Source organism: Vanessa atalanta, chromosome 4 (assembly GCF_905147765.1).
Source record: "Vanessa atalanta chromosome 4, ilVanAtal1.2, whole genome shotgun sequence".
NCBI lineage: Eukaryota > Metazoa > Arthropoda > Insecta > Lepidoptera > Nymphalidae > Vanessa > Vanessa atalanta.
The window spans coordinates 8,591,097-8,700,259 of record NC_061874.1 but is presented as its reverse complement, the minus strand read 5'-3'; the positions used below and the strand labels follow the sequence as shown (position 1 = coordinate 8,700,259).

Here is a 109,163-nt window from a genome sequence, read left to right as displayed (position 1 = left end):
GGATTTCATACTTCCTAGTCGACATCCAAAATTAGGCGACATGCAATAAAGATAAAGATAGACTAGGCAATGAAACATGTCTACTTAACGAGACCCATGTGAGGCTCTGAGCTTTCGTAATATGTACGCATATTTGGAATTTTTTAGAGTTATTGAATTGCATATATGTACTTATATTATTTATATTTTGCCTATTTAAACATATTAGTTCGCAATGGTTTGTTTATTTCAAAGCTTGCAAGTTTGTTGCTAATTAGTTTTTTGTCTACACTTATCTTGTTCCCGATCTATTTAAACGGCAAAGCGCTCGTATCCTTTCACCTAAATGGTAGTTCACAAACGTTTTTTAATATAACTAATATACTACAATTATTGTAATTACATATTTACATATGAATAAAAATATTATTGAATATTACCATGTCTTAATAATTTCGTAAAACTTTGTCGCGTAATTAAAAGATTAGTCATGTTTTTGTTACTACCTATATCCTATAAATATTTTAACGAGCCTATTAAAACGTTCAGATTTGTTTAGCTGTGCGATCTTTATTTACAAAAACATTTTATTTAGTATTCATTTAAAACAGACATTTGAAGGCAATCAATTCATTAATTTCAATTTTGATTGATATACCGAAAATGTATACGGATAGTGCTGTAAATGTTGGTCAGATAAACGGCTCGGTCAATGCGAAGTTTAAAATATACTTATTGATGAAAAGGGCGACGCTGAAAAACATGACGCTTTAAACAAACAGTGAATGATTTTATTAAATTTAATACATATTTTACGAGCTTTTGTGCCTATAGGAAATATTAGTATAAACAAATGTTGTACAGTACACTCTAAGCAATGAGACTAAGTAACTTGGTTACTAAAAATCGCTTTAGACACACGATTTTCAATTTTATTTTATCGTTTAGTATTTTTATTATAAAGATTTGAAGGTAAGACAAAGCTTGATCAGTAGCTGCCAATTTATCACTACTGAACTTTGACACCGTAACCGTATTTTAAGATGAACCCTTATCAAGACGAAAGCGTTCATTCACATATATAGATGACGCACTCTACAAGATTGTAAAGAACGGACATTCATAGTGTAAGAACATTCATACTCACGTGTACAATAAACTCATTAATCGTCTTGTATAAAAAAAATCGTATCCCTGACAAAGTCTTAGTATAATTTAATACAGGCGTTGTATACAAAATTCTTAGAAATTATTCTTTGAAATCATTTGGATTCTTTATATATCGATAATATAATGTATTATAGACTAATTGACTCTGTGTTTGCGTATTCATTGTAATAATAGTTATAATTTGTTGTATAATTTATGTATCGGTCTCCGCCTTTTTTAATAAATATATATAAAGAATTATAACAATTTTCGTTGTTCATGTATATAAACTATAATATACATATAAAATGCATGCAATGGAAACTTATGTTTGTTACACATATACATTGGAATTAAACAATGTAATAAGCTAAATACCTGTTTGTTTAAAAGAACCGACACTAACAAAATTATATAAAATATTCGGTAGATATACCCAGTAGATATACCCAAAATAATAATAAATCCATTTTACATATTTTGTGGCCTCACTTCATTTTTGTTCTATTCAGCTTGACATTGATAAAGGGTTATCAGTTACACTGTCGAAATTGTAACAAGTTATCTAAATAGTTAAGAGACTAAAAAATAATTTGCCTCATAAAGTTTGGATTTTAAAGATTTTTGTTATGTAGTTTTCAGTATAATTCATAACAAAAACTATATTCCTTGTGGCTCATTTAAATAGACTCAATTTATTTTTATTCTTTTTATACCTAACTCATATACAAATGAATAATTAAATTAACTGATCAAAGTGTTAAGTTACCTTATGTCATAAGAAATTCGACACCGTAATGTGGACACAACAATTTCACATTTGCAAATTATGTGTGTGCCTTAGTGACCCAGTTTATTTTGATCTATAATACTTTTCGAATGCAGTCAGAATATACCTATTGTCTCCCTCGTTACTTAAAGCGTAAACTGTGAACGTATGTTCAGTAAAGTGTTACTAACTTCTAAGGTTCACTTCATTAGACATTTTGTGTGGTTAAGTTCATACTAAATAATGTACTGGAAATTGCAAAGGTATTGCTTAGCAAAGAGGCAAAGTAATCGCAATACCTGAATTTGTTTAGTTCGCTGGATAGGACATGTTATCGCATAAAAACATTTCCATTTTATAATGTCTTTATGCGCATTTCAATTCAAATAATTACAGGCCAACTAGATTTATTCCTTTGTGGTTTTAAAATTCAATGAATAAATGTTCGGCCTCAAAGAAGAAAATATGTTATCTCAAATTTGCCATTAATTTGTAGGTATAAGAGTTATGTAGAATGAATCGCAAATGTTTTATCTGTGTCGGATGCGGTGAACGGAAGGCCGACGGCTGTCGATTCGTATATCACTACCAGCTACTAAGTCCGAAGTTACAACCCTTTGAACGCGTAATGTGACGCGACCATACAGATAAATATTTATCAATATATATACTAAAGTAATGCTTCCACTACAATTATACATGAGAATATTAACATTTATTATTTTAACGTTTGAATATAAATACGGCCTTTTAATGACTATACCATAATTGTGATTAAAACAAGGGTACATCCCAAAAAGCGGCTTTATTTTTGTTGCTTAGTGCCCATTTCGGAGAACGGCACGGGCGGGCGCGCGGGCGGGAGCGGTCGTCGCCTCACACAGGGCCGCATTCTACTACCTGCCATATTTATCACATTACTCGTTTTCATAAAGCGTGACTCATTCCTTTTAAATAAATATTTACTCAAAGAACACACACTCAAGATTAGATGCATATATAAATAGAAAATTAAGACATGCCTTAAATTAGATTCAGCACATTAAAACCATTACTCAATAATTTCCTTATCCTTGTCCTTCCTACACTCCATAGTACTTTGCCATTCCTAAAATTAATCTTTGAAAAACAACTAAATTTTATTGATTAGGTTATAATTTACAGAATAATATTGTTTGCTCAATTTTTTTTAAATAAAATTATTTTGACATTCGTTTTAATAAGACTTCATTGATTGAGTCTGACCCTGTGAAATAGTAGAGCCGACGGGTGAAGTACGCGAGGCGGGGGAAGGGAACTGCGCGAGAGTGGCGCGGGTGGCAGCTCGGCAGTGCAATAAGCGACGCGCGGAGAGCTTGGACCGCGCTATGGCTCTGCGCGCCGCATTGTTTATTCTCCCCGTGCTTATAGCCGGTGGAGACGCTGTATATAATAGAGACCGCGATCGACAACGTGCGGATCCGAGACTTTTAGACCGGGCTTGCGAACTTAGCTCGTGTTATCCTGCTACTGGTAATCTACTTATCGGGCGAGAGGCTCGCCTCTTTGCCTCTTCCACATGCGGTAGTCACGAACGCCAACGTTATTGCATTGTGTCCCATCTTGAAGATCGAAAGAAATGTTTTTGGTGTGATTCGACGAATAATACAATTAATAGTCCGTTTTTAAATCATCGGATTCAAAATATAATTTATAAATATACCCCTGGAACATTGAGAAAATCTTGGTGGCAGTCAGAAAACGGAAAAGAGAATGTAACTATTCAACTTGATATGGAGGCTGAATTTCATCTTACACATTTGATCATTCAATTTAAGACTTTTCGTCCGAAGGCTATGTTAGTGGAACGATCATTCGATTTTGGCAAGACTTGGCGGGTTTATCAATATTTCGCACACAATTGCGATGAAGCTTTTCCATTTGTGCCGAAGCACACCCAGCGTACCTTGACAGAAGTTGTTTGTGAATCTCGTTATTCAGGTGTCGCGCCCTCAAGTGAAGGTGAAGTGATATTTAGAGTATTACCTCCGAATATTAACGTAACCAATCCGTATTCAGAAGAAGTACAAAACTTACTACGCATGACTAATTTAAGAATTAACTTTACGAAGCTTCACACGCTTGGTGATGATTTACTTGACAATAGAGCTGAAATTCAGGAGAAATATTATTACGCTATATATGAGATGACGGTGCGTGGCTCTTGTTCCTGTTACGGACATGCATCAAGATGTTTACCAATGCCCGGTGTTGATTCCAAAAACAATATGGTGCACGGACGCTGTGAATGTACCCATAATACACGGGGCCTGAATTGTGAGTATTGTGAAGATTTCTATAACGACCTGCCATGGCAACCTGCGGTTGGTAAAACTTCTAACGCATGTAAAAGGTGTACATGTAACAATCATGCCACAGTGTGCCACTTCGATGCAGCTGTATACAATAAAACAGGGAAAATTAGTGGCGGAGTTTGTGATAATTGTCAACACAACACAATGGGAGTGAATTGTGAACGTTGTAAGCCTACATTTTTCAGAGACCCAAGCTTGGATATACAAAGCCCTGACATTTGCAAACCCTGTGATTGCGACCCAGATGGAACGACAGATAAAGAAGTTTTATGTGAAGATGAAACTGATTTAGCTAATAATAAAACCGCTGGACGTTGTTTGTGCAAATCTAATGTCGATGGAGCTAGGTGTGACAGATGTAAAGATGGATATTGGAAGTTTGATACCCAAAACCCTGAAGGATGTGAGTCATGTACTTGTGATAGGCTAGGAACTGTTAACGAAAGGGGATGCGATCCGATAAGTGGAAATTGCTTCTGTAAACGGCACGTAACGGGAAGAAATTGTGATCAGTGTCTTCCAGAATTTTATGGTTTATCTGAGAGTGATGACGGTTGTTTATCATGCGATTGTGATCTCGGCGGTTCTCTCGATAGAGATTGTGATGTTATAACGGGGCAATGTAAATGTCGTCCTAATGTAACAGGACGTCGGTGCGATCAACCAATACAAAACTTTTTTGTTGGGGCTCTTGATTCTATTATATACGAGGCTGAATCAAGTCAATGTGACTCTCAAATAGATGATAACGCTATACAAAGTCAGCTTTGTCACGTTGTTATTCGAGAGAATTATCCAGATGGAAGAAAAGAAACTTGGTCAGGGCCTGGTTTTATGAAAATACCAGAAAGCAGTACCTTAGTATTTGTAATTAATAATTTAAAGACAAGTATGAACTACAACGTTTTAATAAGATATGAACCTCAGTCACAGTTAAATTGGGAAGAAGCTACAATTTTAGTAAAACGACTTTTACCTATTGATACAGAATCGCCCTGTGCTAATGTACGACCGGAAGATGATACCATATTTACAAATCTGCCAGCAAACCGACGCAGTGTTTTAGTTCGACCTTCTGTTTGTCTTGAAAAAAATAAGGAAACTGAAATTCGTATATACTTAGGTCGACAAGATGGTCATAGTACAAATGGCAGAGCATCTGTTCTGATTGATTCCATAGTATTAATACCTTCAGTGGATGATTTACCATTTTTGGGTAATGGAAGCTTAATGCGAGATGAATTTGACCGCTACAACTGTGGTGACTCATATTATTACGATCTTAATAGAGATAACATACCTGAAGTCTGTAAAAAATATCATGCAAGTATTGGATTTTATATAAGAAATGGGTCAGAATCTTGTCAATGTGACCCATCCGGATCAAAAAGTCACCAATGTGATCCCTATACTGGTCATTGTCAATGCGTAGAAAATATTGTTGGGGCAAGATGCGATCGTTGTGCTCCTGGAACATACGGATTTAGTAAATTCGGTTGCAAACGTTGCGACTGTAACAGTATAGGCTCACTGGATAATTTTTGCGATGCAACCAGTGGCCAATGTAAATGTAGAGCTAATACTTATGGCAGAGCTTGTGATTTGTGTCAACCGGGCTATTTCAATTTTCCAAACTGTCAACAATGTGATTGTAATGGTCACGCTATTGAGTGTGATGACAAGACAGGAGCTTGTAAAGAATGTAGAGATTCTACTGAAGGGCATCGATGTGAAAGATGTGTTGAAGGTTATTATGGTGACCCACGACTTGGTGTAGATATACCATGCAGGCTTTGTCCTTGTCCAGGTGTGAAAGGAGACCCAAATAAAAGTAGCCACGCAGACCGCTGCGAATTAGATCCTGAAACAAAAGACGTAGTGTGTGATTGTAACGAAGGTTATGCTGGTCTACTTTGTGACGTTTGCGCTGACAATTATTACGGAGATCCTATTAAGAACACTTGTGAAAAATGCGATTGTAATGACAACATAGATATTACAAAACCAGGCAATTGTGACCCATACACAGGCAAATGTTTACAATGTTTACACAATACAGATGGCGACCATTGCGAGGTATGTGAGGAAGGTTTTTATGGAAATGCTTTAGAAAAGGCTTGTTATAAATGCAATTGTTCTGTATTAGGCACAAACTTCACTATGGGTAATTGCGATGGTATATCAGGACAATGTCCATGTTTCAATAATGTTATAGGTATAAATTGTGATCAATGTACAGAAAATCACTGGCGTATAGCCTTAGGTTCAGGTTGTGATCCATGTGAGTGTGATCCAATTGGTTCTCTTTCACCTCAGTGTAATCCTTACATTGGTAAATGTGATTGTAAACCTGGACATGGAGGTAGACAATGTGATCAATGTCAAGAAAATCATTGGGGTGACCCTAATGTTGAATGTTATGAATGCGATTGTGATTTATATGGATCTGTATCACAACAGTGTATGCAAGATAATGGATCATGTATTTGTAAACCAGGTATAGGTGGATATAAGTGTGACATGTGTGCCAGAGGTTATCTTGGTGAAGCTCCAGATTGTTACGCTTGTGGAGAATGTTTCGATAGTTGGGATCGCCTAATAGGAGAAATGCGTCTACAGACTGAATACGCTATTGGAAATGCAAGTAAAATAAAAGTTGTTGGTTCTACCGGAGCGTATACAAGAGATTTCGAAGAAATGACTAAAAAATTATCTGATGTAGAAAACTCACTGCAGAGTGCTAAATTGGGCCAAAGCACAGTTAAAGAATTAGTATCAAATATATCCCGACTACAAGACCAGTTAAGTGAAGCAGAGAAAAAAGTAAAAGAAAGCAATGACAACCTTAATGCTATAACTTCAGACATTAATCTAGGCAACGTCACTTTAGACGGTTTAAGATCTAGTATTGATAGTTTGAAAACAAAAACTTTTGAGTTAGGTAATAATGCAACAAAACTACAAGAAGCTAATTTAGAGGGTGCCCTTAACTTAACACGCGAGGCAAAAGACAGAGCCGTTAAGGCAGCAGACGAAGCTGAAAGTGTTCAAACAATTATAGCTAATACGGATAGGCAAATTAAAAATACTGACAGACTTATAGAAATGCAGTATGCCAATTTCAATAATACACAAAATGAAAATGATAAAAAATTGGACGAGTTACATCAACAACTATTAGATTTAGAATCACAAATGCCAAAAATAAATGAAAAAATGTGTGGTCAAGATAGTGATACTTGCGATATTTGTGGAGGAGCCGGATGTGGAAAATGTGGTGGAATTTCTTGTGATCAAGGAGCTATAACAAAAGCAGAACAAGCATTAGATTTCGCAAATAAAACAGAACATAGAATTAAAGATCATGAACTAACTGCTGAAGATTTATTCAGGTCTGTATCTCAAATTAAACAAGACACTGTTGCTGTAAGGTCCAGAGCAAAAGATTTATTTAACAAAGCAAGTGAATTTAAATCATCAGCAGAAAGAGCGACTAATGAAAGCCAAGAACTTACTTCAGAGTTAAAAGAATTTTTATCTAAAACAAATAATACACCTGAAGATGTAAGGCAACTTGCTACCGAAATATTAAATTTATCAATTAGCATTGAACCAAAAGAGATCACAGAACTATCACAGCGTATAAATTCAACTGTGTCTCAATTAACTAATATTGAAAATATAATCGCTGAAACGAAACCTGATCTCGACAGAGCCAAAGCACTAAAGCAAAATGCAACTACAGTCAACAAAGCAGCTAATCTGACCCTAGAGATGGCAAATAAAGTGTTAAACGCCTTGGATGAAGCACAAGCTGCTCAAGACACAGCTGAAAATGCAATAGATAAAGCAAATAGCGATATCGAAGCTGCAAAAAGTGATTTAATACCTATAGCATTGGAAACAGAACAAGCTCAAAAGAAAGCCAATGAAACTATGGACGAAGTTGATGGCCTCCGTTCTCGGCTATCTGATCTACAGAAGAATATACTCAAAATTGAAAGTGATGCAGATCAAGTCAAACAAGAAGCTAATGATGTCGTTAACAGAGCTGAAGGAGCTGAGCAAAAGGCCAGACAATTAAGACAAGACTTTAAGCAAACCAATATATCTCTTGCTGAAAGAGCTAGTCAAACTTCAAATTCAAGAGAACGTGCTCAACTTTTACTTAACAGAGCTACTAAATTGGCAAGTGACACCCAAATGCAACTTAAACTTTTAGCAAATATGGAAGAATTATATAACGATCACAATGAGCAATTAAATGATTTAGAAAAAGAAATAAGCGAACTAAATACCCAAATGAATTACTATGTATCAGAGATTACTAAACGATCTGACAAATACAGGTCTTGTACAACGTAATAGATTACTACTTAGATGCACCATGTGCATATAATTTAATGTTACAGTAATGGAAAAATCGGTATAATATCAACATCTGCATTTATTAGTTAATTTGTTTATGTAACATAAATTTGCTATACTACTTGAGTTATCATTATAAATATAAATTTTTATTTAACTGTTTATTTTTAAATGAATTTGTAATGATCAAAATAGAACAAATATACTCTATTATAATAAAACATCACATTTGATTGATGCACTATTAATGACATAATAGTTCATTTTATAATATTTGTTGTACAATAAATTACAAAATTCAATAATTGTGGAATGTTTAAGTTCATAAAAAAATATTTTATTGTAACGAGTTCGTTTTGTGTTTAGCTTTATAAATGTTTGTGATCTATAAACAATCGATATATAAATGTTTGCTACATTTGTTTCGTCACTAGTATACTGTAGTAAGACAGTAATGCCAGTTGATATAATATTCTTATAATATATAAACGTTCAGTAAACGTATTCCAAAGAAATATGTGTAGTTGTCGTAGACTCGTGTTAATATGTATAAAAGTAGATTAATACATGTTTTAGGATACAATATTAAGTTTAGTCATGAAAGGGTTTGATATAGTTGGTAAAACTTTAATTCACACTAAAATTCTACTATGTCTATAATATTATACTAACTGTTTCGTTGCTTTAAATAAATATACCTTAAAATATATTTTTTTTATATTCTGTTTCGAAATGATAACCATTATATACAAAATAGTACGAGGCGCATTTACTTAATTATAGACTTTCGTGTAATAGTAGTTCTGTAGGGTGAAAAGTTTGCCTATGTTAAGGACATTTATTTTATTGTACTATTTTATGTGAGAATAATTTTGAAGAGGCTTTTTAATTATAAATAACATTTTCTGTAACATGACAAATCATGGACATAATCGACACCGTCACAAATTGTTAGTTTGTAAATAAATAATATCATTGTATCTATTACGAGTGTTTTTATTTTCATTTACTTACTCTTTTATTTTATACATATTGATCGATACTATATTTATAGTTCGAGTTTTTCTTTAAAGAAATAACTGAAGTTCATATTCATTACAATTTAATTAAATTAAAGTTATTAGCAATATCTTATGAATGTAAAATAGTATTAAAAAGAAACTATATCATTATTTTTTTTAATTATCAGTAACAAAATCGAATCAATAAATACAATAATTATTTCTCGGTTTTTTAATGTCAGTTAATAAATTATATTTAAATCCCGTTAAAAAATAACGCTAGGACTGGTATTATAGGTAAAATAAGGATTTTATTAAGTAATGAGCTGTAAACATTCATTAACCGATTTAGCCTAACCAATATATCTAAAGTATAAATAGAAATGAAACTTGCAAATCAATAGAATTTGTCATTTTTGCATATAACCGAAATACACAAACCAAACTTATTACATAAGTAATACGTTAACTAAAAAAATACATTTTGAGCGATTTTCAAATACAGTCTTACAATTTATGTGTATATAGACCTAATCTAATCATTATATACAACAACAAAATATTGATCGAATTGGAGTGTCATTCTAATGTAGTTTTAACAATCTATTTTTATAAAGTCAGCCCAAAGAAAGAGAGTGAGCACCTAAGTCATTATTTACATATGTACCTATGTTCAACAACAATAATATTACATTCACATAACTCACGCTGATCGCCACAATTATTACTTGTAGTGCGAGTTTTACGATAACTCCTTAAATATTGATTCAAATTCTATTAGTGAAAATGACAAATATGTTCTAAAATAAATATTTAAGAAATAAACATATTAATAAAATTCTTAACATCATATTTATTAAAAGGGCTACGCAAAAATATATATTTTTATTTTTTTTAAATATCTAGTGTAGTTCCGAAGTTTACTTTTCGGAAATCCACAAATTTACAAAATTCACGCTCTCTATAATATTAGTGTAACCAAATATAAATAAGAAAAATAAATTATAATGGATAGTGCTCGGTGTAAGCAAATATATATTAATACAAGTTAAGTTAAAAATGCTTTGTAAAGGTGTGTTGCTCGCTTTTGAGAAATATGTACGCTCTTTTCTTGAAGGGTCTCAAGTAGTATCAGTTCGGTTAAAACCGACGGCGAAAGCTGATTGCACAAAATGGTCCTGCGAGGACCTGCCTGTCTTATAAATCGAACTATTGTAGATTTTCGGATCTAGATGGTAAAGATGAAATTTGGATTTCTGATGCGCTGGCGCGATGGTCGAATGTGAAATTCAGCGGTTAAGATTAAAAGAACTTTTAATGAGTATAGTGAAGAGTTGTTGTTCCCCATAAAAAATGCAGCAGACGATGCAGTGTGATCCAACATCTCTACGCAAAGCCAAAAGATCAAGAAGGTCGGAATAAGCATGACCGACGATATAATATTCGAGGCGCTCTGTGTTGAATTGAGAGCTCCTGGTACTCGGGAGATTCCACCCAGAGGTGAGAGCAGTACTCTATGTGAGGTCGAATTTGCGCTTTGTATAGTTTTAGACGATGGACCCACATGAGTACCGTCTTGCTTTGATGAGCACACCTAAGCTTTTTAGTTGCAAATTTCGCTTTACCGCGATTTATAATTGACCGCGAAACTAAACGTGGCTCGAAACATCAACGCCAAGTATTCCGATACTAGCTTTGGTATAATAAAATACATCAAACGCTTTCACATTTTTTAATTGATACCTACACGTAAACTTTACAAGAAAAATATCATTATTTCCAATATGTATTCGATTTTTATGTTGGATATATATATTTATATATACATGTATTATATCCTACGTATATAATATTATATAAACATACCTAAATGTTAATTAATATTACACGATATTATTGATGAACAAGAGCACTAACTATTAGGTTTCAGATTCCAGTTTGTATCTCTGATTGTCTCTGTATAATTGGATACAGAAAAAACAAAATAAATAATTTTGCAAAAATTAAAACAAAAGATTTCCGTAAGCACACTACTGGTTTGGAATAAAATTGTGTAAAAAAACTTTAAAAAAATCGTCCATAACTTCTACCAATATTTGATTCCGTATAATCTCAGTGATACAGCGTTATAAAATAAGTGGGCTGTACTTGCAGCCGTGCTCAGAAGAACCTATATCTAAAATGGGTGTTCGCTCAATATTTTATTTAATTTGCAAAGTAACTATTAAAAATAGCTGTCTAAAATTTTGTTTATCTCTTATAATAATACACGCTTACAAGAAAATAACTCATAGGTTTTACTTAGGTAGACAGGTATTGTTTAAACCGGTTAAATCATGTGGATATTTATTTCTGGAATTTGATACATATCTCTAAATATATTGTAGTAAGTTACGCATATACATAAGTATATATATATGCGTTGGTGGATTTCCCAATAGGCCAAGTAAGCTCAAGCCTAGGGTGGTAAACATTGCGGGCAGAAAAATTTTGTTGGTCAGGTATTTTTGGTAGTAGTGCCCTCTGTCCATAAACACGTCAACGTCAATAACTCAAAAATTATTTTTCCTCAACGCCTCGCAAAAAATTGCAGAGATAGATAGCGGAACCTCTTTCTATCTTAGGAGAGCAAAGGTATCAAATTCGTCTCTGGTTATATCGAGTGCTTGTAAAAGCCTACTTGAATAAAGTATATTTTGATTTGATTTGATTATATTTTGTAAAAATATGCTTTTATTTATTGTTTATTAGGAGTAACAATTGTTTTTTTTTTACTGTAAACGAGAAGACGAGTAGCAGCTACTAACACAAGCTCTCACTGTTTTACAGTTAGAATAACAACTGGCTGGCCGAAATTTTAAATAAACTTGACATTAAGTACTTAATATTAAGTTATATATAACGTAGGCACTAAGAGTTCGTTACATCATTATAGGGTAAGTGGTCGATAGGAGTCGATACTTTACGGCATCAACGATTATAGTATTTACAAAAATCCCATATTTTGTCAATATATAGGTACGTTAATTGTTTGTTACGCCACATTCAGCGTTTGATAAAACAGGCAGAGGTTATGACAAATTTTAAATTCTGTCCACCTTTTCATTTGGAATACATTTATGGTTACTAAGGTACTAGTTGTCGCTGACGGGATTGGTCAGGACGAAGGACAGAGTCCTTGGAGATCAAACTTCCTTCGCACGAAATTTCATAAAATTTTGTCGTGGTTTGGCCGTGAAAGAATGACAGATAGAGACAGACAGAATAAGTTTCTCGTTTATATATGTGTATTAAGCTTTTTTATAAACAACATCATCAATCATTCAAACGTCATAAATTTATATATGTAATATTAATATTTTTCACTTGTTTGTAATCAAGTCAATAGACCGAAACGTATGACTACAGTTTCACACTCTCAAACGAGATATAATTGACTCAATACCAACTAAAATACTAGCCGTGTGCCGACTGATAAAATTCTCCCTTAGGACCATGTTTTCTCAAATATTTTTTGTAACCTGCTAAGCTCATTCTTATTCCTACTGTTAATAAACCCGTTGGTTTTAGTCGGCGAGTTGAGTCTTTTTATTACACATGTACGTATTGTAGCTACTTGATAAAATCTGTTATATGCGTAATTTTTAAATATATAATTCAGTTTATCAGTTTTATGAATCATTATTAATCTTTTAATATTAAGATATGAAATAATAAAATATTTAAAATGAACTGTCAATATTATATATATGTAGGAAAATAATAAAATAAAATCCTCGTTAATTTCAGATGGTTATATTTAGAACCTATACTAAGTAATGCTGACGGGGACCTGGGTGTAAAGTTTCGAAAAGTGGACCAAGGTTTTAGGCAAGTGGCGCGGATTATCGAATCAGATCCTCGCCTTTCATCACTATTACAGTCTACAAGACTTCAAGCGATGCTTGATACTATATCCGAGCAATTAAACTCCTGTCAGTCAGCATTAAATGATTACATTGATGTAAGTGTCAAATAACTGTTATGAATTTCCGCTTAAACACTTACGCATTCGGCTTCATTTGAAAACATAACTGATTTTGATTTGTTGCAATGTACCTAATTAAGTCTTCATTCATTATGCAGGATAAACGTTCAACTTTTCCAAGATTGTATTTTTTGAGTGACGATGATCTGCTGGAGCTACTGGGTCAAGCACGAGCGGGAGCTGAGGGTAGCGAAACAGTAATGCAGTCTCATTTGAAAAAGTTGTTTCCTGGCATCACTGGCGTGCATCTCGGCCCAGGAGGCCTGTCGGTCACGTCTCTCTGTAGCCATTTTGGAGAAACGTTTCAATTAGACCATCCCGTTGATATCGACTGCTCTGTTGAGGTATATAATAATAAATTCGTAATATTATTTACTTCAATGTGTATTTCTCATTTATGTTAATTAAGTTAACAAAACACTATTAAAAAAATGCAGGTTTGGCTGAAAAATTTAGAACAAGAAGTACGTTCATCGCTGAAGAACATGGCATTAAAATGCTTGGTGGCAAATTCTTTGCAAGATCAAGATCCATTTTCGCTTCCGACGCAAATATTATGCTTAGCGCAAAATATTAGATTCTCTGAACAAGCAGAGAGGGCTATTACGTCCAAAGAACTTCACAAGTTAAAAGATATTATTGAAAAAGAAAACTTGTATTACGCAGCAGCCGAAACCGAAGATGAGTGTGAGAAATATAAAAAACAAGCTTTAATATTGCAGTGTGCATATTATGTGTCGATTGTGCAAAGTTTAATTAAAAATAATGTTGTGACAACTAGTGATTGGATTTGGCAGAAACAACTCAGGTGATGCGGTCTTTAAACTATATATAACGCATGTATATAGCGTTGGCTGCTACATCTCTAGCGTAGATTTTAGTTTTGCACAATCATCATTTCGTAGCCATCGTAATAACTTTTCATAAAAGATTAAATCAATTTTTATACCTTTTACTATATTTTTACTTTTTTAAGTTATTTCATATTAAGTACATTAAAACAATTCTATTGTTTTATGTCTCTAAGATATGTCCATCATTAATTTATACTTAATACGATTTAATCATATGGATGTTTTGAATAATGTTTATTAATTATGTTTATTTACTATTCTTATTTTATAATAATAATAATTTATTGCCATAAACAGAAAATGCAACAAAAATAAGCTTATATATATGAGGTCACAAAATAAGTATGACTATAATTAAATATCATTATTTGTTAAGTACTCCATTTACACGTGGCTTGGTACATTAATTTACTTACTAAGATTACAAATGCCTCAATTCAACATCTTAAATCATGAAAGGTGATAACAGCCTAACTTACAAACATAGTTTTTCGGTCAAATATTTGCAGAAATAATAATTTTAAAAACTTTGTCTATGTCAGTTGCTCCCCCCTCCCATTCTCGTAAACTAACTTCTATATATATCATATTACTTCATTATGTGTATATTATTCGTTTCTAATAAAAATATATAATTTAAACAAATAATCATTATTGTATAATGAATTAAGTAGATATAAATATACTGATATATAGTGCTTTCAGATTCTACCTACAAAACAATACAGAAGTCGTAGCTAAAATGGGCTTAGCTCAGATTTCATACTCTTATGAGTATCTCGGCGTAAATACTGGACAATTCGTGAGAACGGAAACGACGGATGAAAGCTTTCTTATTTTGACTCAGGTGAGTGTTATCAGTTGGAATGAAAAAAATCCAGTTAATCTCCCCTGTTATACGTTTAGTTTTTCGTTATTATCTATGATTAAGTATATCGTTAGCTATGAGTATTAACGGTGAAATGTTAAGAGAGCCGAGATGGCCGAGGGGCTAGAATCTTTACCTGTAATAGGTGTGCGGGTTCAAACCAATGAATTTCCATCTGCTTATTTTGTGTTTATAAGTCATCTCTTGCTGGGCGGTGAAAGAAAACATCGTGACATAAACTGCATGTCTCTGTGGGCCTTTAATAGGCTGTTAATTTAGCTTACTTTTTCTATTATGAAATATACACATATAATTGCTAAGTACTAGCATATAGCAATATAGTATGTAAGGTCAAATCAGCAATACATCTATTTATTTTTAAAGGTAAATGTTCATGTCTAAATATAAATGTAGAATAATTAATATTTGTATTTTATAAGTTTTAATGAATAAATATGTCAATTTGTTTAATAATTTGCGATTTTTAATAAAATTAATACGCAATTCGATATTTATGGCCGAATACAAGTTGATCTAATCAAATATTTTTATTTCTGTACCGAGTAATTCTTCAATCAAAATGTGACTGCATCTATCATCAACGATTACGCATATTACGTCTTTATATACCTATATATATTGTCAAGTGCTGCGTTGCCGCATTTACTTGTCCAATATAGTGGATGTACCTACTGAGTTGAACAGCGATTCACAGAACGATATTGAAACGTAAAAAAATAACTACTAATATCTCCACAACAACATCGAGAACAGCGGTCTTTTTTTTTCGTGATAAAAAATTAAATGTATGTATGTATGTAAAAAATGTATGAAATTTCTAAAAAAACTTTGTTGGCCGAGCATTGACTACGACACGTATACGTCTTTATGATTTTAGTTCGATTTCGTACTTTCGAACTTCCGATACAAATAACACGGAGTTAAATGAGATTTTTACTCTCAAATATTTCTTTCAAATCATCGGCTAAGTGCCTTTTTCTTTTTTTCAATCGATGCATCTTAATCAAGTCTATAATATATTCCAAATTTATGGTAGTTACACAGATAGATATTTACATACATCCATAAATATTTTTTGCCAAATAAATGTTGTATCTGTTTCTTTACAGTCCTTACACCTGGGGTTAGTGGGAAATCCTATCGGGCCCGCTGGAACAGGCAAAACGGAATCGGTTAAAGCATTAGGATGTTTATTTGGCCGACTGGTTTTAGTCTTTAACTGTGATGAAGTAAGTTTATACCAAATTAAGTTGTATAAGTATAAGAGTAAACTAATATATTTAGTGGATATAAAATCATCTCATCTCTATTGTTTAGTGACGCATTGACCATGAAGAATGCTTAATATTATACAGTGTCATGCCAATGGGTAGTGATAGCCCCTTCAACAGATTGTCCATCTAACGTTTACTATTGAATTGATTAGAACCAGGCCTTATTATTACGGTTATTAATGTGTTAAAAGTGTCTAAACTAACAACTGGGTAGAATTTGAACCTGTGATTGGAGGTTCATATTCAAGCAAGTATCACTGCATTTTTCATTTTAATTTGTTTTTATATTTAATTTCGTGATCAGCGCTAAAGAAAGTGATCGCGAACGAAATTTACGTGTCTGATCTAAATCTGTCACATTTGTACCGCGTTGGAGAGGCATGGGAAAAGGAGGATCACAAGTCTTGAGTATTAACATACTATAATATACCTCTTTCTATATCTGTTTCTTTCCTCTACCTTAAGGTTGCCTGGAAGAGATCGCTGTTTTAGCGATAAGGTGCATCTTTCTTAAACATGACTAAATGATGTGTTTATTGGTAAACAGTATTTTGACTTTATATAATATGTGCCTTTTTCTGTTAAAGGCAATGGATGCCGAATGCATGGGCCGGCTGCTGACCGGGGTCGCGCTGTGCGGTGCGTGGGGGTGCTTCGATGAGTTCAACCGTCTGTCGGCCGCCACACTCGCCGCCGTGTCGCACCAGTTTGCCTCGCTGCTGGCCGCCACGCGCCGCGTCGACCCGAACGGCGCCGGCGACCGCACGGCGCTTCTCAATGGCAAACAGGTACCTACCTGCAGAAAACAGGCGAAAATTATATATTAAACAATATATCTACATTATAACATTAAAGAGGTCAAATTTGTTAATGACAATGTAGAGGGTAATCTTCGGAATCAGTAATACAATTATAAAGCTATTTTTACTGTTTTCTAGCAGTATTATTATGAGTGATGAAGGGTATAAATTTAATTTATATTAAAAATTTTTCTTCATTAATAAATTTCACCCATGCGAATAATAACCCGAAATCATATACCCGAATCATATACAGGATATGTTAATATAAATGAAAACCATGACATCCCTCAGGTGATCGTGTCGGAATGGTGTGGCGTGGCGGCGACTATGAACCCGGTGACCCGTGGCTATGGCGGGCGACGCTCGCTGCCCCCTGCGCTGCAACACGCGCTGCGCCCGCTCGCCCTGCGGCCGCCGCCGCGCGCCGAGCTGGCGGCGCGCTTGCTGGCCGCGTATGCCGCGCAGCCGCACCTGCAGCCGGAGCGCCTCGCCGACGACTTAGACGCAGTCTTCACGCTAGCTAGGTGAGAGCCCAAATTCTTCAGGTGCCTTTAAATTGATATGAGGGAACCTATAGTTTTATGTAAATCAATCCAGGCCTACCGTTTACTAACCAAAATTAAATGGAACCTGCAATATGTTTCATAAGCCACGAAATATTATCCTAAAGTCCGTGAACGTGTTATGTTATACATAAAGCAGTACGTTGCTAAAATATAATAATAAGGAACAAAATTTAATATTTCATTGTACCTATTTCTTATTTTCTATTTTCCTTTCTTCTTTGTTCAATTTAGAAGGATCACTAGTTTGGTGGTTTTCAATAACCTACCACTGGCTTCAGATCTGATGAGTTTATAGGTTTCACAAAAATACCTAATTATACATACCTGTGACATAAGATCGAATACGCTTTTTAAATGAATAATCATTTAAAAGAAGGTATTTTAACCCTTACACTTTATATTCGAAAATTACATACTTTAACATTATTTTCACTAACTAGTGGAAGTAAACATCAGATAGCGCTTATAGCGCTTATAGCTTATATATGCTAATGCTAATATTTTTCCGACATAAGTATGTCCATCAGTGAGTCTAATATCCCAAAATAATCGATATCACTGGTCGTAATTCAAGTTAGGTATTTTAATAAAGTGAAGCAATATTTTCTGACGAATATTCTTTTAACTTGAATCCCCAGCACGCTGCTGAGCGCGCAGCGGCACTACGACTGGGGCCTGCGCGCGCTGAAGGCGGCGGTGGGCAGCTGCGGCGCGGGGCTGCGCGGCGCCGGCGGGGCGGGCGGCGCGCGCGCGGCGCTGCGCGACGTGCTGCGCCTCAACAACCTGTCCAAACTCACGCGCCACGACGCGGACTGGTCAGCGCTCTCTCGGCCTCGTTTGGTGAATAATCCAATTTGAGTAATTGTGTTATTGTTTCTAATTCATATAATGATTGACTTTTCAGTTTTGAAAATATTTTGGCCATGGTTTTCGCTGAAGTACCGGAAAAGGAATCGGCTACAGATCCTCTCTATATAGCGCTCGAGGATACGGTCGGTCGGCTCGGTCTGGTGAATAACGAGTTTCAGGTGCGAGTCAATATTAAATAGTCACTTATGATCATTTAGATTCGTTAGTACACTAACTGATGACTACATATATCAATGTAATATGATCATTTTAAATATTTGTAGATTCGAAAATGCATGGAGCTCTATGAACAGTTACAACAACGAATGGGTGTAGCGATTGTGGGTCCTCCAGGATCCGGTAAAAGCACTATTCGGCAAATATTAAAAAGTGTAAGTGTTTAAGTTTGTCTTTAAGACTTTAATTTTTAATAACCATGTCTTAGTATGTTTCTGTTACTTAAAACTATTACATTTTTGCAACTACTTCTTCATTATATAATTTTTATTCAATTATATAACTTCTTATAGAAGGGTAAACCGCTTCGTTACGTAACGCGATTCGCCGCCAGTCTGTCTGGCTTCCCTTTCTCTTACGCATACGACAGCGGTAGGCAGACTCCTCACTTCTGTCGGGCGTTCCGAGATGCTATCTTATTTTTTTTTAATTTTCTTTTTATCAATGTTTCAGGCGCTGACGCAGCAAGGTAAAAACATAGTGGAATACGTAATATGCCCAAAAGCGATGTCCCGCAGCTGGCTGCTCGGACACATCGAGCTCGACACGCGCCAGTGGACCGACGGCGTCATTTCAACCGTCGCGCTCGAAGTGGCCAACCAACCGGAAGGTACCCGAGATATCGACTTGCTGTGATACTGACATTGCTTTGAATTTGTAAACTTAAAAGTGATTGCCAAAACTGATTACATTAACCTATAAAAGTACTTATTAACAAAGACAGTAATTTACTATTTTATATACTTAGGACCTTAATAAGTCCCCATAAGTATAAAATTACATAGATAACCACATTGAACAAAGATTAAATACAATGTTTGTATTCTAAAATAATTGCGTACAGTAAGACTTATGGAGGTTGCAAAGAATCTGCTTATCGTTTGAATTCGGTTAATGTTCATTCAGACGTATGGTCGTGGGTCGTGTGTGACGGCGACATAGATCCGGAATGGATTGAAGCTCTCAACTCCGTACTCGACGACAACCGCCTCCTAACACTGCCGTCGGGCTGGCGAGTTCAGTTTGGACAAAACGTTAACTTCATCTTCGAGACGCACAGCTTGGAATACGCTTCGCCTGCGACAATTTCGAGAATGGGAATAATATTGTTTAGGTATAATATTTATTATGTTATTACGTGAGTCGTATTATAATGTGAATACAGCACCTTCTTTTGAATTATTGCCCTTAGTCGTAGTGATTCAAAATATGCTATTAAACAGTAGCGCTTGCAGAAATGTCGTTTGAGACCGGCTTAACCATTTTGAGTATTCATAGATTCTAGCAGAAGCAACAAAAAAAACTCACCAATGCTCACGCTCGCACGCACGCTCAAAATACTATTAATTTTCATTTATTATTTAAAAGGTGTCCTAATAAGGACTGTCAATACTTATTAATATTTTATTTTATTATTATTGTTATTTTTATTGTTTTACAGTAACGAAAACCATTGCTCGCAAGAAATTTTAGATAGATGGGTACAAAGCAAGGAATTTGATAATGATACTGCAAAATCAGCTATTCCATTTTTGAATCTAACCTTAAACAAGTGTCTAAAGTGGCTGACTGTACATCAAGCTGACGTCACAACGAAAGATTGTCACATGTCTTTGGTAAATTAATTAGATTAATTTGTTCTTCTTATGATGACAACATATTTTAATGACATTATTATTCAAATTTAATTAAATGGATAACTAAAATTCAAGACATTGTTTTAGGTGAGACAAATATTATCGAACTTCGAATATATAGCACAAGAAATTACGTTCAAAAATAATCCGCAAAGTGCAGAGGATATGGTTTGGTCAGCAGTACAACTCAGTACTATGGGAATCATAAAACAAAGCGCAATCGACAGTTTCTATGAGGAGGTATGTTTAAATGCTAAAAAATCCTTGAAATATTCACATGATAACAAAAGCAAAATTAAATATTAGTCACTTCTGATACTACTAATGTTTTAATATTTTTTATTTGCTTATATAATATAATAATTCTTATTTTAAATTATATTCGTGTAGCTGGAGATGCCGCTCGCGGCAGGCGGCGCGGCGGGTGGCGTGGCAGGCGGCGCGGGGGTAGGCGCGGAGTGGGCGGAGGGCGTGCTGCGCAGCGCGCGCGTGCGGGCGTGCGAGCCCGCCCTGCGCGCCGCCGCGCACGCCGCTGCGCACGTCGTCATCATCGGACCGGAGGCGAGCGCCAAGACGTGAGAACATCTATAGAGACTAGCTGAAGATGTAGTACAATGGATTTTATTTTATATTTGTAGGCCCCGCTTCAAAATTAATAGTAAAAGAAAAATAATCAATAATATTTTCAAAGACAAGTAATACAAACAGATTTTACGCTTTATTTGTAAGTTATTATTGACGTTTATTGTTTATTATATTTTTAACTTAAAAAAAAAGCTATCTTAGTAAAATTAAAAAAAGTTTTTAACGTCCATTTGTAAAATCATAGTAAAGGTGTTAAGTCGATGAAAACAAATCATAGTAAAATGAAAAAAAATTTTTTTTTTTCAGTCTTTTAGCCGAATATGTTTTAAGGGAATCCAACTCTACTATAATAACAATCAACTGCACTCCAAACCTAGAACCGACGGACATCATTGCAGAGCTAAAGCGGGTAAAATGATTATATGCATTTTAGTTTGCGAAGTTGAGGATTAAATACAATAAATGAAGTGTACATTAAAATATGAATGAAATAAAATATTTGTTTAAAATTATTATTCTAATAACTATCTCCGTCTTATGAAACTGCGAGATCGATATATCTGTACTACTACTAGTAGGGAAAAAGAAGTACGCATCAGCTTATGTACAAGGCACGTTACCTTATAATTAGGTGATTTTAACATAAATATTATGTGTGTAACAGAAGAATGCCGTTGGCGGCGCGGGGCGGGGGGCGGGGCGGGGCGCGGGGCCCGTGCTGCTGGTGCGGGCGCTGCACCGCGCGCGCTGCGACGCCTGGGGTTCCTCGCCGGTGCACTCCTTCCTGCTGCAGGTACGCCACTGTCATATGTTAAAAACCTTAGTCACGATCAAATCAACAAACAAACAAAACTTACCAACGAATCGTGTCAATGTTGTTATTATTTTAAGGCCTAGGTTATAACAGTTATTTTGTCTATGTGGGATTGAAACGGGTGGCTAGTAAGTCAAATTTTAGATTAAGCGTGTCAGTGGTAGCATTCTTTTTAATATTTCATTATGTATTGAGGAGCGATGATGATGTTAAAGAGGTTATCTGAGGGATATATTTTCATAAATTTATTGTTCCGCCGCACCGCAAAGACAAGCTATATCTGAAAAATATGTATCGCCCCTCTATAATTCTGTCGCGGGGTTCGCTCGGTGTCAGGTGATACAGCAGCACGGGTTCTGGTGGCGCGAGGAGGGCGCGCCGCAGTGGCAGCCGACGGGGCGCGTGCGCGTGCTGTGCACGGCCGAGCAGCCGCCGCGCGCGCGTCTCGCCGCCGCGCTCGCGCACGTGCACCTGCCGTGAGACGCTGTCTTGGATTGTTTATTAATACAACACGACGACTATTATTAGCCTGATCATGATTCAAAAGAACTGAACAACCAAATTTTTCGTCTAAAATCATTTTCGCAATACAATTGACCCTCGATAACCTTTCTCAGTCTAGTCGAAAGTAACACTATCTGCTATCTCTTTACGATTAATCCGCTGAACCGATTAAGATGAAGTTTGGTTTGGAAACAGTTTTAGTCCCGGGAAAGGACACAGGCTACTTTTTTTAATTCACCCCTTGAGGGAGTAAAATTAGGAGTGGCAATGCACAAACATAATGAAACGTAGCCATAGCTGACCTTAACTTCGATTCGCGGTTCATATTAGTAATCTTGTTCATCTCAATACTTAAATTTATATTTGAATTCTTTAACATTTGTAAGTTTATTTTATTAAACCTTTTTTAAACTATTTTTAAATTATTTTGGTAAAAAAATACAATAATTATAATAGTGTTTTTGTGATAATAAGTAGGCAAGTATGTCGCTTTCTAATAAAAATGTTTCCGTTTATTTTTAGTGAGGCTGACGATGATGAGTTACTCGAACTATCGAGAAGCTATTTGTCAGAGAGTGTCCCCAAAAACATAACGGAAAACGATATTTTTAATTTATCTCGTAATATGATATCATTGTACAAAGAGGTGAGAATCACTCTTGTAAAGTTACATGTTCATTTGAAATAAAAAATTAAATATTTACAAAAGCAAACTTCATTAAATTTCAGGTAACAAAAACTTTCCACTCGAAACCTCATTACAAATGGAACCCGTCTCACCTCAAACAATGGTGTGAAAACATAAAATGGTTTTCTCCTAACGATTTACAGCAAGTTGTCACGGTAGTAAAATTTTATAACAAAAACCTTCAAATTAGTTAGCAAAATGATTTCCTTAGAAATGATTCTTCTTCACTTCCTGTAGTCTAATCTTTTCCAAAGTGATATATCTTAGCTTTCAATGAAATAATCGAGCTTTTGATTTTTTAAGGAATGAGTAAATATATAAATGGGTGTCTTGATACTGTTTATTCATACCAATGACTAAGTAGTTAGTAATTTAATCTAAACCTTACACACAGGCTGTCAACCGTGAGAATAAGACTGAACTTATTATAAATCAGTTAAATTATTCTTTCGAAATCATCTATCCTTTGTACGCATGTTAATTTTCATGTTATGTTTTTTTTTTATTCTAGGCCTTGAATGCAATGGCGAATATTATATTCAAAAATAGATTGGTCACGGATGAAGAAAAATCTGAATATATCACAATAGCTCAAAATTATTTTAAAACTGACAATAATATATATTTCATACCCAAACTCCGCAATGATGGTGTTTATTTGGTAGCCGTGGATTACAAGGATTGGTACGAAAACACTCAGAAATTAATCAACCAGTGTTGTAAGTTTTACTTTATAAAATGTAATTTAAATAAACCTGTGCCATGATTTAACTTTATATAACTATTTTAAAAGTATTACCTTTGCGAGTTTTCTATGACTATATTAAATATACGTTACGCAACTCAAATGGCAAAGGGAGTTTCGGTTAGTTTGAAACTCCGATAAAGGTAATATTATCGATCAATGTTCTGTATAATGTTCGTAATCGATCAATGTTCAAATGTATTGTATAAGCGTTTATTATTTTAAAATAATATAATTTTCAGTGACCGATGACGAAAACTGCTTCGGTGAATCTGGTATAGAAGTCTGCGCTGAATTGTCGGTTTTGATTCCGGTCATCGCACTCGCAGTGAGATCTCTCTTTCTATAAATCAGTAGAGTATAAGTAGCGAGCAACACTGAGGTGGCCACGCGTTGCAGCTGAACGGCGGCGGCGCGAGCTGCGCGGGCGGCGCGGGCGCGGGGCGGCGCGCGGCGGCGCGGCTGCTCGGCGCCGTCGCGGGCGCGCGCGTGGCGCTGCTCGACCGCGGCGCGCTCTTCCACGTCGGCTTCAAAAACGTTCGCCTCTCTCGATACTTACGCACACTCTCGGTGGCCTTGACTCTCCACGAAATATTATTATTTCAAAGCTCGCTCTTGCCGCAGAAGTGTCTCACCGTGAGATCATCGCATCAGAATAGCCGTTTGTAAATCGGTTTCTTAGAGAATAAAGAAGGACGGTGACAAACGGTGACATTGTATAGATAGAAAACGGCAAAATAAACAATAGTCAATATATTCTCATTTGGAAAAGGTATATCTATACATATAGTAAAACTGTAACTGATCGATATCTGTATATAGAAGGTATTAAAAAAAACTATTAATATTAACGCAAAAGGTCCTATAATTTTTTTTTTTTTTGCCTGTTTTTCGGTTTGACTGTTGATCTGCGCGTTTACGACAACATAGGCAGTTTTTTTATTAATTCACCTCCGAAGGGTTAAATTATTAAAAAATACGACTACATAGTCATATAGAGTAATAATAGCCATGACAAAACCTCATACGGTGTTGTCGCACGTGGTAACGGTAGAAATATGGACACTAATGAGAAATGAAATGTATAAATTTGATTTAATGTAGTATCTTAACAGAAATAACCAACTCGATTTTCATTTATTAATAGACAACGACATTTAATAATTTATAAATAATATCTCATTAGGCGTTGACGTCGGCAAGTGAAGGTACCCGTACGTTAATAGTGTTGTGCGAGCCGGTAGTTACGGACGACTTACTGGCGTGTGTCGAGGCCTTCTTGAGCGCCACCTCCATACATGCATTACCTATGAGCATCATTCCATCCTCCGGACCAGCGCAGCAGACAGAACAAACGTTTATAAGTAAGTTTAAGACATGCTAATTGTTGCAAACATGTTTCGAGTACGAATTTGAGCAGGTTCCTTTAAATTTATTTCAGTGATTTTTAACGTATTTTATAATATGAATGTTTCAAGTGATGCTCCAAATGAAGGCTTTGCAGGCGATTATTGAACTCTGTTGAGATGCTATGTGATATTCATAAGTACATATGTATTATGATTTCATACATGTATGGCATCTCTTAAATATTTAACGATCAATTATTTCATATCTTGTGTTAGCTTCTCTTCAACATCATTAATACAAAAACTTTATTCAATTTATATTTTATTTTAGTGTTTAATACATTATTTCAGACATGAAAAATAACTTAGGTATAATGATTTGCTTGGACAAAGACCAGGATAACTTGACCGGATTGCTAGATTCCTATCCGCTGCTATACAACAATAACTTTTTATGCTGGCTCTCACATTGGTCAGACGAAACCTTGAAAGACATGCCGGCACTTCTGATACAGAGGTACATTCCGTTGTTGCACACTGTGTGATCACTGCACCACGTTGCGTGTTGAGAGGTAGTGTATTAGCACCTTATGCACGTATATTAGAATATTATTTCATGTATGTGAGCTTATGATAATAAAACGTAATAATAATCTTCGAATTATTTTTGGTGTCATCTTCACTCATATTATCAAGATAAATAGTTTATTGTTTTTGCGTTACATATCCCATTCATTAGGAATTCAATAGATCAGTATGACAAAATAAATTTAGGCTCGATAATAATTCTCCAACAAATATATATCTCAATCCCTCGCAATAATCTGTTTATTTCTTGTGACACATTATTTTTTTTTTCAAAAGAGGAATCAACGTATTTATGCCAGTCTTAAATATGTTGGTTCGGTGATTATGGTGATTTCGGTTACAACAATTATATGTAATAAGAATGTTATATAATTAATGATGATATTCTATGACATATAACTCCGTGTTGGAAGTTAGGGTTACTCGCTAACACAACAATAACACAGGTGAAACCGCGTTGAGCAGCTAGTATTCATGTTATTTATCAATTCCAGTTATATTTATAGATTATAAATTATGTCTGTGTTTTATAGTTATTAAATTTACCACTGTCTGTAACTAAATGACATAATTAACGCTAAATATAATATGAGAAATAGACTTTAAAATATATATTTTTAGGTTATCGAAAGAGAATGCTCTAGAAATGTCTCAAGATGATATGAAAAGCATTCCAGTACAAGGGTTCGTTGATATATACAAGAGCTTAGACGCAGAGCGAGTGCGTACACCTTCTCGGTATATGCATTTTATAAAGACGTACTACAAAATTTTCAATATCAAAAAACAAGCCCTACTACAACGGCGCGATACCTTATGTGTAAGTTTAATGTATGACAAGTTAGCAATATATACGCGCCTTTATCGATATAATCATATAAATTTATTTAAATAAACAGGCTGGAGTGGAAGCACTTCGTCGCGCTCGTAGTGAGGTAGCGACGTTACAGGACGAGGCGGCGGAACAAGAGGTGGCTTTATCAGAGAAACAGGCAAAAGCAAATCAAGCTCTGGACCAGATAGGGGCCACGGTACGGGCTACCACTGATAAGAAGGAGGAAATGTATCAGCTGAAGAAGAATATCGAATTGGAAAATGAAAAACTACAAATTCAGTAATATACTTATGACTAACTTTCAAATAGGTTTTTATACAAACGAATGATTAAAGAAGCGATCTTTTTTCACAGAAAAAAAGAAATTGAAGAAGAATTAGCTTCAGTGGAGCCAGTCATAGCAGCGGCCCGGGCGGCGGTCGGCGACATAAAGCCCGAGTCTCTGAGTGAAGTCAGTGTTTCATTATGTTGCACTTCGGCATAACCGACACCAATAATGGAGTATTTGTAGCTCGTATTTGTAGAAGGATCTCATACCATGGAACTCGGAACGAATATGATATCTATTGCACTCTTGGCGCTTAGATAAATCGTTCGCGAGCTTACATTGCATCTGTTTGAATATTCATTCGAAGTAATAATAAAAAATGTAAATTATTGCGTAATAAATAAAGATAATGTCATTAATTCACTCAATATAATGTACGATATAATACACAAGTATTTACGATTTGAATATATCATGACTTTCACTAAATAATTATAAAATATATACTTTAAAAAATATGACATACAAGTAAATACAAAAATGGTAGGTACGTTCCCTCCGTGCTCCTCCCGACGTGGTGCGCGACGTGCTAGAGGGCGTGCTGCGCCTCATGGGAATCGCTGACACGTCCTGGCACTCCATGAAGAGTTTTCTCTCCAAGCGTGGCGTCAAAGAGGATATACGGTAACTTCTCATATTTATAATCAAAGGAAGTTATATATAGGGAATTCCTTATCGCGTGATCCTCGGCTCCGACAGCGAATACTTATTTGTCTATACGAATACTAGTCGTGAAGTAAACTTATAATTCATAGAGTGTAAGGGTCCATAATAAGCTAAGAGCGGCCGTCAACGCTCACAGATGCCTGGACGCGCGCCAGATCAGCCCCGAGGCGGCGCAGTCGGTGGAGCGCCTGCTGCAGCGGCGCGGCGCGTCGTTCGAGCAGGCGGCGGCGCGCCGCGCCAGCGCCGCGTGCGCGCCGCTCGCCGCCTGGGTGCGCGCCAACCTCGACTACGCGCGCGCGCTCGCCCGCGTGCGCCCTCTGCAAGACCGACAGCGGCAGCTGCACGGGTACCCGCGCCTTCTCGGAGACTCCTCGCTTGTAGTTCCAATCCCCTAACGCGATCTGCGATCTCCGAATAGAAACCTCAAGCGAGCGGAGGACGAGCTGGCCGCTCTGTCGAGCGGGCTGGCGACCGTGGACGAGCGCGTGGCGGCGCTCAAGGAGCAGCTTGGGCGACACACGCGCGAGGCGGCCGCCATCGAGCTGCGACTGAGCACCGCCGTGCAGACCATCAGCGCCGCCAGCGACCTGCTCGACCGGCTCGCGCACGAGTACGACTCGTGGGAGAATGATGTGAGGGAAGCCAGATATCAATGCGTAGCTTTAATCTACTGTAGAAACTACTTATTTCGAATAATTTTTATCCATTTATAAAATTTACTAATAATTTCGCACGGTTTAAACTTAATTAATTTGTTGCAGCTGCAAAATATTACGATTGAAATATTGGAATTGAATCAACGGTCTCTTTTAGCAGCTGGATATCTCACGTATCTACCTGACCTGACCGAACCGCAAGCTCGGTAATTACAAAAAGGAATTTATATTTGATATTTAACCTAATATCTGTTTTATAATATCTTTATCCCATTTATAAATCGATAGACGGTCCAGAAAATAGGGATAATTCTAACTAAAAACAATTATTAAATATAACAATAATAATTTAAGAATGAGGTGTTGCATTTCAGGAACTACCTTTCAAAATGGTGCTCATTGATAAACTTCGAGGATACGTCGTTCTCGTTGATAAATTTCTTGTCAACTCCCGAAAAGCAATTAAAGTGGGAAGCAAATGGCCTACCTTTAGATCAATCGGCTTTCAAAAATGCCGTTTTCGTTGAACAGGTGATTGGATATATTTTGTCGTATCTTAATCGTCAAAAATTCTCTTATTTTTTCAAAATATATGAATTTGTAGAAATAAGGAGTATTGTGCCGATTTGGTACGTAACGGCACATATAAATAATATACCATAATGCAGAATTATATTCAAACTAGAGTTACATTTGTTATTTTTCCAGTATTTGGAACAGTCGTCCACTCTGACGCCGCTTCTAGTGGACCCGGAGGGCGAGGCGGAGGTGTGGCTGCGCAGCACGCTCGCGCACGCAGACTTCGTGCCGCAGCACGAGCCGCGTCTCGCCACTGCGCTGCACCTCGCGTTGAGGTAGACATTTTTCGTTTATTTTCCATCGAAAGAGTAGTACATAGATTTTATTTACACAAAAAGGAATGTGAGAGGACATTTAAAATTGCCCAGTAATTAAAATAAATGTGCAAGAAAGTAACATTGGTGTACTATTTTTTATAGTTGTTATTCCATTTAAGCATTTTAAAACAATTTGATATATTATAACAAGCTAAGATTATTTACATTTAAACAGTTCAATATACATTACATAACAGTTTAATATAATGAATTGATGTCATTAAATACGACATACAAAATCAATCAATATTATAAAAAATATTTTTCTAGACTACTTAAAAATGTTTTTGCTTAACACTTTTATAATTGACCGATTTCGTACTTACTAAAAGATATTGCTATAATGTGAAGCGCAGTAGTGACATTGTTGTGTAAGTAAAGTTAGAACCGATGTGCCTCAAATTATATCATTTACTTTTTACTCTAGGCATTTTTCTACTTCTATTATTGAAATCCTACATCTATCATTTTTTTAGACTGGGTCGTACTCTAGTCATAACGGAGGTGGAGTGCATAGAAGAGTGGTGGTGGAGTACTATGCGAGGAGCGGCGGGAGGGCGCGCGCGCGTGCTGCTCGCCACGCGCAGGCCCGCGCTCGCCGGCGACGTGGCCACGCACTGCCGCGCCGCACTCGCGCCGTTACACTTCACCGCGCGTCTGCACGCACTCGTAGGTACGTGTCGCAGACGATATCGCTCGTTTGTCCTCGGTATACCAACACCGTAACAACATTGTAACGCTTGTATATATAACACTAGATCAACTGGTACACGGCGCATTTTATAAACAAAATCCAGAGATGAAAGAAAAATCGAAGGAAATTAAACTAACAAAGGCCACGCTACAGAAACGACAGCACGAGTTACAGGTGAGAAAAAAAAGCCTGCATTACTAAAACATTCGATAGTATCTCTAATACACATAATGTCGGAGAACTGTGAAACGAAAAGTGATATGATTTTTCAAACGTCTGTCAGGAAAACCTCCTAAGAGACCTATCGGGCAACGCGGACATACTGCACGACGCGAACCTGCTGGCGGCGCTGGAGAAGACGCGCAGCACGAGCGCCACTATCTCGCAGGCGCTGGACGAGGCGCGCGCGCTCGAGGCGCACACGCGCGCCGCGTGCGAGGCGTACGCGCCCAGCGCCGCGCGCGCCGCCTCGCTGGCGCTGGCGGCGCGCCTCGTGACCGCTCTGCCGCCCGACACGCTACTCGACGTCTTCGTCGGTGCCGTCGCTAGGTCGGAGGTGCGTAGAACATTTGTTTCACGATAACTGTTATCGTTCCATTGCAATCGATGTGCTATATTAATATGAACATATAGCGTTATTTGTACAGTATGTCAAACTTTGCCAATTAATACATTTGAGTGTTATGTTTAAATATTATTAATCGATGATGAAAAGTATTTATTAATTTTTGATGTTTAACGTTTAATATAATCATGTAAAATAGCAACTCATAAGTCCACGTAAGTGGCTGCTTGAATGGAGTTTATGCATGCAATATTATAATTAATCAGCTTATGATTTTAGAGTAATCCGAAAAATATAAATAATGACGAAGTTGTAAAGTACTTCACGCGAAAAATCATAGAACGTGTGTTGTTGAGCCTGCACAAGAAAGACAAGTATATCGTCGTTATGCATCTGTTGCGACAGGTTTACGACAATCTTATTCCAGAAAAGGTATTTCTTCTTACAATTATTGTTTATTTGTTCGTTTATAAGTTAGTGAGTTCGTTATAATCGAATGTTATTGAAACACACGTGGGCCATACCCGAAAATAAACAACTTAAATTCGGGCAAAATTTGTTGTTTCGAATTCGTACACAGTGGTGGAGAAAAACATCGTGAAAAAAATACCTGCATGTGTAAATGTGGTGGAATCAGCCCCCAATTTACTCCTTACAGAATCAATCTTTGCCTAGTAGAGGCATACTCACGGGTTGTTATTTATTTACTTATTATGAGTAATATTCTTATTAATAGATAAAGTATTGTATGTTTTATAATGATCTATATCTGTATTAAAGGTGATAAATATTGATTATCGTTACAGCTTTGGCAAATATTTATCGGAAATTTCAATCTCATTGAAATTGATAAAGATCTCACGAGAACGATGAAAACTCAATTCCAGTGGATAACAGACGATTGTGTGAAAAGAGTTGCACAAATAAAGGTATTTTTCCATATCCATTAAAGTAAATTATCATGCGATACAGGTTTATGCAATATATCTAAAATACGAATTATTGCCAGGTTCATGATGAGAACTTGTTTAATCGCCTCTCTCTCGGGACATCCGACATGTGGCTGGAATTTCAAAAGTTGGGAGATCTACACATCCTGAGTAAGCTAAATCTGGAACCATTCGAGTGCGTCGTCGCAGTGGCGGCGTTGCGACCGGAGAGCACGTATCGAGCCATCGTATCATTCGTCGATCAAGTGTTAGGTACGGAAACACATGAACAACTCAGCAGCGATGCTTATGTGTTTCGAGTTACCGACATTGGTTTTGGAGACAGATTTTAACTCACGGGTGTGCGGCGCAGGCGCGGGCGCGGTGTCGGGCGCGCACACGGCGCAGCGCGCGGCGCTGTGGTCGCAGCCCGCGCGGCCCGCGCTGCTGCTGGCGGCGCACGCGCACGACGTGCTGGCCGCGCACGCGCACGCGCACTCGCGTACGCTCACTACGGTAACGTGCTTAGGGAATCGATTTGATCATCGAATTCCGACTGTTAAAATAATAAATTAAAATTCGTGGAGTATAAAAACTGGGATTGTGCCTAAATCGTCGTTCGATTATCGGCTTCTGTTCAGGTGATTTTTCAAATTCGCCTTAAATGTTAACATTGAGTTATGACATGATACAACAAAAAACCTGTTTTTATTTTTGGAAAACAAAACCGACACCTAATATTATAACTCCATGCCCTCAGGTGGGCATCGACGAAGGAATGAATGTGTGGGAAGCGGCTTTGGAGACATCTCGAGGTGGAAGCTGGCTCGCTATAAGAGTCGGTGCTTCGCCATTTACACGCGATCTGTTATCATTCGTTGTGTCACTGTCGGAGAGACCAGTAAGTGAGACAAAAATATCTTTAGTTTTAGTCGTATGAATGAGAAGCCTTCAAATGCGATAATTTTTGCGGTATTTATAAGTCGGTAATTAATCTGCAAATCTTATGTGGAATTATAAAATATGCATTATACATATTTTATTGTTTATTTCCAATAAATATAATATAAACTCATAAATTTAACATTTTAGGCGAGCGATTTTGGTGACGATTTTCGATTATGGATACTGGCGGAAGATCGTGACATTCCATCGACGTTATCCACGAACTGTGTCAAAGTCGTCCTTGAAGTAAGTTTTAAATATTATTTATTTTAAAATCACCTACAACCTTATATTTACGATTTAGAGAAAAGGAGAAGAGTATTAAAAATAGTTAAGAAAAGTACATGTGAGAAAAATGTTAATTAATTTCTAATAGGCTCTGTAGTTAAAAGCACACGTTTACCTCTCGTTTGAAATATAAATATCTATGTCCAGTCACCGGAGGGCGTAAAGCGCAACGCGTGCGGCACGCTGAGTGCGTGGACGCGCCTGCGAGCGGACGCGACGCTGCTGCGACACCTCGCCGGCCTCGCGCTGTTCCACGCGCTCGTGCAGGAGCGCCGCGCCTACATCCCGCAAGGTGAGCCACTCTCCCCGAGAGCCCGCCCGGCTCCGAGCGGCGCTGACGGCTGCCTGTCGCAGGTTGGAGCCAGTGGTACGGCTGGGAGTGGGGCGACGTGAGCGCCAGCGCGGCGGCGGCGCGGGCGGCGGGCGGCGAGGAGGCGGCGCGCGAGCTGTGCGGTGCGTTGTACGCGGCGCGCGTGGAGCGGGCGCGCGACCGCAGCGTGCTGCACGCTCTGGCGCGGCGCTGCCTGCGCGAGCCGCCCGCTCCCTGGCCGCGCAGCGACCGCCTGCAGGTGTGTGCTCGAGACTCACTATTCCTGTAGCATTTTAACGGTATTGATATATCTTACGATCGTTTAGAGTCACTGACATCCGTATACTATATTCACGAAATTATTTTGGATTACGAATGGAAGAATTGTTTGCGAGACGTTATTAAAGGCGTCCCCATTAAAACGTTTCGTAAAATTCGCAGTTTTGATATATTTAAAGTAAAAAAAAAGATACCGAGTGAGATACTTTGTAAGTTGAAAAAATAAGCGTATATCTCATTTCGAGCTTGTTCCATTTTCGGTAACTCGTAGAAAATTGATACATAAAATAAAAAATCTCTCAGCTCTTAGATTATTTAAACGCTTAAAAATCTTTCATTAGGACTACGTAACGGCTATGGAGGCACTACCCGATATCGACTCACCGGAACTGCTGCAACTGCCGGCCAATTGCCGTGTGGCGTGGGAAAAGAACGCCGCTGATAATATAATTGCAGGATTAAGAGGTGAAAGAAGGGTTTATATAGAAATAATATTTCAGTACATTACGAAACAAACTTTTGTTTATACAATATGACAAATTTAATTTTAATATTAACGGTACCTGTCTGTGAACATCGTCGTTTCACGTGTTTCCTGTTTATGTCGTGTGCACATTCCGACATCCTAATTTGGTAATGGCACACTATATTAGATAATTCAATTTTTTTTTTTTAGCTTTAGCAGCCCCTAAATGTCCTACTGCTGGGATAAAGGCCTCCTCTCCCTTTTGAGGAGAAGGCTTGGAGCATATTCCACCACGCTGCTCCAATGCGGGTTGGCGGAATACACATGTGGCAGAATTTCGTTGATTTGAGACACATGCAGGTTTCCTCACGATGTTTTCCTTCACCGCCGAGCACGAGATGAATTATAAACACAAATTACGCACATGAAATTTCAGTGGGGCCTGCCTGGGTTGAACCCGAAATCATCGGTTAAGATGACCGCGTTCTAACCACTGGGCCATCTCGATAATGAGCTACAATACAGAATAGTCAAAAACTCTGTGTATATGAGTATATTTATAAAAATACTCTTACTTTTGTTTGATATGATGTGATATTGTCCTAACCGATTTCGGCTACGGCCGCCAATCTGAAAGGAGACCGGTCAGATACATTGGACTTATTACAGTGCAAAGGTGTGTGTGCGCAAATACAAGTGAACTCTATTGACCCGAATGGACGGCAAATCCGCCACGACCGGAAAGAGTTGACGTAATACCAACGGCTTTACGTGCTTTCCGAGGCAAGAGCGTATGCAGACTCCCAATCATATTTATAGAAAATAAAACTTATATTGTATCAATAATGATAAGAAAATATATAGAAATAAATTTAACCAAAGGTTTTATGTTATCATATTTTCTTCGAGATCGATATTATGTTATGCGAGTCGAGTCATTATCTGTTGTATTTTATAAATCTGAAATCTTACAAAGACTTCCGTAAAGCAGTAATAAAATACAATCCATACACCATATAACAATACTTAACTGTTTCAAATATTCGTGTGATAATAAATAAATAACGTACATTCTAAAACTCTATTTCATTTTGGTTTACAGAATTAAACTCGACCGTCAATACAAAAATGAGTAACGATATAACACCGGTGAAGACACTTTTATCATTATGGAAGAAAATGATGTCCGGAAGTCCTCTCATTAAAGCTGATTATCACGTTGAAAAGGTACTCTATTCTATAATTCCTACTGATGATGATGTCCTCCTACACGATGTAGGTTATGTATTTTTTTTTAGCATTAGCAGCTTGTAAATTTTCCTATTGCTCCCACTGCTGGGATAAAGGCCTCCTCTCCCTTTGAGGAGAAGGTTTGGAGCATATTCCACCACGCTGCTCCAATGCGGGTTGGCGGAATGCACATGTGGCAGAATTTCGTTGAAATTAGACATATGCAGGTTTCCTCACGATGTTTTCCTTCACCGCCGAGCACGAGATGAATTATAAACACAAATTAAGCACATGAAAATTCAGTGGTTCCTGCCTGGGTTTGAACCCGAAATCATCGGATAAGATGCACGCGTTCTAACCAATGGGCCATCTCGGCTATGTATTGCCAACGGAATATGTAAAGATATTATAGCGTTGACGTTGCTCAATTTCAGGTAGTTTACTTTATCCACCCTTAAAATAAAGTCACTTATAATCCGTTGGAAGTATCGCCATACTTTGATACAATGGAGGATTCAGTAGCAGGAACAAAGGCTTCACGTACTTTCGAAGACACGGAAGTGTCAACTTTTAAACTTTGGGTTACCTCTGATAATGTACATCAGATTTTGATTGGACCGACGATTTGGTCCGAGGTTTGAACCTATTGGTCTATAACAGGGCTGTCCAAACAACGGCCCGCGGGCCGCATGCGGCCCGCGTCTTGTATTCTTGCGGCCCGCGGAATATTGTAATCAGCCAATAGTTTTGGACATAAATAGTTTGGATAATAGAATTATTTGTCAAAACAAATAATCAATATTTAGTATTATTTATTTATTCATTCTTGTAACATTCATTAACTATTTCGGGGAATTCCCGGAAAGTATTTTGTTTCTGTAGAGTGAGGATTTGTTGGTGTCCGTATTAGTTAGGCTTTCGCTTTCACTAAGTTCGTATCGCCACTTAATAGCAAAATAAAGTTGACATTATGTCTACGAAGAAGCGAAAATTAACTGATGAACATCGTGTATTTAATGAGAAGTGGGAACTTGATTATTTTATTTGCAACAATAGTAATAAAATTCAGTGTATGATTTGTATGCAAGTTTTGTCTGTGTGTAAAGAATATAATGTTAAGCGTCATTATACTACTTTGCACGAAGAAAAATATAAAATACACGTCGGCGAAGCAAGAAAAATTGTTGTGACTGAGCATAAGAAAAAACTAACGCAACAGACAAGTTTTTTTTTAAAAGTAAATACAGACAATTACAGTTTGGCTGCTTCTTATGAAGTTTGTTTACAATTAGCCAAAGCTAAAAAACCCTTCAGCGATGGAGTTTTTATAAAACAATGCGCAGTTGCCATGGCTCATCGCTTCATGCAGCCGAAATTAGCAGAAAAATTTGAATCTGTAGCATTATCTCACCAAACAGTTGCGCGACGAATAGATGATATGGGCGAATATGTTTCGAAAAAAATATGTGATTACATTGTAAAATGTGAATATTATTCATTATGTTTGGATGAAAGTACCGACCAAACAGATATCGGTCAATTAATAATTTTTATTCGCTGCATTTCAAAAGATTTTTTGATTACGGAGGAAATGTTAAACTTAGTGCCACTATATGTCTCAACTAAAGGCAGCGATATCTTTCAAGCAGTTAACAAAACTGTTATGGAATACGGTGGGTTTCAAAAATGTTCTTGTATTGTGACCGATGGAGCAAAAGCTATGATAGGAAACGTTACAGGACTTAAGGGACTTCTAAAACAAAATGGCATTGATTGCCCATTAATCCATTGCATCATACACCAAGAAGCTTTTTGCGGAAAATCTTTGCGCCAAATGAATGCCATGAAAATAGTTGTTGAAATAACTAATCTTATTAGAGGCGGAAACAAAGCTTTGAGTCATCGTAAATTTCGTAATTTTTTAACTGAAATTGACGCAAGCTATGGGGATCTGCTATTGCACTCAGAAATCCGATGGTTCAGTGCTGGTCAGTGCTTGCAGCGCTTTTTCGCTTTACGGAAAGACATTCCCATATTTCTTAAAAATGAAATAAAATCTGATACAAGTGATATGGAAACTAAAATGCAAGATCCTGAATTTCTTGCTGATCTAGCATTTTTAACTGATATGACACAACATTTGAATGAATTAAATTTGAAATTACAAGGCAAACAACACAATATAGCCAACTTGTATGGGTATGTGAATTGGTTCAAAAGTAAACTGAGATTGTTCAAAACGTCACTGGAAAAAAAAGATTTTTCTTTTTTTCCGAGTTGCCAAGAATATTACACCGAAATGGGAAATTTTGAAGGATGCAACTTTTCTGACCACCTGAAGTACATCGATGAGGTAATTTTAGAATTTGAGCAGCGTTTCGCTGATTTCAAAGAATTAGAGCGCGATTTGGCTCTATTTATGCGTCCATTAACAATTCAAATCGAAAGCGTAAAGACTGAATACCAGTTGGAATTATGTGACGTACAGTCAGATCCATTTTACAAGGGGAGAACAGAAACTGGAATGGATTTTTTTAAGATCCTTGGCGATTGTTTCCCCGTATTAACAAATTTTGGCTTGAAAATGGGATCGATGATGGGCAGCACTTATTTATGTGAAAGTGCATATTCTACAATGAACTTTATAAAATCTAAGTATAGATCTTCACTGTCAGATAAGTCGCTTCTTCATGCAATGCGCCTGGCAACAACGAATGTTGATGTTGATATTGATATGATTGTTAAAGATAAATTAGCTAAGAATCAATAAACGTATAAAGAAATTATTACCCTGTATTTTAGTAGCTGAAATTTTTTTTTTTCTGCGGCCCTCTAGCTTTTGTAGTAAATTTAAATGGCCCGCAAAGGTATGTAGTTTGGACAGCCCTGGTCTATAACGTTGATTATTGCTTATAAGCAAGCCAGTTTAGGCATAAAAAAATATTATTATTACTTTAATATTTAATTTACTAAAAATACATAATCTATAAGCATAAAGGTTTATACAAACATTGTTTTTTGTGTTTTTGGACCATGGAAGTAGGATTATCATCATATATTTGCAGTTTATTGGCGTCCATTATTATAAGCTCTATCGTATCTCTGTAAAATTATTTTAGTGTAATTTATGAATACATATTAAACCGTCTATGCCGCGATTCATACTCATCAGTACAGACAAGGCTAAACTACTTTGGAAGAGATTTATCTGGTAAATTACCTAGTTACAAAGATTACCTAGTTTTGTCGTTAGGAAAATACGGTACAACAATTATTCTCTCAAAATGTCATCTATAAAATAAAAGTGTTTTTCAGTAAGTAATAAGCTTCGTGTTCGAAATTACATTTTTAGGCAAATGTTTGCTAGAAATGTACATTTATTTTGTCAAGCTGCAACATAAACCGTTTTCGTTGTAGTCTTTCGAAATAAAATATAAAATGTTCGCTGGTCGCGTCAGGCTCGCGGCTGGTGGGGCGCGGTGTGCGCGGGCGAGCTGCTCGACGCCGGCCGCGCCGCGCGCGCGCTGCACGCCGCGCTCGCCGCGCGCGCGCGCCGCCCCGCGCCTCTGCACGAGGTCCGCCTGTCGCCATTTCTTTTATTCCAATAAAATATCTTACGTCAATGAACTCAGTTATAGAGTGGCTTAAAATTAATCATAATATTGAGTAGTAAAATAAATAATACTATAATTAGATGGATTTCAATGAATTATTCAAATATAATTTTAACGTCGATTGAGCAGGTACCGGACGAGTGGCAGCTGCTGTGGTCGGGACCGACGGCGCCGGAAGCTTACATCAAAGAATTTTGTCACCGAGCTCGCTCGGCCGTCGAGAGAGTGGGCGGGCCTGAATTTAGCGAAGACTATATGCCTCCAGGTATATTCGATTTTCTACAGCCATTAAGGCTGCATAATATTTATCATTACGACACATTTTGTCTCATTAAAACAATTGTTTCGAACAGTCCAACACTTAAAACTACTTCGAAATCTTACAAAATAATTATATTATATTATTATATTTTATTAAATAAATACCGAAAAAAACATTTTCACCTGATGGTTTCTTTTTAAAAAATGAAACAAACATGTTTACGGTTTAATATTTGCAATTGTACATACGCATATTGTACATACGCATATTTAAAACAACATGCATCTATTAAAATCAAGATACAAGGTATCTCGGATACCTGATCGAAATGAGTTCGTGTGATGATAGCTTACTTTTCACTTTGATCTGCTCATTTCTCTTCCCAAAACCCAATCTTATTGAATATAATTTCATTTTTTATTAATTTAATCGTTATAATGTATTATTTTTATAAATTTATAAGTACGTATGTATTTAATATGTAAACATATTATTTACAATATTAATTTAATTTGTTAAAAGCTATTTATTTTTCTTACAATTCATTAATAGTACAACAAATAAATTTGAATGCGGTTATATAGACGGTGCTATGGTAGATGGGTACTTTGTGCACTATTTTACTATTTTCCGATATGGATATTTCCGATATGGATATATATATTTGTCCGAACAGAGGTCGACTTGCGGCAGTTCTTCCGCCCCGCGCGCGTGCTGTGCGCGGCGCGAGCGCGCGAGGCGGCGCGACGCGCGTGCTCGCTGCAGGCGCTCGTACTCGTCGCTAAGTGGGACTGCCCCGCCGGTGTGTCTTCATATACTAATGCAAAAATGACGTAATCAAAATCACGTAATTTTTTGTTAAAATTAAAGCATTACAAGGTTTATAATAATTCAACTCGAGTCCAGTAGTAGAGCCGCACTGTATCGACCTTCACTGCAGTGTGGTCCAATCATCTCAAAACCTTAAAGGGGATGGAGACTTTCGGCCAGCTGCGGAATGTGTTCGGTCTCTTATAGCGCTATACTATGGTTCCACGTGCAGCGGAGACGAGCGGCGACGTGAGCGTGCGCGGCGTGTCCCTGGGCGGCGGCGCGTGGCGCGCGGGCCGCCTGCGCGCGGCGCCGGCCGACGCGGCGCCGCACGCGCCCGCGCCGCCGCTGCTGCTGCGATACGTGCCCGCGGTAACGTCGTTAGTTCTTAATTGAATACATAACCCGTTGTGAATTTTGTTAATGCATTACATAACCCATTAGGACATGAGTACCTACATTACTCTACTCGATTATAGTCACTATGCAATTCTACAAAAATATCCAGCTTTTAATATTCTTAGTGTATTATATTTGTAAACGATTATTTCATTATGTTTTGTAAGTGATCATTGGAATAGTGTTTAAATGTATTCACATTTAATCTATTACTGTAATATTATATCAGTAATCATTGTTAGTCCCATGAATTACGAACAGATCTCTGGAGGACAAGCGGCGAGCGAGCACGGGTTCGAAATACCGCTGTACACGAATGAATTTCGAGAGGAAGAACTAGCACGTGTCAGCGCGCCGCTGCACGAGAGCTTCTCGCCGCGCACCGCCCTGCTGCACGCCCTGGCGCTGTTCGTGGCGCCGCTGCACTGAGCGCCACCTTTCGTTGCACTTAAGTTTCTAGCACAGAAAGTCCGAAATTAAATATAATTTACTTCATAAAAGCAATGATAAATAATTTGATTTTTTTTTCTCAGTATTACACCTTACTCAGATTACTTTAATTTTCTTAAATACTCGATTTATAATAATCTCTAAATTAAGTTGGCTACTCCGATGTGAGTCACTAGCGTCTTTATAAAAACAATTTTTATTGAATAGATTTTTTTGTATATTGCGTAAAGAATATGTATGTAATAGACACTCGAGTTCCGAAACTGTATTTCTCTAAACATGACTATCATAAGTTTAATAAATATTAAGCCGTCAAGAGACGCGCGACAGATGTGAAAAAGCGAAATGGTTATTTAGAGAATTTATAATTAAATAAAAATGAATCTATAAATATGGAATACAATAAAAATAAACGAAATAATAAATACTATACGAGCTAAGCGGCCACAAAGAAGTAACGAAGGAAGGAGTGGGTAGTGGAAAAACCCGGATTACGCTATAAGTAAAAATGTACGTGCTATTTAATAAACAATAACCATGCGATGCGATAAGTTTAACAGTAGCATTCGCACAATTACATAAAAATAGTAATACGGCATATATAAATCGGTCTCACCAACTACGCCCGCCAATAGATGTTCCACTACAAAAATATATGCATCATATCATCTTATATTTAAATAATCCTGTAATCGTGATAGGAAACACCACCACAATATTTTACGTGTAATATTTACCTTGCGCTACCAACACACGCCAATTTGATAATTGAGGACAATCGACTTAAATAGGGTTCATTATGACACATTTTAATATAAATGAATTATACGGTTAATATAAATAATAAGGATTCACATAAAGCTATGAAAAGAGCGTACAGCATTAATCAAACAACAGCTAGCTTGAGAGCTTTACTTGATATCACCTAATAGATTTAAATAGCTAAAAAAATCAAATGTTTTATCTCTATTTCTCCAGATTTTATTAATATTTAAGAAAAAATCAATTTCCACACACAAGGATAATTAAAATAAAAATAAGTTGAAATATTGTTTTATTTGTAAAAACATTCTTCTATAAAGTTAAACATCATTTTCACTGAGCCGTGACTAGAACATTGGTCATGCTCATACCTTAACTACAATTAACTACCAGGAAATATTTTACATTAATATAGCCTTAACTTTAAAACAATATTAACAATAACGATTTACTTTTAAAAAAGTACATCACAGACAGTTCATTGTTTTGAGGCACTTTTTTTGTATATTCTTGCATGTTGTATAAATCTAATTCATAGTATTTATCCAAAAGTTTATACATAGTTATTTTATTAATTTAATTATTCCTATTGTGAAAAATTTCTATTGCCACATTTAGTGCTTTTGGACATTATTAAAGTCAGTTTATTTCAAAGAGATTTTGATCAATATGGCACAAATACTAGTTTTATTTAAATTTAAATTGCTTTGCATTGTTTTATTAAATTACTTTTAAAGTCTATGATTTTTTTAAACTTATTTTTTTAATTAAATCAGTTCTCAATGTCTCAGCTTTAAGAAGCTGTAAAAATTAGTAAAAATTAAATTTTTAATTATATTTTTTTTTTGAGGAACAATATGATTTATGGAAATCAATCTATTCAAAGATCCGAAAACCAAAATCAATTTTTATGAGTTTCGGAAATTCGTTTGGATAGCTTTTATCAATTCAGGAGTGTATCAATTGTATTCATCAAAATATATTTATAAAAAGTTCTCTAACACGAATAAAATTTAAAATACTAATTGAGCCTCAAGTTGAAAGTATTATTAGCGGGTATTAGAGACTTTTTAAAATGTAGTGCTTAAATCACAAGTAATCAACTATTGTTTACTAAAATTACTTGACATTATGCCAAGATAAAAAATCAGCTGCATGCAAGCCAATCATCATCCTAGCATACATATTTTGTTATTCAAAAATATTTTTATGTTCTTTTGCTATTTAATTAGTTCTTATAAATATAGTTTTAATATATATTCATATATATAATCCGGGAAGACAAACTTTACATTAATAAAAAAAAACATATCTATAGAAATAAAATTTATAAATCTCTGACAGAGTAAACCTTGTGCAACATTTTATGTTAACAAACGCTAAGATCACACTTTACTTTTTGCTTTCGAAGAAAACCATCCACTATAGTGACTGCGTTATGACTCTACTTTTCATAAGGCCGTAATAAAATGTTACACTTACATAATTATAGAGAAATATCATCTCAGATCTGTCTCAAGATTCCAAACATCACAAATGTTATTATTATTCACTTGTCTATTTAAAGACCAAACTATTAATAAAAAACATAGTATAAAAAATCATGTATAAATACTATAGAAAGCCTTATAGTACATACATACTATAAAATAAGAACATAAATCACTTTAAAGTAATTACGTTTTAAAACTAATATCGCGTGTGAGCCAGTTTAGCTCTTTTTTAGGCAAAATCTAATAAATTTAATTTTGTGCAATTTATGGCAAAAGACACAATTTCGAATGATATCAGATTCCTTCCTTTAAAAATAATAACTTTAAAAAATACGACAAATTTCGACGTTCATGTATTTTGTAGTTAGAGTTTACACGGTGACAATATATTTCTAATAATAATAAAATTATATGTATTAATTTATTTGTCCATATTTTGTAAACTTCATTACTTATTCGATGAAGCTTACAAAAAATGGAATTTTTCTTCATAAAATATAAGAATAATTACTTGAATTATTTCATGCAAGGGCAAGATTAAATTTACACAAAAGGAAGCTGATTTTTGCAGATCAACCTTATGGCTTATATCACATTATAGGTTAGATTATGTTAGGTACTTACCATAACACATTCCTTATACCTACAATACCAATTTACATATTTGCCTAATTATTATTAGGCAAACATGTATGCTAGCACTGCTTGCATTTACTATATTAATACGGCTGAAAAATATTGTGCGATTGAAATTAATTCAGAGAACTTGCATTGAGAGATTAATGTATATTATTATGATTATTGCTTTATTTATTGAATCTCAATGAACTCAATAATTATTTATTTTAAAAACAGTATTATTCCATTAAATCTTAATCGAAAGTGAAAAAACTTACAAATGCTCATCATATTATGTAAAACAATGAGAGACAAAAAATTCTCAAAGTTATCTTTAAAAATATTTTGATTATTTTTTAATAAAAATACGTCGGTTATTTAACTATGAAAAATAAAATTCCTTTAAACAATATGTTAAGATTATAGCTATTTTATACACTTGGTACTGTTAATAATTTGTAGAATAACAGATAATAAGGAAGATCTCACATAGCCTTTTTAGGCATGTTTTAATTTTATATATTAATGTTCAATAAGAACAAAAAATATTGATTGCTAGGAGTACAGTTTCTTTTTTTGCACTCAGAGACCAGAACTAATTCTTCTTTCTCTAAAACCTTAAGACTATTATGTAGGCTTTAAAAATTGCTATAAATTATTATTTATAAAATAAAATTTATATTTATTCTCGCGAAATAATATGCATATTAGAAATGATTAGAGCTTCAGCAGCCAAAGATCTATTATGTATTGACTTTCTAGGGCCAGTACATTGAGCAATATTATTTTTTTATTATTACATTATCTAATAGTAACAAAGAAACCAATTTTATACACTTAATTATATTTTATGTATATTTAAACGTAACTTCACCTAAACTATTAAGTAATATCGCACTTATTTAAAAACAATTTGTTAAAAGAAAATAAATACAACAATCCTCTGAATCACAATAATCATGGAGGTCGGTAATATAACCAGCACCCCTAAAAATTCTGCAAAGGAAAAAACATTCATCCTTAATAAAAATGGCAGTATACTTAGTCACGAAACACCGGCAAAAAAAATCGCACTATCACTAACCTATTTGGAGCACTCCACTGACCAATATTAATAAATGCTTATAATCTCGATGAGTAAATTGAGCAATTGTACGTAATTATTGCACAGCGAAACAAGGCACTTTAGGTGTGTGTTTTTGTTGCCTGAGCCTGCCATGTAGCGACGTTAAATGTTTTTCTTCTGTTACACACTGTGATGCTAAATAAAAACGTTCAAAGCGTGACGTCGTTCTGTTGCTGCACGGCGTTGATGCTCTGCACTACGTTAATGATAAAGGAGGGCATGTTGTTGGACGCGCCACTGGTGCTATTCTCTCCGGCTCCGAGAGCTTCACTGGGATTCCGGTTGCTATCAGTCCTACTGTTGTTATCCTAGACAAGGAAAGACATTTGATGATGTAATTATAAGTCAATTTAAATAGAAAATGTAATTTGAATACTAAATATATATTCGGTAATAAAGTCTTGTCTTCTTTCTACTCGTGATTCGTGTTAATGTGTAAGCAATGTATAGTAGTATAGACCGACCTGTCTGGCACAAAGCGGTGCAGGTCGTGCGGGGACCAGCAGCCCAGCCAGCTCGCCCGCCGCAGTGGCGCCGCTTACCACACCAGCGCTCGTACTCGTAACCGCACTGTATATCATAGAAATATTTATAACCACTACAATCAACTGCAAACATTTTTATTTCCGTAAATGGAAAAAGGGATATTCAAGTTTTCGATATTCCATTTCAATGACTAAAAGCACAAATTCAAGGGGTCTTTATTATCGTACATAAGCAACGCGCACTCACTTCCCGTTGCCGTCGTGCAGCACGGCGGGCGACCACGTGCTCTCCATGGTGTCCTCGTCGTGCACGAACGCGTCCCGCTCGTCATCGCTCGGTACCGCGTCGCCTGCACCTGCCGCGGTCACACCCGCGCCATCGTATCTGCAACACACGCGTCCACTATCAGTACACGCGAGGCATGGACGATATCCGATTTTTGACTCGGTCGGACCGATATTTGGATTAAGTCTCGATGTTGACATCGCACATGAGCAACGCGGGTAACGACACCTATTATCGAAAAAACTAAGCACGATTACGTTTGTCGGATCACGCTGTGAAACATGATGATTTCAATATACTATAGAAAAGATAGACATATATAAAGACGTATAAGTTCATTTACAATTTTAAACAGTTATGGCCATCTTTATTTTTAAATCCTACACAGCTATAGACCACCGTCGATCATCGTTAAACATTCGTCCTGTCTTTATTTAACTTTACATTTTATTCTTTGTGAGAAAGAGATGAAATGAATATGTTATCCAAATCGATTTCACAATCGCATCATCTCTTTCTCACAGACGAGTTACCGTAAAGTTAAATGAGACAAGACGAATCCATTGAATCATCGTACATTACAAAGTTCAGTTCATCGTACATTGTACAATACATTGAATGGGTACTAGAAGGATTTTAATTTTTTTACATGTGGTGATAATGATCCAGGTATATCAACAACCTCAAATCTAGGTCATTTGATATTTGGATGACATCCGACTGTAGATGTGTTTCGATACATCGAACACATGCATGTACACGCGTTGTGGTCGCGCACGAATACGAGAAGCGAGAGTACTCACGCCGAGGACATGTGCGGGCCGCGCACGTAGTTGGGGTTGTTGTACACGCGAGCGGCCTGGCTGCCCGCCGACTCGCGCGCTTCCGACACACGCGTGGATGGCGCTCGCTTTATGAAGGGCCAAGATGATTCTGCAAAATTTAAAAAATTCAATTATTTTTTTAAGAATGCGGTTTATAACAACAAAAAAAAAATTTTTTTAACCGTGATCTTTGGACTGTAACGCAATAGTTCGATTCCACGATACGTATCCCACTAGATCAGCGTATTCTTATACTGGTCTGTGTTCGGCATTGGCACCGCTTATAAATGAGGCTATTATTACTATTATTTAGGTATTTTGTGGGTTTCGTTTCATTGAGATAACGTTTTATTTATATATATTATTTACTCTAATAAATATAAGTTATTTTGATGGTTCAAATTCTTTAAAAAGGTGACCTCGTACTATTATTTGAAATCTCCTATTATATATAAGGGATATCGGGGTGAAGTCGGTAAGAGCATTAAAAATGAAGAATACTTTATTAATCGATTTTATATGTTGTTAAACAATGAGGTACAACAGTTCACCTATTACAGATTGCAAATAAATTGTAGTATGCGATTGATTTATAAATTATAAAATACTAGAATAACTGGTGCACTCGGATACCTGGAGCGAGGCCAGACTAACGTGAAATTACGAGTTTTTAACTACAGTTAAACTCTTGTTGCAGGAAATATATTAAGCTAATTGTAAATATAAATGAAATAAATCAATTATAAAATGTAATGGCATCGGATTCAAGGTTAGATTCAATCAACAAATGAGTTAGACATGGGATGTGGATACCGACCGCAACGAACTTGTGCATTAATTAGAACAAAAGGTCACCCTGATATGCGTCATAACTCACACTCGACCACTGATCGCACTGTTTACGTTTGCATGCTTTGTCTTAATTAATCGTTTCGTATCAAATCCCAGGAATTTCGTATGATCATTTGGAAAAACCTGAAATAGTGTGTCATACGATCTTCATAAAAACTTTACATTACAAAACTTATCGTAAATAACGTTATGGCATTTTATATAGTTTAGTAATTACATCAATATTGAGAAACGTTTTACGATATACAAGGACGTTGTACATCATTATCTACATAGTGATCGGAAACATTATTTTAGAATGCATTTAATTGTGCTTTTTGTAAACAGAACATTACATTGATGGCCTGACCTATTTTGGCCATTTAAAGAAGAGTAGCCAACTGCGCACACCAAATTAACGTGCGTAAGTATATGCAGAGATTAATTAATTCGAACACACATACAGCACTGCAGCTCGCGATAGTTACCTTCACCGTTGTGCTGAGTGCAGTAGTCGTGCAAGCGAGGCGGCTCGGGCGCCCTCGCGGCGCTGTAGTGCGCTTCGTACGCGGGCGGCAGCTCGGGCGCGCTCGCCACGCCGCCCGCGCCCGCGCCCGCCGCCGCGCCCGCGCCCGCGCCCTGCGACTGCACCGACGTGCGCATCGCTGGGACGATCATATTAAATCATTACTACATTCTTTTAATTATATTCATTGTTAGACGGATGGGCGAATATGCACCGGATGGTCACCACCGCCCATACATTGGCGCTGTAAGAAATATTAACCATTCCTTAGATCGCCAATGCGCCGCCAATTCTACGATCAAATAAGATGTTACGACAATACTAAGGGGTATTGCTGTTTTGGCGGTAGAATTTGCAATGAGTGAGAGCTTGCACAGATCCATAAATATACCATAAGTATGCCATATAAACAGATAAATTTTCTTTTTTTTGCTACACATGCTTTACATGCTGCTATGATTTATTACAACACTTAATTTTATGCTGGGAAACTTGTGGGTAAGAAGACTTCATGTTTACGACGAATAGGCAAGAGATAAAATTATAAGTAGGTCGATTACTCACAGGCCAATATCTTATAGGTGTAGGTGTTACGGAGTAGGCAGATCAGAATGACGGCGACCAACACGAGGAACAGTAGCAGGCCGATGGCGACCGCAACCCACACGAATACGGATGGCGACGACGCATCGCCGCGCGGGTCGGGCTGCACGCATTCGGCACTCACGTCGCCCCGCAGATCTTCCACAAGCCTAAGAGATATATATATATATATAAAATTAAATTTATAATTACGTAGCTATGGAACAAAATAGAATATTTATGCGAATAATTATTGCGATTATATATTGTGTTTTTATTGTTTGTTTTAATTCAGGCAGTTAGTTACCTTATAGACATGTGTAACGATATCTAAAAAAGTATTTAGGATAAAAAATAATAGCAAAAATGAAATTGCTTCCGTTAAACTCATTAACAAAGATGAAACTTACCCTTTGATACATGATCCACACTCCGCAACCGACTTAATACAGGTGGAGGGAGCACGTGATGGGTCGCGCTTTAACAGCTCACAGTTGAGACATCTTTGGCAGACGAAAGCATCAGAAACGCAATAAAAGCCGCTCTGGCATTGGTCATCGAACTGACACTCTATGGGCTGCCCACGCACACCCAGTAGCAGCGACAACGTAGCCGTATAGGCTACTAGTGTCCTGTAACACAACAATACACGTCATGTAAATATTGTATTTATAAATAAATTAAAGCCAGATGCACCATACAGCAATGCGGCCGTTCTACCCTAATAAAACAATACATTATAACAGCAGTTATTGATCATCAACTTTAGACTAAAGTTTCATAATATGACTGTGCTTTGAATATCACTTTGAATGAAAATATATTCCTTGAAGTTGTTCATTTAAAAGTTGATAGTGTGTACATAGCTTTTTTTTGTCTTCCCTTTAACGCGCTTTGTCAAAATACGGTTTTTTAAATTATAAAATATAATAATGTCCAATGAAACAATAAAATTATATTGCTGCTGATATTATTATCACAAAAATGCGAATCCTTATAAATCCTGACAAGGACTTGTGATGGTGAATAACAATAATTAAATCGCTAAAATACTTGAAAAGAATATTCTAGTAATATTTACTATATTCTAGCAGTCATCAATGAATGTTTTCCAAGAATGTATCTGTGAGTGCGATAATTCATAACTATGTAACGTAGTTTAAATAAAGCGTTAAATGAATTATTATTATTTAAACCTTATTACAATAATTTATAATTATAATTGATTCTTATATTACGTAAAAAAAAAACAAATTTTAAATTATCATAGCTGCTCTTATATGTGTCTACGAGAACATTTTCCGAATACAAGCTTCTTAATATTTTTTTTATTTCATTTTAGATCTTTTAAAATGAGATTTAATTTATGTATAAATTCATTTGTATATTACGCATATAATTTACTCAAGAATTATTTTAATAGGTGACAAAAAACAATCCTTTCATTATCCGATGGGAAAGAAAAAAATTGGTGCATCCTTTAAGCGCATATATAAATAGTAATGTCGATATCGGTGCTGCAAACGAAATAAAACAAACGCGGTATTAATAGCTCGCATCTATCGTAATTGGTTTAAAACAATATAACATAGTACGGTCAAGTGTATCGTCCGAGGCCCGAGCCACGGATTCGATGACGCATCGAATGGGGCGATAATGATAAAATGGTCTGATCTTCAATACCGTTCGCCTTATCTGACAATTATTACGCTTGTTCTCTTAGTATTTACTGCTAATATATTATTAATTACTAATAAGCCTTACGTTTATACGTCGATTATTAATTTATTGTGATTATTCAGTGCACATGTAATAAACCTTGATTATATCTTTTTGTCACTTAACTAACGTCAGGTTGATTGAATAGTTTTACTTATGTAAGATTCACCAATGTTTTATTTTAATTTGTCTAAGAACCTTCAAAGAAGAACTATCCTGATTACTTGATGTTAGGGCTTTGTGAAAGCTCGTCTGGGTAGGAACCACCTACTCTTCGTATTCTACCTCCTAGTGTTGTATACCGGTTTTAATGGTGAGTGGTGCAATGTAACAACAGGCACAAGGGAAATAGCGCCTCAATTCCGCATTGGTTATGTGATGAAGAAATGGTTAAAAATTCATAAAAAAGCATACCCCACACACCACAAAAAACTGACTGTAATTGTTATTGTGACTAAAAAGCTTACAAATGAGCGCATAGCGAGATTCGTAACAGGAATAGACTAATACAATATTTAACTTATCGTTTAGAGTTGCCGCTTGACGCGACCGTGAACTGTAGCCATGATTTGCAGTTAATACGCTTAAATCCAGCAAACCAATCTTTTTTAAAAGTACTAATCGAAATCAAATCTAGATGCATAATTCTCTATATATCAATATTCATTACTATCTTTATTCATGAGGTTTTTTTTTCTTTTATTAAAACTGAAAATGTTATCGAAAAGTTTCTAGTACATACACGATTACGTCGTCGGCCATGGAACTTTTGCTGGTATATAATAAATATTTACTATAATATATATATTTACTATAAATAATAAGAAACTATAAACATACATATGACTAATATAGTATGTATAAATAAAAAAATATATTTTTTTTAGTTATTTAGGTTTATTATTATAACAACACTAAGACTTTGCTAATTGTTGATATTGAGAAGCCACTTAATCAAAATCTGTATCAAGTATATAGTAATACATAATATAACTACTATTAAAGTATAATTCAGATAGAATGAACACTTATTTTCTGTTCATAATAACTATGTCCACAGATTACAATAAATTTATCTATATACCAATTATGATAAGACCTGAATATATTTAAAAAGACTGAATTATAACTAAATAACCTCATACAAATAAACTATATTTTAAATAACTAGGATTGAATGCAGGCAAGTAGCTTCACCCAAGTTAAAGTGAAACAGTTTTAGAAAACATGACTAACAGAAGCGAGTATCGGCCATCGGGAGATGTGCAAAACAACAAAAAGGATGATAAGAGAGAGCAAGAGATACATCGGCGCATGCGCGTGAAGGGATCTAACGACGATCTGCTTATTCATTGCACTATTTTAATTTAAACTAAAATCACACGTGTCCCTTTTGCGGATTATACTAAAACGGGGGGTGATGCAATCACAGTTAACTTCAAAGGAAAATTTAATAAATGAACGAATACAAACTTATACTGTTAAAAAAAAACAATCTAAATTGAAGGATTACATTTTAAAACATATATCCAAAAAGCTTTTGTTAATTATTAAAACATACCTGCAAGTCGTTAACCACTTAATTGTCGTCATCTGGATAGATATTATCAACAATAGAATAATGTTTTGCGAATAGATCTATTGTGTACTAATAACAAACAACAGTTTAGGACGACTACAACTTATTGAAAAGAATTTAAGACTCGTATTGTTATCGGTTGAACATGTTTAAACATGTCACAGACATCCACCGTAAAATTTCACGTTCCCTAAACATATGATTATGAGTTTAATATTATCACAATCTTATATAACATTTGATTTAACCGATTTAAATTTAGAAACCGAAATTTATAATTTTTTTATTTAAAATAATATAATTATTAATTATTTTTTATATTAGTGCCTATATAATATCATAAACATCAAAGTTTTCTTTTTATTAAAAGAAGTCTAATGAGTCTATATTTAATAGCAGTATAGTATACCATTTAACTGTAGCTTTTCATAAATTAACGATTATACGAACTTTTGTTATCTTGCTTTAAAGCCAAAAAATTGCTACCTGTGAACACAGGAACCATTATCTGATAATGTCAAAACTGTTTGACACAAGTCAAAACATGATTTTGAAGATTTTTTTTTTTAGTTTAAACCCGAATAGGATTCTGATAAATATTATTTTAACACTTTGATGTGAGCGACGGTAATATACTTTCAGGAGTTTTTTCATTACTTTCATTGTATTTAGCAATTCCTTTATTCATACTAAGTTATCTAAGTAGATTCTAGTATCTTGTAGGTTCCAGTTATTAGATATTTATGTAACAGCCTTTATTTAATTATTTATAACTTGTATTAAATAATTCAAACGAAGACGAAATTCGTTTTTATATATTCAACAGTTCTTTAATGAAGTGACTTTTTCTTAAATTTTCTAATACCGTAGTCAGAATCTTAATCTAAATGTTAAACGCGCATGTTTTTTATGTTATATTTAATAAGAATTTTAATGTCGTTAAAATATTACACATATAATATTGATATGTAGGTAGATCTACTTACTAACATATCGGTAAATCGTCGAAATATTAATGATTTGTCTAACATAATTTTTTAATTCGTTTTCAAGAGTACATATCTATCAGATTTCTTTATACCAATGGTACCAACAAATGATAGCCAAAAAAATCGACACATAAATAAAATAATAAATGATAACCATATTGTATTTTTAATAATTATATTTTAGTATCTTTGCCTTCAACTTTAGCCTAAAGCTCTAAATGGATTCGGGATGGATAATAAATACAGGTTATAATTACAATTCGTTTTCGTACTCTAAATTCAAATAATAATATTGATCTGTCAGTGTAATCAGGTATTACGTGAATCACTCGTCACGTGTGGGTAACCTTGAGAATCAAAATAAAAATGATCACATTGTACGATGTAGGAGGCCTGGTAAATACAACTATGAATCTTAATTTTTCAAATGAAATTAGTAAAATAATGTCTCTAAATTTATAAATAGGTATAAAAACATAAATTATTATTTATTAAAAAGATAAACCATATTGAACTAGAAGTTCTGAGTGTATTCGATTAAGTTTAATAAACAAAGGGCAACAAGAATCGTGTTAGGACAGTCATAAAATTTTGTGCAGTGAAAGAGACAACTGCAAGCCGGTTTTCAATCCCGCGGTGGACATTCACCAAGACCAAGTGAGACCAACGACTAAGGTGTATGAGTCATCGCATAAAGGATTACCTGTTCCTGGAAAGGGTATCAAAACGAGACAAAAAATAAAAAAGATTCAAAATATTATAGCCGTTAGTCGCGATCGCTCTGTTTCTATACGTAGGAGAGCCTTTCAACTATATGGCGTGATATGACGCAATATTACATCATATCATAAGTGTAAACATTATGGGTATAATATTAATATGTTAAGGATAACATATTGTTGTTGTTTATACTTTATTGTACTAAGACGGTTTGATTCTATGTACCGGTAGCTTTTCTAGCGATGATAAAGAACATTAAAAGAAATATATTAATAATTTGCATGCCTCGCCATTAATTAGCCGTTCGAAATACATAAAAGTACTGAGAAGAAGTTATTAAAAAAAAATACTCATATAGGTAATGTGATTTTTTTTTCGCAAGTTACAGGTTCAAACCGTATCAAGGTTGAACCTTGATTGACGGAAAAAGTTTTTGAAAAAAAGATTTTGGTAACTTTATCACATTCATTTACTTTTTGAAAAGTACGGAATTGATCTCCATTACATTTTTTTACAATGTTATGCAAACACCCTGACCTCTTTAGAGTATAATAATAACAAGATTTGCCAAAATGAGTCAAAGAATTTTTTCGATCGTAAAGCACTCTCTTATGCTTCGCATCATTAGTCTTTCAATAGATTCGATGACGGAAGGCTTTAAATTTAATTAGTTGCGTTACATTCAAATGTATAGGCCATCGGGATATGCACGGGGTACGGTAACCTGAGACGTATGAGTAATGCACAAAGGAGTATGTGGACACGCATCGGTAATCACATTGTAGGGAATTTCTCCTATTATTATAATATTGCAAAAATAATCATTACGACAAATGTCAGCAATATCCTCCGCTTATCTTCCTTTAGAATTGATCGATATTAATTATTAAACGTTATTTATGTAGCCGGGATCATACAGAGCTATAACAACTTGTCAAGATGGACCAAGCTTTACAATTAAATAATTAATCTATTCATTTCAAATATGAGATTTCAAATATTTGTTTAACACATATTTGGTAAATAAATTGTGATTTTTCAAACGATATGAATCTTGTAATAGATATAATATAGGTAGGTATTTTTAATGTCTACATATAAATAAACTTCCTTACACGATAAGGTGGTTAAACGCAAAATGCCCAACATTGAGGATGGTCGAGACCGATAATATTCTAAATTTACGACTATTCAATATAATATAGATCTTCTTTTAAAGTTTTTATAAAAAAAAAAAAAATACAGGAATGTTTTTCATTTTTTTCCGAAAGCTATAATTTGTGCCATCTTGGATGGATGGGTGGATCGGATAATTCATATTCAACAAAAGTTATAAGCAATTACGATTTGATATATTAATGATGAGTTTTTGTCCGGTTCTTTTCTTTTTAAGTGGTGTACAATATGTGTGTGTATGAATAAGTAAAATCCTAGAATTTAAGAGGCACTAATAAATATCAAATATATTGATATTAAAAACATTTGTGTATGCTATATATTTATGTTTGTTGTGTATGAAACTAACGCGAATTTACATATTGTAGGTAAGTCGCCGCGTCGTCGCATAATAACGTCAGATAAAATACTCTTGTCACATTATGCATGAAATTTTTTGATTATGTGTTTAGATAAAATAGAATAGACAAAGCTTAATAATATAAACAAGATTATATATAGAATCTGTATATTATATAAATATATTGTTATTTACGAATATTATAATCCAAATAAATATAATAAATTGAATGTTTTGTTAAGTTTTTTAAAGTATATTTAATAGGCATGAGTAGGCAGCAATTTTTAAGTTTGAAGCAGATAAAGATTGTACAAATTAGCATTTTGGATGATCTCGTAAGTGGACAGTATTTCGTATTGTATTGGCTGAATGTGAAATACTATTTTTGAAGAGCTCCTTAAATGGTATTGACAGTAAATGCTAATGTTTTGCAAGGTGTTAAGATTCCAGAAGAATTTTTAACAATGTTAGAAATTGTAATTCTGTATTAAATATAGAAGTTCAATTTAAACACAAATCTATGATTAAGTTAAATAATTAATTAATTACATTTCCCTATTTAATTTGAATAAGATAATTTAAGATAATATATATATAATTGAAGTTGAATCATCATTACTAACAATGTTACTTTTTAGTATTATATAAATTAATTGAATGTCAAAATCTATCAATCAAATCTATATGAGGTTAATGTAATAATGTTTAAACTTACTTTTTATTACAAAAAAAAATAGATATATTATATTATAAAGATATTATGGTGCCACACTTTGGGTTTCTTATGGCCTTAAGATTTTGTAATAATTTGATTACTAAATAGATGTCTGAAGCTGATGAATACCTATTAGCCGACATATGTATAATAGAACACATGCTATGATTTTATAAATTAATATTATTCCAATTATAGAGATTTTCATTGATAAATATGTTCGTATTTTATATCACTTGTTATATAAAAGAAGAATTAGAGGATATACTTTTAACAATATCATTGCTTGGAGGATACTCAGATACTTAAATTGGGTTAAACTTTTACTTTGATATTAAAAATTTGTATGCATCTAATATTAGAGTGAACACGGAATAGTGAATATGATTGTTTATTTTTTCTGATCAATTATACTTGTTCATATAACTACAAAGTTTAGATAAATACAAAAATATATTTTGTATATCATTTAGATAAAATACTACTACTATTATTAAAAGTTTAATAATGTACTGTAGGCTTCGTAATATCACTTTCCTTAATGCTTATATAAATGTAATTATTTATGAAACATAGTTTGTATATATATAATATATATATGTCAATGAGATTAAATATATAAATCAATCACTTAACATAATTTGTATTCCTCTCTTCAAATGAATATTAAATCAAAATATATATTAAAGTTACCTAAGCAATTTGATATTATATAAATTAAATTCAAAAAAAGTATAATTATTCTGTTTTTATCCATTATTCACATGCTTATGCAAATATATTTTAATAATGTTTAGAAAAAAAAAGCCTAGTTGACTTCTAAATAAAATAATTACAACAAGTACAAACAAGATTTGCTTTTAATAATTCGGAAAATATACTAAATATATAATATAAGTTCAATAATATATATATATTTTATTCAACTTATGTTACGAATTATTGGACAAAATGTAAGTCAGATATATATTTTTTAAATAAAAGTACTCACCGTATCATATTCTTCTGTATCTTCTATATTTTCTAGTAAAACAACACAAGTCTTCTAACAGTCATAAAACAATAGTATATAATTGATATTTTTATTGAAACACATTAAAATCTACTATAGTAACTGAAGTAGAAATAATCTATAATATCACTTTTCTTAAACAAAAAAACTGTTTACTTAATGTTAAACGATACAATACACTTCTAATTTCTAAAGAAGATCAGCTAATACTGAGTCACTCAGTGGCGGCTGGCGGAGTGTCGAGGAAAATAATTTTCTATCGCAACGCAAAAATAACAATAAAATGACAACAACCTGTAGAATTGCAAGACAGGTCGAAACTTGCTCGAATGTTTTTGTCTCTTCTGTTACCAGAGTTAAAGAAGGACAGACAAAAATTGTACGTTTTTTGCTTTTATTTAAAAAATATATTTTTTTACATATTACAAACCTTGAATATTTTTATAGAACGAAAAAATGCAATAAAATATATATTTAAACACTTCTTTTGCATTAAATTATTAGATATTGTACTCTTAACTCTTTAGATGAGCCATAGACAATTAGACATTATTTTTTGTAGATATTGTAAAAAAAATCTATAAAATTATAAAAATAATTGACTGATTTACAACTAACGGGAAATTTTGTACAGGAATGAGGAATTGTTTATTGAAAGTAGGTAAGGACTAAAAAATGATTTATCAAAATTCATCCTTAAATGGGGGATAAAAGTTTGTATGAGAATTCGTTAAAATTGTATGTTAAAAATATGGAAATCAATATATAGATTAATTTTAACATAGGTACTACTTTAGCTAGTTAATTTAAAAAAAAATCGTCATTGACTTGGGTGAAATTTAGGAGGAGAGTTTGTATAGAAGGTCGTAATTTATCGTCGTTGTCATTTTGAAAGTTTGCAATATGGAAATCAGTATTTAGGCTTTTGTTTATGAATGAAAGACAGCTGTTAAAGCGTTTCCTAAAATTTATTATAAGGGCGAAATAAGGGAAGAAAGTTAACCATTTTGTAAAGTTACATATTACATATTTCTTATACATAATATATAAACATTAAATATTGCAGTGTTTTCCGTTGAAATATCTCATCAATTACATGACTATTCAATGATAACAATATAATCATATATTTTTATTTTATTTGGGAATCTGGATAAGTTGACAAATTTCTAATTATTATTTTTTAAATCTAGTAACACGCTTTATTGATTTCTTGATTTTGAAATTTGAACTGAGTGAATGTGCAATGTGCATTGTTGGTTTGTTGGATTTGTTGGCATTTAGTAATTTATATTCTGTGACTCAAGTCTCGGTTATCACTTATCAATTTTAATAACATTGATAGCTTGGAAAGGCGGGTAGTCAGTAGATAGTCAGTGCCACTGGAAATTTATATATTCTTCGATCTTCGACATAGAAATAGTCATATACTACGTGGAAAGGCTTTGATTATTTAAAAAAGCAGAATTTGATGGAGATACCGAGTGCTAGCACAACAAATTTGACGGAAATGCCTTCAGTTGAAAGAACATCGGAAACATCTCACCTCGTATCAGCGAATAATAATTCTAAACCTAGTTACTTAAATATTTTGAGCAATATATGTGCTCTTTTGTTCACGGGAATAATATTTTATTGCTGTTTTAAGAATGGAGTATCATTGTTCTCATTTCATCCTACGCTGATGTCTTTAGGGGTAAGTGTTTTTATAGTGGACTAGTAATATAAATCTCTGTCCATGTCCAAAAGAAACCAGCCATTAGAATAAATCAATATAATTGCTCATAATATTTATTTCAAAAATGTCCAAGTACATATATATATGTGTATAGTGTGTATAGTAGTATATGTGTATAGTAAAAAATATATATATAAAGAATAGCTATTGCACTACTTAAAAATGGTACCAAAAGTACTTTCTTATTAATTATGATCATATCAGTAAGAACATTTAATAAACAGAGGCCAGATTATATGCATTTGCATGTTTAACTTTTTTAATGGTCATCTATTCATTCATCATATTTTATTTTAAGATCACATCTTTTGATTTGAAAGGATAATTTATTGAAAAAGAGCATACATAACATAGCACTCAGGTTCTAAATTTTAATTGACTGCCCAATTGCCTCATTGGATGTGGAGCAATAATTTTCAACTTATAAAAATGTTTTGAGTAATCAAATCTAAACCCTTGGAACTATACCTGATTGTTTATGATTACAAAAATGTTTAATTAATTCATAATTGTATTGTCTAATAATTGTGTATAAGATTTTTTAATTGCTTGCTGAATCTATGAATTAATTTAATGAATTAAATCTTTTCAATATGCTTCCATTAATTTTCAATTATCAATATGCATGGATATACTATCGTGCTTTTATAGCTCTTTCGTCGCACATTTGATGAGGATAAGGTCTCGTAATCTAGTCTGTGTCCCGTAATTAAAATATTGTAATGGTTTCTTCTCTATTGCTGTACTCTTGGACTTGTGCAAGTGCATAGTCTTAGGCTATGTGTTGGGGAGAGTAACGCCTAATATGGGCTTAAATGCGGGGACTTAATTTCAAGGTGGATGATTATATGCCTTGGGCATGTATGCACACCAGTTCATATATATTGTCTCTATTATTGATGTCTCCAATGAGTAATAGCGGAATTTGATACTATGTTTTGTTAGTTAATAATTTAAAGTTTGATATACATCCCTGTTTGCTTGTAGTGATTTATCAAAAATAGATTTTTCTTAATCATTGTATCATAAAATTTATATGTTTACAATAATTATGTGTATTCACAATAACATAGATGTTTTCGAAAGTAACTGTGACAATCATTGTATGTACACAAGGAGGATAGGTAAACTTATAACACCTTGTTTCCAACTTCGCATAGTTAATTACTTACTTACTACATCTTTCCTAGGACATGGTATTCCTTTCTATAATAAGATTCCACAACTATTTTTAAATTGGCCTATGGAATTATTTAAAGCTCAAATCAAAAAAACATTATATATAAATAAGGCATATTACTCAATACACGATAAATTATATATTAAATATATTACATATAAGGTTGTTGTCGATGGTGCATGCTCCGACTTAAAATTCGTCAATGCTGGTGTTCCACAAGGCTGCGTTCTATCACCCACTCTGTTTCTTCTGCATATCAATGACTTTTTGCAAATCAGTTACATTCACTGTTATGCAGACGACAGCCCCGTCGACACCTTATACACCGGCCGTGCTAATATTTCTTGGGAGTCTTTGTTAAACAAAGTCTTGAACTGGGGCCGGCTAAACCTAGTCCATTTCAACCCCAAAAAGACTCAAGTTTGCGCGTTAACTGCCTAAAAAAACACCATTTGTCGTATCTCCACGATTTGAGGCCATTCCGTTAGCCGCCACGGAATACTTGGCGTCGATATTTCGAGCCTCGTTCAGTTCCGCGGTCAATTGGAAGGCAAAACCAAATTGGCATCAAAAAAGCTCGGTGTGCTCAGCAAGGCAAGACAGTATTTCACGTAGGCCCATCGCCTAAGGCTCTACGAGGTACAAATTCGTCCACACATGGAGTACTGCTCTCACCTCTGGGCGGGTGCTCCCCAGTACCAGCTCCTTCCATTTGACCGTATCCAACGTAGAGCGGCCCGAATTATCGACGATCAAGCCCTTTCCGATCTGTTTGATCCTTTGGCTTTGCGTAGAGATGTTGGATCGCTCTGCATCTTCTACAGAATTTTTCACGGGGAATGTTCCGAGGAATTGTAATCCCGGCTGCTGAATTTCACCTTTGGACATCTCGTCAAAATTCCAAATATCACCCGCACCACCTAGATGTCCGAAAAGCAGCAGCGCGATTTTTAAGACATTTTCTGCTTCGCACAACCACTCTGTGGAACCAGCTTTCGCCGGCGGTTTTTCCGAACCGATACTACTTGGGAACCTTCAAGAAACTCCTTCCTGAAAGGCCGGCAACGCACCTGCAAGCCCCCTGGTGTTGCAGATGTCCATGGGCGGTGGTAGTCACTTTCCATCAGGTGAGCCTCCTGCTCGTTTGCCACCTATAACAAAAAAAAAACATATATTAAAGATAAAAAAGCGTGGACTTAGACTTCTTATAGAAATGTGAATATGAAAAGAGTAACTACTGAGTTTCTTGCCGGTTCTTCTCGGTAGAATCTACTTTCCGAACCGGTGGCAATTAAAAGCAAATTTAATTCAACAGTGTTACATGTCGATTCGAAACTTTTTTTATGAGCAGCCTACTTGAATAAAGAATATTTTGATTTTGATTACATATTTATTAAGATATAACTTAATGTGCGACCTAGCCAATATTTTTAGAAGCTAGCGCTGCTAAAAATATTGCAGTTACACAAAAAATAAGAGAGATTTGTAGGTGTTAAAAATGCAGAAAAGTCAACAACGGCATATATCTATTATTTATAGATATTAATAACAGTACCTATTTCATTTATGTATTCGTAGTATAATTAAAATTATTTAGGCCATACTAATCGAGACCTTTAAAGTATTACATCAGTCTAAGCTAAAGAGTTTCATGACAATACCATCATGGTTCTTATGTAACTGATCGACTACAAATCATCTAATTTTCTAAAGTATTATCTATATTCTTCCCTTATCCACATTCTTGCGAATCATAATCATATGAATTTAATCGTAAAGACGGTCCCAACATTCTTGGTGATGGAATAATATGTGGAATGGGTATCTTAATGCTTCATATATCCAATAAAGGATTATGATTGTTTTTATTACTACTTTCTGCCCGTTAATTTATTAATGAAATTTTATTTCTCTATCTGAGCAATTATGCTTGTTCGTATTTCTTGACGCTACCATGTCAGATTGGACAGTAACGTCCATCATGTTCTTTTATAATACCTGGCATATATTGTGAAGCAACACACAATAAAATCTGATCTGCTTTCATTATAATGGATTAATGTATGTTTGCTTGATAAAGTCTTTAATATATTTTCTTTATTTGTCTTTACACATGGCAGCTGCTAATGGTTTTGTCCAGTCCTTTTGCATGAATCAGAAAAAACCGAACTAACGAAATAACCTCTTTCTGATAGTAGCAAACTACTAGCAATAAAAGAAATATAATTCTTTCCAATAGCGAAATTCTACGTTAAATTCTGTAAATAGTTCGGGAAATTCGTAATTTCATGTTTTTCACAACTAACTTTACAAGTTTTTCTAAACGATTTTTTTTTTCATTTAAATTTCAAATCCTAATTTTATAATCATATATAACAAGATGTTTTAGTTGTTGACCCTTTGCCACTTTTCTGGCAAAACTGAGGTAAATGCTTAAGGCCATCGCAACGACTGTTAACTGGTCTGTTAGCTTGGCAGTCGTTTCCTCTAAATGGCTGTTGCGAGGATTATTCAGCAGTTGCTATCTCTAAACAGATTTCGGCGGAGATTAGCAAAAACAACTTGCACTCTGAGTTGTACGAATGTTTAAGTGTCACTTAATTTGAGGAATACCCAATGGGCCAACGTCATTTATTGTCTTAGATAAAGGACGGTCATGGCGCTATTTAGGCTAAAGAATAACTACAAAAATGTTATTGTATGGAAGATTGTAGATTTCATAATTTTTCCTCAATCTAATTATCTAGATACGTAATAATTTGAAAATAATACAATTTCGACCACCTTAATTTGCGGAGATATCGAAATTATGTCTGCGCGTCTTTTTTTCGTTAACGTCTTTTATTTAAAAATCTGGTCGCCAATATTTTGATTGCCACTTACACGTTATTGTAAAATAATACTAATTTTGTACCGTATTTACTTTTCAATAAAATAAAAATCTTTCATTTTCAGTGGCTGATATTTATGACTTCTGCTGTGAATGCTGTTACTCCGGGAGACTTGGCAACTGAATGGATGCCCATTAGGCTCAGAAGTGCTCGTCACTGGGTCTTACAATTAGTAGCAGTACTTTTTGTTTTAATTGCATTTTTCGTTATACTTTCAAATAAAATTATCAACGACAAAGAACACTTCAAATCTTTACATGGAAAATTTGGATTAGCTTCTTTTATATTTATGGTCTGCACTAGTTTGGGAGGCTTAGGAGCACTTTATAGCCTTAAACTTAAAGAATACCTTGCACCGATTTATACAAAATTAGTTCATGCATCTTTTGGTCTCATTACATTCTGTTTAGGCACTATAACAATAATACTGGGCACTTTTTCTGCATGGTGGTCATTCGGAGAAATATTAAGATACACCTGTCTAATACTTGTGCTTTTAATTATGATCCTAACGGTATTAAGACCAAGTCTGAAAATCTATTTTCGCTTAAAAGAAAGACTTGGTTACAATAATAACTAAGTAACTTAGATTAAGAAAAATAATAGGCATAATAATATATATTATGCATTAAATATATGTTCTATAGAATTCATTTTTAAACCTAAGAAAGTTTACTTTTTGAAGATTTTATGTTTAGGAAAATTGTATTTATCAATTTTAGATATACAGTTTTTTGATTGTTATAGTTGTTTACTTTATTACTACATTTGGAGTCTATTTTAGGTTATAAAAAAATATTACTGTATTTCTACAGTTTTGTTACCTACATAAAAAAACTTCCAAAGAATTTAGACATAAGAATCATTATATCGAATCTTAGAGAAAGGCATATATCATTAGTCATGCTTAAATGTATCGCAGATTATTTTAAATGCTGTGATATTATAATTTCACTAGTGACTGTAATTGAACTGAATTTAAATCATCGTCTCAATTTCATACAATATTAGGAAACAATTTCAGTGGAATTATATTTTCACTGAATACATTTGGCCCAGTTTCTCCGTAAATTTAAAAGTACGAAATAAAACTTAAAAATAATCACTGTTGCACATAACAATAGCTTATTACGTAATGGTTTATTTCTTGGTCTATTTCTTAACTTTTATTTTGTTTGCTTCAGATACTATCTATTATATCCGGAAATACTTTATGTCGCCTTGTGCATCGTACAGAAGAAACAAATTTTGTTTCTATTTTCAGACAGACATGTCTAACTTTCTATGAATCCTTAAGCTATGGCGTTAACTTTGTTTTTTTTTTCTTATGTTAATTGTACTATTATTGTCTATAAAGAAACTGATGAACTATTTAGATATAATTATTTTAAACAAATACTATCATTACCTGGTCTACGTCTATGATAATTCTCTAAATTATTTATTTCGATCAGTTTTATTCATTAAGTCACGAAGGTAAAGTGTCATTAAATAATTGTTTGGATCTTCTTAATTAATTATCAGTCGTGACCTGGTTATTTGTTACGAATAAGGCAGATTGACAAAAACCCCAACCTATATCCAATGAAATAACAATTTTATTGAAATTGGTACGGAACAATTTCTTAATTGCGAAATTAACAAAATTCCATGCAATTATAATGTCACAAGTGAATCACGACTTAAATAATACTAGTAATCTGCTATTATATGATAGTTGTTATTATTACAAGCTTCTTTTAACTTTACTTTTTTGTATTTATAGGTCAAATTTTACTAACTAATTTTAAAACTACGGTCTCATAAATGATTGATCTGATGCGTTGCATCACTTTGGTGTACCAGTAGTTTTATATTAGATATAACTATATTAGTTTTTGAGGCAAATAGAAGCTTACATTTAATATTTGTTTGTTAGATCTGATTTATTAAATATAGATAAATATTTAAAGCTATTTCGTGTCATAATAAACTCGAATGTTATTTCATGCATGTAACGTAATGGTTTTATTAAAATGTTTATCAATGTCAGTTGTTGTATATAAGTACCTACTTGTTAAAAACTTGAATAGCTTATTTTTTAATGTAGCCTAAAGCTTTTATATGAGATAATATCTTCTCATTTTGTAATGATGTACTTAATTGATCCATGTTCATGTTTTAGCGTGATGGATAGGTTCAAGATCTTTGTTTGGTCTGTGCTCAATACACATCTAATGTGTGCCAATTTCTTAAATATGTTTGCACAAATTCGAATTTTATGTGATAGTTATGTTTTTTTAATGTGTATTTTTATCAATATATTTTATTACTACATACATATATTATAAAAGAATATAAAATTTTATAAAATACATGTTTACTCTTGCATATTTACATAAAATAATATTATACTAAAATATATGGAATGCAAATTAATTATAAAACGAGTCTTATTATAAATACACCATTCACCGTCTTATATGACACTCATGAAAGTTACTTTTTTATAATTGCATCTTTGATTGTGATATGTCTAGAGGAACTGACAGACAGAGTTGAGAACGTGCCGAAAAAAATAATGGACTACACGCACACTGTAAAGTAATATGACGCTTGGCGAGTGACAACCGTAGTTGTCACGCAACCAACATAATAAAGTTGTATCGCTTGTAAATAATTAAAGTGATAATACGTAATAGCAACGGCGGCCTTAGGGGGTGGCGAACAGGGCAATCGCCCGGGGCCTCGCTCTTGCAGGGGCCTCGCTCAAAAATCCAACCAAAATTGAAATAGATTTTTTATTTAAAACTTTTGTTTTGGATCCCTAATGATTTATTAAGGTTATAAAATAACAGTAAATTAAAATAAAGTTAGTTAACTCATTCATTTATTCAGAACATAATCTATCGCGCCTCGAAACACTTGAATCGGTTTTTTAATCGCATAGTTCTCGGCCCATGCTTTAATTAAAGATTTTGGTCTAAGTTAGACGCCAAAAACCTCAGTTTAAAAAATTATAATTACTTTATTTGTTAATTTTGTAATTCTTTCAATGTCAAATATTTTTAAAGTACACAAATTTTATTTATTTGTATAACTTCACCATCAAACATAACAGATACCTAAACCAAAAAACCCGACCTACTTTCGAATCACATACATACTTTTCACCAAGGACAGGAGGCCTCGCAAAGACCTACCGCCCGGAGCCTCGCAATGGGTAAGGCCGCCGCTCAGTAATAGTAATTGATGATATATATATATTAAAAGTACATATATATCGATGTTAAATAAATATATGATGGTTGAATACTAAAGGACAGTTTAACATCTATATGTCCAAGACGAACGCATAACTCCATTATAAAACTACAACCTCATTATAAACAAAATTAAACCAAAGCTTCGTAAGTGCCCTAAAAATCACGGCACTAACGACATTTTGGTAGCAAGAAAATTATTCTCTATAAGCGCTTTAATCATTTGATTAGATGAGATAATGAAGATTTATCACGGCAGCGAGCTAACTTTAATCGTATGTATTTGAACAATTTTTTACATGATCGTTCTCAAAACAGGAAAACCCTTTAGATCCAAATTCACGCAACTCACAGTCCTATTGCTTTATCAATATTAGTAAAAGTAGCTGAACATCTCCTGGTAAACCGGTTGGACTGGAAAGCAGGAATATTCACTCCGTCACTCGCTCTCTCAATTTGGCTTTCGAAAGGGTTTGAGAAAAGTAGTCTCGATAGTCTCAGCATTTTTACATTTTTATAGCCTTGTCTAACGGAGAATTCCTTTAGGGTTATTATCCTTCAGCACATGATAATGTTCTTCCGCTCTCAGACAGAAACTATAAGGACAGATAGCCCTGCGGGCACGCCAAATGTGAGAGTGACTTGTGAGCTTAAGCAGCTACCTATTTTAACTCGTTGGGTTCGGTTTGAGATATAAGAGGGAAAATGACTAGTGCAAACGACGCCAAACGATTATATTTTTTAGAGCTATATGTGAACAGTATCGAAAGCTTTAGACATATCCAAAATACATCTATAACCTTATTTTTAGTATCAAGGTTCCAATCTCTGTAAGTAAAAAATGAATATCTGAGTGTGCCGTTTGGTTTAGCGAATGCACCTTCTGTCTTTATGTGAACGGTCAATAAAATATTTAATTCAATACACAGCGTACACAAATGTCACAATCTTTATAAAGTGACATTTCAGCAAATGAGATTCTTGCCTTCTTAGATGATTGATTCCTGTCTTCGGCTGATTTTGCTTCCGATATAAAAATGTAAGCATCTGTAGTGCAAAAATTTTATTTAGAAAATTTAAAATTAAATAAAAAAAGTGTTTTTTTTTGCAAAATAAGTGACTTATTTAGGCCATGAAATATCACATGACGGTTTGCAACCAACAAAGCCAAAGTTAAAGGCAGTTTCAAAATTTCCTGAACCTAGAAATGTACATGAAGTACGTCAGTTTATAGGTCTTTGTAATTACTTCCGAAAATGTATATATAAATTTGCAGTTATAGCTCGCCCTTTAGCGGAATTAACTAAGAAAAATGTGCTGTTGGCATGGAGTGATAAGCAGGTTGCTAGTTTTGTAAAGTTAAAGAAACATTTGTGCTCCAAGCCAGTTTTAGCTCTGATATGATCCAAATTTAAATATAGAAATACATACCGATGCATGCAAATTAGGAGTAGCGGATATATTGTTACAACACCAGTTCTACGTTACTATGTATATTAGCCGAGTGACGTCTAAGGAAGAAGCTATGTATCATAGTTATGCGCTTGAAACGCTAGCCGTTGTTGAATCCTTGTGTAAGTTTCGGGTATATACTGTGGGCAAACACGTAAAGGTAGTCACAGACTGTCCCGCCGTCCGTGCCACTCTTACAAAACGCAACATGATTCGCATTGCATGACGGTGGTTGTTAATACAGGAATATGATATTAGCGTAGAATATAGACCCGGCGAACGCACGAAGCATATAGACGCGTTTGGTAGGAATCCAATTGACGATGTAAATATTGAAGTTACTGATTGGTTTTATACTGTTCAATATCAGGATGATAAACAGAAAAATATTATCGATCAACTGAAAACCGGATCAGCAGGACCCGATATTGTTAATAATTATGTGCTGTTAGACGATAGGTTGTATCGGAAGGCACTCACTGGTAATAGACTCGTAGTGCCTGCAGCAGCTACGTGGAAAATTGTACAAATGCATCATGATGAGATAGGACAGGTAGGGTGTAAGGGGTTACAAAAACTTTACTGGGCTGGTGTCTGCAGTTTCACTGTGACCCTATCGTAGTGTAGCTCCTGTATCTGTCAGTGCAAGCAGCTCTGGTGACCAACTAGAGACAGAAGATCTGATTGATTTACTAGAAAGCTAATCAACATTTTGTGCCCCATTGCGAGAGCAATTGTTACAGGATGGCCGATTGTAACGCTATATGCTAAACCAAGCCGAGCCGAGCCGAGCCGAGCCGAGCCGAGCCGAGCCGAGCCGAGCCGAGCCGAGCCGAGCCGAGCCGAGCCGAGCCGAGCCGAGCCGAGCCAAGCCAAGCCAAGCCTTGGAATTGAATAGCCGACCCAGACGCAGTCTTTTCCGAACGTTACTCGGTTACAATTATGCAAATTTGTTACGTTAACAATTATGCAAAAGGGATTGTCGCCCATGGCAACTGATTACAGAAGAGAAAAGACGGGGTGGCTATAGCAACAAGGCGGAAAAAGATAACGGAGTGAAAAGAATTAAAGAATATAAACGATTAATAATAAAAAATATATATATAACATAGTTGTTGTTATTGCCATTCGTTTCAGTAGTTAAAGGCTGTTCGTCGAATTTTTTCATACAATGTGTCTATATTCATCCTAGAAAACCAATGCACTTTTTTATTACTATGTTCTAGGCCGTTCTATACGATAAACAACTGCTCTTACAACTGCGATTTAATTTATGATCCGCGTATTTGGGATATGTTATCAGGCGATCATTATCGTTGCGATTTATTTAAACTTAAATAAACAAAGTAAGTTTGGTTGGTTTGATAAAAGTTTATTTTTATTTGAATCGAGCAGGTTTAGAAATACAAAAAAAATATAACTAAACATTTACTCATTTTCCATGATTATAAAACATAATTAAATATAAAATGGGTTCGATCATAATTGATGCAAATAAAGCACTATAGAATTACACAAATGCATGTTAACATCCTACATGTGAGATATGTAGATCGCTATTTTCTAAGGAAAAGTAGAAATCTAATAAGGTATGTATAAAAGTAGCGTTAAATATTGATATAAATAAATAAGAAACGCCATTCAATTATGGTTATTACGAATAAAATTAGACACATATGAAGAGACAACATTCATTTACTTTTAAATATTATATGTCATTCAACCCCTCGGCATTCTTCGCTGCCGTGTTGAACGACGTTCTGTAAATGACGAACTCGTGGAAGGAAGTTCATGAGGTTGATTGTATTCAACAGATTCTTGGTTAGGAATAGGATTTTCATAGCAACTTCGACAGGTGCGTCTTCTTTTACAACGTTGTTAAGTGTTACTTTGTTACTACAGCGGACATTGGCAAAATGACCCGTTTTGGAGCAAAGTTGGCAGGTGGCATTACGAGTAGGATTCGCACTTAAATCGTCGATGAATGCTTCCACCACAAAAAAGCAACGTTTCTTTCATGGATAATTTGCTACAGCTAAGTTTTGTTGAGTTGGCTTTTCTTGTTTCTGCTTAGAAAAAGCGTTTAGATTAAAATAATTATTATTTATATAGCCTTGACAATTTCGTTCGGCAGGTTCTAAAGCAATCGCTTGATCAGGGCCTCATCTAAACTTAAGGTAGTGTTTTCTAAGAGTCTCTGTCGTATTGTTTAGGATGTGATCCCAGCAACAAACGCGTCACAAATGTATTCACTCTTATATTCTTCAGGGGCCACGGCTTTAAAATTACAATCATGTGCTAATAATTTCAGTGAGCGTACGTATTCTGTAATGGTTTCGTTCTGTCTTTGTTTTCGAGCAACTAGAGAATATCGAGCAAAAATTTCATTTTTAGGCTTTAAATATATGTGATCTAATAACGATAAGGCATGCTCGTAGGATTTATTATCGCGTATATAGAAGTACACGGTAAGAGATAGATGATTTATTAATAATTTGAGTTTCATTTCATCAGTTTCGTTACAAGCTTCTACTGAGATACAATTTATGAATGTATACCGCTAGTGTGACCATCGCAAATCTGCAGACGCCGAAGCATGTTCAACATTAAAAGTTTCAGGACGAAGATATCTTGACATGGTAGATATATAAGATAGCATAGAATATTCTTCTGACATTGATATTATTTATTCGTAATAAATCCATATAAATAAATAAGAAACACCATTGAATTATGGTTAATACGAATAAAATTAGACACATTTGAAAAGACAATAAATGATATTAATTTACTTTAAAATATTATATGTTAAATATTTTAATGAAAACAAAAAAGGTTAACTATTTTTATAATATTTATATAAAATAGCTAAGAACTTATCATTAAGCATTTTCTAGGTTCGAATCGTCTGCTTACAAAAGAAAAGTCTTCTAGATATCTAAGCCCAGCTATGGTACAGTTACCGGTCGATACTATTACTTTTAAATGTTTTATATAATTCTACCTTTACTTTCTAATAACGCGATACGATCACTTGTGTATTATACATGATACAAGATAATTGGAGAAGCACATGGCAATTTTGATTATACATCGTTTTATGTAATAGCAAGTATTTTGTCATGTCAACATTTACAACGTATATACTCTGTGGATTTCACCAGTCAGTATTTTATACCGCACACAGTATTTCTTCTGTATTCTGTAGGAAGATTTTATACTCTTTGAATTCGTAGTTTCCATTGCATGACACTATAGTATATCGGAATTCGCATATAAATAATTTGTTTATCAAGAGTTAGAAATTGACTAGTTCTCACAGAAGCGTCATATTAAATTTGTTTTCAAGATATTATTCTTATATATTAAACATTTATAAAGGTGAGCTATACAACTATTTTTATAAATAAGATGGCGTCTTGTGGGGTAAATTTCAAGCATTATATTTATGCTTTTACAGATGCCGAATATTAAATTGCAGTCGTCAGATAATGAAATATTTGATGTTGATGTGGAAATCGCCAAATGTTCAGTTACAATCAAAACTATGTTAGAAGATTTAGGTATGGACGATGACGAGGAGGAAGTGGTTCCTTTACCCAATGTAAATTCTGCAATTTTAAAGAAGGTAATTCAGTGGGCAACGTACCATAAAGACGATCCTCCTATACCCGAAGATGACGAGAACAAAGAAAAGCGAACTGATGATATTTCTTCTTGGGATGCAGATTTTTTGAAAGTTGATCAGGGTACCTTGTTCGAATTAATTTTGGCAGCTAATTATTTAGATATAAAAGGGCTTTTAGATGTTACCTGCAAGACGGTAGCGAATATGATTAAGGGAAAAACACCTGAAGAAATTCGTAAAACATTCAACATCAAAAATGACTTTACAGCAGCTGAAGAAGAACAGGTTCGCAAAGAAAACGAATGGTGTGAGGAAAAGTAATGTAGATTTTCACTGAAGTCTTAAGTCTCGATCCATCTAGGAGAAATATAGGTTTAAGCTTTTGACCTAATGATGCTGTTAATACAACATTTTCTATATCCTCAAATTATTTCAGTTAATATAAAAACATAAGTTACTATGGTATCTTTCTCATGAACATAATCACATTAAAAATTTTGAAATAAACTCTCGCATGACAAATAGTAAAGTATATCCCATGATTACCATTAGGTGGTGTATACTAACTCATGTTATCTATTTTAGTTACATTTAATGTATAGAGAAATGATCAATGTTGTGTGTAAATTTAGATTTTAGTTTAAATCTTTAATAATAATAAAGGCTAGAAAAGCTTGTGATTTGGTGTAATTTAAAATATATGTTTTAAATGAAGTTTTTATTTATTAATTGAATTAATACATAATAGGGTAAGTCACAATGTGTTCATAGTTTCAACTTGCCAGTGATTGAAATTATATTTTCCATTGATAGACTTTTGTTTATATTATCACAAAAACAAATTAGTAAATACTGAAAGCAACAAGAGGTCTGTATTTGATTGCTTTTATTAGGTAATGAGTAGGTATACCTACAATTATTTTTTAATGTATGATTATTTTTTTTTAAAAAAAGCTGTTCCTCATGGAAATTACATAGTAGATTAATCATAATTGAGGTAGACCAGATGATAACTATGCAGGTTTTTATCAAATTTAGGTGGAGATAGACCCCTCAACATTTCTATATGGATAAAAAATCACTACATACTACTACATACATCTTCATCATACTTAATAGAAAATTATTTTAACTGTTTTTTAAAATTTCACAGGTATAAAATAAACTGTACAATTTACAATGTACTGTCCTTAACTTTAGCTTAACAGTGCTAGCTTGTGCTTTAAAAATGCGGCGGCATGGCTGATGCTATGAAAATCTGAGTAAGAATTAAAGTGTTAAAATTATGACAGTATATTTATTGTGATATATAAGTGTGAAAAAGTGAATAATTTTTCTATAACACATGTTTTATGTAGACAAATGCAAAGAAAATTGAATATTGCTCAAAATTTACAGTAACTAAGTTTCTCGAAGACAAAAAAGACAAGCAATGCTTAAAATGCCATTATTATGTTCATAGTTAATATAAAATTGAATAAGCTTTTAATGTATAAAGACAATATTGTTTCAAAATATAACAATATTGTTTATAATATTTTGTTGTTTTGTTTCTTTCTTTTTTTTTTTTAAGGTTTTTGTAATGGAACTATTACAGCAGACAAAACAGTCTGGTGTAATAGTTCCATAATTATCAAACAACAATAATCGTTATTCCACTTTTCGTCACTGATATGACTGAAATATTATTTATGTACTATTATTGTGTGTTACCACTACCCGAGTCGTGGGTCTAGTGGATAGCTATAAGGCTGCAGATCCCAAAGTACATTAAAAGTTATTGGTTTTTTTTGTGGAGAAGTACCAATACCCTGGAAGCTAGAAGTTTAAACACTCTCAAATATTAGAAAGCAGACCTTATGCCTGAATTTCTGGTCTTATTGGATTGATGTCCCATCAGATTATGATTGTGATAGGAGTGCACCTGCATTTGGTATAACAATGTTGTATGTACCTACATATTATTAGTTTTCTCCCGATATTCTAGATTATGGAGAGGCTGAAATAAATAATTTTGTTAAGATTTAAAAAAGTGCAGTGTATTAATTGCATTCTGTGTACAATATCTAGTGTCCATTTCTCTTATAAAACTCTTTAAAAAATGAAAAACATTTCATATGTGTGTATATTAGGAATTTTAATTTATGTGTTAGATTCGTTAATTTTTTTTACATTTCGACAAGACTTACAGATATTTCAAACAATAGCACTAAATAAATCGTCATGAGCTGAATAAGTTTCAGGTATAAAATAGTTATCAATGCATGTAAGAAGAGGGCTATTGAATTTCCGCAGGTTCGTTCCACACGAAGCAGCACCAAGTATAAGGCCGACGATAAATGTGAATATTATCATGATTATAAGCGTACATTGGCATTTATTTTGATTCCATAATACTTCCTTACCTAAAAGGAAATAATCATAGATCGACCTAAAAACAAAATAGTCTTGAGAATATGATTATGTAGCGGGCAGTAAATATGTGGAAAGAAAAAATCAGAACATTCGACCCCTTCACTGCAGTTTGGCACACTCAATCTTGAAACATTTTGGTTAACCTTATCGTACGAATCAATACTTACAAAAATAATAGAAAATGATCTTAACCTCTTAATTTCATTTGTAATATACCTTTAGTAACGAATAATTATTAATCCCTACTTCAGAACCTATTGCTATTTTTACTGCCCAGGCACTTTTACTTTTATAAGTTACTTAACCGAAGAGCTACAATAATTTTAAGAAAGCTAAATAAAGTTACTAACAGTTTCAACGGTTTCTGTTCTAAGCCTGTAATTTACAAAGGAAATGTTGAAATACGTAAGAATAGTCTTATATCAGTTGGTACCCTACTTCTATTATGAACGAACACGCTCAATCCTGCTTCGACGCAATTCAAGTTAGACTAGGGTTTATGTCGCTGGACTTTGTAGTAATAATCCGTATTTATATTAGTAGTAAGTGACTAAACAAGGTTAAAACTGAACAGTGATAATTATACAAATATATCAAGTTTTCTGATAGTCTCATTTGGTGTATACCTATAAAATGCTACTTTTCATCCCAGAAAGAGATAAATTGAGTTAATCTACCTGCAACACCGTGTATTATCACAAAGTAACTTATCAGTTTCGTCCAGAAGCCGTTGAAGTTGCTGTTGAGCTAATGCTATAACAGGACATTTTTTGTGAAGAATGTTAGCTATTTCCACTTCTGTATCTAAATCGCAACTACAACTTGCAGTATCTGCAGTCACCCTATCGCTCCTTGGCGATTCAAGCAATTCTTCATTTACGTCTTCAGTTCTAGCACTAGTAAACGCTTCTAAGGACATCCCATTTCGACTTTTGTAGGATTTTCTTGTGTAGCTTAATATATTTTGTATTTGATAATTATCACTCGACATTTACCAAACTTTATACGTTAATAGATTAATTGTATTATTAGTAAAAAAATAATTGTTACAATTAGCTATAAGATTATAATGCACCATAAAATGACGTTTTACTTCAATAACAATAACATCAAACAACATGAATGCTGTTCTAGACACCGAGTAGGTGTGTGTGTGTGTAATCAGGATTTTTATTGGTCTATAAATTGTCGTTTAAAACATTTAAAAAGTAAAAATTGACATATTACATATTAATATTTCATTTGTAAATTCGAATGAGCATGTTTTAGCAATAATTTTAAAAAGTATAATGCCAATATTTGCGTTTCGGGAAAGATCAGCGCAACAATAAATTATTGGATGGGCAATGTTTAGCTTTAAAGATGATTGTTTATTTACCTTAACATAGGTACCTACTTAACTACTTTATCTTTCATACCATAAAACACAGTGTTACTTACTTTTTGTTCAACCTCTATAAAAAAGCAAGTTTTAAATGTTGTGCCTTGTTGTTGTTCTATTCATCTAGTAGCTAACTTTTATGACTGTAATCTGCAGATCTCGGGGTCTTGGGTCAGTCCCAGAAAAATATGATTTTCTCTCGATATTTTTTTAACAGCGACCCAAAAGTTAGAAATGTTCACAATACCGTTCTCCGGAAAGAACGTATCTGTGGTTTTGAGCAGGGCTGGATTATCTTAACTAACTTAGCAAAGATTAACATTTAGTAATCAAAAATTATAAATTGAGCTTTACACACTTATATTTTTATTGCTTGATGATAACATTGTAGGACTCAACTAAGTATCGATGCTACAGTGACTTTATTTAAATTTGTGCATAACATAATAACAAAAGATATTATAATTAATATTGCGACGCAAATTAATGAAACGAAGCAAAAACTATCAATAGCATTCGGTACATTTATATTAGAAGATAATACGCCATTTAATTATCAGGGATTTAATATTTATCATAATTTAACCTTGAATGATTGACTTTATCTTATTTGTTTGAATAAGAAATAAGGGCAACATATGTATTTAAAATGCCACTTAAAAGTATAACAATTAATTTATTATATTGTAAATATTATATATCTTTTAGCCTCATACTTAATCACCAAAGGACTGATGCATAATCTTCTTTGAATATTCATATACGACGAATAGAACTGCAGTCGCCGGTATTGTTCTTACTAACGTTGGTTTGAGGCCGTTGTAAAGTGCCAGCACTCCTGGTTTAAACAAGTGAATAATTTATAAGTAAATTAAATTTCGAACATAATCAAATGCCTAATGGATGTTTATAGTTTTCTTACGAATATACAATGGTAACAAGTTGTTTAGAGTAGTGAATAACAAACCTTCTTTTTGAATTATATCCAGACCAACTGTGAGGAATTTCTGACTTTTGTTTGATATTTGTATTCTTGATTTTATAACATCAGATGGAAAAATTATTGTCCACAACAGTAATCCTCCAACTGCACCAGCTATCATAGTCTTTACGAAACCTATTTCATCCTTCGATTGACCAGGTTTGGATAATAATTCTCTTGTACCTGATAATTGTAATGAATACATAAGCAAATAATGATTTTAGAAAACTTTCTGATATTATGTGATTAAATTAAGAATCTGATAATTTCACCATCTTTTCTAGATGTAACAGTAGTAGTATCAGTTCTATATATAATAGGCTAATAACAGTGCCATGTTAAAAACCATTAATAAGTTGGATTCTCTATTAAATGTAGATAATAAAAAAATATATTATACCTTCATATCCACCAAAGAAGAAGAAGTAACCTGGCATTTCCCTCATGATTGTCGGTACAAGTCCTCGGAATAAGCCTTGTATTCCATATTGTTTGAATATTTGTTGAGTCAACTGTAGCGGGGTTATCTTTAGCTAAAAATAAAATAATGATTTAATTTAAATATTGGGTTTTTTTTCTCATCCCAAACAAAACATGAAATTTACAAAATAAATGCATTTTTCAAATAAGACACATTTTACTATAAAAAAAAAGCCATAGTTTAATATTAATTTTACATGATCATAATACTTAATTTTTACTATTAAATATTATACTAAAGGTTAAAGTATTTTAAGTTATTGCTTTGATAATATTATTGCCAACTAAAAAGCATATAAAATTTCTTCTTTTTTTCTTGTAGTAAATTGAACAAAATGGATTAAGGTTATATAAACTCATGTAAGATGATGCAATAGGTTTTGTTCAAACAAAATGGTTTAAAAAAATGCTATATAAAATGATTATATTGCTCAAAAGTCAATTATTAATGAAATACCCAAAGGAGAGTCATCATACAGCTGTTTGTGAGCCTTGAGCGTTAACTTCTCTCATTGCCTGCAGTTGACACTTGATTAACTCTGTTGGACATAATGTGAAAGATGAGAAAAAAGCTGCCAGGAATCCTGCTGATGCATTGCCCACCATTGAAAGTTCCTCAACACTCTGGAACAATATATATCACATAATTATATTATCCATCCACGTATGTGTATGTATGTACATTATATCATATCATATCTGAAAATTTAAATATTTGTATTATTAAAGTCCATAAAGTAATATTACCTCAGTTCCTATTACATTACACACAAATTTTTGACAATATCCATAGGCTGCAAATAATACAGAATTCTCAGCAATATTTGCCATAACTGCAGGTGTTGTGCCTGCATACAACCCCCTAACTATACCATCATTACGAAGTGTTTGTTTTAGGCAATTAAACATTCCCTGGTAAAGATGAGGAAATGTTTGCATCTTTACTTTCACTGTGTCCAGAGGTTGTCCGACATACACAAGTGCTATCCCGCCTGTTACATATAAATTATTTATTAATATAAGGTTGAGAATTGTTAAAATTTACATTAGTTTGTTGCATTATTATAACATTACCCAGTGATCCAGCTGTGAAATCTATTAAGCCACTTTTTAAATTTCCTTTTGATCCGGATGAATGAGCCATGCTGGCCTAGGCTAAAAAGTAAAATGAATAATTTGTAAAATTAAATTAAAGAAGATTTATATTTATTCTATTTTTCTAGTAATAAGTATTTTATTTTTTTCAATTCCAATAGCTCGTAAAATGAGTAATGGTGATAAACTTTTTATAATTATTTAGTCACCAGTTCGTAGTCCACAAAGTGACTAAATTATATTATCATTCACATAAAGTTTTGATATTTTTAATAATCATTTTATTTGTACAGTAAGAAATTATTAACATAATAAAACCAAGATTAACATGTTTTTAAAATACATATATTTAAAATACATACGTTAATATTACACTATTATAATTATTTTTAAAATTTTCGATAAAAGTTATCGAGGTTAACTGAAACTAAAGATAAGATTTAATAAAGTGTGGTCTAAGGACTTACTATTAATTTGTGCTTGGAAATCAAGGAATGACCAGAAATTAAGTATTTCAATTCAAGCAGAAGCTTATTGAATACAATTTATAAATATTTTGTTCAATATTATTGTTTATAATTTGGCCTATTCGTCCGCTAATTTAATGAACACGGTTCGTACCGACTACACACTAGCACATTGGTTAATTGACTGATTCTGAAATCTGAATTGTGATTACATTTGGCATTTACTATACTCTATGATACTATGATAGTTATCTTATGTTGGCAGGAGAGATAATTTTTTTATATATATTTTTGATAATTTTACTGTTCGTGAACTGTTTTTCATTATTCGATTGATATTTTTTGTTCCTTTTGATAATCTGATTCTGATTAGTTATTTCGATTAAAAAATCATCCGTATGTTCTGTGCTACCTATAACTTCATATTAAGGTATTTAGTTATCTTAAAGTTGCAGGGGAAAATATATTTTTTGGCTATATCAACTGTTGGTTTATTAACTCTCCACTCTTAGCACCCTTATAATAGCGCAGTATTTACCTAGTAACGGAATATTGAATGGGCTAGCATTAAAAGTACGTAACAGTTTTTCAACGTAAAATTTTGCGCTTCAATAAGATAACGATAAGCAAGATTATTAATTAACGAGCTAGAATAATATTTTTTCTATAATTACTTAAAGTTAATCTTTTTATATTTCAGTAAATTATATATTATGCTGTTTTGACAATCCGCACGCACTTGACACACTCTTAATTTTTTTTTGAAAAAAGCTTTTTTATTTTTGTTCTTACAAAATTTAATTTGGTCGTCTTAACTCTCAAAGTTTATTTGTGTCAAATCATACTTTATATCAAAAATGGTTTTTTAACAACATTAAAAAATGATTTTAATATAATCGCCCTTTATCTATAACGGATATGCAACAAAAATTCTTAAATAACAAAGCAAATCCTGGGATTATTACCACACAATACAAAATTAAAATGTCCAATATATATTTTATGTTATAATGCATAGTTAAAATATGCCTTATTTTATGAAATATATCATTTTGTTACGTATTCATCAAAGGCCAAAAACTAAATTATAAAATTATAATTTATAAATGTCCTTTGAATAATAATGGTAACTTTAGTCTACCATCGGTGAATATATGTATTTTTGCATTTGTGAAGAATGCAACAAATTTCAGTATATTATAAACTTATTTTGACTAGAAGTTTTAAGATAAATAATATATTTTAATTTGAATACTTTCATTTAAACAATAATTAACACTGTAATTAAATATATAAATAAGATCTAATGTAATTCTAATAGATATTAAGGCTACGACAAAATCTTCATAAATGCTACCTGTATGAATGAAGTGCAAGAAAACATGGTTGTTTTTCAGCGTTCCTTTGAGTTTTTGGACATTATCTATATATTATTAATTTAATAATCATGAATTAATAATGAATTAATTAACGCAAATATTAACTTAATTTTTTGTTATGAATGAATTATATGAATAACCTAGAGTTTTATTTTAAGAAGTGTTAAGATAGTAGAGTTGTTATTTAAAAAAAAACATGAATTTTAAGGACTTTCAATAGTTTAAGTAAGTGTTCTTAAATGTATAATGTATACCTTATACATATCGTCAAAATTATATTAGGATTATGTGATTGTTGAAGAGAAAACGGGAGAAATTTTTTGACGTGTCGCTTTTTTAAGTTTCGTGTTCGTCCGCCATATTTGTCCTTTTATAAATTTAGTGTTTCGGTTTGGATCTAATGCTTCGTTTCCTTTCATGATAATTAATTTGCAGCTATGAATAAATTTATCTGATTTAAAAACCAGACAGGCAAGTTATTGTAAAGTTAAGCAAAAGGAACAATGTGTCGTTTTTAAGACAGTTATATTGTGCCAACTACAACAGTCGCGTCTTTGTTTTCTAGGTGTTCAGGATGGTTGTTGGATCCGCAACTTATCCAGGGAGGCAAGTGCTCCACAAAATGCAGCCAATGGGCATGACACCTCGCGAATTGTCTGAATACGATGACCTAGCTACGGCACTTATAGTGGATCCTTATCTTGGAATTACTACACACAAAATGAATATTCGATATAGACCTTTAAAAACAAATAAGGAAGAACTAAGAAACATTATCAAAGAATTTATTCAAACTCAAGATTACAATAAAGCTTATACAAAACTTGCCAATGGGGAATGGATGCCTCGACATTTTAGTAAAAACAAACATCAACAAAATAAATTAAGAGAACATGTTAGTTACTTATTATTGTATATTAACTTAAGCTATTTACTTGTAAAAAAGTTTACATTTTACTTTATTTTTTTCAGATATATCGTTATCTTCGAGTATTTGATAAAAAAGCTGGTTTTGTGATAGAGCCTTGTTATAGATATTCACTAGAAGATCGTGTAGGAGCTAAAATTTCAACAACAAAAAAATTTTTTAAACATGAAAGGATTGATTTTTTGGTAGGGTGTATTGCTGAAATGACAGAAGAAGAAGAAAAGCAGTTGCTGCACCCAGGAAAGAATGACTTTTCTGTAATGTATAGCTGTAGAAAAAATTGTGCTCAGTTATGGTTAGGGCCTGCTGCTTATATAAATCACGATTGTAGGCCTACTTGTACATTCGAAGCTACTGATCGTGGTAAGGCCTTTGTTCGTGTATTGAGAGACATTGAGATTGGTGAAGAAATAACTTGTTTTTATGGAGAAGATTTTTTTGGTAATGGAAACTGTTACTGTGAATGTGAAACTTGTGAGAGAAGAGGCAAAGGAGCATTTTCTGTGCAAAATGAGCATAATGATGAGCAAGCTACAAGATACAGATTTAGAGAAACTGACAATAGAATAAATAGAACAAAAGCAAAGCAAACACAGAAATCCAGTTGCAAAAATTCAGAAAAAACTCGAATAAACAATAGACAAGTCTCTAATATAATATCTCCTCTCAGTATGAAAGAAATGAAACAAAAAGGTTTGACAAAGTATGATGCTGAACTGTTAATAGCTCAAGGATGTATTGCTGATGTTGTTGATGGAGCTGTTAGTAAAGAAGCTCAAGGTAGTCGAGAATCATCTGCTTCAAGCCGTGGTGAACGATTACGCCGAAGAACAGATAGTGGACGTGCATTGAATGGCAATACCACAACGGCTGCCAATCAGAGCCGAGCCACACAGTCTCGTCGATGTAGTATTACTAGTTCACGTAGTAGTCGTGATTCTCACTCTGGCATAGTTTTAAGAAGTCATAAACGTCTTACTGAAGCTTGTACTCAATCAACTTGTTCAAAGTATAGAAATTTAAAAACAAGTTCTGAAACCAAAATTGGTGTAACTGAAAATATATTCAAAACTGAACCTGATCAAACTAGTTTAGAAATAAATAATTTGTCTCTGGAAGGTAAACCTGCTCATGATCCTCAAAAAGAATACTGTGAATCTGAGTCACAGCTGGTTACTTGTAGTGAAATAGAAATATTAAAAACAGAGAACACTTGTGATATGAAAGAATCTCTGCAGCAGAATGTTGAAATGCCTTCATTAGTTAAAACAGGTACATCTGAAATGCAGAATTGTAATGCGAAAGGACATGCTGTAGAAAATATTAAATGTATGAGTGATGATGCATGTGTAAAAAGCGAAATATGTGATTTTAGAGAAAATGTTAATCCAAGTGAATCGAAGGATAGTAAAATGAGTAAGCATCATAAAGGTGAAGTTTCTAATCGGACAGAAGAAACGAAAAAAGAATCAGAGTCTGGACCTCCATGGCTGGCAGATAATTCAAATAAAAGTAGTGAATGTCCCTGCACACCACCACGCAGGGGCTTGAAATTGACTCTCCGTGTGAAGAGAAGCCCTGTGGTTGAAGAGGTTTTGGAATGTGGAGGTACAGTGGAAGCTCCAGAGTATGAAGTTTTAAGATTAGAAGGTGTGGATCCTGAAACTGCCAGGCGACTGAAGAAAAGACGTAGATCGAAGGAGCGGCATCGCAAACATAGCCCTATCCGTCCCCTGCCTCCTATGAAACGCTTAAGATTAATTTTTGGTAATGAAAGTCGCACTATCGACTTGCCCTCTGCCATTTCGGCAGACTGACAGCCACATTACTCTTGTGGTTATGTTTCCACCGTTAATATTCAATTATTAGTTTAATTATTGTCACTGACTAGGATTATTTTTATCTAGTATTTATTTTGTGACGTAAAGTTTGAATTGATTGAAGTATTGTGATAGCTAACAAATTGTTTTAATTGAGGAGTCATTGAAAATATTTATTGAAACATTCAGTGTTATTTCATTAGCACAGTCACAAAAAAAGAAGTGACTAAATTGAAGGAGTCCATAGAAAAATTATGATACAATACGCTACATTTGTATTATTTCTACTGGATTTATACACATATAAATACTTTTATCAACTTTAGATTTTTATGGTAAAAGAACAATATTTTGTAAACAGTACCCTTTAACACTTATATTGAACTTTTCTTTTACTTGGCCAACTAGATATCTTTTTCCTGTGGACCATTATTGTTAGCATTATTCACTTTTTTATTTTATATCATTTAACAAAAAACACAGGTTTGTATTTTCTTTGACCTATTCAAACGGCTTATACACTTACTAATAGAATTGTGAATTTAGTCTATTTCTATACATGGCCTGCCAAGTTATTTAGCTGCCTCAGCTTGGCCGGTCGTGGGTTGAGCATGGCTAGTATAACATGATCCTGAATGTTATTTATTCAGTATACTTGTTTAGGTTTGGAATTATCTAAGATATTTAGGATGTGTATATTGTTAATATGTATAGTTAAAATTGACAAGAATTCAGTGAATATTGAGCTATAAAATTAAGGATCAAAAGTACTGCCGGAATTACCCTTATTATGTAATTTATATTAACTAAATTTTACAGTTATGCTAGTCTTAAACATAATTATGGAATCAGGTATAAAGCTTTAACATGACCCCCCCCCACTCCTATTACAAAATAATTTCAAAATTGTTTACAAGAATAATAATTTCTTTGGTATGCAATCTTCTTTTTGTTTATATAGTCTAAAATAACCCTATTGATTATGAATTTATTAAAACTTAAATATATTTTTTTAAATGCCACGGTATAGTCACTTTACAAATGTTTCATTTATGTTGCTTTTTAGTTTCATGTGTAATTCCGGCCTAATGAAATTTACAGATGTTGAAAACTGTAAATGATGCGCATAGGAAGTCATTCATACAGGATGTATTGTGAATTCAATTTAAGTTTTTTGACTGTATTGTTAGCAATCTGTCTGTTTTTTAATTTTTATTCTTAACACAATACTTTCATTGATTTGATAAGTTTTTATAAAATCTTCATTTAACTAAGTCCAGAGTGGCCTTGATTAATTTTATTCTCAGCCAAAGCTAAAAATATACTTAAATATAAGAGAGTAGATATAACATTTGTTTAAAATAGTCTCCAGTGTATTAAACGGATCAAAAAGTGGTTTATAGTATTTGTTACTTTTTTAAAAATTGATTAAATATCTAACATGTGTATGTACTTTAAAATTGTGTAGCAACGGTATTTGAGTTGTAAATATTATAATAAAACGAATTATATACCATATACTTTTAAGCTTAAAACTCACATTTTATTATATTAGTATTATTATAGTAATTTCCAAAAACGACAGCGTCAAGTTCTCTAAAATTCGAGATCTAACACTCATATTCATATATAACAATAAAACTTATTTAATATGGTACATACATTCCATTTATTGGTAAAATTAAGGCACATGTTTGACTCTGTTTTTTATTGTATATGTCCTAATTATTACTTTAAAATGTGAAATTAAGGAAAATATTGTTAAGATTAACTGTATTATTTTTAATAGTTAAATTAAATTCAGAATTCATTCATGACGTATGCTTATATAATTAGCATAACTATTTCACATTAAAAAGTTATTAACTCTTCATAAGGGTATTGCTAAATCACATAGACCTAGTAATCCTTGTATTGGTAGTAAGAATAAAAATGTGGAGAGACTATAACCACATTTTGAACGATAGAAAAGTGTAAATGTATTAAGTATATTGCTACCTTTGATCGTGATGTCAATTTCAAAAATAATAATGCGCATCATTTACGAATACCTTGTAAAAAACAATTTGGTGATGTATTTATGTAAAATAAACATACTTATCTGCTAGTAAGAAAACTAGCTTTTGTGATATTCCAAGATGGAATAGTATATGTAAAAATCCAGGTTAGATGAAATAATTGCATCTTGTTATCAAATTAGCTATTATGGAATATTTTCATTTAATTATGATAATAAAATGCCTCGACTCTTTTTCTTTTACTTTCCTTTGAATTTACTGTTTTGGTAAATTCTGGGTATCGTTTAAAAGCAATCCTCTGGAGTTTTTTTCAGTCACTAGTAATATAATATTATGTTATTATAAAAAATCACTACTGTTGTTTGATAGTCGTAGTAGATACAGCCTAATGCCCTACCGCAAGGCCAAGACTTGAACACGCAGTCCGCGGTAAGATTTTCGTGGTCCAATGATTGGCTCAAGCTCAAGCAAGAATAATATTTTTCATATATTTAAATGTCGCCTTAGATTTGGGTCACAACTAAATCTTCAATTTCACTCAGTGGTCTGTTAAAAAAAGGCAAGCTTCAAACTCCATCAAGCCTCTGGTTTTTTAAATATACTATAAGTAAAATATTGGTTAAGAATACTTAGGGGATCCAAAGTTCTTTAAATGAATATATTGACAAAATGTGGCTATTAATGCCACTGATTGCTTTATAACTTGTTCGCTTGCTTTTATTTTAATACAACGCTGACATACTTACACAATAATTTTACTATATGTTTCATTCACTTTGGTCTTTAGTCAGAATAATATATATTTTGGCATATAATTTAAAATATTTTGGGAAATTGACATAATAGGAATTGTAACTTTACAAAATTTATCAGGTCTGAGTCTTGCAATTTGTTTCTATCAAAAATAAACATGTTTTAAGTTTAATTTTTACTATTTTTAGATACCATATTTATAAAACATTATGATCATTACAATTTATAAATGTTAGCCAAATCAATACCAAAACAAAATTGCAGGAAATTTATTGAAAAACTTATTTTGTAAGACATTAATTTGCTCATTAGATTCAAAGGTAGCAGTCTTCAGCAATGGAGCACCTGGTTTTAATGTCCATATCTGAAAAAAAATAAATTATATAAATATTATATCTCAATTAATTAACATAATATGAATACAATCAATAAAACATATACTTACTTTTGGAACTCCCACTCCCTATTATCTAGAGGGCATACTTGTCGAGTTTTAAGCCATCGAGAGATACAATGAAAATGGAATGCATGCTGAAAATTGTTAAATGTTTATCTCAAGTTTGTTTTAAATATTAAATATTTTTTAAGTTTAAAAAACTTACATTACACACTCCCCAAGCTACTGTGCATTCTTCACTTGTAGCAGAGGCCTGGTTAGCTTGGCATTCTATGCATAAATCCATTATGTGATTTCGACAAATGGCACAATTGTCGACAACAATATCTATAAATATAATAAAATAATTTATTGGATTTGGGGATATTAAATTATTATAGTTTTAAGATTGTAAAATTAATTTCATTATAATTGAAAAATAATTAAGTTGTTCAATAAGGTTATAAATTTATTCTACAACTTACCCCATGCCCATAATGCCACAGCGTTCCACTGAAAAAAAACGATACATTCTTACATTCATTTATATCAAGAAAACCATACGATGTCTGTACTTATTAAAAAACAATGGAAGGCATCACAGTGAGTAAGCGCTAACGAATGTTACCTTTTTAACTTCAAATCTTTTTTTGTCACCTTTACCACTACTAGAAGAAGCCATTTCTACTTCTTCTTCGTCAACATCCATAGCTGAAGCCATTTTTTAGAAATACCTTATTTTTTATTAACAAATTTATCTTAAACTGCAATTTTATTGGTTCAATTTTGCAGTTGATTGTAGATTGGTTGACAGTTGACTGTTTAGAATTACTCGAGACACTTGACATTCTTGACAAGTTGTCATTTTTAAATGTCAACGCAAATTTGTTATAAAAGACAACGGTGCGTTCTGATGTAAAAAATAAGTTGTTTAAATCTTGTATTCGTTTTTAACAATCAGAATAAGGCTTATTTTATGTGTTCGATAGAGTCCTTAATTTTTTTCACTAATTAAAGTTGTTTTTTTAATGAAAAATTAGGATTTTTGCTTTTGGAATGAAATAATTAAATTTAAAGTACGCAATGCAAACAAAAAAAATGACATTGATGACACTAATTTTGTACACTAAGAAATGGCAGCAGTAAAACATTTATTGTATTTAAATTTTTATTCGATGTCTTTGAAAATTAATGTTCACAAGAAATCGATTTTGCTTTTTTGCTCAACATTCATCGTCACTTCTTTCTTAGGCTTACGATCAATACCCTTTTTACTCTATCATCAGATCGTGGCTATGGATTTATTCCAAGATTTTAAAAATCAATCAATTCAATGAGCATAAACAATGATTTAATTATTTGAGAAGTGGTTTACTCTGTACACCTCAAACAGCATCAGGTCAAAGATATCGTATAACTGTAATGTTAGTCAATTTATATAATAAGATTTTAAATTAACATGGTTATTTTTATTACTAACAGTATTTAAAACGGGATATTTAGCATGTTTTTTATGTTTTTTATGCCAGAAGGAAAAATATATTATTTAATTATTATTTTTTAATTTATTTCCACAAAAATGCCTAAAAAAATAGTAATAATATAAAAAGCCCAAAAAAATAGTAATAATATCTTTTTCCTTCTCGCATTTTTAAATTTGGACCGATAATTTTTGTTATAATATTGACAAATAACCAGTGTTTATTCGTTTTTATAAATCAGAAAAAAAAAAATTGATTTTAATTGATACTTTTTATTAAATAAATTTTTCAAGTTGCATTATTGATTTATTTTGAAAAAATCTAAAAAACGTGATAACTCAAAAATGGTTCACTTTTGCATCATGCATATGGGGGTTAAAATTATCGAAAATAATCACCCCTATCACCTCCTAACGGGAATGCGTCGAATTACCAATAACCCTATATGTATCAGTCCTATGACTGAAACATAAAAGCGTATATTTAACTAATAAATGTAATTAAAATTGTATAAATTATTTTCAGACAGAAGTTCAGTGCAAATAAACAATTAATGATATCTTTTGAGTTATTAATATGTATTATCTATTTGTTTTGAGCAGAAGAGGTTAAGCTGGTACATCAGAAAGAAAGAAAAACTATTTGACAAATAATGTAATCTAAATATTGCAAATTATTTTCCTGGATGATGATTTGAATAAGTACGTTAATTTAGTCTACAATAAATCATTCTTGTGCTAGCAACTTAAACAAAATAGCTAACAAGAAAAAAAAACAACAATTATGCCACATGATAATTTTTTAATTCAATTTCATCAGAAACTGTGTTACACTCTTTTTTTCTTTTGTAGGAGTTCTTCCATATTTCGTAAAAGCAAACTGTTGCTTGAAATCTGTAGCACACTAAAAGTGGGACAGAGACGTGAGTTATGAGAGTCCAAGCCCAAACGCCGTAAAATTCCATCTGAAAGAAAATGCCATAGTTACGTTTTTTATTAATCGTGCTTTTTTTTTAACATACCTATAAACAGTGTGTATTTTAACGTATATTAAATTATTTTTATAAAGAAAACACTTGTAATAAATGTGTAGGTACTTTTTTACATTGACATCTAACTCGTAGGTGTTTTCAGTTTATAAATTGGGTATTTCATTTATTATAGCTTATACTCATTCAGGTTCGGTGCAAAACCGAGATTTTTATACTATATGTTTATATCAGTACCTGTAAAGGGTGAAATTCAGCTCGTGCATTCTTCACACGGTTGAGAAGCCAGAGTGCAAAGTTACCAACGAGGAGGAACGTAACAAGTTGTCGCCCTGGACGCTCCTCGCTCCTTACGCAACGTCTTGACCAAGCATCCAGTATAAGTAAAGTTTGGCATGAGCTTTGTATGACGGCAAACAGTGGAGCTATTATCCTGTGTTACAAAAAATAGTTATAGTTAAAAAAGTTTAATTTTACAATATTGAGAAAAGTTACTCAACAATTAACGTAGTTGTTAAGCCTTTTACGTGCTTAGATGAATAGAATTGTAGGCTATAGAAGTGGGCCGAGAAAACACATACGAAACAAAAAGTTTTTATAAGAATTCGGGTCTTCTTGACTACTTCTACCTCTGCTAAAAATATTACATTTGATAGGACACGGAATAAAAAAAAAACAGATATCTGATACAACCTAGTCGCGCGCCTTTCCTCTGAAAACCGTTGGATGAGAAAACTAGCCCCAATTATTTGGAACAGATAATACAAGTAGACTCCACACTGTGTGACCAGTAGTAGAGCGTGTTCTAATGGCATCGTGGTCGTAGCTAGACGTAATGTAAGCGCGCGCATTCGCTGCATGCATGCTCCTGATCCCAATATCATGAATATGAATAACAATGTCTCCCATATGTTAATCTGAAACAAAAGTTTTTAATAGGTTTGCTTAAAGTTTATAGGCTATATTTAAAGTTTACGTTACGAAATTACTAAATGGTTTGACGAAATACCTGGAGTAAGGCAAGTTCAACATGTTTTTGTTTTTGAAAGAGACCGTTAAATAGCATTAAGCTGACGATGGTACCAGCAAGCACTGCCACTCCCATAAATAGTCCTTTGTGAGCGCTGCCGCAGTCCACAGAAAAGTGATTGTTGGATTTCACTTTGCCATAACACTGTTTTTCATCGAGTTTTCTATTTGAGTTATTAGAGCTTAAAGTTTTCTGAAAAAATAGTATATTTCAAGGTCGTCGTTTTTAAAACCTTGTCACAATATACTACATAATATATAATATTGTGACTGTATAGTATAATTTATGTGAATATAAAGTGTATGTTTAAAAGGAAACGATTTTAAATAGCTTATCAAAAAGTAACATAACTATGCCCATTCAGACCCGATTTAATTGAAGGTGCAACAAAACACAGGCGACGTGCGTTGGATGGTGCCTCGCCGATGATGGTCAAGTTTACTGGTAAGGCCCACTAAAAAATCTCTTAAAATCATTTTTAAGGGGGAGAGGAGCTCGCCAGAACAATGCTTGCACCCGGGCTCTTGTGCTTAAGATGGGGCTGTGCCCATTAATATTTATTTTATTTGTCATCAATGCAAAAACTAATGATGGAAATATGATTCGTAAGTTATTCATTCTATTATCTTATTCAATCGTCAAAACAATACATAATATTTATATAAATCAAATTAATTTACCGCTCCTGGTACAGTGCAAATATCGTTCCATATAACCACTATTATTATGGAACACAGTAAGCTATATTCAACCCCGCAAGGTCTCAAATAAGGATTCATGGTTCTAATTAAAGGTGTTATCATGTCGGAGACGTTACAGCTCCACGCTTCTATCCTAGCCGTTAAGTTTGCATGAACGACTTCCTTGTGACCTGTGAAATTTTCATTTCCATAGGCCTCGAGAGACGTGTTATTTAAAATGTTGTCAGTTATTACTAATTTTGCAGGTCCACTTATATTTGTATATCTTAAGATCGCTGGTTGATTATAGGCCATAGCTACAATATCATCTCTCGTTTCTTGTATAACGACGTTAAGCCATTCGCATACATTAGTAGCTATGAGATGCATCAAACCAAATCGATCTAATACTACGCCGCGCATTGGATCTAATAACTAAAAATAATAAATCGTTTTATGATTTATTGAACCATGTAAAGGATATTAGGTAAATAAGAAGCATACATACTTAAAGTAAATATAGGACGTAAGTTATTAGTCAACATAAATATGCTTGTATAATATTTATACTTCATATGTTGAATGCATGAATGCAATCATTAGATAATTTGGAAAAACTTGGTATGCCGATAACAATTAATAAAGCAACCTCGTAAGGAACATTTTAAAGAAAGTTGTCAAATATCATATCAAATATTAGCTTCATTTAGGCATTAAAATTTTGTTAAATTAGTTTAGTAGTGGTCAGAGAGTCTTATAGTAAATATGTATTTGTAATGCATCTTAAATTCGTTTGTATAGGAAAACATCATAAAGCAACCTCGGACAAAGTTGTGACATATGTTTATGCACCAATCCGCAGTGGGGCAGCGTAGTAAAGTGTGTTCCAAGGTTTTTCCTTGGCAAGATTGGAATTATTTGTATAGCGGATAAAGAGTTACAAGCAGTTTATGTAATCAAATTTTAATTAGGTTATTATAGAATATATATATATATATATATATATATATATATTACTACTATACTCACATCTGTATAGGAAAAGATGAAAATTGTCTGAGCAACCATAAAAAGTATCCTAAGAGCTGGCTTTAAAGCTACAATAATCAACTGACAGTCGCCTGAAAGGTCGAAATATTCGCCAAATTGTAAGCACGAATAAATAATAGAACCAACACCAAACCCAGCCACTCCCATGTGCAGGTAGAAACTACCGTACCGTATCCGCTTTGTGTTATCTGAAATATATAAAATAGGTTATCATCAATAAGAAAAACAGCAAACGGAAATATTTTTTTTTTTTTTATAAAGTGTACTCGTAGTTAAATTTAAATCTATTTTGAAAACAATTGTGTTACGTTGCAGTGATTTAAAAACTATATAGCAACACCTATATGCAAACCTATATTATTTAATACTTACAATATAATACTTAAATTCTGAACTAATATTTTTAATGTTATAAATACAGCATAGAATCAATGTAACATATAACTTTTTTGAAATTTCACAATCTTGATTCATGGTGCGTTTTCGAGTTTTTTCTTACTGTAGTTTATTGCACACTAATTCTAAGTTCATATATTTTACGAACTTTTATGTTTAATCAGTAACAATAACATTTCATAAAATATATATTGATAGTTCTTAAGATACGAATCATTGATGTTATTCACTGTAGTGACGCTTTTAAATTACGCCTTGAATATAAATCATCCGAATCCAAAACCTAAATAATTTATTTAGGTACACATTACTAACCATTTTTGTCACAAGAAGTGTTCTTTTATCACTTACCATTTTTATGTATTTTTGTTATTCGAAGATGATAGAAAGTGTAGATAAGGAATAACATGCTGACTACGTATAAGTACATTGTAAATACCTGGAATGATATAAAAATGTTACAAATACTTTAAATTTCGCTAACCCAATAAATATATAATAGAGTTACTCACGTCAGATGTAACATTTGTGTAGATTTCATTTTGTATTGTGCTGGTCACAGGTAATGCTAGTCCTAATACTATTAATAATTTTGCATAAAACGCTGAGAGAACTACTGTCATTGATTCACTGAAACAATGTGATATATTGAACTAATTAATGTAATTGCCTAAAACACAAGGCACGGGAATTAGTTTATTACGGATTATTCAAATTATAATGGGCGTTCCGGAATGGAAGTTTTACTATGAGATACCATAATTAATTAAGGATTTTATTTATCTCATAATTTAAATAAATTAAAACTCTTAGCGATATTTTCAAAAATATTCGCTTTTGTTAAAAAACGTCCTAACCTCTTCTCGTATATATTATAATTTTAGGTTTTAATTAAAAAAATAAACAAAAATAGTTTATTTTGTAGTTTAAACGACTAATTGAAAAAAAAAATAGAGATTTATGCCTCCTATTTGTATTTCTTGATGCTTATGGTAATAATTTAAATCAAAATAGAGATTGCATTATATTATTTATAGTAAACGTAGGTACCAGGTAAGTGCTAAATATGTCTTGTTGATAATTACGTTAGTAAATCCTAACAAAATTTGATCTAAAATTTGTCAATTCAGTGTCTAAAAATTTAATGAAATTAAAGTAGGATTTACTCACTCCCCGTGTGAAAGCTGTTTTGGTCGAGGAGGCACAGATATCCGGTCAACACTTGAACTCGTACTGCAAGGTAACACCACGCTTAAACGCGGCAGCGAATGGGGTGGGTGTTCACTGAAATATATAGAAATGAAAAGTAATTATTCAATACAATGCTAGGCGTAAACGTGCTAGGCGTAAAATATAATTCATTAATGGACAATACTAATCTGTTTTCTATGTAAACTATTTTACACAAACAACATTTTAATTTAAAATTTTTAGAATAAATAAGGCATCTATATAAAATTACAAATAGAGTTGTTTTTTTATTTTTGCTAGCGCTTATCGACTAATAGTGAGTTTAATGAAGCGCTTCGTCGGACTCACCTTTCATCCTCAGGCACAGAGAGCAGCGGCTCCGACCTCTCACGCCAATCCTTTACTGCATTTTGATTGGATTTCTCTTTATTTTTAGACATCGTTTAACTTTAACCCAATATTTTTATTTTAAAGGATTCATTTATTTGTTTAATAAACTTTGGAAGAGTAGAATTAAATAGACGTATTTTGAAATATTGACAAGTCTCTCGTTTTAAAAGAATATAAAAATCGTTACACATTGATGTTAAATCTCCTAGTGATAATGATGAACTGTATCGAGGTGTTATGATGACGACAGTACATACACGTACATACGTCGGTATGTAAATAATTAGTAATTGGTCATAATTTGTAATAAGGTTACTAAGTGATTATTGTTGACAGTTGAATTACGTTTTAAATCAATGTCATTAAAGAAAATATATTTTATGACGAGTATAAATAAAACAAAAACTGTTTAAATCCGTAAGCATATCGGTTGGGATTTGTGATAATTGTACCTTTATAACTACAAAGTTAGTTATTTTAATATAACGCAGTTAAATAGTTATCTATCGCTTAAATTAAATAATTTAAAGATAAAACGTATTCTCAACATAATTTCATTTTAAACTTTCTCCTATATAAAGTAGTCCGTATTTAAATAAATATTTATAAAAACTTTTAAGCGATATTAATTGCACTTTATATGCATTGGTTTGTAGGAAGATGTCCTTACGGCTAAATAATTAGCACTGTGGTGTCACTTTCAGACGGCCCTCCTAACGAGGAACATTCGCCCCTTCCCCCGCTTCTTATCTTCAACACTACGCGATTAATTAGACGTCTACCTCTAAGCAATTCTTTGACCTATCCCTTGATCTATCTTTACTGGCTTAATTTAAGACGTAAAAGAAATATCTTGACATTAAATAATTATTAATATAATTTACGGTGCTTTTGTGTGAAAAATATATTGAAGTTTTATATCACATATAAGTTTCATTATAGCAGTAAATGTGTGCATAAGGTGCTAAGGTATTTGTAATTTATTTTTTTCATAATTTTAATCTTGTTGAAATAATGTGTTTATATGTTAACAAATGTTTATATGTTTTTAATATTAGCCTCTCGATGTGTTTGAATATTTTATTTGAATAACATTGAATGGTCCTTTGGCAATCTTCGTAGCTGATTGAAACATAAATGTGACTGAATTTTATAAGATACTTTCCAGTTTTCTCACGATATTGTCCTTCACCGTCGAACAAGTTAGTAATAAACACAATTTAAGCACATGAACATTAATTACTGGTCTAGATTTGAATCCGTGACCTTCGCTTAAATTATTGTAGATAAGATATTCTGCCTCATCTCGAAGATTATCATTTGCAGATAATTAAAACTAAATTTCTCAACCTCTAGTTATTTGAAGCATCTATACTATTACTGATGTTTTTGTAACAAACTTATATATAATGTTTTTAATAACAATAACGTTTTAAATATGATCACGATCTTCAAAATATACGTATGTGTTCAAAAATAATCTTATGAAACATCACATACTGCTTCTAACAATTGCAAATTCGTTCTAATAATTACCCATTATTACATAATACGATACTGTTATATTTCAATTTATTTAAGAATTTGATTGTTTGAACGCTCTAAACTATTCACAACAACGATTAAAAAAAAAAACAATTTTTTGTGTTACTTTTATTGATAAACCAGTGTTTGACCCAACAAGCTATAACCCATGGTGGCGCGCGGAACGGCAAATTAGATAGTTAGTGGTAGAAATCGTAGTAACAATTTATGAAGTTGGATTATTTGATGTGTTGAAGTGCTGTGATTCCGATTCCATTGTATCTAAGATGTATGCATGAAAAAAGTTTATTATATAGCCTTGTCTCTGTTCCTTACATTTTTTTAAAGGTTCCATTTACGGATATTTTAGAAATTAGGGTTACCTATACGTTTAGATTCAGTCTCATATACATATACACAAAGAATTGCATCATGCATTGCTTTTTCATTTTGTTCATGAACATTCAGGTTATTGCTTTATAAAGATTATATGTAAATTATTATTTTACATTTTCTAATCGAGGAATTAAGACGCTACGGGTGTAACTACATGGAAGTTAATATGAATACAATTTTTTTCTTAATTATGTGATAGATTCAAGAAGCTACGAACCGTCCATATCGGATTTTTCTTTCCAGACTAGTGCTCGTCTGCCGATGAGGATGGTAATGGTGATGCGGTCCGTGCTCGTAATACGGCGGCGTAGATGTTGGCTGTTTGCAGTTTTGTTCGTCATGTTCCCTTTGAGTTTTGTAAAAAAAAATCTATATCAACTATAGTTATATTGTACATGCGAAAGTAACTCTGTCTGTCAATTTATCTGTCTGTTTGTTGCTTTTTCACGGCGAAACCACTGAACCGAATTTGAAGAAATTTAGTGTGAAATAAGCTTGAACTCCAAGGAAGGACATCGGCGATCGGCTGACGATCAACATTTAAAACGCGAACGAAGCCACAGGCGACAATTAGTGCATTAAACATACAGATAAATACCAACATTTACATTATAAAACATTATATTTTTTTAGTAAAAATGCACCAGATTATATTTACTTAAGATTATAAAGAGTTTTATTGGTATAATGTTATCTTCTGACTGCTCTTTTATCACTGCGTTCAAAGGTAGAATCATTTTTAGAAAACGGATAAAACTATAGGATGGCGTATCTGTGTTTGTTTGTGTTTGTAATACCTCATCGTTAATAAGTTGCGCTCTACGTCTGCTATAAGGCTTTTATCTTTAGTTTTACTTTAATCACAATTTAACGAAAGTTCTACTTACCTTTCTTCTGCTGTTAAATGCTCCATTAAATTATGATATTGTTATACGTATTAGCACAGCATCGTAGGATCACGTGCGTATAGAAGGATTTTTTGTTTCTGAGCTGCATTTTCAGTTCAAAGCATCGAAAGTGATGTTTGTATCTTGAATATTTAAGATCAGTATATCCCTCTTATCTTTTCGAGGTTTAGGTGTTTTATAAAAACATCAAAGATAACATTCCATGACGCAATATCTTGCTAATATTTTTCGAGTGAATAAGAGGGTTTATATTTTTATGCCGTATTATCAATATACATCAAGCCATCTGTGCGGGAAATATTACATAGCATAAGAGTCTACAATAATGCACTCACTATTCTCATACCATCACAGTTCGATCGATCGATCGAATTATTCACGACTGGGGTTGATCTGTGTCACTGACAGCTTTACATGCTTTCCAAAACACGGCCATATATACGTATAATTATACGTCAAGGCATAAAATACCGACCTCTGATTTGAACCTATGACCGGATCTACATTCCGCCGCCCTATAGACTAACTACCAAACTGAGCAGACGGTTAAATTGTTACAGCCATAATATTAAGTATTATACATTTGTGCGTCACTTTTTAACTATTATATTTAATATATTATTGTAGCAAGTTACGTAGGCATGGAGTAAATGCAAACAATTAGCGAGTATTGTTACTAGTTGGTGGTCATGACAAAGGGAAGCATTCGATGCGTTAAATGCTTCGTCACGTTATGCGGAAATTTGACCAAGCAATCATTTTAAACTTCACCTTCACATCGGCGTTTTTTCATCGTAAATGGGGTAGTGAAACTTTTTAAAGAATTTTTTCATGGATATTTTTTTGTATTTTCTTTATTATTTCTTAAATTTAAAACATGTTTAAGTAAATGGGTTTGTTCTTAAAGCTATTTTTCCAAATTTCAAAGAGGCAGATCGTTGAGTGAAAACGGTAGAATATCGCCAAAGGCATGGAAACGTGCGTGATGATTGTCCACGCCCACGGGCCGTAGAAGTCAAGATGAGCAGGCCGGAACTCCGCACGATTCTGTGAAAAAAAAAAATTTTATATTTAAAAAAATATGTTTATATTTATTTATTTATAACTATTTTTTTTTATTTATAAATAAATAATGTTTCAATAAAGGATAGATAAATAAATTATATTATGTAAATGTATGGAGGATCTTTTTTCAAGTATCTTATGTAACAGACGCGTGCTCAACATACAATAAGAAAAAACAATACATGGAGCACACTTAAAAACACATATTAGTATAAACTACCTTTTCTAGCGTGTTGATTGCCCACATAGCCATATTTGCAACTAGTAAGAAAGTAACAAGTTGTCTTCCTGGCTTTCTTCGTCGCTGTTCTGAAGTTCCGCTCCGACGCCACCATGCGTCAATAATAAACAGAGACTGCAGGATTGTCTGTAAAATTATTATTATTTTAACGAAGATATCCGAGGACCATAATGTGACGAACAGCAATACGCTTTAAGAGAGTTTCTTGAAATAGAGTATAAAATACTATTGTTAAAATCTACACAATTTTTTTATCTTGTAAAGGACAGTCACAATTAATATTAGAAAATGGAAAAATATGGCAAAAATATTTTATAACTTGAAAAAACATAAAGACGCTAGACTAAATTAAGTCTTATTAAGATAAGCAAATACGAAAATGTTCGTTAATAATGTTTGCTGTGATAAATAAATTAAAATCTATTTTACTTGATTTAGAGATAAGAATTCTGAGAAGAAGCCAGTGAGGCCAGCTCCGTTGCTGTAGTTCATGGTATGGTGACAACCAATAAGACTGAACATGCAATATACGAACATTCCAGACTGTGCAAGAATCAACAATGATGTATCCAATCCCAGAACAGCTGGAACAAATACAAATCACAAGTTATTGATATTTAAATATTAACATACATTACAATATAGATATACATTTATTTTAATTACCCTGAGATTTTCTTTTATATGGAAGTACTCTCATCTGTTTCAGTGCAATTGCCACAGCTAATAAAGTCAGCGAGTACAATATCAATTCGCAAATATTTACTTCAAATATTGCATCCTAGAAATATATGTAAATTGTATACTTCTTTCAAGTAAAACGAAACATAGATAATTTTAAAAATACACTTCGTCTTACATGGACTGTATTCGGATTGCTTGCAAGTACAAAGAACATAATTAATGATATGATAGTAATAACGATGACAAGTATGCCAGCAAATAATCCGCGATGTGCGTGGGAGCAATCTACTGAGAAGTGGTGTAAAGCTGTTCGACTGCCGTGAGGTGAACTTACTCCTAACATACCGGCTGAAATGTAAATAAATTATTAAACAAACGAAATATACTCGGATAGTATGCAGTACTTTAAGTATAAGCTTATTGTATTATATTTCGAGATTGATCTTAACTTATTTATATTGTTACTATTCATTTAAACTGCAGATAATAATAATTATTATATTTTATGCAATTTCTAAATTGACTTCTTCATTTGATGTAAAAGAAATATATTTAAACTTATATTTACACGATCATGGTTGTTGAGTTAGTATATTTCTACATAGATATCTACTAATAGAATAAAAATTTATTATTATGAAAAAAGTATAAAAGTATTTTACCAAATTGTTGTAAAATTTTTTCAGGAGTCACTGAATTATTGCGAGATTTGTTTTTTTGGTAGCTAAATTTTTTTTCAAAGTCTTCTGGGCTACATTTTACCTGCAAATAAACATAGATTTGTTTTATCTTTAATTAAAATGGTTATAAATACAATATTTATGATTTCTACATACTTCTTTCCACATTTCGTATAGAATGACAGCACATATGAGCGAGTATTCAATAGTGCATGGAAAAAGAAACGGTGACGCATTTTGTACCAACGTTCCCATAATATTAGATCTTCTACATGGTAAATTCTCCGTCTTATTATAACTGATGTTGGAGTTTGTAATCATTGTATGTTCTAGATGGTGTATTTCGTGTTTCGTCTCCTCAACGAGAACATATAACCATTCGCACAGGTTTGTGGCTATCATATGCATGAATCCAAATCTCTGTATCATTTTGTGGCTTCCGGCTCCAATATCCTTATTTGTCAGAAATATGAGTTGCATCTGAACAAGAGTTAACGTCATGCGCAAGGCAGGTGTTAGAGCGGAAAGAAATGATCGGCAGCGATCTGTCATTTCGAAATATTCTCCAAATTCCAAGCCACTATATACCATTGATCCAATACCAAACGCTATTAAAATAAAACAAAAAAGATATAAAATAAATAGTTCATATTTAATTGATTATTTATTAATCATGAAAGTAGTAGTAGTTTAACAATACTATGTAAAAATATTTACCTATAGCTCCTAGTCTCAAGTAAAAGCTCCCATAACGGGATATAGTTTCTTTTCGCTTTACTTTTTCAATAGGCGTTGCTTTTCCAGTACCGTTTTTGTCATCCTTGTCTGCTACTTCTGTAGATTATGAACAACAATTGCTTGTGTAATCGCTTTACTCTGACAGTCATCAAAAAACGAACATATGTTAAAAAATTATTTAAATGAAGGTTTTTGCTGGTCGTCATACATGTGAAGAATGGGCAAGCAACAATTATACGAATGACTGGAAACGTTAGTGGAATTCAGACTAAAGAAGGTAATCTTTGCAGGGGCCATTATGCAAACAAGATGTGATTTTAATGTCGCAGTTTTGTTACGCAAATGTTACTAATTACTGGAACTTATATCTTGTGATTTTTGTTATTTAACTTTACTTTAGGGTGTATTTAGTGATAATATATTTACTTACCGCGACTATTGATTATTGAGTTGAATGCCTTTTCGCGTATTAAATTCGCATAAAGGAATATTACAAACAATAGAGACACTAAGTATAGATATAAGTAAAAACCCTGAAAAGAAAAAAAATCTCCAATCAAATTTTAAATTGAAAGTACAATAATTGTATCGTTCTTTTAAAGCGTTGTACAAAAGTTTTGTAAAATTTCTTAGAAATGTTTTGTATCCTGTGTTAAAAGTGATTCAAGGCTCATGACACCTAAGCCAAAAATTGTAGGTAATTATACCAGCGGATTAGTAACTTAAGATGAACATGAGCCGCGGACACAAATTCCTGCTGCAAATCTTAAACTGGTTCTCGTATTTGATGTCTTTTAATGAAGTACAATATAATATATATTTTATAATAAATATTTTTAAAACAGAAGTATTGTTACCTGATAATATGCGTCTGGTACGCCATTTGCAATAACCTCAGTCACTGGAAAAGCTAGTCCGAGCACCACTAGTAGTTTCGCATACAATGCAGATAATGCTTTACTTAAGGCTTCACTACAAATGATAAATTTACAGTTATTTACTTTCAAATATATTAGAAAAGGGTAAGCTTAAAGTGCAATTACGAAAAAATCTAGGTATTTTACCTCCTTGGTAGAAATTTAAAGAAGAACACTCTTAAAATAAGATGACATTTTAAGCATTTTTTGTGATTTAAAAATATGAAATTCAAATTTTGTCAACCTTAATGATCTCCTCCTTATATATTTTACAACTGGTCCTTTGCCTAAACCTAAGGTTGCTTGGAAGATATAGTTGTTTCATCGATTAAGCCGTCTGTTTCACGTAATGGGACTTTGTACGAATGTACGAAGCAAATATAAATAAATGAACAAAATTAATGACGCAGATATTTTGCAGATGTTTCAGATGAACTGAATTTTAATATTGACATAACCCATTGCTCTAAAGTAACATCGAGTTAAAAAAAATGTTATCCCAAATATTTTTATTCAATTCAGGCATTCATATAATCAATCAAATGTAAACTTTGTATTATAATATATTTCAATATCTTCATTGTGGACTTTATTTGTTTTTAAAAATCGAATATACAAATATCTATAAGTGTCAATCTGAACTTAATCGATATCGTTAAGAAACGATCAAATCATATAATATATAAATATATAATAATCTCCAGCTCTCTAACCAATACAACAGTTTGTCAAATGATTCGCATATTCTTGACGCTCTCTTTGTAAATGTGTATACAAAGGCGTTAAAATAATGAAAAGTCTATTTATATCAATAGGTATATGAGAATATTGAAATAATATTAATACTTTAATTACAATTTGCGCGAAGCATTTACAGTGAATGCTCATCGAAGCATTGTCAGGCTGTCTATCTATTAACAAATAAAGGGTACGCTTTTGAATGGTGTTGATGCGTTGTAGGTCGCTTGTATTGTCAGCAACATAATGTTGATATGAATACAATTTACTATGAAATAGGTTACGTTTATATCATTTATTGTGAGGCTAAATGAGTTTTCGCAACACCTTTTTCCTTGGATATTTAATTCAGCCGAGTATGAGACTATCGGGAATTATTTTAAATTTATACTGTCGTCTATAATTTTTTACTGTCAAGTATACATACTATCATTGGTGATCCCTTCTCTTTTCTGGAAAGGAGTTGTATGTTAATAATATCAATAAGCTGTGTATACGAAGAAAGTAAAACCTATTGATCTCTCTTAGAAATAAGACACATTTAGAAATAAATTTAAAATTATGACTTCTCTTAATAAAACTAAACGAATAAATAAAAACATATAAACAGGGTGTAACTTAAAATAGTACAATTATGATGCGAATGAGATTGCGGTCTGTAGAACATGTGTTAACTGTTTGTAAAGGCTGTGAGACGAGCCGGTGTCGTTTGCATTTACCCCTCGGCTTGTCAGTTCTGACAGCGTCGGTCTGATTTATGTTCTTTCGACTGATATCATATCAAAATATTACTGACTCACATATTTTTCACAAATTTGACCTAATGTGTTTAAACCTATCAATATTTGAGTTCGGATATATGCGTGCGTTGATACTAAATTGTACGTAAAACGAGTTCGATAAATTGTAAGAAAATATTAAAACTTATAAACGAGAATTTGCCATCGTTAGTAATTATCATATAGGGCTTACTGTCCCATGATTTCAGTTGCTGATGCTGGTGGCTCGTGAGTGGAAGCGACCGAGGTTCGAGAATGCGGCGTCAGTTCAGACAGGAATCGCCTCTGTGTTGCTGCGCATAAAGCTAGTGCCTGCGATGGTCGGCGAAACGCTGCTATTATTGCTGAAGGACGTCTAAGCAAATTATGACATATATGGTTAAGAAAATAAAGTGAAGTAAATTTATTTACTGGGTAAGGTTTTTGTAGTTACCTTGTATTTAGATTAGCAGCGAGCTTGGCCTCTATGTCGTTTGACACCCGGCGGCTGTTTGGCTGCGAGTTCGAATTTAGTAAAAGTGATTCAACTCCGTTATTTAGCATTGCCTTTGTGCGTTCCCTTAAATGTCCAATATCAGAGTACGAAGACTCATCGCTACTTGATAAAATGAAAAAATAATAATAATAGATAGTATCATAAATATAATGTTATAATAATAATATATGTGTATATATAACAATTAAATCTTTATTAAACGGTCAAAAATAAGAGCCAACTTATAATAAGGAAATAATAGATTGTTATTAATAACAAATACAATACAAATAAAAAAAATACTATTAACGAGAGAGAATTTCATAATATGTAAACGTAGAATATAACTTCCTTTGCAGCTTAGTTTAAGTATCTTGGAGTTTATATAGACCAGTCAAGCTTGGAGCGTATTATAGGACACAAAGCGGTCTATCAAACGTCATAAATATTTTCGCAGCTTCTGCACCGTTACTGCACCTAAATCCCTCTTTGTGCATGCATTTCTTACATCTATATCTTTTAGAGGATGTTTGAAGATATTCTATTGTAAATAAATACAAATATAATAATAAACAAAGTTTGTTTTATATTAAAACGTTATTAGAATTCCAATTAAATTTTTAATTTATTATTATTAAACAAAAATAATTATTATTGCAAATAATTTAATTTCCTTATTATACTATATAATATTTTACTGTGCACATTCTAACGAGGAAATATAAAATATTTTTCAAGAATTGTTTATTTATACATTATTTGAAAAAGGGTCTACGTATACGTATACGGTCTAGGTAAACTATTTTTTTAATATTCATAGATAACTTAATATTATTATTGAGAGCACTCTGTAATATAAAATCTGGAATACTGCTTTGTATTGAACTATTTCGACACCGAGACTGAGCCGCGAAATCTCCAAAATGTGTATCTTTACCGGAAATGTTTGAATAAACTTCCACATGTCCGCATCGTTTCTCTTGAATTTCAAAATATTTTATTTTGATATTATTTGCTTTCAAAAGAAGGATTTGATTATTTAAAGATGTCACAAAAATAAGCAATATGATTCTGAATCTTTTGCCTTCATTTTTCAATGAGTTTTGTAATTTGGTTTGGTTTTGATTATCGACTAACTAAAAAATGCTTAATAGATTGTATTCTACATACGCTCTATGTTATAATTTTTCAACAAACATATTTAAAATGGTTTAACAATATTTATAAGGCATAAAATTCTGTTTAAACAAAAAAGTACGCGTGCAACTGATCTAGCAAAAGATAAGCGATAAACCTCAACGAGAAGACAAAGAACTTAAAGGTAATTTAAAAGAAAACTTTAATTAAATTGTTTGCATGCATTAGCTTTGTGGTCGCGCTCTAGACGGTAAATTAATACAAAAATATTAATTGCATTTTTCTTTTATCGAAAACCTCGTAGTCAAACCATATATAATTTTATTACACAATGTTTATACCTTATATCTTACTAAACGTTCGTGTATGTGACAGATTCTGCATTAACAGACAGTTTCATATACGTACTAATATAATAATCGTACCTGTCATTGTCGTTCTCTTCTTGGACAGTGTCCATGTCAGTGACGGTAACGCCCGGACGCGACTCGCTCGCTTCGCACAGTGGTACTCGTTTGCCTGGACTCATCTACGATGACAACATAATAATCTGGCCTTGCTAACAAAATATACGTAGATTTTTTACATTCTTAATACTAAAAAATAAAAATATATAGGGAGGCAATACTTTATAATGTAGGTAATTTATTCTGAACAAATTTAAGAGTAAACAATGATATTACCAACGAAATTAAACAGCAACATACCTATCTATTAAATGTATACTAGACTTTTTCCGGCAGTATTTTTTCATTGCCCTAATCTTGCGAAATTCTGTAGCGCTCGGCGTTAGTAATTGAATCGACACGGCACATCCAAATTGCTTTAAACGAATGTTTTTTATTTTTTCATTTTTGTTCCTTTAAACTTTATATCAAGCTAGATTACTACGCATATCGTTATACTAAGCCTAGTACATACTGAGCGGTAGCGTTTATTCTCGTTCTTTAGATGTATCACGCATCCTTATCAACCTTAAAAATGAGATAACTACTAATCGTATAATATCCACTTGCTCATGCGAACTAACTACTTCCAAAGCCCCACTTCAATTCGTCAATAGGTTGAACAACGAAAATATTTTACCTGTATCTCTATAATACCACGAGGAGATACTGCTACTAAAATAATTTAAATACTACAAGAAATTTAGATGAAAGACGGAGAAGAAAAAGTCTCTGAATTGTTTTATCTTTGACTTTTTATATATATGGATTATATATTTTCCAGAAAAATGCTACATTATACATTTGTAATTTTGAGTAAAAATAATGACAAGACATAAACTACGAATTATCAACTTTTATGCATAAGTATTAAAGAAGAGTTATTTTTAAAAACAGAAGATAAAATTAAATCTCAGTCTCTAGGGGCGTATAATGGGATTTTAGTATAATGTTAACGATATGAACATATGTGATCTAATCGTACCAAGAGCATTATTAGCCTGTTTTTTAAAGTTAATCATGATACATATATTAGAATGAGATTCGATACATCTTCAGTATAAATCCGTTAGGAACTGTTACGAAATTACTTTACTCACCATTCTAGAAGCAATTCTTCTAAATGTAATATATAAAAATATAAGAAATAATGTGAAATTTAGTTTTGAATGTTTATTTTAATAAAGACAAAGATTAAAGAGTAAGTTTGTTTGTCTTGTGTCCGCCGGGCGGTCCGCTCTAAGGTTGTTAGGTTGTTGAATAAGTTTCTGAATTAAGAGAACTGAAAGTTTTCTCATCTCGAGATTACAGCAAAGTGTTTACCGTTTGGCTGTAGGATGCGGCCGCGACGCCGACACCCTCCTAGTCATGTCTCTTAAAGCGCTCACTCGATATTTTAAAACTCTATTAATGTTTATGTTTTCGTGCGCTAAGTGTAATGGTTATTGAAAACAAAATTAGTTTTATAATTACCATTACAATGTTCCATTCTAATTTATTTTATAAATATTTTTTTTAATTTAAATTGACCAAATAAGTGTGTAAAAATGGAAAAAAATAATTTCTTACATAAAATAATATAACTTTATTGATTCATTATTTTTATTATGTAAGTTCTTTATTATAATTATATATTCTTTGTTATACCAAAAGAAATGACTCAGTGATGATATAAATGATAATTTGAATACATATTTTTAATATCGATATCGTACTTCCCTAGGGAAAACATTCTTGGTATTTTCATAAAATATTTGCGTGAGTGTATCGCACCTGATGCCTTAGATGTCGCTGCACTCTAAACTGGCTGTGATTTACGTAAACAAAAAGCTGTTTCGAAACATTGAAGTGAAAAAGTGACTGTATGTGACACCACTGTCTTAAAATATACATAAAACGTTGTAAATTTATTGAATATCATTTAATTTTAATGTAATTCTAAAAACTATATTGATTATAATGTCCTTGTTAATTAAGTTTTACTTTATGTATATTAATGCCCTCATCACTTATTTAGGATTGTATCTTACAGAAAATGCGCAAATATGCGTTAATTTTATGTTTTGTAGTGCATTTTGGTAATTTACTATTATTTATACTTCTGCCTTATATTATTATTTTCTACTGGAATGTCATAACTAGATTCAATGTAATCAATAAAATGTATGTTTATTTAAAAATATAAGAAAATAAATCTTGCAAATTTTTAGTCACTCAGACATTCAAACAATTGAGTGTGAAATATGATTTTAATTTTTGCAATATTATTATACAGTGTCTGTGATTAGGAAATTTTTCAAATGACATATTTATTTACGTTCTGGTTTTATTTTCATTGAAAATATGTATCTATACTATAACTAATAGAGGGGCATAGAAAATAAATATTTTTCGATGAATTTAAAAATTATTGACGGAGGCCAAAAACATAATTTTATAGACACATTGTACTTTGACTATATCTACACTCATCGTGTTAAATACTGTATGGATTTCATGAAATGACGACAAGAATGACGTATTAAAAATATATATTGCGAAATCAATTTTTATTATATGAAAATTTCTTGTGATTTGATGATGAAATCGAAATGCACTCTATGTCAACATTATCAAAATGATTAACTCTATGACATATGAAGATTCTACGTGAAAACGAATATTCATATGTTTTTGATGAGTTCAATCTGATCTTGAAATTACTTGATGCTAATACTTGTCTACAACTCGATGTGACTGTTTGTTTTCACCAGTTGCTCGAGCATTGAGTATCGCAAACAACTCACTCTGCACCACTTAGTGCCTTACGTCGTGATCTGTCTCAATTTGCACCAGTTATAATATTTGCTTGTAAATATGATATTACGATATTTTTGTAAATGTTTGTAATACATACGTCAAATATACTTTATATTCGATTAAAATTGTACCAATTTTTAATGTTTATATGTTTTGGATTAAAATAATATTCAAATCAATATATTAACGTTTAGAAGTACTTTTGAATCGTCAAGTGATACCAGCAAGTGTACGTACTATAATCTATATTAAAATTATATATATCAATAAAATATATATTTGAAGAAGCTTCATTACTTGTTAACTAATTTAATTCAGTGTTCATATTTATATATGTTTCGGTTCGTTAAACACAGCCACGATTTGGTATTATACCTTAGGCACAGAAGATAGAAAAGTGTAGAAGTATGTGCGCTAGCACAGGAGCACTTTCCATGCCCTACTCGTATAAAACTCAATGGGACCACAATCCCGATCAAGAGCAGAGCTAGCGACTTTAGTAGTTTCCTAAGTACAGGAGTGCATAACACTGTCAACTTCCTAACTTCGAGCTGCTACTGAGAATATCTTCACAAAAAAAACCAATACCTTTATGCAAATAATTATATTCAGACCCGGAATTGTAACTCGGAATCTAATCGGAGACCAACGACAGTTTAACTACACTATCAACTTCCTATTCGACTATATATTATATGCAATTTTTGTACTATAAAAGTATTTTGAATCGAATTTGATGAATACGAAATCAGGTATTTATTATGCAATAACGTATCACATGATATTGGTTTGGTGTCCATTTATCTTCAAAATATACTCCAATAAAAATAAAATTTTTCGCTCAATATATTCGGACTCAGATTAACAACAAGTACGAAAATTAAAAAATATAAATAATCGGTATTTGAAGTATATGAACTTTAATCTTAACATTATTTTTATATATGTGTTATAAGTATTGATTGACTTTGACGCATCCGTTCCATGATATAGGTAAAATAAACATTCCGAAACATGTCGAGCATGAAGCAGTACTCTATAAATATGAGAGAGAACTTCATATTATTAATTATAAAATTATTGTTATTGATTCTCCGCTTTGTGATAAAACTGTAATGGTTTTTCCATTTATAATTAAAAAAGCAAGCCAGTAATTTACTGTATTTTGTATCATTAACTTATTCATTATATATGTATCTACGTTTACATTATAAACTAGGTACCCGTGCTGATTTTATTATTTCTATTTGAAATTTACAAAAATCAGTAACCATGCCAAATGCATTTAAAGTTAATTGGACCTAAAATTTCGGAGAACTCGTAATGAGTCATTGGTATTTGTAGTTTAGTTAGTTGTATACACACTAGGGATCCGCCTCGGCTTTGCACGATGACAAAAAAGTAGAAGTGTGCTTAGTAAGAAAATATTAAGTTGATAATTGAAATTTTGTAATAATTATTTTTTTGGGTAAAACACAGTCATAATTAAGCTATTTTGTATAGAATATTTACGAAGTACATATATATATAAAGACTTTCTCGTGTCGCTTTTTAGTTAAAATCGTATGAGAATCCATTGGTTGGTTTAGAAGTAGTATGCGGAGACAGACAGGAATATAATGCGACTTTGTTTTATACTTTTTATAGATAAAGAAAATGATAGTCATATTATTTTATGTTTCTTTTTAAATGGAAAAATATTCATATGATAAATTTACAAACATTTAATGAAGATTGAACATTGCGAAGATTTAATTCAATTTGACTGAAGCGTAGACCTAAGCAAGTTATCTTCGTTACATGGTCTGCACGTTTTACCGTAACGAGAAATGTTATTTGTCGATGGGGATATATTTCTTTGCATCATTCAAAACCAGGAAAATCCTTTTTTTATTTTAATACATAAATTTATATTGTATTTTGACTGTATTTGGTCTTTTTTTACATATGACTGTTATATTATTTTTATAATATTTTAAAAGAAAGTTTTGTAAGCAACGAAATATTGTAAAATAGTTTTATCAAAATGAATGTTTTTTTTATTATCTTCTTTTAACCTTGATTTATTTTATAAAAATATATTTAATTTATCCTATATTATTAAATATATATTGAAGTCTAAGTAATCTTAATATATTATATAATTTTCGAAGCTATTCTTATGAGGAATACTTAACTCTGGGATAACAATTATTTCTACTTTAATATTTTGCTGTTACACACTGAATTCACATAAGGAATAATTGATAAAACAGGAATGTTTACAAAATTCAAAAGTGTTTTAACGTCGCCCATGAAGATGGAATATCAATGTTAACAATATTCGTATGAGTTCCTATTAAACTATATATCCCAGTACTAGTTATGTATGCCTTATTCCATTTATTACATTATTGAGAACGCGTTACATTAAAATTAAAAAGTTTAATAATATATTTATTTAATAATTTTTCATTAACCAACACATATTTTTTTCAAATATCATTATATAAATAAACATGTTCGAATAGAACTTGTTTATGTCTATAATAGAGTAGAAAAGATACTTAAAAAATAATTACCTGAGCTAAACACAGAATAACTTTAAAATAATGAATAACAATGTATCTTTGAGACACGGAACGCACATAAAAACCTTAGCACGTCACAACATGTAGATCTTTCGTTTCATTTTCTACTGAGATTCAATGATAACTTTACGTCGGAAGTCCGTATGCTAATTACGTTACGAATTTATATAACACGATTTTCATTGGTGTTTTATTAAATAAAATCTCTGAAGCAACTATTATTATTGTCATTTATAGTCATTTATTGAAATTATTAATGAGACAAAATAACGACTGTATTTTGTTTTATTCACTTATAAAGTTTAATAAAATTTAAAATAACTGCGCCGATTTAAAAAATACAATTTCCCGACAACTTTATTCGGTGTTGACAACGTTGAAGTGAAACGGCGACTTACAAAGCTTCGGATTTTTCGACATGTGACTAGTTGGTCAGTGAACATGTTCAAAGAGCTTTGCTGTCCACCGCAGTGTTATTGCGTGTCACCAACCTGCGTCGCTCGTCTTGTCTAATGTCTATTCTGCTCTGTCTTTCAGCTCATTTATATCTTGCTTCATAAATGACGTTACAAAAATACTTTAAACGATGCTTGCTTTGGAACACAAAATCTTAATTATAACGTTTTAAATGGATTTATTTATTAATCCCTCCTTTTGTAGGCATTCAAAGCATGTTTTAAAATAAATATATACAAAGAGCGTTGTGGCGATGCCGCGAGAAATTTATTCTGTAAAATGAAGTTTAAATTTTTGACTCCTCTTTGACGTTCAAAGTTACCCGAGTTAATTCAATTTATTGTCTCTCTTAAAATGAAACTCTGCCGTAATGTTATTTGTTGGCTTCACCTACGCTTGTTGACATGCCCCAAAAAGCGAGTGCAGGAGCGCACCGGCATGGCTAAGTGATTCGATACACGTTCAATATGTTTCATTAGGGAGCACCGTGCTCACTTATTCAATCATATCGGCAGCGAGGCGCGCTTGCCGCCATCCGACGAAGCCTATGCAGCCTCTCTTCGTACTTCACTCTATTCTTACATAATCAGTTTTTCCAGCTCAAAATATTGTACACTCAATTTCAGGAAGCGTATTGATAAATAATGTCTTCCGACGGAGCTTCAATTGCGGCTCTTTACGTCGTATAATGTTGTGGTATTTTCAATGGCTTTTATTATATGAAGATATTTTATTATACTTAGAA

The 109,163-nt window shown here is 33.1% G+C and overlaps 13 protein-coding genes and 1 long non-coding RNA gene across 19 annotated transcripts; 8 read left to right on the top strand and 6 right to left on the bottom strand.

The window, feature by feature from the left end:
* The first annotated feature begins 3,241 nt into the window (after positions 1-3,241).
* LOC125063842 (laminin subunit beta-1) lies at positions 3,242-9,603 on the top strand. Its single transcript, XM_047670498.1, has one exon. It carries the CDS (start codon positions 3,265-3,267, stop codon positions 8,614-8,616), a length of 5,352 nt encoding a protein of 1,783 aa, XP_047526454.1. The 5' UTR covers positions 3,242-3,264; the 3' UTR covers positions 8,617-9,603.
* A 1,441-nt stretch (positions 9,604-11,044) lies between these two features.
* On the top strand, positions 11,045-18,891 carry LOC125077991 (cytoplasmic dynein 2 heavy chain 1-like). Its single transcript, XM_047690125.1, has 9 exons — positions 11,045-11,120; positions 13,424-13,623; positions 13,746-13,991; positions 14,085-14,455; positions 15,207-15,348; positions 16,500-16,619; positions 17,252-17,452; positions 17,759-17,991; positions 18,672-18,891. The coding sequence occupies exons 1-9, from the start codon at positions 11,045-11,047 to the stop codon at positions 18,889-18,891; spliced, it is 1,809 nt and encodes a 602-aa protein (XP_047546081.1).
* A 26-nt stretch (positions 18,892-18,917) lies between these two features.
* Positions 18,918-25,986, top strand: LOC125077990 (cytoplasmic dynein 2 heavy chain 1-like). Its single transcript, XM_047690124.1, has 17 exons — positions 18,918-19,061; positions 19,167-19,274; positions 19,573-19,729; positions 20,026-20,233; positions 20,561-20,735; positions 20,844-20,996; positions 21,147-21,331; positions 21,648-21,750; positions 22,006-22,134; positions 22,492-22,631; positions 23,182-23,305; positions 23,389-23,502; positions 23,859-24,066; positions 24,335-24,420; positions 24,492-24,728; positions 25,279-25,456; positions 25,793-25,986. Exons 1-17 carry the CDS (start codon positions 18,957-18,959, stop codon positions 25,984-25,986), a joined length of 2,604 nt encoding a protein of 867 aa, XP_047546080.1. The 5' UTR covers positions 18,918-18,956.
* LOC125077989 (cytoplasmic dynein 2 heavy chain 1-like) lies at positions 24,602-35,850 on the top strand. Its single transcript, XM_047690123.1, has 25 exons — positions 24,602-24,629; positions 25,279-25,456; positions 25,793-26,013; positions 26,651-26,849; positions 26,929-27,143; positions 27,219-27,315; positions 27,680-27,816; positions 27,995-28,204; positions 28,277-28,490; positions 28,620-28,720; positions 28,889-29,045; positions 29,223-29,368; positions 29,887-30,083; positions 30,169-30,278; positions 30,388-30,660; positions 30,949-31,101; positions 31,476-31,598; positions 31,679-31,871; positions 31,972-32,114; positions 32,359-32,499; positions 32,691-32,789; positions 32,979-33,123; positions 33,186-33,400; positions 33,762-33,885; positions 35,777-35,850. Exons 4-25 carry the CDS (start codon positions 26,676-26,678, stop codon positions 35,848-35,850), a joined length of 3,441 nt encoding a protein of 1,146 aa, XP_047546079.1. The 5' UTR covers positions 24,602-24,629; positions 25,279-25,456; positions 25,793-26,013; positions 26,651-26,675.
* Positions 35,851-38,650: 2,800 nt separating this feature from the next.
* Positions 38,651-39,788, top strand: LOC125063844. Its single transcript, XR_007119573.1, has 3 exons — positions 38,651-38,691; positions 38,860-38,995; positions 39,669-39,788. It is a non-coding gene; the product is annotated as an uncharacterized LOC125063844 (long non-coding RNA).
* Positions 39,789-41,688: 1,900 nt separating this feature from the next.
* On the bottom strand, positions 41,689-56,745 carry LOC125077754. 2 transcript variants are annotated; one of them, XR_007120774.1, is made up of 9 exons: positions 56,414-56,745; positions 48,595-48,816; positions 48,167-48,354; positions 47,565-47,741; positions 46,225-46,354; positions 45,383-45,520; positions 45,115-45,220; positions 44,609-44,958; positions 41,689-44,520 (listed from the first exon to the last, which is right to left on the bottom strand). XR_007120774.1 is itself a non-coding variant. In XM_047689796.1 (8 exons), exons 1-8 carry the CDS (start codon positions 56,419-56,421, stop codon positions 44,800-44,802), a joined length of 1,128 nt encoding a protein of 375 aa, XP_047545752.1. In that variant the 5' UTR covers positions 56,422-56,745; the 3' UTR covers positions 41,689-44,799. The 2 variants fall into 2 exon arrangements, 1 of the variants encoding a protein (XP_047545752.1); XM_047689796.1 differs by having other exon boundaries at positions 41,689-44,958.
* Positions 56,746-57,671: 926 nt separating this feature from the next.
* On the top strand, positions 57,672-63,796 carry LOC125077933 (transmembrane reductase CYB561D2-like). Its single transcript, XM_047690055.1, has 2 exons — positions 57,672-58,130; positions 62,308-63,796. Exons 1-2 carry the CDS (start codon positions 57,906-57,908, stop codon positions 62,821-62,823), a joined length of 741 nt encoding a protein of 246 aa, XP_047546011.1. The 5' UTR covers positions 57,672-57,905; the 3' UTR covers positions 62,824-63,796.
* A 6,293-nt stretch (positions 63,797-70,089) lies between these two features.
* On the top strand, positions 70,090-71,851 carry LOC125077943 (S-phase kinase-associated protein 1). Of its 2 annotated transcripts, XR_007120784.1 has the most exons (3): positions 70,090-70,318; positions 70,398-71,521; positions 71,563-71,851. XR_007120784.1 is itself a non-coding variant. In XM_047690069.1 (2 exons), the coding sequence occupies exon 2, from the start codon at positions 70,398-70,400 to the stop codon at positions 70,884-70,886; it is 489 nt and encodes a 162-aa protein (XP_047546025.1). In that variant the 5' UTR covers positions 70,090-70,318; the 3' UTR covers positions 70,887-71,851. The 2 variants fall into 2 exon arrangements, 1 of the variants encoding a protein (XP_047546025.1); XM_047690069.1 differs by having other exon boundaries at positions 70,398-71,851.
* Positions 71,852-72,568: 717 nt separating this feature from the next.
* On the bottom strand, positions 72,569-74,194 carry LOC125077942. Its single transcript, XM_047690068.1, has 2 exons — positions 73,658-74,194; positions 72,569-72,996 (listed from the first exon to the last, which is right to left on the bottom strand). Exons 1-2 carry the CDS (start codon positions 73,969-73,971, stop codon positions 72,762-72,764), a joined length of 549 nt encoding a protein of 182 aa, XP_047546024.1. The 5' UTR covers positions 73,972-74,194; the 3' UTR covers positions 72,569-72,761.
* An 823-nt stretch (positions 74,195-75,017) lies between these two features.
* On the bottom strand, positions 75,018-77,568 carry LOC125077941 (mitochondrial ornithine transporter 1). The gene is made up of 7 exons (XM_047690067.1): positions 77,386-77,568; positions 76,898-76,978; positions 76,571-76,815; positions 76,301-76,447; positions 75,744-75,876; positions 75,329-75,526; positions 75,018-75,199 (listed from the first exon to the last, which is right to left on the bottom strand). Exons 2-7 carry the CDS (start codon positions 76,965-76,967, stop codon positions 75,078-75,080), a joined length of 915 nt encoding a protein of 304 aa, XP_047546023.1. The 5' UTR covers positions 76,968-76,978; positions 77,386-77,568; the 3' UTR covers positions 75,018-75,077.
* A 1,220-nt stretch (positions 77,569-78,788) lies between these two features.
* Positions 78,789-83,048, top strand: LOC125077939 (histone-lysine N-methyltransferase KMT5B). Of its 3 annotated transcripts, XM_047690063.1 has the most exons (4): positions 78,789-78,989; positions 79,200-79,235; positions 79,330-79,659; positions 79,737-83,048. In XM_047690063.1, exons 3-4 carry the CDS (start codon positions 79,339-79,341, stop codon positions 81,507-81,509), a joined length of 2,094 nt encoding a protein of 697 aa, XP_047546019.1. In that variant the 5' UTR covers positions 78,789-78,989; positions 79,200-79,235; positions 79,330-79,338; the 3' UTR covers positions 81,510-83,048. The 3 variants fall into 3 exon arrangements, with proteins under 3 accessions (XP_047546019.1, XP_047546018.1, XP_047546017.1); XM_047690062.1 differs by lacking the exon at positions 79,200-79,235 and having other exon boundaries at positions 78,790-78,989; XM_047690061.1 differs by lacking the exon at positions 78,789-78,989 and having other exon boundaries at positions 79,026-79,235.
* Positions 83,049-84,537: 1,489 nt separating this feature from the next.
* LOC125077944 (RING-box protein 1A) lies at positions 84,538-85,487 on the bottom strand. The gene is made up of 5 exons (XM_047690070.1): positions 85,288-85,487; positions 85,145-85,172; positions 84,886-85,007; positions 84,729-84,814; positions 84,538-84,647 (listed from the first exon to the last, which is right to left on the bottom strand). The coding sequence occupies exons 1-5, from the start codon at positions 85,378-85,380 to the stop codon at positions 84,635-84,637; spliced, it is 342 nt and encodes a 113-aa protein (XP_047546026.1). The 5' UTR covers positions 85,381-85,487; the 3' UTR covers positions 84,538-84,634.
* Positions 85,488-86,921: 1,434 nt separating this feature from the next.
* On the bottom strand, positions 86,922-92,062 carry LOC125077940 (proton channel OtopLc-like). The gene is made up of 10 exons (XM_047690066.1): positions 91,824-92,062; positions 91,455-91,568; positions 90,797-90,914; positions 90,636-90,723; positions 89,868-90,076; positions 88,839-89,273; positions 88,138-88,350; positions 87,822-88,045; positions 87,366-87,561; positions 86,922-87,104 (listed from the first exon to the last, which is right to left on the bottom strand). Exons 1-10 carry the CDS (start codon positions 91,913-91,915, stop codon positions 86,922-86,924), a joined length of 1,872 nt encoding a protein of 623 aa, XP_047546022.1. The 5' UTR covers positions 91,916-92,062.
* Positions 92,063-95,527: 3,465 nt separating this feature from the next.
* On the bottom strand, positions 95,528-108,063 carry LOC125077673 (proton channel OtopLc-like). 2 transcript variants are annotated; one of them, XM_047689671.1, is made up of 14 exons: positions 107,954-108,063; positions 102,573-102,676; positions 100,969-101,130; positions 100,729-100,890; positions 98,959-99,073; positions 98,532-98,634; positions 98,081-98,197; positions 97,520-97,971; positions 97,346-97,445; positions 96,859-97,031; positions 96,666-96,780; positions 96,429-96,583; positions 95,979-96,125; positions 95,528-95,740 (listed from the first exon to the last, which is right to left on the bottom strand). In XM_047689671.1, exons 2-14 carry the CDS (start codon positions 102,674-102,676, stop codon positions 95,564-95,566), a joined length of 2,082 nt encoding a protein of 693 aa, XP_047545627.1. In that variant the 5' UTR covers positions 107,954-108,063; the 3' UTR covers positions 95,528-95,563. The 2 variants fall into 2 exon arrangements, with proteins under 2 accessions (XP_047545627.1, XP_047545628.1); XM_047689672.1 differs by lacking the exon at positions 107,954-108,063 and adding an exon at positions 103,917-103,940.
* Between the last annotated feature and the right edge of the window lie 1,100 nt (positions 108,064-109,163).

Bases quoted from the DNA above. Each gene is read 5' to 3' on its own strand.
- LOC125077933 (XM_047690055.1), top strand. From the start codon at position 57,906: ATGGAGATACCGAGTGCTAGCACAACAAATTTGACGGAAATGCCTTCA. The intron at 58,131-62,307 runs GTAAGTGTTTTT...TTTCATTTTCAG, and splicing joins CTACGCTGATGTCTTTAGGG to TGGCTGATATTTATGACTTC.
- LOC125077944 (XM_047690070.1), bottom strand. From the start codon at position 85,380: ATGGCTTCAGCTATGGATGTTGACGAAGAAGAAGTAGAAATGGCTTCT. The intron at 85,008-85,144 runs GTAAGTTGTAGA...TTATATTTATAG, and splicing joins TGTGGCATTATGGGCATGGG to ATATTGTTGTCGACAATTGT. The intron at 84,815-84,885 runs GTAAGTTTTTTA...AACAATTTTCAG, and splicing joins TAGCTTGGGGAGTGTGTAAT to CATGCATTCCATTTTCATTG.
- LOC125077943 (XM_047690069.1), top strand. From the start codon at position 70,398: ATGCCGAATATTAAATTGCAGTCGTCAGATAATGAAATATTTGATGTT.
- LOC125077941 (XM_047690067.1), bottom strand. From the start codon at position 76,967: ATGGCTCATTCATCCGGATCAAAAGGAAATTTAAAAAGTGGCTTAATA. The intron at 76,448-76,570 runs GTAATATTACTT...ATATTGTTCCAG, and splicing joins GTAATGTAATAGGAACTGAG to AGTGTTGAGGAACTTTCAAT. The intron at 75,527-75,743 runs GTATAATATATT...TACAATTATCAG, and splicing joins CTTCTTTGGTGGATATGAAG to GTACAAGAGAATTATTATCC.
- LOC125077754 (XM_047689796.1), bottom strand. The intron at 47,742-48,166 runs GTGAGTAATCGA...TGATCGTCCCAG, and splicing joins CACCTATAAGATATTGGCCT to CGATGCGCACGTCGGTGCAG. The intron at 46,355-47,564 runs GTAACTATCGCG...TAAATTTTGCAG, and splicing joins CACTCAGCACAACGGTGAAG to AATCATCTTGGCCCTTCATA.
- LOC125077940 (XM_047690066.1), bottom strand. From the start codon at position 91,915: ATGTCTAAAAATAAAGAGAAATCCAATCAAAATGCAGTAAAGGATTGG. The intron at 90,077-90,635 runs GTAAGTGATAAA...TATATATTTCAG, and splicing joins AACAAAAATACATAAAAATG to ATAACACAAAGCGGATACGG. The intron at 88,351-88,838 runs GTAAATTAATTT...CTATTTTTTCAG, and splicing joins TTTGCACTGTACCAGGAGCG to AAAACTTTAAGCTCTAATAA.
- LOC125077673 (XM_047689671.1), bottom strand. From the start codon at position 102,676: ATGAGTCCAGGCAAACGAGTACCACTGTGCGAAGCGAGCGAGTCGCGT. The intron at 101,131-102,572 runs GTACGATTATTA...TTTATCAAGTAG, and splicing joins GAAGAGAACGACAATGACAG to CGATGAGTCTTCGTACTCTG. The intron at 96,781-96,858 runs GTAAGACGAAGT...ATATATTTCTAG, and splicing joins GCAATCCGAATACAGTCCAT to GATGCAATATTTGAAGTAAA.
- LOC125077991 (XM_047690125.1), top strand. From the start codon at position 11,045: ATGACCGACGATATAATATTCGAGGCGCTCTGTGTTGAATTGAGAGCT. The intron at 16,620-17,251 runs GTAAGTTTATAC...TTTCTGTTAAAG, and splicing joins TAGTCTTTAACTGTGATGAA to GCAATGGATGCCGAATGCAT. The intron at 17,453-17,758 runs GTACCTACCTGC...GACATCCCTCAG, and splicing joins CGCTTCTCAATGGCAAACAG to GTGATCGTGTCGGAATGGTG.
- LOC125077990 (XM_047690124.1), top strand. From the start codon at position 18,957: ATGGTTTTCGCTGAAGTACCGGAAAAGGAATCGGCTACAGATCCTCTC. The intron at 20,234-20,560 runs GTATAATATTTA...ATTGTTTTACAG, and splicing joins ATGGGAATAATATTGTTTAG to TAACGAAAACCATTGCTCGC. The intron at 21,751-22,005 runs GTAAAATGATTA...TGTGTGTAACAG, and splicing joins TCATTGCAGAGCTAAAGCGG to AAGAATGCCGTTGGCGGCGC.
- LOC125077939 (XM_047690063.1), top strand. From the start codon at position 79,339: ATGGTTGTTGGATCCGCAACTTATCCAGGGAGGCAAGTGCTCCACAAA. The intron at 79,660-79,736 runs GTTAGTTACTTA...TATTTTTTTCAG, and splicing joins AAAATAAATTAAGAGAACAT to ATATATCGTTATCTTCGAGT.
- LOC125077942 (XM_047690068.1), bottom strand. From the start codon at position 73,971: ATGTCGAGTGATAATTATCAAATACAAAATATATTAAGCTACACAAGA. The intron at 72,997-73,657 runs GTAGATTAACTC...TTTTGTTTTTAG, and splicing joins GATAATACACGGTGTTGCAG to GTCGATCTATGATTATTTCC.
- LOC125077989 (XM_047690123.1), top strand. From the start codon at position 26,676: ATGTCTCAAGATGATATGAAAAGCATTCCAGTACAAGGGTTCGTTGAT. The intron at 27,817-27,994 runs GTAACTTCTCAT...CAACGCTCACAG, and splicing joins GGCGTCAAAGAGGATATACG to ATGCCTGGACGCGCGCCAGA. The intron at 31,599-31,678 runs GTATTTTTCCAT...AATTATTGCCAG, and splicing joins AAAGAGTTGCACAAATAAAG to GTTCATGATGAGAACTTGTT.
- LOC125063842 (XM_047670498.1), top strand. From the start codon at position 3,265: ATGGCTCTGCGCGCCGCATTGTTTATTCTCCCCGTGCTTATAGCCGGT.